Source organism: Budorcas taxicolor, chromosome 22, assembly GCF_023091745.1.
Source record: "Budorcas taxicolor isolate Tak-1 chromosome 22, Takin1.1, whole genome shotgun sequence".
NCBI classification, from domain to species: domain Eukaryota; kingdom Metazoa; phylum Chordata; class Mammalia; order Artiodactyla; family Bovidae; genus Budorcas; species Budorcas taxicolor.
The window spans coordinates 425,294-569,472 of record NC_068931.1 but is presented as its reverse complement, the minus strand read 5'-3'; the positions used below and the strand labels follow the sequence as shown (position 1 = coordinate 569,472).

At 40.9% G+C, this 144,179-nt stretch overlaps 5 protein-coding genes and 4 pseudogenes across 5 annotated transcripts; 5 read left to right on the top strand and 4 right to left on the bottom strand.

Annotated features, from left to right (window-relative positions):
* Window positions 1-12,562: 12,562 nt before the first annotated feature.
* On the top strand, window positions 12,563-13,512 carry LOC128067242 (olfactory receptor 8U9-like; annotated as a pseudogene).
* Window positions 13,513-26,946: 13,434 nt separating this feature from the next.
* On the top strand, window positions 26,947-27,877 carry LOC128067480 (olfactory receptor-like protein OLF2). Its single transcript, XM_052660515.1, is given in 4 exon segments — window positions 26,947-27,275; window positions 27,277-27,396; window positions 27,398-27,702; window positions 27,705-27,877. Coding segments are annotated over 4 exon segments (927 nt in total).
* Window positions 27,878-30,966: 3,089 nt separating this feature from the next.
* LOC128067558 (olfactory receptor 1020-like) lies at window positions 30,967-31,875 on the top strand (annotated as a pseudogene).
* A 13,540-nt stretch (window positions 31,876-45,415) lies between these two features.
* Window positions 45,416-46,336, top strand: LOC128067241 (olfactory receptor 5W2-like). Its single transcript, XM_052660198.1, has one exon. The coding sequence runs from the start codon at window positions 45,416-45,418 to the stop codon at window positions 46,334-46,336; it is 921 nt and encodes a 306-aa protein (XP_052516158.1).
* A 9,931-nt stretch (window positions 46,337-56,267) lies between these two features.
* On the top strand, window positions 56,268-57,200 carry LOC128067522 (olfactory receptor 5I1-like). The gene has a single exon (XM_052660556.1). It carries the CDS (start codon window positions 56,268-56,270, stop codon window positions 57,198-57,200), a length of 933 nt encoding a protein of 310 aa, XP_052516516.1.
* Window positions 57,201-73,872: 16,672 nt separating this feature from the next.
* On the bottom strand, window positions 73,873-74,810 carry LOC128067449 (olfactory receptor 5D16-like; annotated as a pseudogene).
* An 11,258-nt stretch (window positions 74,811-86,068) lies between these two features.
* On the bottom strand, window positions 86,069-87,004 carry LOC128067432 (olfactory receptor 5L2-like). Its single transcript, XM_052660464.1, has one exon. It carries the CDS (start codon window positions 87,002-87,004, stop codon window positions 86,069-86,071), a length of 936 nt encoding a protein of 311 aa, XP_052516424.1.
* An 11,837-nt stretch (window positions 87,005-98,841) lies between these two features.
* LOC128067498 (olfactory receptor 5D18-like) lies at window positions 98,842-101,820 on the bottom strand (annotated as a pseudogene).
* Window positions 101,821-109,162: 7,342 nt separating this feature from the next.
* Window positions 109,163-110,097, bottom strand: LOC128067436 (olfactory receptor 5L2-like). Its single transcript, XM_052660468.1, is given in 2 exon segments — window positions 109,163-109,347; window positions 109,350-110,097. Coding segments are annotated over 2 exon segments (933 nt in total).
* Between the last annotated feature and the right edge of the window lie 34,082 nt (window positions 110,098-144,179).

Below are 144,179 nucleotides of genomic sequence, written 5' to 3'. Positions count from 1 at the left end.
AAGCCAACTTTTTCACTCTCCTCTTTTACTTCCATCAAAAGGTTTTTAAGTTCCTCTTAGCTTTCTGTCATAAGGGTGATGTCATCTGCATATCTGAGGTTCTTGATATTTCTCCCGGCAATCTTGATTCCAGCTTATGCTTCTTCCAGCCCAACGTTTCTCATGATGTACTCTGCATAGAAGTTAAATAAGCAGGGTGACAATATACAGCCTTGACATACTCCTTTTCCTATTTGGAACCAGTCTGTTGTTCCATGTCCAGTTCGAATTCTTGCTTCCTGACCTGCATACAGATTTCTCAAGAGGCAGGTCAGGTGGTCTGGTATTCCCATCTCTTGCAGAATTTTCCACAGTTTATTGTGATCCACACAGTCAAAGGCTTTAGCATAGTCAACAAAGCAGAAATAGATGTTTTTCTGGAACTCTCTTGCTTTTTCCAGGATCCAGTGGATGTTGGCAATTTGATCTCTGGTTCCTCTGCCTTTTCTAAAACCAGCTTGAACATCAGGAAGTTCATGTTCACATATTGCTGAAGCCTGGCTTGGAGAATTTTGAGCATTACTTTACTAGCATGTGAGATGAGTGCAATTGTGGGGTAGTTTGAGCATTCTTTGGCATTGCCTTTCTTTGGGATTGGAATGAAAACTGACCTTTTCCAGTCCTGTGGCCACTGCTGAGTTTTCCAAATTGGCTGGCATATTGAGTGCAGCACTTTCACAGCATCATCATTCAGGATTTGAAATAGCTCCACTGGAATTCCATCACCTCCACTAACTTTGTTCGTAGTGATGCTTTCTAAGGCCCACTTGACTTTGCATTCCAGGATGTCTGGCTCTAGGTGAGTGATTACATCATCATGATTATCTGGGTCATGAAGATCTTTTTTGTACAGTTCTTCCGTGTATTCTTGCCACCTCTTCTTAATATCTTCTGCTTCTGTTAGGTCCATACCATTTCTGTCCTTTATTGAGCCCATCTTTGCATGAAATGTTCCCTTGGTATCTCTAATTTTCTTGAAGAGATCTATAGTCTTTCTCATTCTGTTCTTGTCCTCTATTTCTTTGGATTGATTGCTGAAGAAGAGTTTCTTATCTCTTCTTGCTATTCCTTGGAACTCTGCATTCAAATGCTTATATCTTTCCTTTTCTCCTTGGCTTTTCGCTTCTCTTCTTTTCACAGCTATTTGTAAGCCCTCCCCAGACAGCCATTTTGCTTTTTTGCATTTCTTTTCCATGGGGATGGTCTTGATCCCTGTCTCCTGTACAATGTCACGAACCTTATTCCATAGTTCATCAGGCACTGTTATCTATCAGACCTAGGCCCTTAAATCTATTTCTCACTTCCACTGTATAATCATGAGGGATTTGATTTAGGTCAAACATGAATTGCCTAGTGGTTTCCCCTACTTTCAATTTAAATCTGAATTTGGTAATAAGGAGTTCATGATCTGAGCCACAGTCAGCTCCTGGTGTTGTTTTTGCTGACTGTATAGAGCTTCTCCATCTTTGGCTGCAAAGAATATAATCAATCCTATTTCGGTGTTGACCATCGGTGATGTCCATGTGTAGAGTCTTCTCTTGTGTTGTTGGAAGAGGGTGTTTGCTATGACCAGTGCATTTTCTTGGCAAAACTCTATGAGCCTTTGCCCTGCTTCATTCTGCATTCCAAGGCCAAATTTGCCTGTTACTCCAGGTGTTTCTTGACTTCCTAATTTTGCATTCCAGTCCTCTATAATGAAAAGGACATCTTTTTGGGGTGTTTGTTAGTTCCAAAAGGTCTTGTAGGTCTTCATAGAACCATTCAACTTCAGCTTCTTCAGTGTTGCTGGTTGGGGCATAGACTTGTATTACTGTGGTATTGAATGGTTTGCCTTGGAAACGAACAGAGATCATTCTGTCATTTTTGAGATTGCATCCAGGTACTGCATTTTGGACTCTTTTGTTGACCATGATGGCTACTCCATTTCTTCTAAGGGATTCCTGCCCGCAGTAGTAGATATAATGGTCATCTGAGTTAAATTCACCCATTCCAGTCCATTTTAGTTTGCTGATTCCTAGAATGTCGATGTTCACTCTTGCCATCTCCTGTTGACCACTTCCAATTTGCCTTGATTCGTGGACCTGACATTCCAGGTTCCTATGCAATATTGCTCTTTACAGCATCAGACCTTGCTTCTATCACCAGTCACATCCACAACTGGGTATTGTTTTTGCTTTGGCTCCATCCCTTCATTCTTTGTGGAGTTATTTCTCCACTGATCTCCAGTAGCATATTGGGCACCTACTGACCTGGGGCATTCCTCTTTCAGTATCCTATTATTTTGCCTTTTCATACTGTTCATGGGGTTCTCAAGGCAAGAACACTGAAGTGGTTTGCCATTCCCTCCTCCAGTGGACTACATTCTGTCAGACCTCTCCAGCATGACTTGCCCGTCTTGGGTTGCCCTGCGAGCATGGCTTAGTTTCATTGAGTTAGACAAGGCTGTGGTCCTAATGTGATTAGATTGACTAGTATTCTGTGAGTATGGTTTTAGTGTGTCTGCCCTCTGACGCCCTCTTGCAACACCTACCATCTTACTTGGGTTTCTCTTACCTTGGGCATGGGGTATCTCTTCACAGCTGCTCCATCAAAGTGCAGCCGCTGCTCCTTACCTTGGACGAGGGGTATCTCCTCACCACTGCCCTTCATGACCTTCAACGTGGGATATCTCCTCTAGGCCCTCCTGTGCCCACGCAGCCACCGCTCCTTGGACGTGGGGTTGCTCCTTACTTTATAGGAGAGTTAGCAAATACTCTCCTATAAAAAATGCTAATATGTCTAAAATCAGATTTCATGTGCATTTAGCCCTTATGAGCAAATCTAAGGCTGATGAGTGAACTGAAGAAAATAAAATGTTGCATATTAAATGAAGAATTTTAATCTCAATGAAGGGTGTCTTAAATTGACTGGCTTGTACAATGTGTGAGATCCCTGGCCCTAAATAGAATTTGGAGGATAAATAGTCACTTAATGTGAACACCCCACAGAATTTGTGATTCAAATGAGGGCTTGAGCTAAGGACTTGTAAGAGATTTCTGTTTTGATTTTCCATAGAAAGGGAAAGCTAGCATCAGAATACTTTGTCTTGCATGATCTAATTCCAATTCTAACCATTTTCTTCACTTTTTTATATTTAATTCATATGCCTTTCATAGTGTACTCACTACCAATTGGTGCAAGTATGATTGTTCATCAACATTAAAATAGATAAAGAAATGATGCATATGCACAAGAATTAAGTATTTCAATGACAATGAATGTACTGAAGCTGCATGCAACAGCAGGGATGGACTGCATGTAATTGAAAAAAATATTGCATGCTATAGACATCCAGTTATGTCTGGTTCAAAAAAATAGAAAACTGATCTCAGTAAAAGTCAAGAAAGTATTTACTCTTTGGAGGTAAGAGGTTAGCCATTTCAGTTCAGTTCAGTCCCTCAGTTGTGTCCGACTCTTTGCGACTGCATGAATCGCAGCACACCAGTCCTCCCTGTCCATCACCAACTCCCGGAGTTCACTCAGACTCGTGTCCATCGAGTCAGTGATGCCATCCAGCCATCTCATCCTCGGTCGTCCCCTTCTTCTCCTGCCCCCAGTCCCTCCCAGCATCAAAGTCTTTTCCAATGAGTCAACTCTTCGCATGAGGTGGCCAAAGTATTGGAGTTTCAGCTTTAGCATCATTCCTTCCAAAGAAATCCCAGGGCTGATCTCCTTCAGAATGGACTGGTTGGATCTCCTTGCAGTCCAAGGGACTCTCAAGAGTCTTCTCCAACACCACAGTTCAAAAGCAGCAATTCTTCGGTGCTCAGCCTTCTTCACAGTCCAACTCTCACATCCATACATGACTACTGGAAAAACCATAGGCTTGACTAGCCGGACCTTAGTCAGCAAAGTAATGTCTCTGCTTTTGAATATATCTAGGTTGCTCATAACTTTTCTTCCAAGGAGTAAGCGTCTTTTAATTTCATGGCTGCAGTCACCATCTGCAGTGATTTTGGAGCCCCCCAAAATAAAGTCTGTTGCTCTTTCCACTGTTTCTCCATCTATTTCCCATGGAGTGATGGGACCGGATGCCATGATCTTCATTTTCTGAATGTTGAGAATTAAGCAAACTTTTTCACTCTCCTGTTTTACTTTCATCAAGAAGCTTTTAAGTTCCTCTTCGCTTTCTGCCATAAGGGTGGTTTCATCTGTATATCTGAGGTTCTTGATATTTCTCCTGGCAATCTTGATTCCAGCTTGTGTTTCTTCCAGTCCAGCGTTTCTCATGATGTACTCTGCATAGAAGTTAAATAAGCAGGGTGACAATATACAGTCTTGATGTACTCCTTTTCCTATTTGGAACCAGTCTGTTGTTCCATTAGCCATTTAGGAGGGAGTTTATAGAAGGCTTTGTTAATTGTGGAAATTGTTACTTCTTAGCCTTACCTAGCTATACAGGTAACCTTTGGAAAAATGTTTATCTATTTAGTTATTATTTAAGTGTTCTCTATACAGCATGCAGAGAAGGCAATGGCACCCCACTCCAGTACTCTTGCCTGGGAAATCCCATGGACAGAGGAGCCTGGTAGGCTGCAGTCCATGGGGTCGCTAAGAGTCGGACATGACTGAGCGACTTCACTTTCACTTTTCACTTTCATGCATTGGAGAGGGAATGGAAACCCACTCCAGTGTTCTTGCCTGGAGAATCTCAGGGACAGAGGAGCCTGGTGGGCTTCTGTCTATGGGGTCGCACAGAGTCGGACATGACTGATGTGACTTAGCAGCAGTAGCAGCATTATATAGCAGGAGTTTAAGTAAGCTCCAGGAATTGGTGATGGACAGGGAAGCCTGGCATGCTGTAGTCCATGGGGTCACAAAGAGCTGGACACGACTGAATGACTGAACTGATTTGTTCATTGCACATCAAAAACATTTTCCGAAGGTAAAGTCTGTTTGCCATTACCAGAAAATTCAGACTTACTATTATAAATTTGTATCCGTAGACATTCTTTATATACATAATAGTGCAGTCTATTTTTGTAAAATAAATAGTGCAACATTCATAGATTATTTAGTAATGCAAAAATGTCTTATTTAACCTCTTTTTTAACCCATGTGTACTTCTAATACTTTTCCCAGCAACAAAGAGACTTAATGAATCTTGTACTCCTTGGTACCCTCTTGGTACCCTCCTTGGTGCACTGAACCTACACGCATTGGCCCATGACTCAGTGGCACACAATTATTTTCTAAAGGCAAGTGTTTATATTAATAAATAAACTGTTGCCTATAGAGTATTACAAATAGAGGCATAGTGGCACAAGGGAATCATGTAGATATTTCTTTCTCAATTGCTTGTCTCTGATGTATTAAATTTTAACTACATGATTTTCTTCTGTAATGTAAGAAAGTCAACTTCAATTAAACGTAAAACCGTTTGTTAAGCTAATTATCCAATTTTTTATAATAATGTAGCCACAACAGCTCATTCCCTCATAAGGGCAGGAGGTTATATTAAATGGTCTGCAGAGACGGCCATGTTTAGGAAGCTAAATTTAAGTCCTATCTCAACAGAGTGAGATCCTAAGAGATTTTATATCCCAGGAAATAGAGAAGTGTCTGATGGAAAAAGTGATTTTGCAAAGGAATCATAATGAAGTAAGCAAGGATAAACTCCAACCTGCAAATATGTAACTAGATAATGGTAGTAAAGCTCTTGAGTGACACAAACACCTTCAGTTTAGTATGTAGCAAATTATATAATTACTTCGCTTGTGCTTGGCCTCAGCAATATCTCCTGTAATGTAAGTTGTTTATATAGACATCATCAATCTAATAATTCCAATAAGGTAACAATTAATATATCATTCAGGTACTCTTTATCACATATCAAGAATATTTTATTTTAATGATTTTAGTCTACTGTGGGTCCTAGGTTTATAGGACCCTAAAAGTAAAGCTAGGTCTCTATCTAGTTCTCAGTGAGGTTTCAGAGGAAAAAATTCCCTGGAGCATTTGTAAACATATACTGGCTTATATTTATCTTCATAAATTATTTTCCATACACAAAAATTTTGCTTTTGCCTTTTCTGTGGTAAATAAATAAATTAATTGTGATAAGAAAAACTCACAGTAAGAAGACTTTATGTTATATTCAGGAGAAGAATTTAACGAATACATAGAATTTATGTTTGTCAGCATCCTGAAATGATTCATATATTATAAATTATAAAGCTGAATACAAAAAATAAAGAGCATATCCCCTAAGGCTGCTATGCTGTACAACTTCAGGGACAATATTTTAGTTATTTCCTTTGCTTCATGAAATTGTGTAGTGCAGTATTTATTTAGTAATCTATGTATTAGAACAGGATTACCATTATACCTTTAGCTAACACCTGCATTGGTCATATAATTATTGTTTATTTTTGTTGAGGGATCATTATGATCTGGTATCCTAGTAACTTTAAAATATATAATACAGTATTGTAGATTTAATTCCAATGCTGTACACAAGATAAAGAACTAATTTCTCTTACAGTGTAATTGTGTACAATTTAACCAGCATATTCTCAATCCCCTACCCCCATATCCTGGTAACCATCATTCTCTCTCTGTTCCTATGAGTAACACAAAAAGGATATTTTAGAAACAAATGGACATTCGCTTTTTTTTTTGACAGAAGTATCGAAACACATATTTTTAGTAAAATATTATCTTTGTTCATCTGAACTGAATTAGTAGAAAAAACTTTCAAATGCTGTTTATTCTTAATTGTTGTTGAACATTTACCAGCCTTATATCACCAGAGATAAAGAACATTCACCGGCATAGCAACAGGATAATATTTTCAAACACACATTAATGGAGCAATTACTTCTGGAAATCTTCTTCTTATGGATTGTAGGAATGTACACCTACAGACAGACCTTGGAGATACTGTGGGTTGAGTTCCAGCCTACCACAATAAAGTGAATATCACAGTAAAGAGAGTCAAAAGAAATGCTTGGTTTCCCAGTGTATGTTAAAGTTACATTCACATATCATAGTCTATTAAATGTTCAGTTGCATTATGTCTAAAAAAATGCAAATACCATAATTTAAAAGTACTTGATCACTAAAAAAAAAAAAGAAGAAATGCTAATCATCATCTGAGTTTTCAACGAGCTGTAATAGTAATATCAAAAATCACTGATCACAGATCAACAGAACAAATAGATTACTGATGAGACAGTTCAAAAGTTGTGAGAATTATCAACATGTGACATGGAGATATGAAGTGAATAAATTCTGTTGGAAAACGTGTTGACAGACTTGGTTGATGCAGAGTGACCGCAAACTTTCAGCTTGTTAAAAAAAAAATAAAAAAAATACAACTCACTGCAAAAACAAGAAAATGAAGCATGAGAAAATGAACTTTATCTGTATATAAATAGAATAGGAAATTCAATAAAGAGTGAATTATGTGTGATAGATATTATGCCATTGAAAGAGAGCAGACTATATCACCCCAAAATATGTTGCTTTGGCATATTAATACTTTGAATTAAAGTTACTTAAGAAAGAGCAGTGGGAAAAGGACACTCTGATTCTCCTTTGTAGTCCTTAAAGCAGGAAATAAATCTCTCATGTGAAAGTTCCCCTCCCTGTACCAGAGAGTAGAAGGCAATTATGTCACAAGAAACAGGGAATTTATGGGCCAAGAAGGCTGCATGACCAAACCTTGTTCCTTCTTTATTGATTGCTTGTTGCTGTTGTTCAGCCTCTCAGTCCTGTCCAATTCCTTGCGACCCCATGGACTGAAGCACACCAGGCATCCCTGTCTTTAATCATCTCCCAGGGTTTGTTCAAACCCATGTCCATAGAGTCGGTGATGCCATCCAACCATCTCATCCTCTGTCACCCCCTTCTCCTGCCCTCAATCTTTCCCAGCATCAACTTTTTTTTTTTTTTTTACAGTGAGTTGGCTCTTCACATCAGGTGGCCAAAGTATTGGAGCTTCAGTTTTGACATCAGTCCTTCCAGTGAATATTCAAGGTTTATTTCCTTTAGGATTGACTGGTTTAATCTCTTTGCTGTCCAAGGAACTCTCAAGAGTCTTATTCAGCACCACATTTCTAAAGCATCAATTTGGTACTCAACCTTCTTTATAGTCCAACTGTCACATCCATACATGGCTCCTGGAAAAACTACAGCCTTGACTGTACAGACCTTTGTCAACAAAGTGAAGTCTCTGCTTTTTAACACGCTGTCTAGAGTGTCTGTCTACTATGAGGGAGACCTGGGTTTGATTCCTGGGTTGGGAAGATCCCCTGAAGAAGGAAATGGCAACCGACTCTAGTACTCTTGCCTAGAAAATCCCATGGACAGAGGAGGCTGGTTGGCTACAGTTCATGGGATCACACAGAGTCAGACACGACTGAATGACTTCACTTTTCTTTCACTTTGTAGGTTTGTCATAGCTTTTCTTCCAAGAAGCAAGCATATTTTAATTTCATACTTTAGTCACTGTCCACACTGATTTTGGAGCCCAAGAAAATAAACTCTGCCACTGTTTCCATTTTTGCCCCATCTATTTGTCATGAAGTGGTAGGACCAGATGCTTACTAATGACTGTCCTAAGCCTAAACTCCTTGGAAGAAAAGTTATGACCAACCTAGATAGCATATTTGAAAGCAGAGACATTACTTTGCCAACAAAGGTCCATCTAGTCAAGGCTATGGTTTTTCCTGTGGTCATGTATGGATGTGAGAGTTGGACTGTGAAGAAGGCTGAGCGCCGAAGAATTGATGCTTTTGAACTGTGGTGTTGAAGACTCCTGAGAGTTCCTTGGACTGCAAGGAGATCCAACCAGTCCATTCTGAAGGAGATAAGCCCTGGGTGTTCTTTGGAGGGAATGATACTAAAGCTGAAGCTCCAGTACTTTGGCCACCTCATGCGAAGAGTTGACTCATTGGAAAAGACTCTGATGCTGGGAGGGACTGGGGGCAGGAGGAAAAGGGGACGACAGAGGACAAGATGCTGGATGGCATCACCAACTCGATGGACATGAGTTTGAGTGAACTCCGGGAGTTGGTGATGGACAGGGAGGCCTGGCGTGCTGCAGTTCATGGGGTCGCAAAGAGTCAGACATGACTGAGCGACTGAACCAAACTGAACTGAAGCCTAAAGACCTTTGTCTCATCAATTCCTCACAAATTACTGCTTTCTTGCCTAAAATAAATAAAAGCTTTCTGCTTTGGTCACTTTGAATCTCATCATTTTTTATGGGACATCCATATGTAGAAAAGTACATTTGTTTTTCTCCTATTACTCTGTCTTATGTTCATTTAACTATTAGGCTAGTCATAACTTAGAGGAAAGGAAAATTATTCTGAAGCCACACAATTAAAAAAAATATTGAAATAAGGGTGACTGACATGTCCTTAAGGAAAAGGTCTCAGACCATGACTAATGAATAAAGCAATATGTAAGATTGTCATATCTATAAATGAGAAATGAAGGCAATCTTTAAAAATGGAAGAAACTGAATCAGCAATGAGAAAGAGATGAAAATCATTAGTGGAAAAATCTATTTTAATTTCATTAGGCATCTCTTTTCATGGGAAGAGAATGTAGATTTTTGGTATCCATAAAGCATAGTACTAAAATAAATTCTGATAAATTTCTGATAGTGATCAATTTTGTGAAAAGAAGAAAGTATTAAAAGTTCAACCCTTGCTAAAGCTGTTGTGCATCCACAGGGGAAAATACAGAACTAGAGATCTAATTAACCATGTTCTTATAACATAAAAATATAAAAGCTGAAGCTTTAGAGACTTAAGTCCTAACAGTCGCCAGACGGAAATAAAAAGCAATCATTCCAGAACAAAAACAAAACAAAACAAAAGGCAACCTGCCTATGGTACATGTACCAGAGTGAAAAGACTGAAGACTTGTTCATTGCAGGTAGGTTTCTAAATGGATAAATTTAAAGACTATGGAAGACTTACTTTGTAGAAAAGTGAAGAAGTACTGAAAATTTTCAAGTGAGTCATTGCTTGCTCAGTTATATATACACTGTAATGTAATAATTAAACAGATACTTATTAAACCTGTGTGAATTTGACAAACCTCATTCATAATTTGTAGAAGAATATTAAATATTTTAGTTTTTTCTATTTTAATCAAGTGTTTATTTTTCTGGGCTCCAAAATCACTGCAGATGGTGTTTGCAGCCATGAAATTAAAAGACGCTTACTCTTTGGAAGGAAAGTTATGACCAACCTAGACAGCATATTAAAAAGCAGAGACATTACTTTGCCAACAAAGGTCCGTGTAGTCAAAGCTATGGTTTTTCCAGTAGTCATGTATGGATGTGAGAGTTGGACTATAAAGAAAGCTGAGCACCGAAGAATTGATGCTTTTGAACTGTGGTATTGGAGAAGACTCTTGAGAGTCCCTTGGGCTGCAAGGAGATCCAACCAGTCCACCCTAAAGATCAGTCCTGGGCGTTTATTGGAAAGACTGATGTTGAAGTTGAAACTCCAATACTTTGGCCACCTGATGTGAAGAGCTGACTCATTGGAAAAGACCCTGATGCTGGGAAAGATTGAGGGCAGGAGGAGAACGGGACGACCGAGGATGAGCTGGTTGGATGGCATCACCGACTTGATGGACATGGGTTTGGGTGGACTCTGGGAGTTGGTGATGGACAGTGAGGCCTGGCGTGCTGCAGTTCATGGGGTCGCAAAGAGTCAGACACGACTGAGCGACTGAACTGAACTGAATCAAGGTTGATATGTAAACCATTTTTCACTGTTGCAAATAATATCATTGTACAGGTAAATTTGCTCTTGTCTTTTTAAAATAATAGTAGAGATAACATATTACAACTACCAATTGTATAAATCCAAGTCCATAACACAATATTTATGATATCCAAATGCTATAATTCTTTATTGTTATTTAGTCTCTAAGTCATGTCCAACTCTTTGCCACCCTATGGGTTGTAGCCCACCAGGCTTCTCTGTCCATGGAATTTTCCTGGTAAAAATACTGGAGTGGGTTGCCATTTCCTTCTCCAAGTGATCTTTCCCACCCAAGATTCTTTACCTCTTAACCATCTGGGAAATGCACCATAATACTTGTTTAGAAATGATAAAAGTCAGACCACATCCCAATTTTCATATATCAACAGTGCCAACACATGAAACTCCACTCTTTGAATATTCTAAAAGAACAAGGAGAATATTTGTGACATTTGTGTAACATAATTTATTGTGTAGAATGTAAGACTGGGGCAGGGAATTCAAGAAACATCAACTCCTTTAAAACAGAGAGGCAGATTTCAGAAATATAGAAGAATAGGCATAAAAGAAAACAGTAAACCAATATTACAGTTTCTGGGGGATTGGGATAGAGGCATCATTAATATGTGAATCTTTCTGCATATGTGGGACTGAGGACATAGGAGCAATTTTACCAAACATCTTACATATCTTATCTATTGGTGAGTAGATCATGTAGATTCTAGTTAATTACGGCAGAACGATTCATGCAGGAAACCGTGCTGCCTTTCTTGCCTCAATGTCACCTGTCTTACTAATCTATGTTAAGTCCCAAAGATTCTTCATAATGTCCCCTGAGCAACAGCTCAGTGTTAGGGGAGTGCTGTCCAGTATATAACTTATGCAGACACCTCCACCTTCTTCAGTTCCCTCCCTGCTCTGGTTAACTGATACTTGTTACTGGATACTGGACTTCCTTGGAGGTTCAGTGGTAAAGGATCTGCCTGCCAATGCAGGAGACCGGGGTTCAATGCCTGGATAGGGAAGATCCCCTGAGAAGGAAATGGCAACCCACTCCAGTATTTTTACCTGGAAAATCCCATGGACAGGGAAGCTTGGTCCATGGGATCACAAAAGAGTCGGACATGACCTAGGACCTAAACAACAACAGTAAGAATATATACTGGATATGGGGGAAAAAAAAGACCTATGGGGACACAGGAGCATGTTATATCCAGGAAAATGGGAGAGCCCTGCCTGTTCCATAATTGTATATGATGAGAAATATCAAAAGGGACACATCCGTTATTTACACCATTCATTAACCCTGCATCTCTATTTCAGGATGAAACAGTATTTCTGCAATATTGAAAACAGCAACAATCTTGTCAGAATATGTGGGTTATCTGGACCAATTAATTCAAGAATTACTGCCTCAACTCTGAGGACATCAATTTCTTAATATAAGTAAAAGTAGCAAAAATTGGCATACACACTAATAAGGCTGATGTGGAAATAATTTAGATGAAAGAACGCCACAAATAGTACAGTGCTATGCAAATGTAAGTGATATCATTATTATTACTGTTGATATACACTAAAATAGATAAATTTTCAGGGAGTCAGTTTGCCTCACATAGTCCTAGCATTATGTCTTTTCTTAATTACTGAAATACAGAAAGGGACAGCAACTAAAATACTAAGATAGTAAGATGATGTTATCCTCCACTTCCATCTCCTCTTTCATAACCAGGGATTCCCAGATGTGAGTGATGGCTGCTGAGAACTGCACTGTGTTTCCTGAGTTTGTACTGTTAGGACTTTCTGACAGATGGGATGTGCAGCAGGCACTCTTCATTCTCTTCCTGCTGGTTTATGGCATAACTGTGGTTGCCAACTGTGGTTGCCAACGTAGTCCTGCTGATCAAGGTGGACCCTAGACTCCACACACCCGTGTATCATTTCCTGAGCAATCTGTGCTTCTGTGATGCTCGCTGCTCCTCCATTGTCTATCCCAGTATGCTGGCTGATTTCTTATCTGAGCTAAAGAAGATTTCATTTAACCTGTGTGCTGTTCGTATGTATTGTTTTGGGACCTTTGCAGATATGGAATGTCTCATGTTGACTATCATGGCTTATGATTATTATGTAGCCATTTGTAATCCACTTCTTTATACAGTTGTCCAGGAGATTCTGTACCCAGCTTATAGTTTTTGTGTACTTAGAAGCTTTGATCTATCCAGCAGTTTTTACCTATTGCACAATTCAGTTGTCATTCTGCAATTCCAATGTCATCAATCATCATTTTTTTCTGTAACTCCCACCCTTATTGGCTCTCTTTTCCTCAGATACAACCATCAATGAGATAATGATGTTCCCTTATAGCAGCTGTGTTCTGGGTTGCAGTATCATCATTGTCTTCGTCTCCTACAGCTACATCATAACAACCATCCTTAGAATGAATTCAGCCAAAGGGAGATGCAAAGCCTACTCTACATGTGCCTCCCAGTTAACCACTGTGGCTATATTTTATGGCACACTTCTGCTCATGTATCTCAGATCCAGCTCCAGTTACTCTATGGACACAGACAAAATGGCCTCTGTCTTCCACACAGTTTTCATCCCAGTGTTAAATCCACTGATCTACAGTTTAAGAAACAAGGATGTGAAAACTGCACTGAAAAGAGCAATTGTCACTAAATTACATTTTTACCCAAAATGATTTATTTAAAGATTTTGATAGCTAATGTTTAGGTACTTTGACTGAGTCTGTTAATCTCACCAATGTAACTTCTAGATATTTTCCATCACTTTTCTTTATGCCTAAAATGAATGTGGGGGTCAGAAATTATTTATCTTCATTGTCACTCTAAACTAAGGAAGAATAGTAATAGGTTCACTTTGCTATTTTTTAGAAAAGATATATTATATCTCTTCTCAGTTCATGTGTATGCTTCAGAGAGATATCATGGGCAGAGCAATCCTTCCCACACCAATTCAACTTGTGGTTCAAATATTTCAGTATTTTTTTTTTAAACAATGGGATTAATAAACTTTCTCCCTCAAAAGTGAGAGTTAGTGGGTAAAAAGGTTTGTTTTTGCCTTTCTTGTGTAATAGTAACACATGTTCCATCATGACACTTAGTAGAACTTAAGTAAATAAAAATAAAGAAAGAAAAGAAAAACTTCCTACCTTAACTCAAAGTTTCATAAATACAAGACCCTAGCCTGTCTTGTTCCAAAGCTTCTACTTTGCTACTTAAAATGCTTGGTTTCATGATGCCATTCAGAAACATTTAATGAATAAACAAATGAGTGTTCCTTGAAAAACGGATGCAAAAATGAGTTTTGCCAATTTTTGAAATTAAAAAAATTCTATTTTTAATAGTTTATTCCAGAATATCTATTTTAGACAAAATTCACTTATGCTTCTATCTTTTGGCATAGGTTAAATATGTATCAGAGGCAGGGGTCATCAGATGTAGAGAATTTCTCAATCTTCTATTCTTCGTCATTCTGCCCTGATTACATCAGCGAGAACAACTTTATAGTAACTACATGAATGGGAGTTGGGGGCAATGTACCAGGACCTTCTCTGAAGCTCACTAGAAAATAAGACTCCATCTCTTTTCATGTGCTCATAGCATTATTCTTTTTAAATTAGGGAAAAAAAAAACCTGGTTAATAGAGTTGCAGTTGTAAAGGAATGGTTATTAAAAAATTGTGTTCAATGGGGAAAAAGTAGTATTTGCATTAGTATTCCATTTGTAAGTACTTATATTTGCTCTCTGTGTATTTGTGAAATAAACAGGAACTGTATTCTTAACAGTTTAAATAGTGGTGATGGCCAAGTAGGTGGATATTAAGTAATCCTCACTTTGAAACACCAAATTAAGTACTTAGGTTGTTCTCACAGTAATAAATTAGCAGCTAATCCATTTATGAAAAACATAACATTATATCAGGTTGCCATGACCACTCACTTTATTTTACGTCATCAAAAATGAACATGGAGTCACTCTTTTCTGATTTCAGGAGGATGGGGTAATGAGTTATGCAAGGTTTTCAATTTCATTTCTTTTCTAATTCTATGTATCTCATTAGGTATAAAAAGTGCTGAATATTATGTACTTTAAAATATCATATGAATAAAGCAACACATTAAAACATAATTATCAGCAGGTTATTTGCTTTCAATTACTGATTGAATTGAGTTTTAACACAAAAGTATATATTACTCTAAAATATTTTATTTTATATTCCAGATAATATATTTGCTGTTCACAGAATATTTCACATATCAGGAAATTAATTACAGTCCAACTCCTTCCACATTCAATTTACTTTAATAAAAACATACTAAGCATATTCATGTCTATAAAAATTAAACCTTTTTGTGTTGCATAAAATTAGATTAAATATCTTTCACACATATGTTTAAGATAAAGAGACATCCCTTAATCTCTTTACCCTTTTTTCTTTAAAACTTTTTCTTATAGACTGCTTTAATAGGATTTGCTGGTTCTGTTTGTGTTTAATTTTAAGAAAATTATCAAGCAATAAACACTCAATGTTCTGTCTGATCAAGTATAATGTAATTTTCTAAAGACTATTTTGATTATTTATTTTATTTTATTTTACTTTATTTTGCTTTACAATACTGTATTGGTTTTGCCATACATCAACATGAATCTGCCATGGGTGTACACCTGTTCTTGATCCCGAAGCCCCCTCCCACCTCCCTCCCCATACCATCCCCCTGGGCCATCCCAGTGCACCAGCCCCAAGCATCCTGTATCTTGCATCAAACCTGGACTGGCAACTGATTTCTTATATGATATTATACATGTTTCAATGCCATTCTCCCAAATCATCCCACCCTCGCCCTCTCCCACAGAATCCAAAAGTCTGTTCTATACATCTGTGTCTCTTTGGCTGTCTCACATACAGGATTATCATTACCATCTTTCTAAATTCCATATGTATGTGTTAGTATACTGTATTGGTGTTTTTCTTTCTGGCTTACTTCACTCTGTATAATAGGCTCCAGTTTCATCTACCTCACTAGAACTGATTCAAATGGATTCTTTTTAACGGCTGAGTAATACTCCATTGTGTATATGTACTACAGCTTTCTTATCCATTCATCTGCTGATGGACATCTAGGTTGCTTCCATGTCCTGGCTATTATAAACAGTGCTGCGATGAACATTGGGGTACACGTGTCTCTTTCAATTCTGGTTTCCTCGGTGTGTATGCCCAGCAGTGGGATTGCTGGGTCATAAGGCAGTTCTATTTCCAGTTTTTTAAGGAATCTCCACATTGTTCTCCATAGTGGCTGTACTAGTTTGCATTCCCACCAACAGTGTAAGAGGGTTCCCTTTTCTCTACACCCTCTCCAGCATTTATTGCTTGTAGACTTTTGGATCGCAGCCATTCTGACTGGTGTGAAATGGTACCTCATTGTGGTTTTGATTTGCATTTCTCTGATAATGAGTGATGTTGAGCATCTTTTCATGTGTTTGTTAGCCATCTGTATGTCTTCTTTGGAGAAATGTCTATTTAGTTCTTTGGCCCATTTTTTGATTGGTCTTTTATTTTTCTGGAATTGAGCTGCAGGAGTTTCTTGTATATTTTTGAGATTAGTTGCTTGTCAGTTGCTTCATTTGCTATTATTTTCTCCCATTCCAAAGGCTGTCTTTTCACCTTGCTTATAGTTTCTTTTGTTGTGCAGAAGCTTTTAATTTTAATTATGTCCCATTTGTTTATTTTTGCTTTTATTTCCAATATCCTTGGAGGTGGGTCATAGGGGATCCTGCTGTGATTTATGTCAGAGAGTGTTTTGCCTATGTTATCCTCTAGGAGTTTTATAGTTTCTGGTCTTACATTTAGATCTTTAATCCATTTTGAGTTTATTTTTGTGTATGGTGTTAGAAAGTGTTCTAGTTTCACTGTTTTCCAAGTGGTTGAAGGGTTTTCCCAGCATCACTTGTTGAAGAGATTGTCTTTTCTCCATTGTATATTCTTGCCTCCTTTGTCAAAGATAAGGTGTTCATAGGTGCGTGGATTTATCTCTGGGCTTTCTATTTTGTTCCATTGATTCTATATTTCTGTCTTTGTGCCAGTACCATACTGTCTTGATGACTGTGGCTTTGTATTAGAGCCTGAAGTCAGGCAAGTTGATTCCTCCAGTTCCATTCTTCTTTCTCAAGATTACTTTGGCTATTCGAGGTTTTTTGTATTTCTGTACAAATTGTGAAGTTATTTGTTCTAGCTCTGTGAAAAATACCGCTGGTAGCTTGGTAGGAATTGCATTGAATCTTTGGGTAGTATACTCATTTTTCACTATATTGATTCTTCCGATCCATGAACATGGTATATTTCTCCATCTATTAGTGTCCTCTTTGATTTCTTTTACCAGTGTTTTATAGTTTTCTATATATAGGTCTTTTGTTTCTTTAGGTAGATATATTCCCAAGTATTTTATTCTTTTCATTGCAATGGTGAATGGAATTTTCCCCTTAATTTCTCTATTTTCTCATTATTAGTGTATAAGAATGCAAGGGATTTCTGTGTGTTGATTTTATATCCTGCAACTTTACTATATTCATTGATTAGCTCTAGTAATTTTCTGGTGGAGTCTTTAGGGTTTTCTATGTAGAGGATCATGTCATCTGCAAACAGTGAGAGTTTTACTTCTTCTTTTCCAATTTGGATTCCTTTTATTTCTTTTTCTGCTCTGATTGCTGTGGTGAAAACTTCCAAAACTATGTTGAATAGTAGCGGTGAAAATGGGCACCCTTGTCTTGTTCCTGACTTTAGGGGAAATGCTTTCAATTTTTCACCATTGAGGATAATGTTTGCTGTGGGTTTGTCATATATAGCTTTTATTATGTTGAGGTATGTTCCTTCTATTCCTGCTTTCTGGAGAGTTTTTTTTTTTTTATCATAAATCGATGTTGAATTTTGTCATAGGCTTTCTCTGCATCTATTGAGATAATCATACGGCTTTTATTTTTCAATTTGTTAATGTGGTGTATTACATTGTTTTATTTGTGGATATTGAAGAATCCTTGCATCCCTGGGATAAAGCCCACTTGGTCATGGTGTATGATCTTTTAAATGTGTTGTTGGATTCTGATTGCTAAAATTGTTTTAAGGATTTTTGCATCTATGTTCATCAGAGATATTGGCCTGTAGTTTTCTTTTTTTGTGGGATCTTTGTCAGGTTTTGGTATTAGGGTGATGGTGGCCTCATAGAATGAGTTTGGAAGTTTACCTTCTGCTATTTTCTGGAAGAGTTTGAATAGGATAGGTGTTAGCTGTTTTCTGAATTTTTGGTAGAATACAGCTGTGAAGCCATCTGGACCTGGGCTTTTGTTTGCTAGAAGATTTCTGATTACAGTTTCAATTTCCATGCTTGTGATGGGTCTGTTAAGATTTTCTATTTCTTCCTGGATCAGTTTTGGAAAGTTGTACTTTTCTAAGAATTTGTCCATTTCTTCCAAGTTGTCCATTTTATTGGCGTATAATTGCTGATAGTAGAATTTTATGATCCTTTGTGTTTCTGTGTTGTCTGTTGTGATATCTCCATTTTGATATCTTATTTTATTGCTTTGATTTTTCTCCCTTTGTTTCTTGATGAGTCTGGCTAATGGTTTGTCAATTTTATTTATCCTTTCAAAGAACCAGCTTTTGGCTTTGTTGATTTTTGCTATGGTCTCTTTTGTTTCTTTTGCATTTATTTCTGCCCTAATTTTTAAGATTTCTTTCCTTCTACTAACCCTGTGGTTCTTCATTTCTTCCTTTTTTCTAGTTGCTTTGCGTGTAGAGTTAGGTTATTTATTTGAGCTTTTTCTTGTTCCTTTATTGCTATGAACTTTCCCCTTAGCACTGCTTTTACAGTGTCCCATAAGTTTTGGGTTGTTGTATTGTCATATTCATTCGTTTCTATGCATATTTTCATTTCTTTTTTGATTTCTTCTGTGATTTGTTGGTTATTCAGCAGCATGTTGCTCAGCCTCCATATGTTGGAATTTTTAATAGTTTTTCTCCTGTAATTGACATCTAATCTTACTGCATTATGGTCAAAAAAGATGTTTTGAATGATTTCAATTTTTTTTTTTTAATTTACCAAGGCTAGATTTATGTGATCTATCCTGGAGAAGGTTCCGTGTGAGCTTGAGAAAAAGGTGAAATTCATTGTTTTGGGGGTGAAATGTCCTATAGATATTAATTATGTCTAACTGGCCTATTGTATCATTTAAAGTTTGTGTTTCCTTGTTAATTTTCTGTTTAGTTGATCTATCCATAGGTGTGAGTGGGGTATTAAAGTCTCCCACTATTATTGTGTTCTTGTTAATTTCCCCTTTCATACTTGTTAGCATTTGTGTTACATATTGCGGTGCTCCTATGTTGGGTGCATATATATTTATAATTGTTACATCTTCTTCTTGGATTGATCCTTTGATCATTATGTAGTGTCTTTCTTTGTCTCTTTTCACAGCCTTTGTTTTAAAGTCTATTTTATCTGATATGAGTATTGCTACTCTTGCTTTCTTTTGGTCTCTATTTATATGGAATATCTTTTTCCAGCCCTTCACTTTCAGTCCGTTTGTGTCTCCTGGCTTGAGGTGGATCTCTTGTAGACAACATATATAGGGGTCTTGTTTTTGTATCCATTTGGCCAGTCTTCATCTTTTGGTTGGGGCAGTCAACCCATTTACGTTTAAGGTAATTATTGATTAGTATGATCCTGTTGCCATTTACTTTATTGTTTTGGGTTCGAGTTCATATACCCTTTTTGTGTTTCCTGTCTACAGAAGATCCTTTAGCATTTGTTGGAGAGCTGGTTTGGTGGTGCTGAATTCTCTCAGCTTTTGCTTGTCTGTGAAGCTTTTGATTTCTCCTTCATATTTGAATGAGATCCTTGCTGGGTACAGTAATCTGGGCTGTAGGTTATTCTCTTTCATCACTTTAAGTATGTCTTGCCATTCCCTCCTGGCCTGAAGAGTTTCTATTGAAAGATCAGCTGTTATCCTTATGGGAATCCCCTTGTGTGTTATTTGTTGTTTTTCCCTTGCTGCTTTTATTATTTGTTCTTTGTGTTTGATCTTTGTTAATTTGATTAGTATGTGTCTTGGGGTGTTTCACCTTGGGTTTATCCTGGTTGGGAGTCTCTGGGTTTCTTGGACATGGGTGATTATTTCCTTCCCCATTTTAGGGAAGTTTTCAACTATTGTCTCCTCAAATATTTTCTCATGGTCTTTCTTTTTGTCTTCTTCTGGGACTCCTGTGATTCGAATGTTGGGGTGTTTAATATCATCCTGGAGGTCTCTGAGAGTGTCCTCATTTCCTTTAATTAGTTTTTCTTTTTTTCCTCTCTGATTCATTTATTTATACCATTCTATCTTCTACTTCACTAATCCTATCTTCTGCCTCTGTTATTCTACTATTTGTTGCCTCCAGAGTGTTTTTTATCTCATTTACTGCATTATTCATTATATATTGATTCTTTTTTGTTTCTTCTAGGTCCTTGTTAAACCTTTCTTGTATCTTCTCAGTCCTGGTCTCCAGGCTATTTATCTGTGATTCCATTTTGTTTTCAAGGTTTTGGATCATTTTCACTATCATTATTCGGAATTCTTTATCAGGTAGATTCCCTATCTCTTCCTCTTTTGTTTGGTTTGGTGGGCATTTATCCTGTTCCTTTATCTGCTGGGTATTTCTCTTCATCTTGTTTATATTGCTGAATTTATGGTGGCCTTTCTGTATTCTGGTAGTTTGTGGAGTTCTCTATTGTGGAGTTTCCTCACTGTGAGTGGGGTTGGATGGGTGGCTTGTCAAGGTTTCCTGGTTAGGGAAGATTGTGTCGGTGTTCTGGTGGGTGGAGCTGGATTTCTTCTCTCTGTAGTGCAATGAAGCATCCAGTAATGAGTTATGAGATGTCAGTGCAGTGGGTTTGGAGTAACTTTGGGCAGTCTGTATTTTGAAGCTCAGAGCTGTGTTCCTGTGTTGCTGGAGAATTTGCATGGTATGTCTTGCTCTGGAACTTGTTCATCCTTGGGTGGTGCTCAGTTTCAGTGTAGGTATGGAGGCATTTGATGAGCCCCTGTTGATTAATGTTCCCTGGAGTCAGAAGTTCTCTGGTGTTTGCAGGATTTGGACTTAAGCCTCCTGCTTCTAGTTTTCAGTCTTATTTTTACAGTAGTCTCAAGACTTCTCTATCTATACAGCACCACTGATAAAACATCTAGGTTAAGGATGAAAAGTTTCTCCACAGTGAGGGACACCCAGAGAGGTTCACAGAGTTACATGGAGAAGAGAAGAGGAAGGAGGGAGTTAGAGGTGACCCGAATGAGATGAGGTGGAACCAAAAAGAGGAGACAGCAAGCTAGCCAGTAATCACTTCCTTATGTGCACTCCACAGTCTGGACCACTCAGAGATGTTCACGGAGTTATACAGAGAAGAGGAGAAGGAGGAAGGAGACAGAGGTGACCAGGAGGATAAAGGGGGGAATCAAAAGGAGAGAGACAGGTCCAGCCAGTAATCAGTTCCCTAAGTGTTCTCCATCGTCTGGAACACACAAAGAGATTCACAGAGTTGGTTAGAGAAGAGAAGAGGGAAGGAGGAGATAGAGGCGACCTGGTGGAGAAAAAGAAGAGTCCAAAGGGGGAGAGAGCAGTCAAGCCAGTAATCTCACTCCCAAGTCAAAATGGGTACTGAAGATTGGGTTCTCAAAGGTACAAAATTGATAACAAATACCAAAAAGGAAAGATTAAAAATCTAGAGTAGAGGTTGGATTTTCAAAAATACAATATCAAACAGTCACAAAAATTATTAAAAATATATATATATGAAGTTTGCCTTTAAAAATAGGGTCTTTTTTTGCAAAATAATAATGGGTTATAAGAATGAAAATTAAAGGAGTAATAGAGGACTTAAACATTTTTAAAAAATTAAAAAAAAAGAATGGTCGTAAAAATAGTAAAAACATATCTAGGACTTTCTCTGGTGTTGTGGTGGGCAGTGTGGGGTCAGTTCATTTTCGGATAGTTCCTTGGTCTGGCTTATATATTTCTCAAAATCCATAGGCCGCTTCCTATGTAGTCGGTACTAACTACATAGGTTTTAATCTATCGCACCTGTCACTTCCAAGCGGTTCCCTCTGTTTTAGCTTCTGTTTGCTGGTCTCTTCAGTGTCTGATTTCCGCCCTGACACAGGCCTGGTCCTTACTCTAAGCAATGCTGCCTGCTCCTCCCTGCCCAGCCCCTGCTGCTAGTGGCGGGTGCAGGCGTCTGCACTGCTTCTCTGCTGGGGGAGTTACTGTTGGGCACGTAATCTGTGGGTTTTAATTGTTTATTTATTTTTCCTCCCAGTTGTGTTGCTCTCTGTGGTTCCAAGGCTCACCACAAATTCGGCAGTGAGAGTGTTTCCTAGTGTTTGGAACCTTCTCTCTTTTAAAGACTCCCTTCCCGGGATGGAGCTCCATCCCTACCTCTTTTGCCTCTTCCTTTGTCTTTTATATTTTTTAATTATTTTTTTCCTACCTCCTTTCGAAGAGAATGGGCTGCTTTTCTGGGTGCTTGATGTCCTCTGCCAGCCTTCAGAAGTTGTTTTGTGGAATTTACTCAGTGTTTAAACATTCTTTTGATGAATTTGTGGGGAAGAAAGTGGTCTCCCTGTCCTATTCCTCTGCCATCTTAGGACCCAGCCTCCCAATCCAATATTCTTGCCTGGAGAATCCCATGGACAGAGGAACCTCGTGGGCTACAGTCCATGGGTTTGCAAAGAGTCAGACATGACTGAGCACAAACACATGCAAACACACACACACACACACACACACACACACACACACATCATTACTTGAAGATTCATGTTACAGTGTGTAGAAAATCCTAATGACATCGGCAAAAAAGAAAACTATTAGGACCCATCAATAAATTCAACAGAGTTGCAGAATAAAAGTCATATACAGAAATCTGCCCTACCTTCAGCTATTAGTTTACCACTTGAGTACCATATATATCTCTGAACAGCTATTTTTGTATCACCCTTTGATGTAGTAGAGATTGTTAAAGGAAAGGAAAGGAAAGTGAAGTCGCTCAGTTGTGTCCGACTCTTTGCGACCCCATGGACTGTAGCCTACCAGGCTGCCCTGTCCGTGGGATTTTCCAGGCAATAGTACTAGAGCGGATTGCCATTTCCTTCTCCAGCAGATCTTAACAACCCAGGGATCGAACCCTGGTCTAGCACTTTGTAGACAGACGCTTTACCGTCTGAGCCACCAGGGAAGTCCATAAGGGAACTTAAATGCACATCACTTCATCAATCAGTTCAGTTCGGTTCAGTTCAGTCGCTCAGTCGTGTCCCACTCTTTGCGACCGCATGAATCACAGCACACCAGGCCTCCCTGTCCATCACCAACTCCAAGAGTTCACTCAGATTCACGTTCATCGAGTCAGTGATGCCATCCAGCCATCTCATCCTCGGTCGTCCCCTTTTCCTCCTGCCCCCAATCCCTCCCAGCATCAAAGTCTTCTCCAATGAGTCAACTCTTTGCATGAGGTGGCCAAAGTGCTGGACTTTCAGCTTTAGCATCATTCCTTCCAAAGAAATCCCAGGGCTGATCTCCTTCAGAATGGACTGGTTGGATCTCCTTGCAGTCCAAGGGACTCTCAAGAGTCTTCTCCAACACCACAGTTCAAAAGCATCAATTCTTCAGCGCTCAGCTTTCTTCACAGTCCAACTCTCACATCCATACATGACTACTGGAAAAACCATAGGCTTGACTAGATGGACCTTAGTCAGCAAAGTAATGTCTCTGCTTTTGAATATACTATCTAGGTTGGTCATAACTTTTCTTCCAAGGAGTAAGCATCTTTTAATTTCATGGCTGCAGTCACCATCTGCAGTAATTTTGGAGCCCCTCAAAATAAAGTCTGACACTGTTCCCACTGTTTCCCCCTCTATTTCCCATGAAGTGATGGGACCAGATGCCATGATCTTCGTTTTGTGAATGTTGAGCTTTAAGCCAACTTTTTCACTCTCTTTCACTTTCATCAAGAGGCTTACTTACAAAAATATTTTGGTTTCGCTTTGCTAAACATAGTGGAAACTATAAGATGAAACATGATAACTCTTTATACCATCATAATTATAAACTGAATATAAACCTCTGGTGTAAGATCATCAAAGAAACTAAGTAACTGAGGGTTTCAATGGTGTCCTGATGAATCAAATTAGTTTAGAACTGGATCTAGAGATTCACTTTTTTTCTTCCTGCAGTATCCATTTAGAGAAAAAATATTTTATATGTGTTCAGTTCAGTTCAGTCAGTTCAGTTGCTCAGTCGTGTCCAACTCTTTGCAACCCCATGAATCACAGCACGCCAGGCCTCCCTGTCCATCACCAACTCCCAGAGTTCACTCAGACTCACGTCCATCCAGTCGGTGATGCCATCCAGCCATCTCATCCTTGGTCGTCCCCTTCTCCTCCTGCCCCCAATCCCTCCCAGCATCAGAGTCTTTCCCAATGAGTCAACTCTTCGCATGAGATGGCCAAAGTACTGGAGTTTCAGCTTTAGCATCATTCCTTCCAAAGAACACCCAGGGCTGATCTCCTTTAGAATGGACTGGTTGGCTCTCCTTGCAGTCCAAGGGACTCTCAAGAGTCCTCTCCAACACCACAGTTCAAAAGCATCAATTCTTTGGCGCTCAGCTTTGTTCACAGTCCATTTATATGTGTGCAATTACACAAATAATTGAAATCTTGTTGGATAACATGTGACTTCAGAAATGAAATCAGAGACAGTTAATGAGGAAAAAAAGGTATTGGTTAGTAACGTACCATTGAAAAACTGATATATTCCAAAGTATGAAGGTGAAGGAGATTGTTTCAGCAGTAAAGAAACATTAAAAATAATTAAGAGTAAACAAATTAATAAATAGTTGCTATATTTAATAAATTTATTAATTTCATAAATTTAGCAAGAGAAATAATAACAGATAAAATAATTAAGTGGAGAGTCCATTTAAGTTTCATTATATGTCTGATTTGACAGGAGGAAGATGATGTAGACTCAGGGTCACAATAAATCATACTAAAAAATCATTTAACCGTCTTGATACGATCAATTTGCTTCAAGTGTGAAGAATGAAAGTTCGGCCTTTTCTAAAGTTGTTACAGCATTCATGGGGGAAAATACAAAACTAGAAATCTAATTAATCTCATGCTTGCATAACACAGAAGAGTGAGGGCAAATGCCTTAGAGATTTAACTCCCAACTGTCACTAAGTAAAAATTAAGTGTGATCTGTCTATACTGTTCACCTGCCAAAGGCAAGCACAGGAGAACTTTCTCATTGCAGGTAGGTTTCTGAGTTGCCAAAATAAGAACCTTAAATTTAAAAAGAACCTTAAATTTCAAAAACTAAGGAATCAAATATTTAGAGACTTGTAAATAAACACTTTATTTACTTATTCCTTTGGTTAGTAATCATAATCTAATGGAAAAAACATTGTATTTTTAAAAATTAATTAATTTATTTTAATTGGAGGCTAATTACTTTACAATATTGTGGTGGTTTTGCCATACACTGATATGAATCAGCCATGGGTGTACATCCGTCCCCCATTGTATTTCTTATGAAAGCAGGACAAATCAGATTCATTTTGATTAGCAAACAACTTTACATATGTATATCATAAGGGGAAAAGTTGGATTTTTTAAAGCACTGTGAAAAGATATAACAAAGATTTAAGATTTTTTTGAATATTTTAACAGTAAAAAGTGTCATATTGTTCATGTTGTGTGTGCTCAATTAGTCATGTCTGACTCTTTGTGACTACAAGGACTGTAGCCCAACAGTCTCCTCTGTCCATGGGATTTTCCCAGCAAGAATACTAGAGTGGGTTGCTATTTCCTTCTCCAGGGGATCTTCCCGAGCCTCAGATTGAACCCGTGTCTCCTGCATTGCAGGCAAATTCTTTGCCACTGTGCGTAATGACTTATTACAATACTAATACTATTAATAACTTGTGCAAATTCAATCCATAAAAACCACATACCACATTTACTCAAGTCTGAAGCAAAATCAGTTCATCATTCCTACTCCAAATCTCATATATCAACAGAGTGCATGCACACACAAGCACTCACGTGCACATGCATATAAACACACACAAATAGAAGCTTCTATGAAATATATGTTTGTTACTTTGTCCCATCTATTTTTAATGAACAACCCAGGTTAAAATCTAAAGGGATGAAAATGAATTAGCTAAAGTTTTTTGGTTTCTGCTTGTTTCTAGAATTTTTCTTTATCTGGTCAAGAGACATGTCCTTTGGCACCAGACTGCTCCTGCACATAAGTAATAATAATGTGGCAAAGCTGTAAAATATTTCTAGAGATAATTTTACTAAAATATATCTAATGCTCAATATCTACATTAAAAAGTAGAGCAGAGACAATAATACCATATTGTTCATTCTTTCAAAATCAGAGATAGTTCATTCTGTCATTAGGAATCCGCCTGCAGTTCAGGAGATTGGGGTTCTATCCCTGATTTGGGAAGACGCCCTGGAGAAGGAAATGACAACCCGCTTCTGTGTCCTTGCCTGGTAAATCCCATGGACAAAGGAGGCTGGTAGGCTTCAACATTGAGTTGAAAGAGCCAGACACGTCTTAGCAATTGAACAAGCAAACGAACAAATAAACACATTGTGATTCTTAAGTACTCAAGAAGTGTAATCACTTGTATTCTTAGTTGGATACGTATCTTTAAAATATAAGGTTGAATACTCCAACCTTGTCTTTAATTAAAGTGTTACTTTCATATTATGTTTGACATGCAACGAACTGTCAGTAAAGAACTGATTGCTAAGATAAAACAGTGAAGTTTCCAAGTAGTCACATACATCATAGATGACATCCACATTTAGAGTCAGACTTTTTCAAAACTCCTATCCCACACTTAACCTTTTAAAATCAAATAGTGGGGAAATTGTATGGGTTATTTTCTCAGAATAAAATGTACTGGAATTAATTTTATCTGATTTACAGATAATATTTTTCTCAAAAAGAGTGAAAACTTTGATCTGTCATTGTCTCAGTCATTTCTGGAGCATTTTTACAAAAAGAATAAAGAAGAATGGATGGAGAAAATTGCACTTCCTTGAGAGAATTCCTTCTCTTGGGAATTAGTAGTAGCTCTGCAGTCAACGTGACCCTATTTACCACATTTCTGGTTATTTATCTCATTATTCTTTTTGCAAATCTCAGGATGACCGTTTTAGTTAGAACAGACCCCCAGCTGCACACATCCATGTACTTTTTCCTCAGCCACCTCTCCTTCAGTGACCTCTGCTATTCCACAGTCATTGGACCCAGGATGCCCGCAGGCTTCCTCATCAAGAACAAATCATTCCCCTTCTATGGCTGTGCTCTACAATTCCTGATCTTCTGTACCTTTGCAGATTCTGTGTCTACTGTTGGCAGTCATGGCCTACGATCGGTACATAGCTATTAGCAACCCCTTGCTTTATACAGTCAAGATGTCTGGCAAGGTGTGCTCCCTGCTGATGGCTGGGGTTTATATGGTGAGTTATGGATGCTTCGATAAATGCAATATTAACTTTCTGCTTATGTTTCTGTGGGTCAAATGAAACTAACCATTTCTTCTGTGATGTTCCTCCTCTCCTCTTGCAATCTTGCTCAGATACACAGGTCAATGAATTAGTGACATTTATCATTTTTGGCTTCATTGAACTGATCACCCTCTCAGGTCTTTTTGTGTCCTACTGTTACATCATCCTAGCAGTGATAAAGATCCACTCTGCTGAGGGGAGGTTCAAGGCTTTCTCCACCCGCACCTCCCGCCTAGCTGCTTTGGCAATTTTCCAGGGCACTCGCTCTTCATGTGTTTCAGGCCAAGTACTTCCTACTCTCTAGACGGAGACAAAATGACCTCCTCGTTTTGTACCCTTGTGATTCCCATGTTAAATCCTCTGATTTACAGCCTACGGAACAAAGATGTGAGAGAGGCTCTGATGAAATGTGAAGATAAAAAACAGTTCCATTGAAAATTTGCTCGTATACATCTTCCTCCCAATGGTACACAATAATTTATGAAAATCAAAATTGGTTTGACCAATGTTGTATGATTTGTTTATATTTATACTGTCTTCCAATCCTAGCAATACGTATAATTTCCTAAATGCCACAGGTTTCATTTTATATCTTAAACTTCTGTTTAATACTCCTTATTTGAGGAAAATTTTCAGACTCTTTGTCAAATTTGTGTTTCTTCAGCCTTAATTTTTAAAATGTTCCTGAAAGTTAGTGTTTTCTAAGTTGCTGCTGCACTCTATGTGGGCTTTATTTCATCGTGACTCCATCTGCTTTTCTACTAATGAATCTTGCCATATAATGGAAGCGAGCAATGTCAATTAAATAGTTATTAAAATTATTTCTAACAGACTGTAGTTATGACATAATATAAATAGCCTTGCTGTTGGTCAGTCACTGTGTCCAGCTCTTTGTGACCCCATGAATTTAAGCACGTCAGGCTTCCCTGTACACACACACAATCCTACCATCATTTTAATTTAAAAACTAAAAGCCAAATAGTGTAGAAAACATGCAGTTATCCCTATGGAATGTAAATATGTTGAGATTTTTGCTATTTTTACAAAATCTTTGTTTCATGAATGTGTTTAATGGAGAGTGTTTGTGTTTGTGTGTCTGTGTAAGTCTGTGAGGGGAAATGGGTATGCATTTGTTTTCTAATGTATTGAATGAAAACAAAGCAGCTACATAAGGATTGGTGAACTGGGAATTAGGAATGCTTGCAGATCAGAGGCATTCACTGTTTCTGAATAAGTATAATATTGGGCATTAAGGTAGAGGGGGGCCAAAGGCAAACTGTTCTAAAGGTCTATATTCCATGTACAATCAGCTTACTTGTATGAAATATCAGATGATAAGTTACATCATATCTGTTACTTATTCCTGAGAGACTAAGGGTTCACCACCCAGGGATGAGACACAGAGATGATTATATAATCCGGGTCAGGCAGGAGGCAATGCTGAACCCTCCTGCAGACAGAACTGCATGCAACGAACAAGTCAGGAGTTCTGGGACAGGTACTGATATCTTCGCTGTTTCTTTGACTTATATTTGAGATTTCCTTATTTTTTAATGGTTTTTTGAAAGAAGTTATTTTATGTAAACAAAGGAACATATGAAATAGTACACACATTTTTATTTTAGTTAGTTGTACAACCTGTTTATTTTAAATACATATAAATAGGGAATATAAAAGGAGCAAACAGGCATTATGGAAATGGTCAGATATCCTTTACTATTTTAAAAATTTATCTGTTATACTATGCGTTATGTATAACATACATATTATATTTCTATAACTGCTTTAAGTTTTAAAGGAAAGTATTTTTGCTTAATTATGTCTTTCTAAGCAGATATACGAGTTAAGTCCTAGGGTTGAAAACCTGCACAGTGATCACTAGACCACTGTTCCAATGCTCTTCTCTATCCCTCATCTACATTCAATTCCTGTTTTTTAAATTCTCCTAGAACATAAGAGGACAAATGGAGGAGAAGGGAATGACAGGGGATGAGATGGTTGGATGTCATCTCTGACTCAATGGACATGAGTTTGAGCAAGCTCTGGGAGTTGGTGATGGACAGGGAAGACTGGCGTGCTGCAGTCCACGAGGTCACAAAGAGTCAGACCCAACTGATTGACTCAACTGACTAACTGATGACATTATATATCACATCATTGGTTTGGGTAAAATATAACAGTGGGACATAGAATTCCATTGTCCTTCTAAAGACAAGTAATTCTTAAACCAAAGAAAGGCAGAACTCAGAGATACTGAAGAGAAATCTGGCTCAAATAAAATAATCAAACAGTATTAAAATTTGTAGGGAATTGGAGTGGGGCCACAGCTCAGATGTGAATGTCTCTGAGGTTACAGAAGTGTGACCATGAGAACATTTATGTTATGTGTCTTATGAAACCGTTATGGCAGAATATAAAGTGGGGAAGAGAGTAGGTTAGGGCAGAAAGGACTCACGCAGCAAACCAAGCCTTCTTTCTTGCCTCTATGACCCTTGCTACCAGCATCTCTGCAACTGGATCTCAAGTACTCTTCATCATCTCCCCGGTATAACTGCAACTTCCAAGCAGAAGAATGGTCAGCACTGGCATGTTACTCTAGGTGCATCTCAGCATTTAGTTCATAGAGTCCCTTCCACCCTCTTATCCAAAAATCACCTCCCTCTCTGTCCCAGCAGGTCCTGAATCATGAACCATCTACCGTCCTATGATGAGGTTGGAGGGACTTGAGAGGTTAACGGTGAAGTGAGGACTTCTTGTATTCAGAGCTGGCTATAGTTCTGCCCTCTCCACAGGGGGAATAAGAAAGCAATATATTCATCACCTGTACTTCTTACTTACTACTCTTCTCTAACACAGGGTATAACAACAGTTCTACATCACTGAAAAACAAAACAAACCAAAAAACCCAGCAATCTTGTCAAAAAACAAGTTATGTGAACCACCCAATTATCAGAGCCTTGCTTCACTCAGTGCACATCATTTTGTTAGTATTAGACAGAAGTAGTAAAGTGTTAGTCACTCAGTTGTGCCTGACTCTGCGACCCATGGACTATAGAGCCCACCAGGATCCTCTGTTCATGGGATTCTTCAGGCAAGAATACTGGAGTGGATAGCGATTCCCTTCTCCAGGGTATCTTCCCGACCCAGGGATCAAACCCAGGTATCCTGCATTGCAGGCAAATTCTTTACCATCTCAGCCATCAGGAAAGCCACAAACATGGTCATAAATACTACACAAGTTGGATTGAAAACAGTCTGATTTAGTTTGGATGAAAGGCCACTGCAAAACTATACAGTGCTTTGCAAATGTATTGTCAAATTTTTTTTTTCATTTAAATAAAATTGGAGAATATTTCTCAGAGTCTGTTGGCCTCATGCAGTCCTAGGAAGGTCTGTCTCTTTTCTTGATTACTGACATCTACAAAAGGACCAGGGGTTTAACTATAAAGATAATAAATTGATATATTTACCCTCCATTTCCTTTTCTTCTTTCACAACCAGAAATTTCCCAGCAGATATGAGTGATGACTGCTCAGAACTGCAGTGCGGCTACTGACTTCACATTTCTAGGGCTTTCAGACAGAAGGCACGTGCAGCAGGAGCTCTTTGTGCTCTCCCTGCTGGTTTACGGCATAACTGTGGTTGCCAGTGTCGGGATGGTCCTGCCGATCAAGGAGGACCCAAGACGGCACACCCCCGTGTATCATTTCCTGAGCAATCTTCCTTCTGTGATGTCTGCTACTCCTCTGCTGTCCCTCCCAAGATGCTGGCTGATTTGCTATCTGAGCATAAAAGGATTCCATCTGACTTGTGTGCTATGCAGATGTATTTCTGGGGGACCTTTGCAGATGTGGAATGTCTCATGTTGGCTGTCATGGCTTATGACCATTATGTAGCCATTTGCAATCCACTTCTTTATACAGTTCCCATGTCCAGAAGACTCTGTACCCAGCTAATATCTGTTGTCTACGTGGAAGGTTTGGTAGATTCAGCAATCCACACCTGTTGTACATTTTGCTTATCATTTTGCAGTTCTGATGCCATCAATCACTTTTTCTGTGACTTCCGGGCCTTGCTAGCCCTCTTTTCCTCAGATACACCCATCAATGGGATAATGCTGTTCATTTCCAGTAGTTGTGTTATGGGGACCAGCATTATCACTGTCCTCCTCTCCTACAGCTACATCATAGCAATCATCCTTAGGATGAACTCAGCCGAGGGGAGACACAAAGCTTTCTCTATGTGTGCCTCCCATTTAACTGCTGTGGCTATATTTCATGGCTTGCCCCTGTTCGTGTATTTCAGACCCAGCTCAAGTTACTCCATGGACACAGACAAAATAATCTGTCTTCTACACAGTTGTCATCCCCATGTTAAACCCACTCATCTACAGCTTAAGGAATAAGGATGTGAAAGTTGCCATAAAAAAGTAATCAATACTAAATTGTGTTCTGAGTGATATAGTGTTTTCAACCAAAACTACATATGTAAAGATTCTGAGAGCTGAAGTTCAGGTACTGACAGATTCTTGTAGTCTCACCCTTACAGTCTTCTGGATATTACCCATTAGTTACCTTTGTGCCTAAATTGAGTGTTGAAAATAGTCATTGGTGATCTTAAATTGTCTCCAGACTAAGAAAGGGGAGCAATATGCTGTTTTGCAGGGAGGGTCTTTTTTATACCTCTTTCCTTGGGTAAGCCTACTGTGAGCACTCACCAAGCTATCCCTTCACCTATGTCAATTCAACTTACCATCCTATGATTTCAGTACATTTTTAAAACAATATGTTTAATAAAGTTGCTCAGCAATAAGAGAATATTAGTGAGTGCAATAGTTTTTTTTGTACACTTTTTATGTACTTGTATCACTCTATAACTGTGCCATCATAGCATGTAAAATTGTAGAGGCAGTGAATAAATACTTTCATATACAAAATAAATTCATAAATAAATAAGAATAAACATAAAACCATGTATTGTAATTAAAACCTCGATAGGTACAAGTTCCTTTCCTTTCTTGTTCACCCATTATCTATTTGGATATTTATATTGCTGGGCTTCAGAATGTCATTCAAAAACACTTATTGAATAAATGAATGAGGACCCCTTGCATTATTAAGCAAAGGAGTCCTTGTAAATTTTCCAAATACACTAGCAAACACCCCTCCCTTTATTTCATTTTATTCTAGTACATTTACTGTGCCTTCCAGATGGTAAAGAACCTACCTGCCAGTGAAGGAGAAATGAGATATGGGCTTGATCCCTTAACAGGGAAGATTCCCTGGAGGAGGGCATGGCAACCCACTCTAGTATTCTTGCCTGGAGAATCCCATGGACAGTCAAGCCTGGTGGGCTTTAGTCCATGGGGTTGTTAAGAGTCAGGCACAACTAAGCAACTTAGCACACATGTATATTCAGTGTAAAAGAAAAATGTCTCTGTTTCGTGCCTCCAGACTCAGTTGAATGAGTAACAGGGACAGGGATCACAGGGATTGACAGAACTTCATGAAGAGTCTATTCCTTATAATTCTGCCCCAATAATATCACTAAGTAATCTTAGAATCATGTGTACTATATTGCTGTTACACTTCAGAGACTGGTTATCATCCTGTGGATGTTCTATCTTGCCAATATTGCAGAGAACAGATACGGTGCTTTTCACAGATGTACAGAAACTCATGATTAGAAGCTGGGGGATGAAGAACCTGGGTCTTCTTTAAAGGTCACTGGAAAAGACAACTACACCTCTTGGGGTGTTCCTAGCATTAGGCTTTTGCTGTCATTGTTTTTAGTCACAAAGTTGTGTCTGACTCTATTGTTCCCGCCAGGCTCCTCTGTCCATGGGATTTCCCAGGCAAGAATATTGGAGTGGGTTGCCATTTCCTTCTCCAGGGGATCTTCCTGACCGAGAGATTAAACCCACGTCCTTTGCATTATTAGGCTGATTCTTTACCAGTGAGCCATTACCTCAGTTAATATTTTTTAAAAAAGAAAAAGCCCAATTGCTATCTTTTAAATGAAAGGGAAAGTTATCATCTTAGGTATTGGTATACAGGAAAATAAGAAACAAACAAAAAGTAATGTTTAGAATTGATTATATTTGCAATGATTGATATTGGCTCTCTGTGTATCTGCGACATGTCCTGGGACTTTATTCTAAACAGAATTTTAGTAGTAGTCATCAAAATATGGCTTTTCCAGTTATCATGTACATAGGTAAGAATTGTACCACAAAGAAAATTGAGTCCAAAGAATCGATGTTTTTGAACTGTGGTGCTGGAGAAGACTCTTGAGAGTTCCTTGAACAGCAAGGAGATCAAACCAGTCAATCCTAAAATAAATAAACCCTGAATATTCATTGGAAAGATTGATGCTGAAGCTGAAGCTCCAATATGTTGGTTACCTGATCCAAAGAGCCAAATGTTTGGGAAAGACCTTGAATTTGGGAACGACTGAAAGCAGGAGGAAAAGGGTACAGCAGAGAATGAGATGGCTGGATGGCATTGCCGACTCAATAGACACGAGTTTGAGAAGTCTCCGGGAGATGATGAAGGACAGGAAAGCCTGGTGTGCTGCAGTCTATGGGACTGCAAAGAGTTGGACACAACTTAGTGAGTGAACAACAAAATTTGCCATGAAACATTAGGACCAGATGCCATGATCTTAGTGATTTGAATGCTGAGTTGTAAGCCAGCTTTTTCACACTCCTCTGTCACCTTCATCAAGAAGCTCTTTAGTTCCTCTTCACTTTCTGCCATCAGAGTGGTATCATTGCACATCTAAGGTTGTTGATATTTCACCTGGCAATTTTGATTCCAGCTTGTGATACATCCAGCCCAGCATTTCTTATGGTGTATTCTGCATATAAGTTAAGTAAACAGGATGACAATATACAGCCTTGTCATACCCCTTTCCCAATTTTGAGCCAGTCATTTGTTCTATGTCCAGTTCTAACTGTTGTTTCTTGACTCATATGCAATTTTCTCAGGAGACAGGTAAAGTGATTTGGTACTCCCATCTGTTAAAGAAAGTAAATAAACAGTCTCGTTTAGGCTTCAGAGACAAAGCAGAGCAGGCCTGTGACCTTGCTTCTAACCTACCTGGGCACTGCCCTGACTGGGAGTGACCACAATGAGTATAAGACTTGCAGCCCCATAGATAAGACAGGGGAGGAATCCCAAGATAGCTGAGCCCCTGGAAGGGGCCTGGCCAATCAAGCCCCAGGCTTCGGCACATTCCAAGTTTTCCATGGCAAAGCCAACAGCTTTATCTTGAAACCAGGTTTGCAATTTTGTCCCAGATTGATGAATGTATCCATTTGAGTTTGTCCTGGGATTATAAGTCGAAATCAGGACAGTCTTTGAAGTCTCACCCACAAAACAGAGTGGAGGTACTGCCTGGGACCTTTTCCCAGTTGGGCCTCCAGATGTCCATGACATGGGACTTCCCAGCGCTATTTAAGTCTGGAGGTTGGTCAAAACCCAATTTGGTGATGTATCCTCTGCTCTATTAGTGTTAGTATCTTGAAAGTAAGCTAGATAATTGTCTAATAAATATCTGCATTATATATTTGTAACCATATATATTTGGTTACTGTGTTAACAAATCCTTTGAACCTGAGAAGGAAGTGAAAACTTTTGGCAAAACACCATCAGTTCTAAGACTTTTCCACAGATTTTTGTGATCCACACAGTCAAAGACTGTAGCACAGCCAGTGAAGCAGAAGCAGATGTTTTTTTTGAAATTCCCTTGCTTTCTCCATGACCCACCTATTTTCTTTTATAACTTCTAATAATGGATTTTTTTCTAAGTATATTTTCTATATCAGTACCTGTTAATTATTGTCCAAACCCCTTCCACATTCAATGTACTTTGTTAAAAAACCTATTAAAGATAGTCACGCCTATTAAAAATAAGCTTATTTGTATTATGTAAAATTGGATTCTCTGGCTGTCATTTACATTAATGGTGCTGAGGTGCTTAGTCACTCAGTAGTGTCTGACTTTTGCTGACTATAACCCACGAGGTTCTTCTGTCCATGTAATTCTCCAGACAAAAATACTGAATTTCCTTCTTCAGGAGATCTTTCTAACCAGGGATTAACCCTAGTCTCCTTCATTGCAGATGGATTCTATACCATCTACCTACTGTAAGTTTAAGGAAAAAAAGATAGACTTTACTTTGTTCCTTTAACTTTTTATCTAATGACACTGTATTAATGCCTTTACATATGATAAGGAAACCAGGGATTTTTGCATTTGTTTCTGTTTATTTTTGTTTTAACATAATGATTAAGATGTGAGAGAGATGAATATTCAATCTGGATTTTTTTAAGGTGGGGTACAGTTGCTTTACAATGTTGTGTTAGTTCTGCTGTGCATTAAACAAATCACCCATGTGTGTGCATATATCCCCCCCCCCCCCCCCCCCCCCCGCCCTGGCACCGCACCCCTCTAGGTCACCACAGGGTGCCACATTGAGCTTCCTGTGCTGTGCAGCAGGCTCCAACTCGCTATCTGTTTTACATAAGGGTGCACAATCATATAAAGCTTCATAACTCCCTCAGGGACGAGCCCTGAAAAGACATGGCATCATTCACAGCACCAGGTCATGAGTGGCGTCTTCAGGATCCATCTTTATCCACTTCAGAGGCAGGTCATCCAGGGTTTTAGATCTCACGACACATCCCATCTTCATATCATGTTTGGAGTTCTTTGCCCTTAGGACTGGTTTTTCAGGGCCCTGCATTCACTCATTGTCCCAGCTGAGCAGAGGTTACTTCACAGTGATCTATGTTGGACACACCATTCCCAAGTCAGTCCAAATGCCTGAAACAACCCTAATGATGCAATTCCCTGGTTGCACCTTGCCAAGAAGTAATTTGGCTAATAAATCCCAGAGTACTTTTCTTATGTAATTCTCTGGTCCTGCCCCAAGGGCTATGGTTGAAATGGCATATTTAGCTGCAAAGGAAACAATGTCTTTTTTTTTTTGACAGCTCGTGCACTTAGGACATTTCCTGTTCCATATTTAGGACAAGGCACTTGATTCTCATCATCTTATGGCTATCATTCCATTCTTCCCCACCGAAAGCCAGCATTGCCCACACCTTACCTTCACAGTGATCTGTACTGGCAAAATTCTACTTTTAATTTCTATTTTATATTGGGTTAGAGTTGATTAACAATTTTGTCTTAGTTTCAGTCGTACAGAAAAGTTATTTGTAATACAAATTCGTGTATCTATTCTTTTTCAGATCATAATCCCATATAGGTTATTGCAGAGTATTGGCGGTGGTGGCTGGCGCACTAAGTGCACTAAGTGTCAGACTTTATTTTTTGGGCTCCAAAATCACTGCAGATGGTGATTGCAGCCATGAAATTAAAAGACACTTACTCTTTGGAAGAAAAGTTATGACCAACCTAGATAGCATATTGAAAAGCAGAGACATTACTTTGCCAACAAAGGTCTGTCTAGTCAAGGCTATGGTTTTTCCAGTAGTCATGTATGGATGTGAGAGTTGGACTGTGAAGAAGGCTGAGCGCCGAAGAATTGATGCCTTTGAACTGTGGTGTTGGAGAAGACTCTTGAGAGTCCCTTGGACTGCAAGGAGATCCAACCAGTCCATTCTGAAGGAGATCAGCCCTGGGTGTTCTTTGGAAGGAATGATGCTAAAGCTGAAACTCCAGTACTTTGGCCACCTTATGTGAAGAGTTGACTCATTGGAAAAGACTCTGATGCTGGGAGGGATTGGGGGCAGGAGAAGAAGGGGACGACTGAGGATGAGATGGCTGGATGGCATCACTGACTCGATGAACATGAGTCTGAGTGAACTCCGGGAGTTGGTGATGGACATGGAGGCCTGGTGTGCTGCGATTCATGAGGTTGCAAAGAGTCGGACACGCCTGCGCGACTGAACTGAACTGAACTGAACTGAGTTCCCTATACTATAGAGTAAGATCTTGTTGATCATCTACTTTATGCCTAGTAGTGTGTTTATGTTGATTCCAACCTTCTAACTTATCCCCCTCCTCTGAAAAAACTACTGTTAAAGATAGTTTCCACTGCAATAAATGCAACTCTGATGTAATTTATAACGCAGCATACATTTTCAATACTGAAGGCTTTCTTCTCTCTTGCTAGTTCACCCTCTCCCTGACTACTCAATCTCAACTTTGAGTTTAATACTTTATATTGCCCAGTCCTATTTCCTCTCTGAGTCATTTGTCAGCCTCTCATTAAGGTATCATCCCAACAATTTTAGGCTTAATTTACCATCTCTGACTCCCATTGCATGGCCTCCTTCAGTAACCGTGTGTAATGAGATTGTAACTTAGGTCAATTCTTTTCTCACAGTTCTTTCTTTCTACTCTGCAATTGGTATCCCCACAAATAAGCATAACCAGGGATGGTAGTTAGGTAATATATAGAATGATAGAATCCATGAGCTCATACTGGTGGAAAGTTAGTTAGCAGAGTTTGCTGAATCAAAATTGTAACAGCTCTCATTGATTTGATAAGTTTGTGGCTCTTTCTTCAGAGGCAGCAAATTTAACTTAGTTTGAAAACCTCTCAAGAAATAAGCTATGAACTGGAGAAGCAATTTCAACAGCATTGTGTCTGTATGAACACTCAACTTACAGTAACAGTCACCTTCAGCAAATCAGTTCCTCCATGAGCCTCGTTTTCCACTGGTCAAAAGAGAGTTATGAATGCAGTAATCACTATTGAACATTCCAGCTACCACATGCTGTATCTATGTTGATATGCCTCTATCAATAATTTCTATTTGGGATGATTTAAAAAGTATAACAGAGAGATGGGGTTCTCTCTCTCTCTCTCTCTCTCTCTCTCTCTCTATATATATATATATATATATATATATATATACACCATATACACCAATGGATGGAAAAAATTACATCTCCAGTCCAGTGGGTTACAGGAGGCCCAATCCCATCAATCAAGCCCAATTAACTGACCTATACAGAATTTTGACTTTAAGAGACATTTCGTTAAAAGGGATATTCATATAAGTTGATTTCCAGCTTTTTGTGTCCTCAGGGAATCAGATATTCTACACAATGGACGAGGATTGGAAAGGCAGACAACAGTAGTGTTGTTTAAGATATAGAACGGCTTCCCTGGTGCCTGAGATGGTAAAGAATCTGCCTGCAACAGACCTGGGTTCATTCCCTGGGTCAGGAAGATGCTCTGGAGAAGGGAATGGCACCCCACTCCAGTATCCTTGCCTGGAGAAGTCCATGGACAGAGGATCCTGGTGGGCTACAATCCATAGAATTGAAAAGAGTTGGACACATCTGAGTGGCTAACACAAGATGTGGAAAACCCAGATGATTCACACTGAAAAGTCATAGTGGAGGTGTGAATTGACATACTTTATAGAAAACTATATGAATATTTACTAAATCTAAATTTTATTTTAAAATTTTAAATAGATAGTTACCTATACAGTATTATGTTTAGGGACATCATTGGCATCAAGGAAGTTTGTTTACAGATTTTTTATCTCAGTTGTTTGTCTCCAAAGTCTTGCATTTTAAATTCAACCTTCAGTCTCTCCCTCCATGTCCTCATGACTCTGAAAGGTATTCTCTATTAATGCCCAAACTTTTGGGGAAGCAGTTTATGTTATTCAATTGTCAGTAGCATACTGCTATCCATGTTACAGATTTAGGGAGAACTAGTCCTCACGGCCTGGATGGGCAGTCAGGTTTGTGAAGATAAGATGGGGTTCTGTCTAAACAGAGTGTAGCCTGAGGAAACATGGTATTCTTAGAGAAAGAGAAGCATCTGAGAAAAATATGTCTGGAAAGAAATCAGGTTATGGTGATGATAACTGACTTCACTCTCTCCAAATACACACCAGAGAAATAGGGAATGGAAATAAATTCTTAATGACCACAAATATATCATCATCTTATACATACATGCTGAAATACTTTTAGCAATTACATAGGGTTTTTGAGATTTTTCTTGTCAATATCTGCCACAGAAGTACATTTGGTATTTTCATATTGAGGTCATCACATAAAGAAGAGAATACACTAAGGGAAAGCATTAATAATTGTAACAGAAATCTCTTTTATGAAAATTATTAATTTAATTGAATTTTGTCTGAAGGATATTCTAGCTTTATAGACAGCAAGGGGAAATACTATAACAGTAAACAATATGAAGACATAAACAAAAATAACTGAAAAGCATTTGTTTTGTATTTATTCCAAGTTAGAGCTCAGAAGAAATATGAAACTTACTGAATGACTGGAATGCATAAACTGGTACCTGCCTTGCACATCTTTTCTTGTTTGCTCACATTTTGCATTTACACATCTGTGACAATTAAATTAACTGCATTAAGACTGAAGTTGTAGAGGTAATATACATGATTATAGCACATTTGGGAAGAATATTTATCACCTATAGGTGTCTAAAGAACAAGTAGCAACCTGTGCTCAGAAGTATACAGCAATGACTCACATGTGTGATAAAATACTACAATAGATGGATAATGCAGAGATCACCTCCTCAAAACTGTCAGGTTGTACAGTGTCAAGGGACACCACTTTCTTTACTACCTATTCCTTCCTGAAACTGCAATGAAGTGGTCCCCCACATCACTTTCTCTTTACTCCAACATTGATTATTTTCGAGTCCATGTAATATAACTAAAACAGACACCCTCTCAGTGTGACAGCACTTCCTAGTTGCCCCTCTGCTCTCGGTCACTGCTGGATCCCTCCTTGGTTTAGAAATGGGACTTGTATGATCCATCAGTCCTCCCAGAAATCTAAGAGCCATATGTCATTGTTTTGTGAGTTTTCAAGTGTCACTTTAACATAAACAAGCCATAACATCTGAGAGACTACTTAGAGTTATATTTTAAGACAAATTTGTTTCATTGTGCTGTATTCAGGAATCTATTTTTGAGGTATTTCTATGGAAGTAAAGAAGCAATGTCTACAGAGCTGCAGAATATTATTCTCTCTGGGCTTCAATTTCTGTTTCATATTATGAGGCTATTAGATCAGGATATATGTGATAATATGTCAAATCTATAACATGCAGTGAAAATTATATAATATAAAGTGAGTACAGGTGAAAAAGCAAAAATTGCAAGTTTTAAATCATTTTAATACTCTTTGGTCCCAAACATCATTTATATAATTTATTTATTTATTTTTATGATTTTAACTCTATTTATTTATTTATTGGGCTGCCATGTGGTATATGGGATCTTAACCCACACCAAGGGTGGCAACTGGAACCCTCACCCTCTGTGGTGGAAGTGCAGAGTCTTAACCACTGGACCCCCAGGGAAGTTCCCACATAGAATTTATTTTAAGAAATATCTGACTTTGATAAACTCTGTTGTTGCTGTGCAGTTGCTAAGTCATGTCCAACTCTTTGCAACCCCACTGACTACAGCATGCCAGGCTTCCCTGTCCTTCACCATTTCCTGGGGTTTGCTCAAACTCATGTCCATTGAATCGGTGATGCCATCCAACCATCTCATCCTCTGTTGTCCCCTTCTCCTCCTGCCTTCAATCTTTCCCAGCATCAGGGTCATTTTCAATGAGTCATCTCTTCCCATCAGGTGGCCAAAGTATTGGAGCTTCAGCCTCAGCATTAGTCGTTCCAATGAATATTTAGGACTGATTTCCTTTAGGATGGACTGGTTGATTTCCTTGCTGTCCAAAGGACTCCCAAGAGTTTTCTCCAACATCACAGTTCAAAAGCATCAACTCTTTGATGCTCAGCTTTCTTTAAGGTCCAACTCTCACACCCATACGTAACTATTGGAAAAACGATAGCTTTGTCTATACTGACCTTTGTCAGCAAAGTGATGTCTCTGCTTTTTAATATTCTGCCAGAATGGCTGTGATCCAAAAGCCTACAAGCAATAAATGCTGGAGAGGGTGTGGAGAAAAGGGAACCCTCTTACACTGTTGGTGGGAATGCAAACTAGTACAGCCACTATGGAGAACAGTGTGGAGATTCCTTAAAAAACTGGAAATAGAACTGCCTTATGACCCAGCAATCTCACTGCTGGGCATACACACCGAGGAAACCAGAATTGAAAGAGACACGTGTACCCCAATGTTCATTGCAGCACTGTTTATAATAGCCAGGACATGGAAGCAACCTAGATGTCCATCAGCAGAGGAATGGATAAGAAAGCTGTGGTACATATACACAATGGAGTATTACTCAGCCATTAAAAAGGATACATTTGAATCAGTTCTAATGAGGTGGATGAAACTGGAGCCTATTGTACAGAGTGAAGTAAGCCAGAAAGAAAAACACCAATACAGTATACTAACGCATATATATGGAATTTAGAAAGATGGTAATGATAACCCTGTATGCAAGACAGCAAAAGAGACACAGATGTATAGAACAGTCTTTTGGACTCTGTGGGAGAGGGCGAGGGTGGGATGATTTGGGAGAATGGCATTGAAACATGTATAATATCATATAAGAAAAGAATCGCTAGTCCAGGTTCAACTCTTTTCCAATGAGTTAACTCTTCACATGAGGTGGCCAAAGTACTGGACTTTCAGCTTTAGCATCATTCCTTCCAAAGAAATCCCAGGGCTGGTCTCCTTCAGAATGGACTGGTTGGATCTCCTTGCAGTCCAAGGGACTCTCAAGAGTCTTCTCCAACACCACAGTTCAAAGGCATCAATTCTTCGGTGCTCAGCCTTCTTCACAGTCCAACTCTCACATCCATACATGACCACAAGAAAAACCATAGGCTTGACTAGATGGACCTTAGTCGGCACAGTAATGTCTCTGCTTTTGAATATGCTATCTAGGTTTGTCATAACTTTTCTTCCAAGGAGTAAGCGTCTTTTAATTTCATGGCTGCAGTCACCATCTGCAATGATTTTGGAGCCCCCCAAAATAAAGTCTGACACTTTTTCCACTGTTCCCCCATCTATTTCCCAGGAAGTGACGGGACTGGATGCCATGATCTTCCTTTTATGAATGTTGAGCTTTAAGCCACGTTTTTCACTCTCCTCTTTTAGTTTCATCAAGAGGCTTTTTAGTTCCTCTTCACTTTCTGCCATAAGGGTGGTGTCATCTGCATATCTGAGGTTATTGATCTTTCTCCTGGCAATTTTTATTCTAGCTTCTGTTTCTTCCAGTCCAGTGTTTCTCATGATGTAAATATACATAGTCCAAGTCTTTTGTGATCCCATGGACTGTAGCCTGCCAGACTCCTCTGTCCATGGGATTTCCCAGGCAGGAATACTGGAGCAAGTGGCCATCTCCTCCTCCAGGGGATCTACCTGACCCAGGGAGCAAACTCATGTCTTCTGCATCTCCTGCACTGGTGGGCGGATTCTATATCACTGAGCCACCTGAGAAGCCCTACGTCCAACTCCATTTTTCTTACATTCTCACAGAATGTAAGAGGATGGGTATGACATTTTGTATCACACAGTTGGTTAGGGTAAAGTATAACAAGGGGACATAAAATTCAATTGGCCCCCCCAAGACAAGTGACTCCCAAATCTAGGATGACTGGCCTCAGAGATATTCAAGAGCAATATGGATCAAATTAAAGAATGAAACTATTAAAATTTTTAGAGACTGGGATGGGGACACAGTTCATGCATGATTGTCTCTGAGATTCTGGGACTGTGAACATATGAGTATGCCGGGAGCCAGCACAGGAGATCCCACCCATGACAAGGTCATGCAGAGAGACCTAATGGGCAAGGCGAGTCAGGTCTCAAGGGGTCCTCTGCCTGAGCATCTACCCTGAAACCAAAATCTGTCTGTTTACTGTCTGCTATACTATACTCCTCTGACATTACAGGGGGCTATCCCTGACCACCTTTCTCTGGAAAAAGTTAACTTAGAGCTCTAACTGGTCTCCTGCATATGAAAGGAATGTCTTGGCCTAAAACCCTCTGATGGCCCTCTAACTTGCCTGACAGTTGGAGACTTTTGCAACTTGTGATTGTTTACAGCCCCCCAACCACAAGAGGCATGCAGCTTAAAACATCTTAAAGATATAGAGCCTTTTCTAAAGAGCTAAGAATTCACTGTTGAGTCAATGACTGCTGCCAGGCCTCCATATCCTTTATCTTTTAGGCACCTGGGAGGATATTAATCAAAGTAATCGGGATGCAGAAATAGGAATATAGTAGTTTTGATGTTAGCAATACTAGACTTTTGAGTTAATGAATTTTCTCTTTGTTATAAATCACTGTACTCCTCTTTCATTGTTATAAATTGTTGTGTCCTTGCTATGTAAGAATGTAACTTTATTTAGTGCTTTCTGAGAGTGGTACCAGACTTTGGAAAGAACAACACTTTTAAGTTTTCTGGTTGACAGACCCTTATCAGGAAAGGGCCGTAAAATGTTAATTGGCCTTCTGGCCAGAAGATGATGTAAATCACCTAAGACTTGTGTATACAGCTAGGTATGCAGAGAGAAAGCCTAGTCTCGATAAGAGTCAGTGCTGCTGACGCTGCATAATTTTGTATTATCCATTGATCTCTATGTACAATCAAAAGTATAAAAAGCTTTTCCGGACAATAAAGGATGGACGAGTTTCTCAGACCAGCTTCTCGAACTGGTTTCTTGGAAATCTGGCTCCCCCTGTGTCAAAACTCTCTCTCTCTCTTTCTCCCTCTCGCTCCCTCTCATTTTCAGGCTGAATTTCCATCTGGGGCATGGAGGCTCTCCCAGTCTACTTATTTACCCTGGCTTCTAAGACCCACACAAGAGGGAGCCCAAGGCGGGGCACCCTCTGCTATTCAAGTGGGCGCCAGTGGCCTAACGTAGACGGTGCAAGTTCCTTGTCTTGGAACTTTATTAGTTTTCCGTGTAAACCAGGTTATTCAGCCTCTTTTCTCCACTAATTTTCCTACTATACTATTCTTTCCTAATCTCTCTTTATATTTCTAATTAAACAGTCCTTTTCCAGACTCCGACTCCGTCCCTGCTTTGAATTCCCTGGATCCACCGGGGCTGGACCCCAGCATGAGTATTTGTATCATGTGTCTTACATAACTGATCTTGTGTTAAATATATCATGTTAAGAAGAGTAGACTTGGTCAGAAGGATCCACACAGTAAACCACACTGCCTTTCTTGCCTCTCTTTCATCTGTGCTATCAGCATCTCTACGATTGGATCCCAGACGTTCTTCATCATCTCCCCTATGTAGCAGCCACTCTCAGAGGTGAGAATATCAGCCCTGGAATATGACTGCCTTTCCACTTTAACATTTCAAACATAGGCACCCTTCCACCCTCTTACCCAAAAGCTATCCCCTTTCTGCTTCAGAGTGTCTTCACAAACTGTCTACCTCTCATATACTAAAGCTGAACAGACTTGAGAGTTTAATGGGGAAAAAAGAGTTCTTGTTATGCTCAGAAACTTGCCATAGCTCTTCCTGCTCCACACTCATGGAAGATGAAGAAATTGCAAAGAAATATATTCATTATCTACATCACTCATTAACTATATTTCTTTATTACAGGATATGACAACATCCGTACATCATTAAAACAAAACAAAGCAGAGATCTTGTCAGAAGACTAGGGTTATCTGGACCAACTAATTATAAGAATCTTGCCTTCAATCTGAGGACATAAATTCCTTAATATTATATTGAAGTAGCAAAAATGGTCATAAATGCTATACAAATTGATGTGGAAATAGCCTGATTTAGCTTAGATGAATTTGTGCTGCAAACACTACAGTGGTTTACAAATGTATCATTATTATTATCATTTTGTCAGTTATATCAAATTGGAAATATTTCCCAAAGGGTCAATTTAACTTGAAGGCATCTTAGCATTATTTATCTCTTCTTCTAATTACTGAAATATAGAAACAAATAGCAGTTTAGCAATTAAGACAATAAGATGATATTAACCCTCCACTTCCATTTCCTTTTTCATAACTAGGAACTTTCATGTGTAAGGGATGACTCCTGAAAACTGCACTGTGTTTGCTGACTTCATATTCTTAGGACTTTTCGGTAGACAAGATGTGCAGCAGGGGCTCTTCGTGCTCTTCCTGCTGGTTTACGGCATAACTGTGGTTACCAGTGTCGGGATGGTCCTGCCGATCAAGAGGGACCCCAGACGGCACACCCCCATGTATTACTTCCTGAGCAATCTGTCCCTCTGCGACATCTGCTGTTCTTCTACTGTCTCTCCCAAGACGCTGGCTGATTTCTTATCTGAGCAAAAAAGGATTCCATATGATGTATGCACCATCCAGGTGTACTTTTTGGGAGCCTTTGCAGATGCGGCATGTCTTATGTTGGCTGTTACTTCTTATGACCGTTATGTGGCCATTTGCAATCCACTTCTTTATACAACTGTCATGTTCAGGGGAATCTGTACCCAGCTTGTGGTTATTGCCTACGTCGTAGGCTTGGTTGATTCAGCAATCCACACCTGTTGTACATTTCGGTTGTCATTCTGCAATTCCAATATCATCAATCACTTTTTCTGTGACATCCCACACTTACTAGCCCTCTCCTACTCAGATACACCCATCAATGAGATTGTGATGCTCACTTTTATTGGCTGTGTTGTGGGGACCAGCATTATCACTGTCCTCCTTTCCTACAGTTATATCACAACAACCATCCTTAGGATGAACTCAACAGAGGGGAGACACAAAGCTTTCTCTGTGTGTGCCTCCCACTTACCCGCTGTGGCTGTATTTCATGGCATGCTCCTGTTCATGTATTTCAGACCCAGCTCCAGTTACTCCATGGACACAGACAAAATGGCCTCTGTCTTTTACACAGTTGTCATCCCCATGTTAAAGGTGCCCGAAAAAAAGCAATCAGCACTGAATTATGTTCTGGGTGATACAGTACTTTCATCCTAAAGTATTTAAAGATTCTAAGAGAAGGAGTGCAGGAACTTTGACATAGATTTTTGTAGTCTTATTAGTACAGATTCTGAATACTTTCCACTACTTACACTTTCACATAAATCAGTTTAGGGAACAGTCATTACACTAAACTCTCCAAACTAAGGAAGAGTAGTAATAGGATCACTCTTCTGTTTTGCAGAGAGGGCTTTATACACCTCTTTTTTCTTTTCTTGGAGAAGTCTCAGCGAGATGTCATGCACAGAGCAACCCCCCACCCATGTTAATTTGACTTACCTTCCTAAAGGCTCCTGAGTGAAGTTGCTCAGTCGTGTCTGACTCTTTGCGATCCCGTGAACTGTAGCCCACCAGGCTCCTCCATCATTGGGATTCTCCAGGCAAGAATACTATAGTGGGTTGCCATTTCCTTCTCCAGGGGAACTTCCCGACCCAGGGATTGAACCCAGGTCTCCCGCATTACAGGCAGACGCTTTAACCTCTGAGCCACCATGAAAGCCCTAAAATAAACAAATAAATAGATAAATAATTAATTAATAATTAAAGGCTCCTATTTAATTATTTTTTTTAACAATAGGCTTAATAAATTTGCTGAGTCAAATGGGAGTGTTAGTGGGTCAAATCAGGTTTGTTTATATTCTTTTCATGTATTTGTTTCACCCTAACAAAACTCCATCATAACATTTAGAAGCAAATAATTTGAAGTAAGACTGAATGAGAAATTTCTCTCCCTAGACTAAATATTCCATATAAGTTTGGTCCTTTCTGTCTAGTTCACTGTTGTCTACCAGTTACAATGCCTACCCTCAGGATGCAATTCAAAAATATTTATTGAATAGATGAACGAATTAGCCTGAAAAACTAATTAAAAAAATTGAACCTTTGTAAATTTATATTTAAAAAATCATTTCCTTAATTTCATTCTAGTCTGTTCACTTTTAGGTGAAATCCATCTGCACTGTTTTCTTTTGCCTTAGGCAAAAATGAGAATCTGGGACAAAAATTATTTGATGTAAAAATCTGCTCAGTTTCTCTCCATTCTGCTTCAGTTATTATCACCAAACATCCCCTGATTTTCCAGAAGCCATTGGAGAGGACTTTGTTAATGAAAATTATTGCCTGCCACATCAGTAAACAAAGGAGGTTGTAGTCATGAAGCTGTCATAATACAGCTGCCTAGTCAGTGAGCCCTGAGGGGACTCAGGATGAGAAAGCACAGAATAGTCTTTCTCAAGATAGGCTGGCCCCAGATAGCTAAGTTCAGTTCAGTTCAGTTCATTTCAGTTGCTTAGTCATGCCCAACTCTTTGCGACCTCATGGACTGCAGCACACCAGGCCTCCCTGTCCATCACCAACTCCTGGAGATTACTCAAGCTCATGTCCCTTGAGTCGGTGATGCCATTTCAACCATCTCATCCTCTGTCGACCCCTTCTCCTGCCTTGAGTCTTTCCCAGCATCAGGGTCTTTTCCAGTGAGTCAGTTCTTTCCATCAGGTGGCCAAAGCATTGGAGCTTCAGCTTCAGCATCAGTCCTTCCAATGGATATTCAGGCTTGATTTCCTTTAGCATGGACTCGTTGGATCTCCTTGCTGTCCAAGCACTCTCAAGATAGCTAAGGTGAATATCAAAGGAACAGTGTCAGAGAGCCCGAACTGTTGCATCTTCCCATACACAGAAAAAGTGCTAAATTCTTTAGTTTATCTGGTTTTCTTTTATTAATAATAATCTTTTGGTGTTCTGATTATCTGATTTTTGTTGCAAAATCTTCTATCTCTCCTGGCTCCCCCTTGCCTCTTCAGAACTTGCCTGTGCAGAACAGTTTCTTAGCACTATCTGAGATGCTGTGTCCCAGGCTTGAAGTCCTCAGAATGTCTGCCAAATAAAATATAACTCTCAACTTTTAGTTTGTGCACTTTTTTCCACTGGACAATTTCATCTCCCCAGTGGGTTCATAACATTACATTAGTTAAAATTGAAAAAAAAAGAAAGAGATAAAAGAAACTGAATGCTCTGTTGATATAATTTAAGCTGTAAAAGAAGAGCTATTAATAAAAATACATTCCTCTTGTGGGGGGCGTGGGCTGGGGAGAAAGAAGCAGAAGTTATGTTAGCATGCCATGTGTAATGTTTTATTCCATCTCTCTACATAACTATGAAATAAATTGGAATAATATTCTAAACAAAATTTTAAAGTTCTGCTCTCCTGGTATCTAATTAGCAATTAATCCAGCTGTAAAAATGAAACACAATTTCAGGGTCTTGGAAATCCACTTTTTAAAATTAAAATATAATTGATTGACAAAGTTGTATTAGTTACGGGTGTACAGCAAAGTGATTCATATCACTTTTTTGCATATGTTTGCTGTTATTTAATCACGAGGTCACATGTGACTCTTTTGTGACCCCCATGGGCCATGCTTCTTTGTCCATGAGATTTCCCAGGCAAGTATACTAGAGTGGGCTGCCATTTCCTTCTTCAGGGGATCTTTCTGACCCAGGGATTAAACCAGTGTCTCCTGCTAAGCCCATATATATATTTATATATACTGGTGACTAAGAAGGTAAAGAATCTGCCTGCCAATGCAGGAAAAAAACAATTAATTTAGCACAGACTTGCATTCCCAACACCATTTTCTGCTGTTTAAGACAAAGCATTTGGTTCTCATCACCCTCAGGCTGTCATTTCCTTCTTCCCCATTGGAAGCCTGCATTTGCCAAGGCCTATGTCACCACTGATCTGCATAGACAGAACCCTCTCTGTGGTGTAGTTTCCACTGCCATGGGTGAGCTGAGGGCTGGCTTTATAGACAGTGCACCGTCCACTGTATGAGGCTCCCCTCTGCCCCATCTGGAGTAATGGGGGCACACTGACTGCTCCTCCGACTTGTCTATAAAGGAAACACAGAAAGGTTCTGTATTTATTTACTTGGCTTCACATAAATAATCTGGCCACTCTCTTACCTGCAAGTTGTAGGAATTTGTGTGGATTCCTCATTCGTTTATAATTTTATTGGGCTTCATTTTACTGTGTTGTGTGCTCACTCAGTTGTGTCCGATTATTTGTGATCCCACGGACTGTTAACACACAAGGCTCCTCTGTCCATTGGATTATCCAAGCAAGGATCCTGGAGTGGGTTGCCATTTCCTCCTCCAGAGGATCTTCCCAACCCAAAGATAGAACCCCTGTCTCCTGTGGCTCCTGTATAGGCAAGCAGACTCTTTATCACTGAGCCACCAAGGAAGCCCCCCCCCACCCCCAAACACACACAGGCAACATTGCTCCAAATCTCATTTCAGTCCTTTCATCACGCCATGAAATTTTCAATCTCCACTCAATTTCTTACTTTTTTTTTCCTGTTTTGTCTCTCGTTCAGTATTCTCTGTTTGCCAAATTCTTCATATGCAGTTCCATTTACTCTCCCTTTCTCTGTTTTGTATCTAGAACACCAGCTGGCACACATACTTAGAGTAAATGTTTGTATTGAGTTAGGATTATCAGGTTAATTCTGACCTTGGATGGACAAAATTCCACTGGAACGTGATGCACAGATAACACATATTAGAGTCAGTTTCATTCATCACTGACTTTCTCATGTGGTGAAATTAAATGTCTGCTGTCATATCCATAAACAAGAAATGTCACAGCCATCCATAATTTCTGGCCTCCAAATGTGAATAAGGGCTCCCCAAACTGAGAGCCAGCAGACACTGCCACCTGCACAGCTGTTTGCTGAGAGCTCAGGGAATCCAAGCAGCAGCCATCTGCCACATCGGCCACGCCTTAAGGTGAGTGAGGAATTAAGGATGCAAACAATCGGGAGACAGAATTTGGCCCCAGAGAGCAAGACCCGGGAGCTGGTGACGGACAGGGAAGCCTGGCGTGCTGCAGTCCATGGGGACTGGACAGGACTAAGTGACTGAACTGAACTGAGCTGAAGTGCATACGAAAAGAATGAATTCAGTGAGCCCAGAGGCTTGCATCTTTCCATATGTAGAAGAAAAATAAACTCCTTAACTTGATATCTGATTTTCTCTACCTCACAATAATCTCTGATGTTCCAATTCTCTGTCCCCTTTGTTGCAAACTTGGGTATAGCCTGACTCGCCCTCCTGCCTCCTTGAGTGGTTTTCTCATGACTACTGAGATGCTGCTTCCTGGTCTCAGAGGCCTTAACATTCCCATCAAGTAAAATCTCTACTTTCAGGTTGTGACTGTTTTTCAGTTGACAATGTTTACTTAAAGACCTTCTAATTCTCAATTTGTGTACGGGTATATTTGGCTTCATTTCAGTTCACCACTGTCCTGTCACATAGAACTTCTATTAATTGATAAATTGCTTTGAACAGGTCAAATCAGATAGCAAATATCACCCTACAATTTTATGTATAACAATCTACCATTTTGAAAGTCATACTATATTTTTGCTTGGGATGTTCTTAAGATATAGAAAAACACATTACATCATTTCCTTTGTGTGTACTCGACTTCTCAGTAGAACTCTAATTGCTCAGGTGTTTTCCCATTGGGATTTGGATATCAGAGTGTGTGATCCTGAGATCTGAGATTAGAAAGCTAATCTCAAAAGCTTCAAAGCAATATATAAAAGATCTTGCATTACCTTAAGGAACTGCAACCTTCCTAAGGAAGGCACAGATTTCTTTTATGAACACAGAAGATCTGCCCAGATGGGGTTGCAAAAATTAGACAATGGATCAGTTTTTCTTTTTAAGTCTTTAAGTCCTAAAATTGATTTTTCCAGTGAAAAATGAACTGATGCTGACAACAGTGTAGTAAGAAGGTGAATGAAAAAGATAATAATCTGGTAAGTGTTCTTACCTTAATCCTAGGCTATTAGAATTTGATGGGATTTTAAGTGCTTATCTTAGTTTTTTTTTCTTTTTTTTACTAACAGCTCAGTCATGTCTAACTCTTTGGGACCGCATGGATTATAACCTGCCAGGCTCCTCAGTTGATGGGTTTGGCCAGGCAACAATACTGGAGTGGGTTCCTATTTCCTTCTCCAGGGGATCTTCCCAACCTAGAGATCAAACCCAGGTCTGCTGTATTGCAGGCAGACTTTTCTTCTCTGAGGCACTAGGGAAGCTCACTTATTTTACACATAGAAACTGATGTTTTGAGGATAAACATACTTAGGGTAATATAGGTTTTAAATTCTGAAAATATATTTAACAAAAACAACAGCAGAAACAAAAACCTTATGTTTGACACATGATAGTGTTAAAGAATCTGCCTACCAATGCAGGAGACATGGGTTTGATCACTGCGTCAGGAAGATCCCCTAGAGAAGGAAATGGCAACCCACTCCAGTATTCTTGCCTGGGAAACTGCAAGGACAGAGAAGCCAGGTGGGCTACAGTCCACAGAGTCACAAAAGAGTAGGACAAGACTTTGCAAGTAAACAACAACAGCAAACCTTGAAACAACCTCACCATTACTGGACTCTGCTTAGGAATCAGAATTAAACACTGTGCTTATTGTATATTATTTATGTTTAAAGAATGGATAGAGCTATATATCAATTACAGCTGAACTGATTTTTATATTATATTATCTGTCCTATCTTATGGTAATGCATTGATGTCAACAACTGTCAATACACAAGCAAAAGGATTCAGGCAGATAAGAGGGCTGACTTTCAGGAAGAAGGAAAAAAATGGTTTTAAAAATAATGATATTAGCCTTTAAAAATAATAAAATAGTGCCATTTGTAGCAGCCTGGATGGACCTAGAGAGTGTCATACTGAGTGAAGTAGTTCAGACAGAGAAGGAGAAACGTCGTATGACATCCTTTATGTGCGGAACCTAAGAAGAGTTGAAGAAATGAACATATAAAAACAGAAAGAGGCTTACAGACTCAGAGAATGACCTTATGGTTGCCAGTGGAAAGCAGTAGCAGGAGGAGAATGGGACCCGGGGGTGAGCATGCACACACTGCTGCAGTAAAACCAGACAATCAGCAAGGACCTACTGTACAGCACAGGGAGCTCTGCAGTGCTATGTGGCTGCCTGGATGGATGAAAGTTTGAGGGGGAGTGGACACGTGCTTGTGTATGGCTGAGTCCTTCTCTGTTCACCTAAAACTACCACAACACTGTTTGTTAATCAGATATACCTCAATACAAAATGAAAAGCTTAAAGAAATTAAAATAAAAGGAAAAAAGAAAAAGTGACTAAGGACTTCCCTGGCAGGTGAGCACATTGAGTTTTGGGGAAATAACTATATTATTTACAGTAATCTCCTAAGCTCCACCATTTCTAACACTTCCATTTCTGGGAAGGTAGTGTTTATTGAAGAATGTCCAGTGTCCAGAATGTCCAAACTCTGGACCTGTTCTTTGATTGCAAAGCTATGCAGTCCTGGACTGTTCATTGGGCTGAAATCGTCAGTTCCTCCTCAATAAAACTGAGGGATGATCAGCACTGTCTAAAGAACTGTGGGAATTAAATTAGATGAGAAAGTTTACTTTGAAAATTATAGGATGCAAATGCATTCATGTCAGATACACACATTTACCCAGAATTTGCCTAATCTACCTAGAAACAGAACAGATGCAGAAAAATAGGTGTTGAGCAATGCAGAATCCACAATTATTATTGCGCCTGCAATTCATTATCTGTACCCCAAAAAGCTTCACAGATAGTTGTGCTTATTAACTCTAAATGTATACACAGTTTTAATAAGACATTTAGTTTTGTTAAGAACTTGGAACAAATTGAGGATAGGACGAGGGGTTAAGATTTTAGTAATGTGCTTAGATTATGTTCGGAGACAGAGAATATGAGATGACAATGAAAATGTTTTCAAATCTGAAGTTATTTAAATACTGAGTTTGTAAGAGCCATGACTAATATAAATTGTTAAAGAAAAATATATATGTGTATATAACATATATGCACACATATTTAATTTATCTTTAACTTTTATAGGCAGGAACAGTGAGGCAGAGGGAGGCCTGGCAAGCTGCAGTCCCTGGAGTCCTAAAGAATCAAACCCTATTTAACGACTGAACAACAATAACAATACATATAGCATGTACAGGCATCAAAGATTTTACTTACTTTATCCAATATGTAATATGTTATGAAATGTACACAACGCAATTCAAAGAACCACAGTATCGTAAATCAGGAATTCACAAATAAACTGACAAATAGATGTAATGCTGGATTTTTACCATCAGCAGGGAGAGAAATCAATTATCTCTATCCTGGGCAAAATGAGCCTGTCTATAGACAAGTGTCACTTGCATTGCTATGCGTTATCTACAATCTACAGAGCTGTGGACTAAAACAATGACAAGGAAGTGCAGAGATAACATAGAGAGGTGGGTAGGTGGGCATTTATAACATCTTTTATCATTTTAATCAAAGGGGTCATCCAATATTCCTGAATATTATTATTGTATTGCCTAGATGAATTTAATAAATATGCAAGCATTTGGATTCCTCTAGTTGTATTTCATAGCTTGGATTTCAGGTAACATAAAGTAGATATTGGAGAAGGCAATGGCACCTCACTCCAGTACTCTCGCCTGGAAAATCCCATGGACAGAGGAGCCTGGTGGGCTGCAGTCCATGGGGTCGCTAACAGTCAGACATGACTGAACGACTTCATTTTCACTTTTCACTTTCATGCATTGGAGAAAGAAATGGCAACCCACTCCAGTGTTCTTGCTTGGAGAATTCCAGGGACGGGGGAGCCTGCTGGGCTGGTGTTTATGGGGTCGCACAGAGTCGGACAGGACTGAAGTGACTTAGCATACAAAGTAGATATATGGAATTCCACAGAATTACTATGTTGCCAACTTTAGAAGCTTCTGCACAACAAAGGAAACTATAAGCAAGGTGAAAAGACAGCTTTCAGAATGGGAGAAAATAATAGCAAATGAAGCAACTGACAAGCAACTATTCTCAAAAATATATAAGCAACTCCTGCAGCTCAATTCAAGAAAAATAAATGACCCGATCAAAAAATGGGCCAAAGAACTAAACAGACATTTCTCCAAAGAAGACATACAGATGGCTAACAAACACATGACAAGATGCTCAACATTACTCATTATCAGAGAAATGCAAATCAAGACCACAATGAGGTACCATTTCACACCAGTCAGAATGGCTGCGATCCAAAAGTCTACAAGCAATAAATGCTGGAGAGGGTGTGGAGAAAAGGGAACCCTCTTACACTGTTGGTGGGAATGAAAACTAGTACAGTCACTATGGAGAACATGTGGAGATTCCTTAAAAAACTGGAAATAGAACTGCCTTATGACCCAGCAATCCCACTGCTGGGCATACACACCAAGAAAACCAGAACTGAGACACATGTACCCCAATGTTCATTGCAGCATTGTTTATAATAGCCAGGACATGGAAGCAACCTAGATGTCCATCAGCAGATGAATGGATAAGAAAGCTGTGGTACATATACACAATGGAGTATTACTCAGCCATTAAAAAGAATACATTTGAATCAGTTCTAATGAGGTGGATGAAACTGGAACCGGTTATACAGAGTGAAGTAAGCCAGAAAGAAAAACACCAATACAGTATACTAACACGTATATATGGAATTTAGAAAGATGGTAATGATAACCCTGTATGTGAGACAGCAAAAGAGACACAGATGTATAGAACAGTCTTTTGGACTCTGTGGGAGAGGGCGAGGGTGGGATGATTTGGGGGAATGGTATTGAAACATGTATAATATATAAGAAATCGATTGCCAGTCCAGGTTCAATACAGGATGCTTGGGGGTGGTGCACTGGGATGACCCAGAGGGATGGCACGGGGAGGGAAGAGGGAGGGGTGTTCAGGATGGGGAACACATGTACACCCGTGGTGGATTCATGTTGATGTATGGCAGAACCAATACAATATTGTAAAGTAATTAGCCTCCAATTAAAATAAATAAATTTAAATTAAAAAAAAAGAACAGTGAATAAACAAGATGGTGAAGATATTGAGTCTAGAAGGAAATTTAATACGATTTGATGAGGAAGGCACTGTCTTTTTCATTTTATAGGTGATGAAGCTAAAATTCTGTGATTACTTGGCCTGCAGAAGACTTTATAACTGCCAAGTGGCAGAGTTAGGATTTAGTTACTTACATAACTAATTCTGAATCTTACCTCCTTCTATTTCGTCAGTGGATTTCAAGAAACTTTAACTAGTTTCTTTAGTCCTCAGAGGCAAATTCTCAGCTCAAGGTGAGAAATAAAGAACTTCTACTCCTCTACATGTCCAAGGCTTCAACTGAAATAGAAATGTATCTAATTGTTGTGTAAATAAAAATAGCACAAAGGGAAAGCGAGGCTAGTTACTCAGTTTGCTATGTATCAGTGAAACTAACCTCAATCACTTGAAGTTGGTGACAGATGAGAGAGTTGATGAAATTAAGAAATTCAGAGTTCACCTGCTGGTTTGATGGTGTTTCATTTAATGGGGGGGAAATATATATATATATATATATATATATATATATATATATATATATATATATATAGCTTTAAGAAATAGAAGTATAAACAATCAATTTAATTAAGTAAACTATCTCAGGGAATTCCCTGGCTATCCAGTGGTTCGGACTTTGTGCTTTCTGTATAAAGTAGATGGGTTCCATTGCTCATAGGGAACTAAGGTCCTGGAAGCTACATGTCTCTGCCAAACGTTAAAAAAAATAAAAAAAGCAATTAACTAATTAAAAAAAAAGTATTTCAGTTGAAAAGCTATGCTTATACTAAACTTACTTTACTTATGCCTAAGTGTTATGAGGGTGCCCAAGTGGATTTAGAATTACTATTCTAACTACTTTAATTATTTTCCTTTGTAGCTACCCTGCAGGTTATTATCAACATCCCCATCGGTACCCTGCTGAAATTCCAACCTCCAGGAACCCTACAGAGAATGGAGGTGGAGAACAGCACTGTGAAGACACAGTTCTTTCTCTTGGGATTCAGTGACCACCCGGAACTGCAGAGTGTTCTTTTTGCTGTGTTTCTGTCCATCTACTCTGTTACCCTCATGGGGAACCTTGGGATGATTTTATTAATCACAGCCAGTCCCCCTTTGCACACCCCTATGTACTTTTTTCTCTGCATCTTGTCTTTTGTAGATTCCTGCTACTCTTCAGTCATTGCCCCCAAGTTACTTGTGGACTTAGTTTCTGATAAGAAGACCATTTCTTACAATGGCTGTGCTGCACAGTTATATTTCTTCTGCTGTTTGGTGGACACAGAGTCTTTTCTCTTGACTGTCATGGCTTATGACCGGTACATAGCCATCTGCAACCCCCTGCTTTACACTGTTATTATGTCCAAGAGGATTTGCTGCCAGCTTGCAATTGGAGCATTTCTGGGAGGCACCATGAGCTCAGTGATTCACACCACAAATACCTTTCACCTGTCTTTCTGCTCCAATGAAATTAACCATTTCTTTTGTGACATCTCCCCTCTCTTCTCTCTGTCCTGCACTGACACCTACATCCATGACATTGTACTGGTGGTCTTTGCTAGTTTAGTTGAAGCCCTCTGCCTTCTAACAGTTCTCCTTTCTTATATCCTCATCATAGCAGCCATTCTTAAAACAGAATCTGCTGACGGAAGAGGAAAAGGATTCTCCACTTGTGCATCCCATCTGATTGTGGTCTCTATCTACCATGGTACCCTGATCTTCATTTATTTGCGTCCCAGTGCTGGCCATTCACTGGATATTGATAAAGTGACCTCTGTGTTCTATACATTGATTATACCTATGCTGAACCCCCTGATTTACAGTCTGAGGAACAAAGATGTGAAAAATGCTTTTAGGAAAATGATTAGCAGGAAATTTCTTTCTTAAGAAACTGAGGTTGATGATTTTTCTACCGTGTTTCTTGACCTTTAGTTTTAAGTAATGGAAAAGTCAGTTTAATATGGGTGTTCCCTAATTCTACAGGCAATGAAGTCTCACCCACAAAATTGGGCCAGAGGCTAATATTAGAGCCAGGCCCTGTTACATATGTCTAATTCTTTATCATTTTAAGGTTGATTTTTTTCACACTCATTCATTGTTGGTGGAAGTTTAAATTAGTCTTCTTTATGGAAGATAAATTACTATTATTTGAATGAAATATATAATTCACCTGGAATTTGAAAATTAAATATGAAAGTATCATTTAAACCAGTAAGTCTAGCAATTGAACCTGCAAAAGTTTACCACTTTCAAAGTATTCATTGCATCAGAGCTTATAATCAGTTCAGTTCAGTTAATTTGTTTAGCTGTGTACTATTCTGCAACCCCATGGACTGCAGCATGTCAGGCTTCCCTGTCCATCACCAACTCCCAGAGCTTGCTCAAACTCATGACTATCATGTAGGTGATGCCATCCAACCATCTCATCCTCCATCATCCCCATCTCCTCCTGCCTTTAATCTTTCCCAGCATCAGGGTCTTTTCCAATGAGTCAGATCTTCACGTCAGGTGTCCAAAGTATTGAAGTTTCAGCTTCAGCATCAGTCTTTTCAAAGAATATTCAGGACTGATTTCCTTTAGGATTGACGGGTCTTTAGATTTCCTTTAGATTGACTGGTCTCCTTGCAGTCCAAGGGACTCTCAAGAGTCTTCTCCAACACTACAGTTCAAAAGCATCAAATCTTCAGAGCTTAATTTTCTTTACTGTCCAACTCTCACATCCATACCTGACTACTGGAAAAACCATAGCTTTGTTGGCAAAGTAATTTCTCTGCTTTTTAATATGCTATCTAGGTTGGTCATAGCTTTTCTTCCAAGGAACAAGTATCTTTTAACTTCATGGCTGCAGTCATCATCTGCAGTGATTTTGGAGCCCCCCAAAATAAAGTCAGCCAATGTTTCCACTGTTTCTCCATCTATTTGCCATGAAGTGATGGGACCGGATGCCATGATCTTCATTTTCTGAATGCTGAGCTTTAAGCCAACTTCTTCACTCTCCTCTTTCACTTTCATCAAGAGGCTCTTTAGTTCTTCTTCACTTTCTGCCTTAAGGGTGGTATCATCTGCACATCTAAGGTTATTGATATTTCTCCCAGCACTCTTGATCCCAGCTTGTGCCTCTTCCAGCCCAGCATTTGTCATGATATACTCTGCATATCCTCTGTAAACACTATTAAACCAAAACTTTGAAAAGATAAAGATAGAAAAGGGTTTTTTAAAATTACATATATATTTGAAAAATGGTCAGTGAAGCTAATTTTACATGATATGAATGGGCTCTTCTGTCCATGGAATTTTCCAGGCAAGAATACTGGAATAATGGTTCCTCATTCCAGGGAACCTTCCCAACCCAGGGATTGACTCACACCTTTTGCGTCTCCTGCACTGGCAGGCTGATTCCTTATCACTGGTGCTGAAACAGGAAACCAGGTTCTGTTCGTGGAGCTGAGGAATGAACTCCACAAACTAGCAAACACTCACACAGGCAAAGTTTATTTTAAAAGATAGAGATGCAAAGCCCTTAGCATAGAAGCTGACAGGGGAAGAAGAGCCCCCAAAACGTGGGGATTACAACAGCTTTCTATATTTATTAGTATTGATCTGTACATTTTTGGTTGACTTGTAACTTTAATATGCCTCATTTTTGACCAATTAGTTTAAACTTCACAACACCCAGTTTGTCATTTTTATGGCTTTCTTGGATCCCCAAGTTTCTCGGTTTTTCCAAACATTGTGACACTGTTCCTTGACACTTTCTGAAGACCCCAGGCCATTAGTTAGGGTCTAGATATATATGTTTAGGAGCTAATTGTCTACCTGGAGCTTTTCTCCTTGGTAGATTAAACAGCAGTTCATGATTGTATTGTCCTGGGTTTGAATGTTTTATGTTACCAGACCAGGGAGGCATTCCTCTGAATGCCTGGAAATTGGAAAAAGGTGTGAGATGCTTACTTGAGAACAAAAAAATTGAAAACAAAAAACCAGGAATTAAGTTTTCAAACTCTTACACTGTCTAGAAATTTCTGGCTCAGCACCGCCTGAGAAGCCTAATGCTTGCAGATATAAATACTTTCACATGTTCTTAATGCATTTCATTGGGTTGTGAAGAGCTTTAGACAGTGATTGAGAGTTCCTGATATGTGCTATATTCTATGAACTATAAATAATTTGAAATCATGAGAGAAAATATTGAAGAAACAATAAAATACATTTGTCTAAAATTCCAATTCATATTAGAATTCTAATTCAAATAATCTGCTGAAAGTTCCAACTTTTTTAATATGTTGTTTCCTTGAAATGATATTTTGATTATAAAATCATCAGCACCAAAGGCATATTGAGCATAAGTGAACAGGACCTAACTGAAATAGAAATCTGTATAAGCAATTGCTCTCTCCTGCTAAAATTATAAAGAGTGCCTCCATATTCCTTTCATGGCCATAACCTAAGATAAAATGAATGCTTCTGAGAACTTTAAATTGTGTTGTTTTCACAACTGGATTAACTGCTAACTGAATACAGGCAGGACAGAATATGCAATTAATTAAGATTTTGGAAAATATTTCAGGGATTACCTAGCATACAATAATTTAGCACTATACAATTGTGATAACCTCTGTTAAAATTTTGTTTAGAATATTATTCCAATTTATTTCACACTTTCATAGATAACATAATCACTATATATAGCATGCTAATATAACTAATACTTTGTTCCTCCCCTAAAAAGGGAACTATATTTGTGTTAATATATGATTTCACATATACAGTTTATGATTTCACATATATGGTTTATGATTTAAACTATATTATGATACTTGTTTACAGACAGGTACATTTTTTTTTTCCAGCATACAGACAACTGATTTGCTCTGTAGTGGAAAGGCAATTTTGTATCTATTATCAGTTTATTTGTGAATTCCTGATCTATAATATTGTTATTTTTGAATTATGTTTTGTAACACTTATAGCATCTTAATGAATGAAATAAGTAAAATCTTTTACATGTGCACATTTTATATAATTATAAAGTTTGTGAAAGTGAAAGTTGCTCAGTTATGTCTGACTCTTTGTGACCCCATGGAGTATACAATCCATGGAATTCTCCAGGCCAGAATACTTCAGTGGGTAGCCTTTCCCTTCTCCAGGGGATCTTCCCAACCCAGGGATTGAACCCAGATCTCCTGCATTATAGGCAGATTCTTTATCAGCTGAGCCACCAGTGAAGCCCATATATATATATCTATATATAAACATACATATATATACATTTTATGTCATATATAATGTGTGCATATATATATAATGCATATATAATTCTTCCTTAACAACCTACATCACACACAGCCCCTACAAGTTCAGCATATGCATAATGTCATATTTGAATATATTTTCATTTTCATTTTATATACTCTATCTCAGATTATGATCTAACCACATTACCAAAATCTTATCTTCCTGTTTTTTCTCAATTTGTTCCAGATTTTTAATAAAACTGAATGTCTTTTAAACTTTTCATACATTTAGAATTAATAGGCTTAATGCAACTATTTACCAAGTTATTCTTTGGGTATAGAAAATGAACTATGGATACAATAATGATTGCAGATTCTGGATTACTTAATGTCTACTTTTCTACATTTGTTCTGTTAGCTAAATTAACAGCTCCCCAGGTCACTCGAGTAGTGAAGAATCTGTCTGCCAATGCAGGAGATGAAAGAGATAAATTAGAGTAAATGTGAAAAACTGGCATGGATACATTGCCATCTTATCATTTTAAAAGAGCTTTCTCATCTGACTTAATTCTCACAGCTCTTTAAAATATGTTGACCACCTCTACTGTAAAGGAACTGATTATTTCAACCCAGTTAACAATCCAGGATTGTGTAACTTTGCAATCAAAGAGTCAGGGCCCGAGTTTGGACATTCTGGATCACTGAGTACTCTTCAATAAATACTACCTCCCCAGAAATGCAAATGTTAGAGACAGTGGTACTTAAAAGATTAGCATAACCAAGACAGTTATTCCCCAAAACTCAGTGTGCTGAATTGGATATAGGGATATTAGCTTAAAGCTAGCATAAATCTTGATTTAGAGTTTGTGCTCCAACAGGTTTACATCTTTTGACACAGTATCAGAGAAGATGTGCTGTGGTGGTTGAAAGCATGGACGATAAATCCAGTGTTCCTGGCTCTTCCACTTCATATTTGTATGACTTCAGCAAAATTTCAACAACTATATGATTTCATTTTCTGATATGTAAATTACATATTATAGTGACTCTTGTCTACAGGGTAATGATGAGGATTAAATGAACTAATATGTGTATTTTCAACAGTATTTTTCACACAGCGAATATTCAATGTGTGATGTGTATGTGCTTACTGTGTCTAACTCTTTGCAACTCCATGGATTGTAGCCTGTGACGCTCCTCTGTCCATGGAATTTTCCAGGCAATAATGCTGGAGTGGCTTGCCATTTCCTCCTTCAGGGGATATTCCCAACCCAGGGATCAAACTCAAATTTCTTCTCCCCCCTGCATTGACAGGCATATGTTTTACCACTGCACCACCTTGGAAGCTAATATTATTAAGCTATCGAGACAAGTTTGAACTTCTTGAGAAATTAATACTTATTATTTTATTATCAACCAGGATTCCTTTTTCCTGTAAGCAAAGAGTTAAGCAAAGAAGGAAAGCATCACTGATCTACTAGTTAATTCATTGGAATTATCCTTTTATGAAATACAGATGGCTTCCTTCTTAGAAAATATTAATTCTCCTTGAATGATCGCCCATCTGATTTGTTCCGCAAACAGAGACAAGACTGTCTATTGACCAAGGAGTGCAGCAATTGCCACTCTCTGAAGGCAAGAAAAAGATGCAATTATATCTTTTCTGAGCTATTCTTTCTTTTGTAATAATGAAAAATGACTATTCAAAGGTGAAAGTGAAAGTGATGTCATGTCTGACTCTTTGAGACCCTATGGACTGTAGACTACCAGGCTCCTCCATCCATAGGATTCTCCAGGCAAGAGTATTGGAGCGGGTTGCCATTTCCTTCTCCAGGGTATCTTCCCGAACCAGGGATCAACCCAGGGTCTCCTGCGTTGTAGGCAGAGACATCAAATAGAGAGACTCATCTTTAGGGACAATGTTTAAATAAGCTTGAGGCCTTGACCATGAGAAACAAACACTTCTTTGCTGAGGTTGTTTTTCTACCAGACCTCATATTTCTATTCACAGATGTACAACCTGAAGAGAACAATTTATATAGAGAACAATAAGTGTAATAATATTTCAAATTTATTACACATCAAGTCTGAAAGAAAATTTCAAGTTTCAAAAAAGAAATATAAAAGCTAAATAGAACAAATGGAAAGGGAAGAGAATACAGGAAACAAAAAACAGACTCCATTTAGGAGACAACTACTATCTTTCTATGTACTTGGCAGGTGAGCATGAAAACAGGATTTTTGGAAGAGTTTAGCAAAATCATCTATTCCTGCAGGAATTTCTCTTTATTGATACTAGTCACTACTTAATTTTTTTCTACTGCCTTAAAGACATTCTTCTAACTCCACCCCAGTACTATTCAGTTCAGTTGCTCAGTCGTGTTTGACTCTTTGCGACCCCATGAATAGCAGCACACCAGGCCTCCCTGTCCATCACCAATTCCTGAAGTTCACTCAGACTCAAGTCCATCGAGTCGGTGATGCCATCCAGCCATCTCATCCTCTGTCGTCCCCTTCTCCTCCTGCCCACAATCCCTCCCAGCATCAGAGTCTTTTCCAATGAGTCAACGCTTCACATGAGGTGGCCAAAGTACTGGAGCTTCAGCTTTAGCATCATTCCTTCCAAAGAAATCCCAGGGCTGATCTCCTTCAGAATGGACTGGTTGGATCTCCTTGCAGTCCAAGGGACTCTCAGGAGTCTTCTCCAACACCACGGTTCAAAAGCATCAATTCTTCAGCGCTCAGCTTTCTTCCAGTCTAACTCTCACATCCATACATGACCACTGGAAAAACCATAGCCTTGACTAGACAGACCTTAGTTGGCAAAGTAATGTCTCTGCTTTTTAATATGCTATCTATGTTGGTCATAACTTTTCTTCCAAGGAATAAGTGTCTTTTAATTTCCTGGCTGCAGTCACCATCTGCAGTGATTTTGGAGCCCCCCCAAAAATAAAGTCTGACATTGTTTCCACTGTTTCCTCATCTATTTCCCATGAATAATGGGACTGGATGCCATGATCTTTGTTTTGTTTTCTTTTTTTTTAAATTTTATTTTTTTACTTTACAATGCTGTATTGGTTTTGCCATACATTAACATGAATCTGCCACGGGTGTACCTGAGTTCCCAATCCTGAACCCCCCTCCCACCTCCCTCCCCATATCATCTTTCTGGGTCATCCCAGTGCACCAGCCCCAAGCATCCTGTATCCTGTATCGAATCTAGACTAGTGATTCGTTTCTTACATGATAGTATACACGTTTCAATGCCATTCTCCCAAATCATCCCACCCTCTCCCTCTCCCACAGAGTCCAAAAGACTGTTCTATATATCTATGTCTCTTTTGCTGTCTCGCATACAGGGTTATCATTAACATCTTTCTAAATTCTGCATATATGTGTTAGTATACTGTATTGGTGTTTTTCTTTCTGGCTTACTTCACTCTGTATAATAGGCTCCAGTTTCATCCACCTCATTAGAACTGATGCAAACGTATTCTTTTTAATGGCTGAGTAATACTCTATTGTGTATATATACCACAGCTTTCTTATCCATTCATCTGCTGATGGACATCTAGGTTGCTTCCATGTCCTGGCTATTATAAACAGTGCTGCGATGAACACTGGGGTGCACGTGTCTCTTTCAATTCTGGTTTCCTCAGTGTGTATGCCAAGCAGTGGGATTGCTGGGTCATAAGGCAGTTCTATTCCCAGTTTTTTAAGGAACCTCCACACTGTTCTCCATAGTGGCTGTACTAGTTTGCATTCCCACCAACAGTGTAAGAGGGTTCCCTTTTCTCCACACCCTCTCCAGCATTTATTGCTTGTAGACTTTTGAATCGTAGCCATTCTGACTGGTGTGAAATTTGTTTTCTGAATGTTGAGCTTTAAGCCAACTTTTTCATTCTTTACTTTCACTTTCATCAAGAAGCCTTTTAGTTCTTCTTCACTTTCTGCCATAAAGGTGGTGTCATCTGCATATCTGAGCTTATTGATCTTTCTCCCAGCAATTTTGATTCCAGCTTGTGCTTCTTCCAGTACTGTTACTTGAGCGCTGATAATTAATGGCATCAATGCAGTATTGTAAGAGAAGATGGATAATATAATAAACAGATTGAGTCAGCCTTAATGGATATATACATGCTTTAAAAAGAAATAATAGGTGATTAGAACCATGTTAACATTTAGATTCTTAATCAGAGTCCAATATAGTGAGAATTGTTTTAATATCATGTGTCAAATGTTTAGGCTTTTTTGTTGCTATTGTTTTTGTTAGACGTATCTTGAACATTTAAAACTTGTGTTACTCTGGGAATATTTATTCTCAAACTATCAGTTTCTACATGTAGAATAAGTGACTATGAACTTAAAAGAACTTAAAATCCCATCAAGTTCTAATACCCTGGGGTTAAGGTAAGAATACTTACCAGATCACTATTTTTTTCATTCATCTTCTCTCTATATATACTGTGTCAGCAGTGGTTCGTTTTTCACAGGAAAAGTCAATTTTGATACTTAAAGAAAAAAATTGACCTACTGCAGTATTTTTTTTATAATCTGATTTGAATGGCCTTCTGTGTTCATAGAAGAAATTTGTGCTTCCCTCAGGAAGACTGCTGCTCCCTGGGATAATTCAAGACCTTTTATATTTCTCTGAGGCTTTTGAGACTAGTTTTCTGATTTCACATCAGATCCCAGGAACACACACTGATACCCCATTCCCAGCGGGAATATTTACCTGTGTAATTACAGTTCTACTGAGAAATTGTTTAAACACAAGATTAAGTGATGTCATGTTTTTCTACATGTTAAGGATGTCTCAGGGAAATATATTATTATATTGTGGCTCACAAAATGGTATGTTGTTATATGTAAAATTGTATTATATATTTGTTATCTAATTTTCTTTAACCTGCTCAAAGCAATTTATCAAACAATTAACAGGCGATATTAGGATGGTGGAATATACTGGTATAGTCTTTTTTTTTTTAATGCTAATATCAATTCTTGTTTTTTTTAAATTAAATTTTTTTTTTAATTTTACCTTATTTTACTTTACAATACTGTATTGGTTTTGCCATACATTGACATGAATCTGCCACGGGTGTACCTGAGTTCCCAATCCTGAACCTCCCTCCCACCTCCCTCCCCATATCATCTCTCTGGGTCATCCCAGTGCACCAGCCCCAAGAATCCTGTATCCTGTATCGAACCTAGACTGACGATTCATTTCTTACATGATAGTATACATGTTTCAATGCCATTCTCCCAAATCATCCCACCCTCGCCCTCTCCCACAGAGTCCAAAAGACTGTTCTATACATCTGTGTCTCTTTTGCTGTCTCGCATACAGGGTTATCATTACCATCTTTCTAAATTCCATATATATACGTTAGTATACTGTATTGGTGTTTTTCTTTCTGGCTTACTTCACTATGTATAATAGGCTCCAGTTTCATCCACCTCATTAGAACTGATTCAAATGGATTCTTTTTAATGGCTAATACTCCATTGTGTATAGGTACCACAGCTTTCTTATCCATTCATCTGCTGATGGACATCTAGGTTGCTTCCATGTACTGGCTATTATAAACAGTGCTGTGATGAACATTGGGGTAAACGTGTCTCTTTCAATTCTAGTTTCCTTGGTGTGTATGCCCAGCAGTGGGATTGCTGGGTCATAAGGCAGTTCTATTCCCAGTTTTTAAAGGAATCTCCACACTGTTCTTTCTCCATAGTGGCTGTACTAGTTTGCATTCCCACCAACAGTATAAGAGGGTTCCCTTTTCTCCACACCCTCTCCAGCATTTATTGCTTGTAGACTCGGATCGCAGCCGGTGTGAAATGGTACCTCATTGTGGTCTTGATTTGCATTTCTCTGAATATGAGTGATGTTGAGCATCTTTTCATGTGTTTGTTAGCCATCTGTATGTCTTCTTTGGAGAGATGTCTGTTTAGTTCTTTGGCCCATTTTTTGATTGGGTCATTTATTTTTCTGGAATTGAGCTGCAGGAGTTTCTTGTATATTTTTGAGATTAGTTGTTTGTCAGTTGCTTCATTTGCTATTATTTTCTCCCATTCCAAAGGCCGTCTTTTCACCTTGCTTATAGTTTCCTTTGGTGTGCAGAAGCTTTTAATTTTAACTAGATCCCATTTGTTTATTTTTGCTTTTATTTCCAGTATTCTGGGAGGTAGGTCATAGAGGATCCTGCTGCGATTTATGTTGGTATAGTCTTAAATTGGTGCAGTGATGCTCAGGCAAAAGCTGTGACAGCATCTTTGAGGAGGAAGAGCAGGAAGAGAAAGACTCTGAGTTCAGGAGCTTCTGATGATTCAGTGATAATGGACTCTCCCACAGGAGTGCTTTCTACCATATGTCAGGTCTGGGAAACCAAATGACAAATTTTGTGTTTCTTCCGAGAAAAAAAAAAAGAATAAGGGAGAAAACATGTTTATATTAACTTCAGAAAATTATAGGCATTAAACACTGTCTCTTTTTTTGTCTTTATTTTTTGTTTTTATTGAACACTCTTTAAAACGCAATCATCAAATCATTCAAAATGTTCAATGTCCCAGTGGATCCCACTGACTAAAAGATTAAAATTCAAGTATGAGCAGAAATCAATGTAATTCCAAACTTTAATTTATCAAAATAAATTGAGCTGATGAATTCAATTAGATATTTTGTTGGACCTTGAAACATAATCAGTGATCTAATTTAGAGCCTGATGGAGATCAACTCTTTCTTTGGGAAATGTCGTAAGTCTGCCAAAGTAGCTTTTATGGTCTTATATAATCCAAGCTAATTGTTTTATTCAGTTATCAGTCACATAAATTTTCAGTAGGTGAAGATTTGTACAATTCCCTTGTTGGGGTGTATGACCCATCTCTTTGAAATTAGTGGCTCATAAGGACAGTTACATTTGGAATTGTGCAGAATATACAAAAGAGAATTTCAATATATGCCGAAGATCATCATCATTTTTACCTATCAAATTAACAAAATGATTTAATTAATTACAATAGTAGTGGTCAGTGTCAATAAGGACTGAGAAAGATGTAACTCTGGTATGCATTTTTGTGGGAAGCCACTGGTAACATATCTCCCAAGTCAGCCTTGAAAACCATAAAACTATATGATTTTTTAATGAGATTTTTTTTTCTTGACAGTGAAAGTGGGTCTCCTCATCATGTCCAACTCTTTGTGACCCCATGGGCTGTAGCCTGCCAGGCTCCTTTTTACATGGAATTCTCTAGGCAAGAATATGGGTAGCCATTCCTTTCTCCAGGAGATCTTCCCAACCCAGGGATCGAACTCAGGTCTCCCACATTGCAGGTGGACTTATTCTTTGTTAGTTATTAAAAGAAATAATTTAATTACACTTTGATAAAATTGAGAAAAAACTATCTCCAAAGCTACAATGTAACATTGTTTAGAATTCTAACTATGGGGAAAGTTAACAGTTAAAAAGTAGAAGTTAGAAAAAAAAACTATGGGGCATCATATCTTGGGTAGAAAATTATCATGTTATTTAAAATTATGGTTTTGCATTTTAAAAAATATGGTTAATTAAAAAAATAAAGATATCAAGTTGCACATGTAGTGCATATATGCAGATGTAAGTGAAGATGCATGTGTAGAGGTATGAATGCACAAAGATATCATATGTTATCACTCTCATTTGGCTACAACCCTAAAAAGGTAATTCCTTTATCCATATTAAGAAAGGCAAGTAAGAACTTCCCCAACGTCTCTCGAGTACTACAGTGCAGTTTCTATATGAGTAGGATCTACCATTCGGACATTTTCCTGAGGAAAAGAACAAATGAAAATCGAGCAATTTTATTTTCTGCCCTCCTTCCTAGCAGAAGGAGAATTATACATGCTTTCATATATACAGTAATGAGATTGACTCAAGTACTGAAAATCTTGGTATCCAGTATACCTGGTATATTCTCCTTGCAAGCATGCCAAGTCACTCAGTCATATCCGACTCTTTAAGACCCCATGGACTGTGGCCCATCAGGCTCCTCTGTCCCTGGGATTCTCCAGGCAAGAATCCTGGAGAGGGTTGCCATGCCCTCCTCCAGGGGACCTTCCCGACCCTGCGATTGAACCCAGGTCTCTTACTTGTCTTGCACTGGCGGGTGGGGTCTTTACCACTAGTGCCACCTGGGAAATGCATTTCTCCATACCTTGAACTAATTTCCTTAAAACTGAAAATTCTCCTATTCTTTAAATTGAAAACATATCAGTTTCCTGAAGTCATACTCTTTTTTATTGCCTGACCAAACAACAAATCAAAGCAAAACAAAACAAAAAAAATTGTAGCAACAGTAGCAACAAAAACTGAGTGGTTTGCCTACTTCAGAGTTAAAACAGAAAAATCAATTTGGAAAGTTTCCTTCTTTAAGTTTTACACTAATAATAAGAAGCTAATCCATGATATCTGAGGTTATTGATATTTCTCCCGGCAATCTTGATTCCAGCTTGTGTTTCTTCCAGTCCAGCCTTTCTCATGATGTACTCTGCATTCCTTGGCATTGCCTTTCTTTGGGATTGGAATGAAAACAGACCTTTTCCAGTCTTGTGGCCACTGCTGAGTTTTCCAAGTTTGCTGGCATAATGAGTGCAGCACTTTCACAGCATCATCTTTCAGGATTTGAAACAGCTCAACTGGAATTCCATCACCTCCACTAGTTTTGTTCATAATGATGTTTTTTAAGGCCCACTTGACTTCACAATCCAGGATGTCTGGCTCTAGATGTGTGATCACACCATCACATCATCACACTTGATGAAAGTGAAAGAGGAGAGTGAAAAAGTTGGCTTAAAGCTCAACATTCAGAAAACTAAGATTATGGCATCTGGTCCCATCACTTCATGGGAAATGGATGGGGAAACAGTGGAAATAGTGTCAGACTTTATTTCTTTGGGCTCCAAAATCACTGCAGATGGTGACTGCAGCCATGAAATTAAAAGACGCTTACTCCTGGGAAGAAAAGTTATGAGCAACCTAGATAGCATATTCAAAAGCAGAGACATTACTTTGCCGACTAAGGTCCGTCTAGTCAAGGCTATGGTTTTTCCAGTAGTCATGTATGGATGTTAGAGTTGGACTGTGAAGAAGGCTGAGCGCCAAAGAACTGATGCTTTTGAACTGTGGTGTTGGAGAAGATTCTTGAGAGTCCCTTGGACTGCAAGGAGATCCAACCAGTCCATTCTGAAGGAGATCAGCCCTGGGATTTCTTTGGAAGGAATGATGCTAAAGCTGAAACTCCAGTACTTCGGCCACCTCATGTGAAGCGTTGACTCATTGGAAAAGACTCTGATGCTGGGAGGGATTGTGGGCAGGAGGAGAAGGGGACGACAGAGGATGAGATGGCTGGATGGCATCACTGACTCGATGAACGGGAGTCTGAGTGAACTCCGGGAGTTGGTGATGGACAGGGAGGCCTGGCGTGCTGTGATTCATGGGGTCGCAAAGAGTCGGACACGACTGAGTGACTGAACTGAACTGAACTGAATCCATGATAAACCCATAGCTTCATCACTTTATGTCCTCTTTATTCTTAGTAATATTTCTTGTTCTAAAATCTACTTTCTACTTTGTTTTATATCAATATATTCATGCATGAGATGCTTTTTGCCATTGTATATTTAACTTAATGCATTATCATAATGGAGATTTCTTTAGAAAGCAGTTTATGTCACTCATTCTAGAGGCACATGAGTTTAAAAAATGAGTAACATCAATGTAAATTATACTCTACAGCAGCTATAGGAGTTACCAATAATGAATTGAAATCTAAAAGTAAATAATAGAAGAGTATGGAATTTTACATCAGTATTTATTGAAGAGCATCAATGCCTGTAGTGTTGCCATATTAAATAATCCTCTTGATTATGCCACACACTAATTTTTAAATCACAATCAGAGGACTTAAGTAATATGTATTTCCAATTTTTCAGAAAAAGAATAAAGGAATTGTGTCTGTGAATTAATAAAAAAATTAATCATCCTTTATCAAGATAGAGAAGAAACATGAAAATTTATGGCCTGAAAATGGATTATTTATTATTGATTTGAGTTAAGGTTAATACAACATTTCTGCTACTTTCCACTGATATTCTAGTTAATGTAAATATCAAGTAAGCAATGATTTGTGGAAGAATATATTTTATTTATGAATATGAAAAATAATGTTGGTTATCACTACATATCAAAATGTTAACCAGAAAAAAGTGATTTACATAATTCATCCTTGTAAGTTTGAAATCATATAAGCATTTGAAATTACCTCATTGAACTGTTTTCAAGTTTTTACTTAATCCTCATGAAAATAGAATTATTTCTCTTAATATTTTTCTCAAAAAATTTGGAATTTCATTCAGACACAAAGATTATAGAACAGAAAACAGATATGTAAGTAATTCTAGCAAAACTGACGAGGCAATAGATGAAAGAAAATATAAATATGATTGTTAATTTCAAATTAGATATATGTGCTTATGAGGGTGACAGTGAAAGTTGCTCAGTCATGTCCAACTCTTTGCGACCCCATGCCACAGTTCATGGAATGTTCCAGGCCAAAATACTGGAGTGGGTAGCCTTTCTCTTCTCCAGCGATATTCCTGACCCAGGAATCGAACCTGGATTTCCTTCTTTGCAGGTGGATTCTTTACCAACTGAGCTATCAGGGAAGCCCCTAAATATTACATTGCTTAGAGGAAACTGTAATCCTTCCTGATATACACAACCATATAGATTAGATTATTTTTATGTTTAGATTATACTTAAAAAAATTAAAAGCTTCTGCACAACAAAGGAAAATATAAGCAAGGTGAAAAGACAGCCTTCAGAATGGGAGAAAATAATATCAAACGAAGCAACTGACAAACAACTATTCTCAAAAATATACAAGCAACTCCTGCAGCTCAATTCAAGAAAAATAAATGACCCAATCAAAAAATGGGCCAAAGAACTAAATAGACATTTCTCCAAAGAAGACATACAAATGGCTAACAAACACATGAAAAGATGCTCAACATCACTCATTATCAGAGAAATGCAAATCAAAACCACAATGAGGTACCATTTCACACCAGTCAGAATGGCTGCGATCCGAAAGTCTACAAGCAATAAATGCTGGACAGGGTGTGGAGAAAAGGGAGTCCTCTTACACTGTTGGTGGGAATGCAAACTAGTACAGCCACTATGGAGAATAGTGTGGAGATTCCTTAAAACATTGGAAATAGAACTGCCTTATGACCCAGCAATCCCACTGCTGGGCATACACACTGAGGAAATCAGAATTGAAAGAGACACGTGTACCCCAATGTTCATCACAGCACTGTTTATAATAGCCAGGACATGGAAGCAACCTAGATGTCCATCAGCAGATGAATGGATAAGAAAGCTGTGGTACGTATGCACAATGGAGTATTACACAGCCATTAAGAGGAATGCATTTGAATCAGTTCTAATGAGGTGGATGAAACTGGAGCCTATTATACATAGTGAAGTAAGCCAGAAAGAAAAACACCAATACAGTATACTAACGCATATATATGGAATTTAGAAAGATGGTAACGATAACCCTGTATGTGAGACAGCAAGAGACACAGATGTATAGAACAATCTTTTGGACTCTGTGGGAGAGGGAGAGGGTGGGATGATTTGGGAGAATGGCATTGAAACATGTATAATATCATAGAAGAAATGAGTGGCCAGTCCAGGTTCAATGCAGGATACAGGATGCTTGGGGCTAGTGCACTGGGATACCTCAGGGGGGTGGTATGGGGAGGGAGGTGGGAGGCGGGTTCAGGATGGGGAACATGTGTGTGCCCATGGCGGATTCATGTTGATGTATGGCAAAACCAATATGATATTGTAAAGTTATTAGCCTCCAATTAAAATAAATAAATTTAAATTAAAAAAAAATTAGAGCTATTTTAAAGCAATGTTCAAATCCCAGGAAAGCTATTAGCTCCCAATTTTTACAGCAAATCTACTCAATTGTTTTATGGAGACTTTCTAGAGAGTACTGTTAAGGAGAACAAGATACAGGGTTGATCAAACTGCCATGTGAAGTAATAATATGTGTATAATGACTGATAAGTGATAGACACACAACACAAAACATACAACACGTATAAAGTATCTTTGTTTTTGTTCTCAGTATTTCAAGAAGCAAGCTAATTTTCTTAAGCCTCTTGTAAATTCTTTCATTCTCTATACTGAAACTTTCTTCCAAAATAAGTTAAAATTGTAGCTACAATGTATGCAAAATTTCATTTCTTCAAGCACTTAGCAAGATACCTTGTAGGCATATGAGATAATAGCTTAAAATATGTTTGAACCATCGACTCTTCACCATTATGTTCTTTCAGTTCAGTTCAGTTCATTTCAGTCGCTCAGTCCAACTCTTTGTGACCCCATGAATTGCAGCACACCAGGCCTCCCTGTCCATCACCAACTCCCGGAGTTTACTCAAACTCATGGCCATAGAGACGATGATGCCATCCAGCCATCTCATCCTCTGTCGTCCCCTTCTACTCCTGCCCCCAATCCCTCCCAGCATCAGGGTCTTTTCCAATGAGTCAACTCTTTGCATGAGGTGGCCAAACAATTGGAGTTTCAGCTTCAGCACCAGTCCCTCCAACGAACACCCAGGACTGATCTCCTTTAGAATGGACTGGTCAGATCTCAGTGCAGCCCAAGGGACTCTCAAGAGTCTTCTCCAACGCCACGGTTCAAAAGCATCAATTCTTTGGCACTCAACTTTCTTCACAGTCCAACTCTCACTTCCAAGTAAAACTTATGTCATTCTCTTTTGTTTCTCTTTAAAAATCTGTCTATCCTTCAAGGCCAAGTAAAAGATGCATGACCACTGGCTTGGGAGGTTCCTGAAAGTAAAACTATATCTTTCCCTGTCATCTATTCACCAAATTTAAAGTGTAAATTTGGTCATTTATTTAAGACTACTTGTTAGTCATTAGGAAAAAAGGAATAACAGAACTAGAGTTTACTGCACATATACAATATGTTTGATGTATTATCTATATTCTTTTGTTCTATATACCACTTTATGAACAAAATCATATTAAACTGGTTTTGTAGATAATGACTGAGTCAGGTCAATTCATCTTCTCTGACTTATTTAGTCAGAACCAGGTATAGTCTCCTGATCTAAAACTCATATTTTTTCCATTGCTGTTTTTCAAATCTAAAGTGATTTTTAAGTGAATTTTTGACACAGAATCCATTCAAAATCAGAAAAATGTTCTTTAATAACCAAAGTAAATATTTAGCAGTTACATGCCTTCAAAGTGAAAACAATTTTGTTTTCATTAGTTTGCTGACTGTGTCCTTGACATCCTTATTTCTCAGACTGTAGATCAGGGGATTCAACACGGGGATGACCACTGTGTAAAACACAGACGCCACTTTGACTGTGTGCCTGGAGGGTGTGGAGTTGGGCATGGAGTAGAGGAAGAGGATGGTTCCGGGAAGATGCTGATGGCGGTCAGGTGGGAGGCACAGGTGGAGAAGGCTTTGCAGTGACCACCAGCTGATTGCATCTTCAAGGTGGTGACAATGAGCATGCAAGATGTGAGAATGACGAGCAATGTCATCACCTCATTAAAGGTGGCGACAGTGAAAAGAAGCAGCTGGCCGAGATAAGAGTCAGAATAAGAGAGGGAAATCAAGGAAGAAAGCTCACAGAAGACGTGACTGATTGTGTTGAAACCGTGAAAAGATAATTTGACAGGAGAACACTTGAGTCAAGGAGCAAGCTCCTCCCCCTGCAGATGACACGACCACTAACACGGCACAGAGTCTCTGGGACATGACGACTGTGTAGAGCAGAGGGTTGCGAATAGCCACGAAGCGGTCATAGGCCATCACAGCAAACAGGATTAATTCAGTCACCACAAAGGTGCAAATGAGAAAGAACTGCACCATACATCCCCAAAATGAAATGCTCTGCCTTCTGCAAGTAGGTTCACCAGCGTCTTGGGAGCAATGATGGAAGAATAGCAGAAATCCACAAATGAGAGGTGGCTGAGAAAAAAGTACATGGGGGTGTGCAGTTTGGGGTTAACTTTGATGATGACCATCATCCCGAGGTTCCTTGCTATGCTGAAGCTGTAGATGGCCAGAAATGCCAAGAAGAGGGAGGCTTGCAGTTCTGGGTAGTCTGAGAAACCCAAGAGGGTGAATGTGACCCCAATGGTTATATTTCTTTTGGTCAGAGACATGCTTCCTGATGGACAGATCTGAACATCTGTCTTGGAAATAATATATTAGGAGAGTGACTGACACATAAATCATGCTTACCCGTGCCCTGTGCAGAGGGGATATGAAATGAGCCAAAATGAATCTGTGTTATAATCCTGATAGGGGTTCATCATCCAAGGCAAAAATAGCTACAGCTTCAGAAAAGAACTACGCGTTAATTTTTTCCTCAAGAATTTAAAACTTAATTCTGTTCAAGTTTGGAAATACAATTTTAATGACATACAAGTGTTATAATTATAAATCAAGCAATTTTGTTTGTAACATGTAATCAAATCCTCATGTGAGACATTCAAATATGAACTCCATGAATTCTGCAAAATGAAATAATTTTAGCTGACACAGTCATTAATAAAAAGTGAAAAGACTTGAAATAACTTCTATAATCAGAAATGTTTTACATAAAATATGTGCATATTTGTGATGTAAACAAAGATTAGTCTGTGTGGTAAGTAATAACAACTTACTTATTGTTGTTTAATTGGTAAGTCATGTCTGATTCTGTGACCCCATGGACTGCAGCCCACCAGATTCCTATATCCATGGAATTTCCAGGCAAGAACACTAGAGTGGGTTGCCATTTCCTTCTTCAGGGGATCTTCCTCACCCAGGGATCAAACCCACGTCTTCTGCATTGGCAGGTGGATCCTTTAATGAAGCCACCAGGAAACCTTACTTACTTATGCTCATATTTTAAATATCTGATTAGCACTTTAATCATCATCCCTCTTTTTTTTGACTGAAAAGGTCAGCTAGAAAATTAAATAATGATTTACAGCTTTTGTGAAACAATACCTATTGAGTGGCTTTTCTTTACATGTGAGCAACAGAAACTTGAAGAAGCTATGACTTGCCTAGTGACATATAGGCATTGATGCTCAACTACAGCTACAGCCTGTATTCCTTAATTCCCAGTGACATACCCATCTCTACACCAGGCTGTGATTCACATTACAGATTGAGATATGAGCATTTCTACTTTGTAAAGATCACATTTCACCCCTCATTTTGCTAGTTTTTTTTGGCCACTTTAAAGACAAATTCCATGCTATAAAGCTATAAAAGTTAGTCCAATATTTATGTGTGGGCTGCAGAGATCTTCTGATCTGTGTAAAGATGGAACATAAAGAACGGATGTTAGGGAAAGCTCTTTTTAGAAATAAATATGATTAAAAGCCCTAAATATTGACACTTGTCTAGATCATTCTCTCTTCCTTAGGCACCTAGAATACTCAAATTGTCAGAAGCATGGGTGAAAATTGAGATTCTCCACACTCTGATGACACTTAAAATAAAGGAGTTCTTCATATAGAAAAAAAAAATGATGAGATTTCTTAAACTGACACACAGATAGGAAGCCCAGTTACATTTAAATCTCTGCTGCTGCTTCTGCTAAGTCGCTTCAGTTGTGTTCGACTCTGTGCGACCCCATAGATGGCAGCCCACCAGGCTCCCCTGTCCCTGGGATTCTCCAGGCAAGAACACTGGAGTGGGTTGCCATTTCCTTCTCCAGTGCATGAAAATGAAAAGTCAAAGTGAAGTTGCTTGGTCATGTCCGACCCTCAGTGACCCCATGGACTGCAGCCCACAAGGCTCCTCTGTCCATGGGATTTTCCAGGCAAGAGTACTGCTATAAATGCATCCCAAGTATTCTATGGAGGTTTTCACACTAAACGTTCATTGTTTATCAGAAATTCAAATTAAATTTACCTTTCTGTAGTTTTGCTTGCTATATCTGTCAACCTTGTATCTAGAAGAATTTAGAATGTTATAGTGAACAGTACATTCCACTTGGAACTTCCTTGTTTTAGAACAATAGGGTCTTGCCTGCCAGAAATTCCCTCCGTCAAATAATGAAGACTTCTTGCTCACACTAATATATCTGGTAAGGTCATCTCTGTTTCCACATCCCTAGAACCAACCGGCTCTAGATGTTTCAGCATTAAAGGTTAGAGGTCCCACGTAGCAGGACTCTTGAAGGTCCTGTATGTTCAGATATTCAAGGATTTAAGGATCAGTCAGAAGGCGGTCTTTCCAAATCAATTCTCACTATTATAAAATTCTTTACTAGTAACCTTTCTCAGAGTTTCTCAAACTCAGCACTATTGATATTTTGTGCTGATTAATACTTTTTTATGAGTACCTACACTGTTCAAGGTATCATATATAGCAGCATCTCTGGCCTCTATGACAGTATCACCCTCCCCCTGGTCTCTCCATTGTGGCAATAAAAGAGGTTTCCAGGTATTGTCACGTGTACACTCGGTAGGGGAGAGAAGGTGCATAATTGCCTGTAATTGAGAACTATTGTCTTGTTTCTTTTATCCTGGTAGATTTTCATTTTTCTTCTGTCTGACTTAAAACTATTTCTTATCTCCCAAATGATGTTATCATATGGGTTAAACAATTTAGCTTATCTTTGGATCTGGGAAGAATGGTCTAAAATCTTCTTTCTTATGATTTCTTCCCATTTTTTTTCATTCTGCTTTTATGAGCCGACATATTTTTCCCCTGCTCTAAAATCTCATTTAGAGCTAGTCCTATTGATTCTATTTCTCCAGAAGATTCATTTCATTCTTTCAGTTCAGTTTTATGTAAAATGAAAGTGAAGTTGCTCAGTCGTGTCCAACTCTTTGAGACCCCATGGACTGTAGACCACCAGGCTCCTCCATCCATGGGATTCTCCAGGCAAGAATACTGGAGTGGGTTGCCATGTAAATACCTCCCTATTGTCTGAAAAGTCACAGAAGCACAGAGCCACATACCTGAAAACACTCAGGCCCCTCTGTCCCTCCCCTCCCAGGAAACACTTGCCCAGGAGACTATGAAGAAGCTCAGTTGCACCAAGGCCGCTCTATAGAGCTCTCTAGAAAGTATGGCCTTCCTGTTCTAAAAATGTAACATTTGCAGTGGCTTAAACTTTCCCTAAAATAATTTTTCTCATAAAGAACTGACAAGCCTAAGATATCTTCTAGATCACCTTACACGGTAAAGAAGATCCTATTTTCTCAAACCTATACACAAACCTGCAGGTGGGAAGGGCAGCCTGCCCTCCAGCCTCTGGAGAGTCGCTGGTTTGGGGGAGAGGACTCTCATGTCTCTGCTACTCCCTGTGTCAACAAGACCCTAGAGAAAACTCCCTGCCTTGTTCTTTGGAGGCCTCAGAACAAGCAATTAGAATCAACGACTGTTTTCTGATGAAATTCTGATTTCTTGAAAAACAAACAGCAGCTTTAGAAACATTTTATACAGCAATTGATCAAAAGTGTCAATGTCTTCTCCCCATGCTCCATGATCACTGAGGTAGAATCCAAAACATTTTGTATAGTAACAAGAGACAGCAAAAGTTCTGTTTACTAATCAGTAAATATACTTTTAATATATTGTGTTATTCTTTTAAATTTTTTCTAAACATACTGAAGTACAATTGACAAGCAAAAATTTTATATATTTCAGGTGTACACCTTAATGTTCTGATAAATATATATATATATATATATATATATATATATATATATATATATATATATTTAACCTGGTATGGGCAAATGTGCATACAATTGAGTTAATTTACTTTTTGTAGTTTGAATATTGAATACGATCAACACTGATGGCAAAACATTTACAAGGAACTCTGCAACTTATTCCCATTAATTGTAATATTTAATTTTTTGTGCGGTTTATAAAAGTCATCTCCTCACCCTCACTGAGGATTATTACATCGAGCTAGAGGAATAATATAGTTCTGTTCATGTATTAATATGACAGTTGCTGATAGAAAATGGTATATATTCTAACCTTGTATAACACCACTGGGTGTAGCAGAGAAAACTGTGTACTTTGAATGTTAAATAATATTACTCAAGCTTCCTGCATTGCAGGCAGATTCTTTACCATCTGAGCCACCAGGGAAGCCAATTGTTAAATACATCCTTCATTCTTTAGTAAAGAAAAAGAAAAGAAGATGGAATAGGGACTGTTGGATATTACCCAGGGCCTCATAGAAGTATCAACACTAAGATTATAATTTAATAAATGTTACTGGATATGTTACTTACCAATAGGGAAGGAAATCATTCTCAGTAAATGATGTTGTGAACATTTCTATATAGTTTGGGGATGAGAGCTGCACAATTTGTTTACAAACACTGTTTCACTTAACAAAGTATAAAACAACATCAAAAAACCTGTAAGCTTAACACTTACCAAAATTTGAGTTCAAATATCATCCAAATTTGAGATAAAATATAGAATGGAGATGGATTTGTTTTCACTGTATTTATTTTTTAAATCGCTAAAGGTAAATGTAAGTACATAAAAATCTAGACTGCATATTGAAGACAAAACAAAAACCAACTAAAAAGTAAACTACATATCAAAAAGCATGCCTGATACATAAAATTAAATGTTACCAAATTATGAAAATTAGAGATACCAAGGGAACATTTCATGCAAAGATGGGCTCGATAAAGGACAGAAATGGTATGGACCTAACGGAAGCAGAAGATATTAAGAAGAGGTGGCAAGAATACACAGAAGAACTGTACAAAAAAGATCTTCATGACCAAGATAATCATGATGGTGTGATCACTCACCTAGAGCCAGACATCCTGGAATACGAAGTCAAGAGGGCCTTAGGAAGCATCACTACCAACAAAGCTAGTGGAGGTGATGGAATTCCAGTGGAGCTATTTCAAATCCTGAATGATGATGCTGTGAAAGTGCTGCACTCAACATGCCAGCAAATTTGGAAAACCCCGCAGTGGCAACAGGACTGGAAAAGGTCAGTTTTCATTCCAATCCCAAAGAAAGGCAATGCCAAAGAATGCTCAAACTACTGCACAATTGCACTCATTTCACACGCTAGTAAAGTAATGCTCAAAATTCTCCAAGCCAGGCTTCAGCAATACGTGAACTGCGCACTCCCTGATGTTCAAGCTGGTTTTAGAAAAGGCAGAGAAACCAGAGATCAAATTGCCAACATCTGCTGGATCATGGAAAAAGCAAGAGAGTTCCAGAAAAACATCTATTTCTGCTTTATTGACTATGCCAAAGCCTTTGACTGTGTGGATCCCAATAAACTGTGGAAAATTCTGAAAGAGATGGGAATACCAGACCACCTGACCTGCCTCTTGAGAAACCTATATGCAGGTCAGGAAGCAACAGTTAGAACTGGACATGGAACAACAGACAGGTTCCAAATAGGAAAAGGAATATGTCAAGGCTGTATATTGTCACCCTGCTTATTTAACTTCTATGCAGAGTACATCATGAGAAACGCTGGGCTAGAAGAAGCACAAGCTGGAATCAGGATTGCCGGGAGAAATATCAATAACCTCAGATATGCAGATGACACCACCCTTATGGCAGAAAGTGAAGAGGAACTCAAAAGCCTCTTGATGAAAGTGAAAGAGGAGAGTGAAAAAGTTGGCTTAAAGCTCAACATTCAGAAAACAAAGACCATGGCATCTGGTCTCATCACTTCATGGGAAATAGATGGGGAAACAGTGGAAACAGTGTCAGACTTTATTTCTTTGGGCTCCAGAATCACTGCAGATGGTGACTGCAGCCATGAAATTAAAAGACGCTTACTCCTTGGAAGAAAAGTTATGATCAACCTAGATAGTATATTCAAAAGCAGAGACATTACTTTGCCAACAAAGGTCTGTCTAGTCAAGGCTATGGTTTTTCCAGTAGTCATGTATGGATGTGAAATTTGGACTTTGAAGAAAGCTGAGCACTGAAGAATGGATGCTTTTGAACTGTGGTGTTGGAGAAGACTCTTGAGAGTCCCTTGGACTGCAAGGAGATCCAACCAGTCCATTCTGAAGGAGATCAGCCCTGGGCTTTCTTTGGAAGGAATGATGCTAAAGCTGAAACTCCAGTACTTTGGCCACCTCATGTGAAGAGCTGACTCACTTGAACACCCTTGGAAATGGAAATATAAGCAAAGTGAACAGAAAAGGAAGGAAATCATTGAACCTTAAAATACTTCCACATTTTAAATTTCTCTTGCTGTTGTTTTTCTCCTTTGCTTCTAATTTTTAGGTTCACATAGTAAATAACCTATAAATCCATGTGAGGATGTTTTCTGGTGTTATTTTATCTAAAATATAGACTTTGCTGGTGGCTCAGATGGTAAAAACATCTGCCTACAATGCAGAAGACCGGGGTTCGATCCCTGGGTCAGGAAGGTCCCCAGGAGAAGAAAATGGCAACCCACTCCAGTATTCTGGCCTTGAAAATCCCATAGGTGGAGGAGCCTGGTAGGCTACAGTCCATGGGGTCGCAAAGAGTCAGACATGACTGAGAGACTTCACTTTTACTTTCATATTATTAGCGAGCAATGTTTCTTTATACACTTTTTCTTCCTGATCTGTGTACTTTGATCATATCATTTTATTTGACACAAGGTATAAAAACTAAATAAAGTTGAATGCTTTATCTATATTTCCATGGTCCAGTGATTTATATATTTCTTTTACCCCCTTCCACAATTCTGAATCACTCTTTCCATTCTATCTGATCAACAAAGTCACCAGATTCGAAGAGTATTTATTTTTGATGGCTAAAATTCCTTCTGGAACAAGTCGCCCAGGAAAATTTCATTTAGTTACTAAGTCTAAAATCAACCAAGGAGACTCTGAGTTTCCACTGCCGGGGGGTACCTTTTCCAACCCTGGTCAAGGAACTGAGATCCTGTATACCTTGTTAGCATGGCCTAAAAAGCAAAAGCAATGACAACAACAAGAACAACAAAGCGAAGCAACCAAAGAAAATATAACAATTCTTACTTTAGAAATTATAAGGAAATTATGACATTTATTGTACAATATGGAACCATGTAATTTTACTTAAATCTTAAAAGATGACCACCACACTCTGTCATTTTTGGTTTATAAATATTACAAAGAATAAAGTGGAGTGTACCTATAATTAAAATCATAAAATGAAGATAAGACACTTGAGGAGTACTTGAATATTCAGTTACAGAGAGATTTATACAGTAAGTGGAGCTTCCCAGCTGGCACAGTGGTAAAGAATCTGCCTGCAAATAAAAGAGATGTGAGTTCGGTCCCTGGGTCAGGAACATCCTCTGGAGGAGGAAATGGCAACCCACTGCAGCATTGTTACCTGAAAAGGTCCATGGACAGAGGAGCCTAGCAGGCTACAGTCCGTGAGCAACTGAGCACACACACACACACACACACACACACACATACACTAAGTGAAATTAAAACAGATTAGAAAAAGAAACTTGGCATTGTGTACTGCAATCCCTAAAAAGTCATGTTTGTAGCCTTTTGTCATATTTTCATGTCCACTCTTCGATTCTTTGGGCCATGATATTGCTGCTGGGAGCTGCAACCTGAATCCCCAGATACACTTGTTAACTGGTTTATCTTTCAGTTCAGTTCAGTTCAGTCACTCAGTTGTGTCCAACTCTGCAACCCCATGAACCGCAGCACGCCAGGCCTCCTTGTTCATCACCAACTCCTGGAGTCCACCCATGTCCATTGTGTCGGTGATGCCATCCAACCATCTCATCCTCTGTCATCCCCTTCTCTTCCTGCCTTCAATTTTTACAAACATCAGGGTCTTTACAAATGAGTCAGCTCTTTGCTTGAGATGGACAAAGTGTTGCAGTTTCAGCTTCAGCATCAGTCCTTCTAATGAACACCCAGGACTGATCTCCTTTAGGATGGACTGGTTGGATCTCTTTGCAGTCCAAGGGACTCTCAAGAGTCTTCTCCAACACCACAGTTCAAAAGCATCAGTTCTTTGGCGCTTAGCTTTCTTTATAGTCCAACTCTCATATCCATACATGACCACTGGAAAAACCATAGGCTTGACTAGATGGACCTTTGTTGACAAAATAATGTCTCTGCTTTTGAATATGCTATCTAGGTTGGTCATAACTTTTCTTCCAAGGAGTAATCGTCTTTAAATTTCATGGTTGCAATCACCATCTGCAGTGATTTTGGAGCCCCCCGAAAGGATTAACTTTAGGTTCCACCAAAAGCAGAAAAAAAGAGAAAGGTGAGGGGGAGGAAAAGGAGGAAAAGTTCAAAGGAAAAGGGAAGGAGAAAAGAAAGAAATGTCTTCTTGATTTTCCGTTTCTTTTCCAGTTTCTCACCATACTCTACTCAGAAGCAAAAGCAGCAGTCTGGCTTGTCCCAGGGACCAGAGATCCATGGGGCCTGTGCCTAGAGCCTGAATTGTGTAGACACCTTTAGAGCTCTGTCTCTTCCTCATGAACTTCACATCAGGTGAGCGGAGAACGTCCTCCAGCCTCCGAGATTCTGGCAAGGATACCTCTTCCCTGTTGTCCGCACACATAAAGAATGGTAGTTTCTTCCTGAAGTTAATAATCATTAAATCAGAGACTGCCCTGTTGATCCAGTGGTTAAGAACATACCTCCCACAGGTTCGATCCCTGGGTAGGGTGCTAAAATCTCATATGCCACAGGACAACCAAGCCCACACACTGAAATGAGACAGCCTATGTGCTGCAACAAGAGAAGTCCACGGACTGCAGCTAGAGAGGCCTGCATGAAGCAACGAAGACCCAACACAACCAAAATAATTAAATAAATAAAATACCATTAAATGAACGCATTCTTCATCCCTCCAGGCTTCCAAAATCTAACATCCCATGTATTCAGCCTCACTAGGGATTTCTTTCCCTAAGTGGACCTGCCTCATATAACACACCATTTACAACATATTCAACATGGAACAATTTTGAACCAATTTACAATCTTAAAAGTCAACATAGTACTTTAATTTCTAATATTAAGCTCAATATACATACAGTTTATATACCAGTTTTTATTCATCTAACTATCTAATAAAAAATAAAGATAACTTATAATACGTAAGTGATAGTGAGAGAGAAAAGAATAAGTAGTTCAGGCCTCAAAGATTTCACTAAAACACACATAAACTGCCAGTGAGTACCTTCATGTTGTCAAAATGTAATCTCAGTATAATGTTGAGAGGTGAATAGTAATAGCCATGTTCAAACTTGAGCAAACTGAGAAATTAAGAAGTTTGTGTTACTTGTCAAATTAAAAAATGAGAGTCAAATTGTCTATCCTGGTTTTCATAAACTCCAGTGTAGTGCTTTCTAATGTTAGTATAGACACAAAGAGAGATGCTTCATTGAGCAAGTGAATTTAATGTAGAAATTTACATAAATCATAATGGAAGCACAAATAAAGTATCAGTGGCACATATGAGCCAAGGTGAAAGAATAAATGAAGTTTAAACACATAAAGGAAGGATGAACAAAGGTCATTTCATCAAGACACAGAAAAGAAATGTACACAGAGGTTAGAAGTCCACTTATGAGTCACGGTAAGCATTTAATGCATATTTTTAAACTAAGCCAGAAGAAAGTAATTAAAAGTGAGAAAAGAGGCAAAAGTCAGCAATGCTGCTATTCGTAACAATGGTTATTAAATAATTGCATACATAGAGGTACCTGATGGTCTATAGTCCATGGGGGTCCCAAAAGATCCAAACCTAACTTAGTGACTAAACAATAACCAACCAATACACACACATATATAATATATCAATATATCTGCATAATATGTAGGTATATACATTTATAAGCATATAGACATAGCTGGGAGATATTATAGGTTTGGTATATTCACTTTATTGTGATAAGGCAAATAAGGCTTCCCTGGTGGCTCAGACAGTAAAGAGTCTGTTGCAGTGCAGGAGACCCCGGTTCAATCCCTGAGTCAGGAAGATGCCCTGCAGAAGGAAACAGCTACCCACTCCAGTATTCTTGCCTGGAAAACCCCATAGATGGAGGAGCCTGGCAGGCTACAGTCCATGGGGCCGCAAAGAGTTGGACACGACTGAGCGATTTCACTTTCTCTTTCCCATAAGGCAAATATCATTAATAAAGCAGGTCAAACACATTTTCAGTGTGAATATGTCTAAGGAGGCACACTGAAATATTACATCTAAGAAATGTACCTATGTTGGGACTTCCCTAGTGGTCCAGTGGTTAAGAATCCACTGTCCTTTTCAGGGGACCTGAGCTTGATCCCTTGTGGGGCAACTAAGATACCACATGCCACAGGGAACTAAACCCAAACACCACAACTAGAGAAGTCCACAGCCCACATAGAAGACCCAGAACAGCCAGAATAAAATAAAATAATTTAAAAACTTTATGCAAATCAATAAAAACTAAAAAATATACATATCTTAGTTGAAAAATACTTAAAAATGCTAACCACCATCTAAACCTTCAGTGAGTTATAATCTTTTTCAATAGTAACATCAGAGATAGCAGATCACCATAACTTACACAATAATGAAAAAGTTTAAAATATTGCCAGAATTACCAAAATGTGACATGTGACAGAGACATGAGTGAGCAAAGGTTGCTGGAAAAACAGTGCTAATAGACTTACTTGATGCAGGGTTGCCACAAATCTTCAATCTGTAAAAACGCAGTATCTGCAAAGCACAATACTGCCAAGTGCAATAGACCATATACATCTATGCACACACACAGACACACATATACACATACATAGAGAGATGGGCAATTATGTGTTAGGGATATTCCTAAGCTATTTTCACTTTACATGCAATTTAATTTCCCTAAAATTTCTGTAATATAATTATTATCAATATCTCTATTATTCAGATGTGATAATATATGAAACCCCAAAACCACTGGACACTGAGTGACAAAAACAAAATATAATAAAAGATGTAAGAACAAAACAATAAACAGAATATATACATTTATATTTATATACACATATGGAATCTTATTCTCCGTAAAAACTGACAAAGGTGTGTTCCTTACTGTAAAATAACAGGTGTTCAATTGTGCAATGAATCATAGTCCCCATAACGGATGTTAAAATAAAATTTGATACTTAGTCAATTAAACTCATGAAAGTCTAAGAGAAAATTAAATTTGTGTGTTTTAACAGTCCAGTACACTGTCCAGTTTAAAACATTTTATATAGCATCAGAGCAAAAAAGTAGGCTGCATATTTTGAAATATTCTCAATCAATCCTAAACTTGTAAATTGAAAAGGCACAAAGATAAGAGAATTAAAAAGACTCACTCATAGCTATTCACATCTTGACTGTTCTTTTCACTCCAACACGGAAACGCATCATCACCCTTTCATTAGCCTCCAATTTCTAACCCTGAGTCCTGCTAGGAAAATATTCCCTAGGATAATATTTTGGAGCTCACCACTTTTCTGAGTGCTTCTTTCACATCCTTGTTCCTCAGACTATAGATCAGGGGGTTCACCATGGGGATCACTACAGTGTAGAACGCTGTGGCCACTTTGTCAGTATCCATGCTGTTGCCAGAGTGGGGCCGGCAATAAATGAAAAGGATTGTTCCCTGTAAGACAGCGATGGCAGCGAGGTGGGAGGCACAGGTGGAAAAGGCTTTGCACCTTCCCTCTGCTGAGTGCATCCTCAGGATGGTGATGAGAATAAACAGGTAGGACGTCAGAATGACCACAATGGTGATAACCTCATTGAATGTGGCCACAATGTATAGCACCAATTGATTCACAGTAACATCCGAGCAAGCAAGAGACAAGAGAGGGGGAAGATCACAAAAGAAATGGTTGATCACATTTGATCTGTAGGATGGGATCTGAAGAGCTAAACACAAGTGAATCACAGAACATAGAGTACCATTGAGATAGCAACAAGACACCAACTCTACGCAGAGATTTCGGGACATGGTGACCATGTAGAGCAGTGGGTCACAGATGGCCACAAAGCGGTCATAGGCCATCACTGCCAGCAGAATGACCTCAGTTACCCCAAATGTGCAAAACAGGTAGAATTGCACAGTGCATTCCAGGAAGGAAATGGCTCTGTCTTCATTTAAGATGTTAGCTAGCATCTTCGGTGTGATGGTAGTAGAGTAACAGAAATCCACAAAGGACAAGTGGCTGAGGAAAAAGTACATGGGAGTGTGGAGTCCAGAGCTGACCTGAATGAGAGCAATCATGCCCAGGTTTCCCCAAACTGTGACTCCATAGATGGAAAGAAACAGCAGGAAGAGGAAGACTCTGAGCTCAGGGGCATCTGAGAATCCAAGGAGGATGAAGTCTGTCACAGCAGTGCAGTTTTCCTTGTCCATGTCCTCACTTTACCATGGTTGCATAAAAAAATTAATAGTTATTCTCCATGAGATCTTCCCCAATTTAGTTTTGACTGTCTCCTGAAAGGGGAAAAGGCAATGGCAACCCACTCCAGTACTCTTGCCTGGAAAATCCCATGGACAGAGGAGCCTGGTAGGCTGCAGTCCATGGAGTCTCTAAGAGTCGGACATGACTGAGCAGCTTCACTTTCACTTTTAACTTTCATGCATTGGAGAAGGAAATGGCAACCCACTCGAGTGTTCTTGCTGGAGAATCCCAGGGACCGGGGAGCCTGGTGGGCTGCTGTCTATGCGGTCGCACAGAGTTGGACACGACTGAAGCGACTTAGCATCAGCAGCAGCATTCTCCTAAAAGAGACATGACAATATATAGGATATATTTTATAGGAAAGAAAGAAGGCATTGCTTTGGGGAAGTTTAGGAAAAGCTCAGAAATTGCATCACTCAGATACATCGAGTCGATAATTTACTTCACAGATCACAGGAAAGACTTGCATCCATATGAGCCTTAAACTAGTTATATACAATTTGGAGCTTAGAACTGAATCATCAGAAAGATATCGAATATTGTTTAATTATCCATATTGTTTTTTATTAAATTGATACATACACAGCCCTATATATAAAGGTTTCCCTGGTGGTTTATTTGGTAAAGAACCCCCCTGCGATGCAGGAGATCTGGGTTCGATCCCTGGGTTGCGAAGATCCCCTGGAGAAGGGAATGGCTATCCACTCCAGTTTTCTGGCCTGGAGAATTCCATGGACTGTATAGTCCAAGGGGTAGCGAAGAGTCGGACACTACTGAGCGAATTTCAGTCACTATATAAAAAATAAATAACAAGGACCTATTACACTGCAAAGGGGACAATATTCCATATCTTATAATAATTTATAATGGAGAAGACTCTGGAAAAGAATATGATATATCTATATCTATACAGAATAGATATAGTTACATAGATATAGATATATCTGAATCATTTACTGTAGACCTGAAAGGAACAGAGCATTGAAAATTAACTATAGGTCAATAAAATGGTTATTAAAAATATTTCAATACCTTTTTACTGACTTACTCTTTAATCATTTCTCAAAGTATTGGGATTCAGTGGATAATTTTTTAGAAAATCTTTTATAATGAAATATGTGAAGTATGCTCATTTAAGATTGCTAATTCACAAGTGTTCGTTTATTTAAATATGGTTTATTTGGGAAAGCAGATTCTATAATCTATATTAGTACATTTTCCTATAAAATTTGCATAGTGATTTTGTTAATTATGGTACACACTATCTGTCATTCTTCAGGGAACTGATATTCAAAATCTAACATTCTGTAACTGTGACTCTCAAGCCTTATGAAGACCTATTTAACAAATATATCCTCTGTTTTAGCTCTATTTGAAGAGCTAAACAGTGATGTGAACATGTAATTAACAGAAATGCTTGCTGCTGCATTGCACCATTATTTATGAAAGCAAAATTTAGAAATAAAGTGTTGAGCAACAGGAAAAAATTTCAAAGATATACTGCATACGTGTTATGGAAAATCACTCACCTTTTTGAAGAAGTTTGCTTTTTTTAAAATATAAATTTATTTATTTTAATTGGAGGCTAATTACTTTACAATATTATAGTGGTTTTGCCATACATGAAGAAGTTTTAATGATCTAAAAATGATTATGATAAGATGGCAAGTAAAAGCATAGTAAACCAGATTGCACACACAGAATATTATACATGCATACATAAGCTGCATTGTATATCTGATCTTCACAACATCCGTTAAATATAAGTATTTTATTCTGATAACTTTAAAAAGAAACTTTAGAAAAAAATCTTGCCTGAATTCTCACAAAACATAAAAGTTTTAAAGGTTGTGTTCATTTTTTTTTTTAATAAAGGAGATATATATTCAAAGCTTTTGACATATTGAAAATGCCAATGAAGGGTATTTTCTCTACTCATCCTTAGTAACAATAAAATGATTTGGAGGCACCAGTTGGTTATTTTTAGGGGAAAAAAATCTGGACTAAACTCCAACACATTCTTCAAATAACTTCAAAAAGGTTAATGTATGTGTGTGTGTTCAGTTGTGTCCAACTATTTACAACTCTAGAGACTGTAGCATGCTAAGCCACTACATCCATGAGATTTCTCAGACAAGAATACTGGGGCGGGTTGCCATTTCCTCCTTCAGGGTATCTTCCCAATCCAGGTACTGAATGCCTCAGGTGTATCCTCCAGCAGATTCTTTACCCCCAAGCCACTCAAAGAGGTAAGTGAATGAAGTGAAAGTAACTCAGTCGCATCCGACTCTTTGTGACCCCTTGGGCTATACAGTCCATGGAGTTCTCCAGACCAGAACACTGGAGTGGGTAGCCTTTCCCTTCTCCAGGAGATCTTCCCAACCCAGGGATGGAAGCCAGGTTTCCCACATTTCAGGCTGATTCTTTACCAGCTGAGCCACAAGTGAAGCCCTCGAAGAGGTAAAGGACATGTGAATTAAAATATTGCGGTTTGAAAACATAATTATTCTGAGGATATGGTTTTCTCTCCTCAATGGCCAGTACAAGTGACTTTGTCTTTTTCTGATTTCAAAGCAGTACATAATTGTGGAAAACCTTTTCTGGTTTTTAAAGAAAAATCAGACTACTGATTACTTATAGAGAGAAGTGGTTCTTAACCAGGAGAGATTATAAGCCCACAGGACATTTAGCAATATCTGAAGATACTGTTGATTGTCACAATCGGGAGGGTTGCTACTGACATCTAGCGGACCAACTAGCGAAAGTGAAAGGGCTAGTCACTCAGCTGCTTCTGACTGAGACCCCAGTGGACTGTAAGCCTGACAGGCTCCTCTGTCCATGGAATTCTCCAGACAAGAATACTGGAGTGGGTAGCCATTCCTGTCTCCAGGGGAGTTTCCTGACCCAGAGATTGAACCTGGGTCTCCTGTATCGCAGGCAGATTCTCTACCCTCTGAGCCACCAGGGAAGAAGCCCCCTGGACAGATGAGATGCTGCTAAGTAGTCTATAAGGTACAGAACAGCCTCTCCCTCCCCACCCCCATCCTCCACACACACCCACAAGACATGAAAAGACCAAAATATAATTTGGGCCAAAATGTCAATAGTATGAAATGTGAGAAAATTGCTAATTAGAGAGACATCTACAAATCCCTTTGGCACAAGGACAAAGCAATCCCCCTCCTGTCTGATCCAGAGGTGGTTCACATGTCTGTGTTCCTCCTGGAACAGTTCTGAGGACTCCTCAGCACCTACTCCCAGCCTCAGAGTGACTGTCAGGAGACTCTCCCTGCTGTCTTTCCCAGGTTCCGGATGGAGTTAAAGTGATGGGGGAGGAGGAGGGAGAGGAATCAAGCATTCCTCCCTGTTGGCTCACACTCTTTCCCTCTTACACTGACAGCTGTTTCAGGAGATTCGGCTCTGCAGATGGAGTTGTTCCCATTTCCTGTCGAGGTTGTTTCTCAGCACAAATAGTGAAAATACTTTCAAAAAGGAGTGCTCAAAATTTGGACATTTCTTAAAATACTCTATAAATACAGGCTAACTACAGACTTTTAAAAATGTCTAATGTCACTACCCTCTTTTACAGTTGTTCCCCGTCTCATACATGGCTAACAATGCTACCCATATGAGAAGCCAAACAAATAAACAAGCTTCCACACTTCAGGAAATACAGTTCAGTCCATTTCCCCCAAAACAGAGTGTAGTCCAACCAACCTGTGAGATAGGACTTGCTTCCTGTTTGTGAAGACGCTATGAGGGAAAATGTTACCTGCTTTATGTTTTTATGTATGTGTATCCCTGGAGCTCATATTTCTTAAGCTTCCAAACCAATCATTGATCTCTGTGGGACACCAACAAGACATCAAGCAAACAACTTCATCTTGAGAGCAAGCAACATCATCTTGGGACTCAAGTAATTAAGGAGTTGTATGAGATGCAGTCAGATGGGAAAAGCTATTTAAAGCTGGTTCACGTACCAAGTCCCTTCAGTCATGTCTGACTCTTTGTGAGTCTATGGACCATAGCCCGTCAGGCTCCTATGTCCATGGAATTCTCCAGGCAATAATACAGGAGTGGGTTGCCATGCTCTCCTCCAGGGGGTCTTCCTGACCCAGGGATTGAACCTGTGTCTCCTGAATTGCAGGTGGATTCTTTACCCACTGAGCCACCTGGAAAGCCCCAAGTTGGTACATGTTATTACAGTTCAACACAATTCCTTTCAGATGTCATGATGAACTGCAGAGCATTTTTTGCTGCATTCAAACATTGCCCTCTGAACCAGGGATTATGTTGCCATTATGAAATATGTGGATAAGTCTTATAATCTGTGCCAGTCTTATACTTAGAGCTCCTTTCTGGAGGACATAGGGTTTGAAGTCACAATAGCATTCTGCCGAGTACCAGAAAAGGGTGGAAATAATGATCCACCTTTGCTAAGAATAATAGCAATTGCTCACATTTGCTGATCACTTTGTATGTGCTGTGTACTCTTCTGAATGAAACCACCCACACCTTTCATCTTTATAAAAATAAGTGAGATGATTATCGCTATGAAAATAAGTGAGATGATTACGGCTATGCAGCATCTAAGATGACTTAGACACTGGCAGCTGTAACTTGCACAAAGTCATAAATGGAATCATTGATAGAATGAGCTCATATGCTGCTCTTTGGTTTTTGCCATCTGGCCCTTTGTTAGGAAGAGCCACTGACGGTGCTGGAAACCGTGCTCCTTGCTCAATGCAGAGACCATTTAATGGGTCTGCCTGAAGGATCTCTCCCAAGTCACTTCTTATCTGACTGCATAACCTCTCCTTAAACCAACAGTGCTCAAAGGAGAGTCTGTCATGTGTGCCCATGAATATACCAAACATTCAAGAATTCCATGTAATTTCATTTTTCAGAAGCAAGGATTCCTCTTATTCATTCACGTATTACCCGGTGAATTATCCCTATTAGAAAAGCGAAAACAAACTCCCAAAACTTAAAACATAAGAGTGCTGCGAAGTACTGCTTTCCAGAAAGACTGAAATTGTCTTTTTTGTGTGTGTGTGTATAAAAAAGTTTTATTAAAGTATAAAGGAGATAGAGAAAGCTTCTGACATAAGCATCAGTTAATCAAGATTTTACCAACCCTTGACATGACTTCTTGTTTCTCTCTGGTTTATATATCTTTTTTTTTTTTTCCCTCAAAAAATAAGGACTTTACACAGGCATTTTAGACTATACAGTGATGTTTTGAAATTAGATATTAGTGGAATGATGATTATAATATATCTATTTAGTATCTATTTTTGTTGTTGTTCTTTGTATACCCTGAAAGTGTTGCCAGTTTTAAAATGCATCTCCCTGAGGGAGAGAGTTCCGTTACAGGAAGAATAAAAAGACGTCTATAAAGAACAGCATGGGCAGTGACGTTTTATGTCATCTGGGCAAAGCACTCAGAGGAACTCTCTGCTTGTCTATTTATCTAAGACTTAAAGGCAGGGGAGGTATTTTTTTTTAAGTAATTTAAATATAAACTTGTAATTGAATTCTATTTAATGATCATTTTAATAAAATGTATAATAAAATTATGAAGTTGTAAGTTTTTGATGAACTATATTTATACAAATAAGATACTATAATTTTATTAAAGTATTGTATCAAAAGATTCAATTATATCAACAAGTTAAATTGCCTAAACTTTTTAATTGCACATTTTAATCAAGTTGCATTTAAGAAAAGCTTATATGCTTAGTTGCTATATGATAAGACTTGAGAAGGTCTTTGTGGTAACATCAGAAATTAAGAAGGTCAGTGGTTTTAAAGACAGCATAACAAGCTACTCCAAAACACTAGCTTTAAAAAAAAAAAGAACACACGGCTGCTTATTGCATGGATCACTATTATAGGAGTCAGTAAGGTCAGTACCCTCATCTGATCTTGACATGGCTGATCTTGGCTGGTGTAATTACGTGTATTTTATCAGCTTTGCAGTCTAGGTGATCTAAGAAGGCCTCACACTCCAGTCAGGAGGTTGTTAAATGCTATTTCATGGAGTAGAGGTGTAAGGCATATTGCTCATTATCCAACAGGCTAGTCTGTGCTTATTCACATGGCAGGTTTTCTAAGAGACTATGCAAAATCTAAGAGATTTTGAGAAAGCCACAAGGCCATCAGATGCTTGAAGATGGCACAATGTCTCTTCAGCTAACTTTTATATCAGTCAAAGCTAGTCACAAAGTAGTCTACATTCAGAACATGGAGAGATTGATTCCACCATTAATCAGAAGAGTAGAAAGGGGTGTGGATACCTGGATAACTGAAGAACTGGGATCATGTTGAAAAATACCATATTGGATAGCAAATCACCTTAAAAGATATAACTTCTGAAATTTTGGTCTTCAGCAAAATTATAAGGCAATCTAATTTTAATGCATTACTTTAAAAAAATTTGAGGAAAGATCATTGTGAGAAGTTGGCTGAAATATTTATGTCATTCCTATTCCAGCACAAATTCTGACAGATTCTATTCCCATTTACATTTAATGCTCTCAAATATTATGAGTGTTTAGATCTTTTGAAAAGTAGACATTGCAGAATTTATCTAGACATATTGACTAGAGAGAATAGTGCACAAATTAATCAAGCAAAAGTGCGCTGTTAATGTTAGGTGAAGTAAAAGTCACTCAGTCATGTCCAAATCTTTGCGACCCCATGGAATTCTCCAGACCAGAACATTGAAAGACCGGGTATTTCTGTTTTTCAATATTTATTCATTTGACTACTCCAGACCTTAGTGGCAGCACATAGAATCTTTCAGTTGCAGCACGAGGAATCTAGGTCCCTGACCAGAGATCAAAGCCAGGATCCCTGAATTGGGAGTGCAGACTCTTAGCTCCTGGACCACCAGGAAAGTCCCAAGATCTGGTATTTCTAATTTGCCAGATTGAATAGGTCTGGATGCTAATAACTACCTTCTTCTCGTATGTTGAATATGGTCATATAGGCAACTGATTTTCAACTCTTAGGGCAACTCCAAGTACTGTTTTTTTAAAGCTAGGAGTTTAGTTGAGAGGGTTTCCCTTGTGGCTCAACTGGTAAAGAATCCACATGCAATGTGGGATACCTGGGTTCGATCCCTGGGTTGGGAAGATTCCCTGGAGAAGGGAAAGGCTACCCACTCCAGTATTCTAGCCTGGAGAATTCTACGGACTAGTCCATGGGGTCACAAAGAATTGGACATGACTGAGCAACTTTCACTTTCACTTTCTTTAGTTAAGAAGGATACAGACATTTTATTCAGAAAAAAAAAAGAACTGATAATGTTTTTGATGTCTTCATAGGCAGAATAATAGCTTGAAATGCATGTTAGGCAGGTACTCACCATGCTTCCGTTTTGTATGTAAAATTTTCTGAGATCTGGTCTACCATTTTTAAGTCTCTGGTGGACTCTATCACTGGAGAAGGAAATGGCAACCCACTCCAGTATTCTTGCCTGGGAAATCCCATGGATAGAGGATCCTGGTGGACTAGAGTCCATGGGGTTGCAAAAGAATTGGGCACAACTGAGTGACTCAACAACAGTCATAGCTGGTTATGTTGCCACACTGGAGCTCTTTTGAAAACATATTCGGAATATAGACCATGTCTTATCAACTTTCATTCATGCCAAGTGACCTGTATATACAATATACAAAAATATCCAAATATGCAAACACAGTATTTATTCAATTAAAAAAAATTATTGTTATATCATTGACTCAGTATTGCACTCTGACCTTGTTTCTCACGCTTTAGTCTCCTGGATAAAACTCCAATGTTGAAATATGTCTCCTAAAACTCTGTCTCTTCTGTTATCCAAACCAGGGTACATAATACCTATTTTATAAAAGTATCTCTCTTAAGGACTTGAAATTTCTCCTCTGAAACCTCTATTTTACTGTTTTCCATCTTATATAATTTCCACTTTATAAAGTGCTCTACTATCATCACCGAATTTTCATTCCTTGAAGGATGAACACTATGTCTTAACTGCTATTTGTACTTTTTGTAAGAGGAATGCATGTTATTATTGAGAGCCTAGTCTACCATAGGTATTAAAAAAGGAGGATGAAATTAACAATTACATTGAAGGTCAGGAAGGGCAGCGGTAAGGAGATACCCCTCTTCTAAGGTAAGGAGCAGTGGCTGCACTTTGCTGGAGCAGCTGTGAAGAGATACCCCACGCCCAAGGTAAGAGAAACCCAAGTAAGATGGTAGGTGTTGCAAGAGGGCATCAGAGGGCAGACACACTGAAACCATACTCACAGAAAACTAGTCAATCTAACCACACTAGGACCACAGCCTCGTCTAACTCAATGAAACTAAGCCATGCCTGCAGGGCAACCCAGGACGGGCAGGTCATGGTGGAGAGGTCTGACACAATGTGGTCCACTAGAGAAGGGAATGGCAAACCACTTCAGTATTCTTGCCTTGAGAACCCCACAAACAGTATGAAAAGGCAAAATGATAGGATACTGAAAGAGGAATGCCCCAGGTCAGTAGGTGCCCAATATGCTACTGGAGATCAGTGGAGAAATAATTCCAGAAAGAATTGAAGGGATGGAGCCAAAGCAAAAACAATACCCAGCTGTGGATGTGACTGGTGATAGAAGCAAGGCCCGATGCTGTAAAGAGAAATATTGCATAGGAACCTGGAATGTCAGGTCCATGAATCAAGGCAAATTGGAAGTGGTCAAACAAGAGATGGCAAGAGTGAACATCGACATTCTAGGAATCAGCAAACTAAAACGGACTGGAATGGGTGAATTTAACTCAGATGACCATTATATCTACTACTGCAGGCAGGAATCCCTCAAAAGAAATGGAGTAGACATCATGGTCAACAAAAGAGTCCGAAATGCAGTACCTGGATGCAATCTCAAAAATGACAGAATGATCTCTGTTCGTTTCCAAGGCAAACCATTCAGTATCACGGTAATCCAAGTCTATGCCCCAACCAGTAATGCTGAAGAAGCTGAAGTTGAATGGTTCTATGAAGACCTACAAGACCTTTTAGAACTAACACCCAGAAAAGATGTCCTTTTCATTATAGGGGACTGGAATGCAAAAGTAGGAAATCAAGAAACACCTGGAGTAACAGGCAAATTTGGCCTTGGAATGCGGAATGAAGCAGGGCAAAGACTAATAGAGTTTTGCCAAGAAAATGGACTGGTCATAGCAAACACCCTCTTCCAACAACACAAGAGAAGACTCTACACATGCACATCACCAGATGTTCCACACCGAACTCAGATTGATTATATTCTTTGCAGCCAAAGATGGGGAAGCTCTATACAGTCAACAAAAACAAGACCAGGAGATGACTGTGGCTCAGATCATGAACTCCTTATTGCCAAATTTAGACTTAAATTGAAGAAAGTAGGGAAAACTGCTAGACCATTAAGGTATGACCTAAATCAAATCCCTTACGATTATACAGTGGAAGTGAGAAATAGATTTAAGGGACTAAATCTGATAGACAGAGTGCCTGATGAACTATGAAATGAGGTTTGCAACATTGTACAGGAGACAGGGATCAAGATTATCCCCATGGAAAAGAAATGCAAAAAAGAAAAATGGCTGTCTGGGGAGGCCTTACAAATAGCTGTGAAAAAGAAGAGAAGCGAAAAGCAAAGGAGAAAAGGAAAGATATAAGCATCTGAATGCAGAGATCCAGAGAATAGCAAGAAGAGATAAGAAAGCCTTCTTCAGCAATCAATGCAAAGAAATAGAGGACAAGAACAGAATGGGAAAGACTAGAGATCTCTTCAAGAAAATTAGAGAAACCAAGGGAACATTTCATGCAAAGATGGGCTTGAAAAAGGATAGAAATGGTCTGGACCTAACAGAAGCAGAAGATATTAAGAAGAGGTGGCAAGAATACCCAGAAGAACTGTACAAAAAAGATCTTCATGACCCGGATAATCACGATGGTGTGATCACTCACCTAGAGCCAGACATCCTGGAATGTGAAGTCAAGTGGGCCTTGGAAAGCATCACTACGAACAAAGGGAGTGGAGGTGATGGAATTCCAGTGGAGCTATTTCAAATCCTGAAAGTTGATGCTGTGAAAGTGCTGCACTCAACATGCCAGCAAATTTGGAAAATTCCACAGTGGCCACAGGACTGGAAAAGGTCAGTTTTCATTCCAATCCCAAAGAAAGGCAATGCCAAAGAATGCTCAAACTACCACACAATTGTACTCATCTCACATGCTAGTAAAGTAATGCTCAAAATTCTCCAAGCCAGGCTTCAGCAATACGTGAACTGTGAACTCCCTGATGTTCAAGCTGGTTTGAGAAAAGGCAGAGGAACCAGAGATGAAAGTGCCAACATCTGCTGGATCATGGAAAAAGTAAGAGAGTTCCAGAGAAACATCTATTTCTGCTTTGTTGAGTATACCAAAGCCTTTGACTGTGTGGATCCCAATAAACTGTGGAAAATTCTGAAAGAGATGGGAATACCAGACCACCTGACCTGCCTCTTGAGAAATCTGTATGCACGTCAGGAAGCAAGAGTTCGAACTGGACATGGAACAACAGACTGGTTCCAAATAGGAAAAGGAGTATGTCAGGCTGTACATTGTCACTTTGCTTATTTAACTTATATGCAGAGTACATCATGAGAAAGGCTGGACTGGAAGAAACACAAGCTGGAATCAAGATTGCCAGGAGAAATATGAATAACCTCAGATATGCAGATGACAACACCCTTATGGCAGAAAGTGAAGAGGAACTAAAAAGCCTCTTGATGAACGTGAAAGAGGAGAGTGAAAAAGTTGGCTTAAAGCTTAACATTCAGAAAGCGAAGATCATGGCATCCAGTCCCATCACTTCATGGGAAAGAGATGGGGAAATAGTGGAAACAGTGTCAGACTTTATTTTTTTGGGCTCCAAAATCACTGCAGATGGTGACTGCAGCCATGAAATTAAAAGATGCTTACTCCTTGGAAGAAAAGTTATGACCAACCTAGATAGCACATTCAAAAGCAGAGACATTACTTTGCCAACTAAGGTCCGTCTAGTCAAGGCTATGGTTTTTCCAGTGGTCATGTATGGATGTGAGAGTTGGACTATGAAGAAGGCTGAGTACCAAATAATTGATGCTTTTGAACTGTGATGTTGGAGAAGACTCTTGAGATTCCCTTGGACTGCAAGGAGATCCAACCAATCCATTCTGAAGGAGATCAGCCCTGGGATTTCTTTGGAAGGAATGATGCTAAAGCTGAAACTCCAGTACTTTGGCCACCTCATGTGAAGCGTTGACTCATTGGAAAAGACTCTGATGCTGGGAGGGATTGGGGGCAGGCGGAGAAGGGGACGACAGAGGATGAGATAGCTGGATGGCATCACTGATCGATGGACATGAATCTGAGTGAACTCCGAGAGTTGGTGGTGGACAGGGACGCCTGGCATGCTGCCTTTCATGGGGTCGCAAAGAGTCAGACATGACTGAGCGACTGAACTGAACTGAACTGAACTGAAGATTACACCAGTATGCCACATGATATTTATGTCCTTTAACTTTTGTAATCCGATTTTTTTGTCTAAAATTTTTTAAGTGGAAAAGATTTGAAAGATTGCTAAATTTTTTCCCCAGTAAATAAGAGAGAAAGTCAAATTTAGTACAGTTAAGCAAAACACCACGTAGTTTCTGTTTTATGTATTAACACTACATTAATAATACATTTTTTTTATCAACCAACATTTGCAGACACAGTTTATTTACATATCAAGGGCAAAATCTTCCAGAATAATGTTTAGTACGAAAATATTTTAGAGTCCATGATTTTGGAGACTGTGTCCTTGACATCCTTTTTTTTTTTTTTTTTTTTATAGTGTATGATTCCTTTAATGAAGTTCAAAATTAGGCAAGACTAATCAATACCATTAGAGGTCATTACAGCATTTCCCTCTAAGGAGAACAGACTTTAAGAGTTCACAAGGGAGATCTGCAGTGTTAGAAATGTTCTGTATCTAAATCTAGGTGATGAGTACATGGGCATCTATACATATGGAATAAAAATCAAGCTAGGCACGTAAGATGTGTGCTACTTATGCTAATTACACCTTAACTAAAAAAAACCTGGAGGGGGCACTCTCTTTTTTTTTTTTTTAATTTTAAAATCTTTAATTCTTACATGTGTTCCCAAACATGAACCCCCCTCCCACCTCCCTCCCCATAACATCTCTGTGGGTCATCCCCATGCACCAGCCCCAAGCATGCTGTATCCTGCATCAGACATAGACTGGCGATTCAATTCTTACATGATAGTATACATGATAGAATGCCATTCTCCCAAATCATCCCACCCTCTCCCTCTACCTCTGAGTCCAAAAGCCCGTTATACACAGCTGTGTCTTTTTTCCTGTCTTGCATACAGGGTCGTCATTGCCATCTTTCTAAATTCCATATATATGTGTTAGTATACTGTATTGGTGTTTTTCTTTCTGGCTTACTTCACTCTGTATAATCGGCTCCAGTTTCATCCATCTCATCAGAACTGATTCAAATGAATTCTTTTTAACGGCTGAGTAATACTCCATTGTGTATATGTACCACAGCTTTCTTATCCATTCCTCTGCTGATGGACATCTAGGTTGTTTCCATGTCCTGGCTATTATAAACAGTGCTGCGATGAACATTGGGGTACATGTGTCTCTTTCAATTCTGGTTTCCTCGGTGTGTATGCCCAGCAGTGGGATTGCTGGGTCATAAGGTAGTTCTATTTGCATTTTTTTAAGGAATCTCCACACTGTTCTCCATAGTGGCTGTACTAGTTTGCATTCCCACCAACAGTGTAGGAGGGTTCCCTTTTCTCCACACCCTCTCCAGCATTTATTGCTTGCAGATTTTTGGATCGCAGCCATTCTGACTGGTGTGAAATGGTACCTCATTGTGGTTTTGATTTGCATTTCTCTGATAATGAGTGATGTTGAGCATCTTTTCATGTGTTTGTTAGCCATCCGTATGTCTTCTTTGGAGAAATGTCTATTTAGTTCTTTGGCCCATTTTTTGATTGGGTCATTTATTTTTCTGGAATTGAGCTGCATAAGTTGGTTGTATATTTTTGAGATTAGTTGTTTGTCAGTTGCTTCATTTGCTATTATTTTCTCCCATCCAGAAGGCTGTCTTTTACCTTGCTTATATTTTCCTTTGCTGTGCAGAAGCTTTCAAGAAATCAAAGAGGACACTAATAGATGGAGAAATATACCATGTTCATGGATCGGAAGAATCAATATAGTGAAAATGAGTATACTACCCAAAGCAATTTACAAATTCAATGCAATCCCTATCAAGCTACCAGCCATATTTTTCACAGAACTAGAACAAATAATTTCAAGATTTGTATGGAAATACAAAAAACCTCGAATTGCCAAAGCAATCTTGAGAAAGAAGAATGGAACTGGAGGAATCAACTTGCCTGACTTCAGGCTCTACTACAAAGCCACAGTCATCAAAACAGTATGGTACTGGCACAAAGACAGACATATAGATCAATGGAACAAAATAGAAAGCCCAGAGATAAATCCACACACATATGGACACCTTATCTTTGACAAAGGAGGCAAGAATATACAATGGAGTAAAGACAATCTCTTTAACAAGTGGTGCTGGGAAAACTGGTCAACCTCTTGTAAAAGAATGAAACTAGATCACTTTCTAACACCGCACACAAAAATAAACTCAAAATGGATTAAAGATCTAAATGTAAGACCAGAAACTATAAAACTCTTGGAGGAGAACATAGGCAAAACACTCTCAGACATAAATCACAGCAGGACCCTCTATGATCCACCTCCCAGAATTCTGGAAATAAAAGCAAAAATAAACAAATGGGATCTAATTAAAATTAAAAGCTTCTGTCCTTGACATCCTTATTTCTCAGACTGTAGATAAGGGGATTCAAAATGGGTATTACTGCCATGTATAACCCAGACACCACTTTGACTTTGTGCCTGGAGGGTGTGGAGTTGGGCACAGAGTAGAGGAAGAGGATGGTGCTGGGGAAGATGCTGATGGCGGTCAGGCGGGAAGTGCAGGTGGAGAAGGCTTTGTGGTGACCACAGGCTGAACGCATCTTGAGAATGGCGACAACAATAAACGCATAAGACAGGAATGATGAAGAGTGTGCTAACCTCATTAAGGGTGGAGAAAATAAAAAGCAGCAACTGGTTGAGATAAGTATCAGAGCAAGAGAGGGAAAGCAGGGAGGAGAACTCACAGAAGTGATCGGTTGTGTTGAAACCTTGAAATGATAATTTGATAACAGTACTGGTGAGTATTAAGGAGCAAGCTACTCCCCAAGCATAAGATCCAACCACTAACGTGGCAGAGTCTCAGGGACATGGCCACCCTGTAGAGCAGAGGGTTGCAGATGGCCACGAAGTGGTCTTAAGCCATCACAGCTAATAAAAAGGACTCAGTCACCACAAAGGTACAAAAGAAAAAGAATTGTATTACACAGCCTACAACCATGAGGTTGTACAATGGTCTTGGGAGCAACGATGGATGAATAACAGAAATCCACAAAGGAGAAGTGGCTGAGGAAAAAGTACATAGGGATGTGCAGTTTGGGGTTAATTTTGATGGTTACAATCATCCCAAGATTCCCTGCCACAGTGCCACTGTAGATGGTGAAGAATGCCGAGAAGAGGGGCACTTGCAACTCTGGGTAATCAGAGAAGCCCAGGAGAGTGAACGTGGCCCCACTTTCATTTCTCTCTGACAGAAACATGGCTTCTGCTTGTCAGAATCTGAATCAGTCCTAGAAAGAAAAATATTAAGGGAAATAAGGATGTAAGACACTTGGTTAACTATTCCTTACCAAAGCTAGAAGATGAAGCAAAGTGTCTCTTTTAGAATCTGTGTGTTTTCTATGCATGCCTTGCTAAATGTCTAAAATTTTTAAAAATGACAAGCATTTAAACATTTCATTTAAGTAAAATTATAATTATTGAACTTTCTTAGTTATCAGTTTTAATTTTTAATATTTCAAAGTAAAAAAATGAGTTCAAGTCACTTGGGATTATTTTAAATAAAATCCTCCCATAATACAGATTTTCTTGAACATTATAATTCCTTAAAAGATTAATTTACCTTAGTACCAGAGCTCCTTGTTTCAGTTGTATCACTAATAGCAAAAATGATAAACTTCTAAACAAATTAAATTTTTTATTGTATGTTCAGAACGTGACATTAAACATTGCACCCCTAATGCTTTACATTTGTCCGTTTACTATTCATTCCGTAATGAATTCAACCTTAATAGTTGTTTTACTTCTGACTCAGTAAACTTGTTTTCAAAATAAATTATAATTTTTCACAGAGTGTGCTTCTCAACCTAGCAAGACCAGTTTGTCAATCCCCCATCATTGTTTGAGGAATAATAATATTGAAAAAATAATAAAGATAATCTAGTCTGGTTATTTATTCTAGAGATGTCAAAACAGAAGATGGAGATTTTTGACTTTTCCTGTACCATGCAAATAAAGCCCAATCTACACATCTATGACATGAACCCTGATCCAGGCTCCCAGCAATTATCCATTAGTCTACAGTAATCTTGATCCTTGTTCAAAGTCCAGATGCAATTTTCTTTATTTTTTATCATACTTTTAATTTATGACAAACTGGAGACTTTGGGAATGTGCCTGGTGAACGTGTTCATATCACAGAGCTATACTAGAAAGCATCAAAGAAAGAAATTTGAGAAAAATGTTCTCTCGGAAAGAATAGCTATCCTTATTAAAGATTCTAACTTAGACACGTGTATACCTGTGGTGGATTCCTGTTGATGTACGGCAAAACCAATACAATATTGTAAAGTAATTAACCTCCAATTAAAATAAATAAATTTATATTTTTTTAAAAAGAAATGTCCAGTTCTTGGTCTTTCTCTCTCCTTTTTCCTCTCTTCAAGGTGCATAGGGTATTTATTTTGTCCCTATATTACCTGTAAAGAAGAAAGATTAAATTCTTGAGGTAGCACTGTACTATGGAAACATTTCATGAGAAAATAGTAATATAAAATAATTCCATTTCTCTAATTGATGACCAATACCTCTAAGATCCTACTGAACCAGAACCAGAAGCTCTTTATCTATCATTTCTGGTAAAGTTCTCTCTAGTTTCACAACTTGAGAAATAGATTTCAGATGGCCATCAATGAAGAGATCAGATCATATGCAAAACAAAGAACTCAAGATTCTGATCTCTTACTAAACTCAAAAATTTGAATATTGAAGACATCCTATCACAAAGCTGGATGTTCTAAATATAATTAATATATCTAAGGTGCTTAAACATCCATTTTATTTTATTTATTTATTTTCTATTGATGTGGACCATTTTTAAAGTCTTTATTGAATTTGTGACAATATCGCTTCTGTTTTATGTTTTGGGTTTTTGGCCATGAGGCATGTAGGATTACAGATCTCTGACCAGGGATCAAATCTGCACCCCTGCATTGGCAAAGTTCTAACCACTGAGTCACCAGGGAATTTCCTAAACACTCATTTTAAATTAATGTTACATTTGATATAGCTATGCTACATTCCACACCCCCACACCCCCATTTTGTTGTAATATTTGCTCTCAGAGCTGCTTTATTTTCTTAAGTAAAAATGGTCCTTTTTCCTTTTATCATTATAGAGTTTGCTTGATCTCTCTCTCTTTTTTAAAATACTTGTCCTTTCTACCTCGACTACAGCTTCAAACATTTGTAGTAGCAAGACAATGCACATTCCCCAGATTCTCAGAACTCTCCTAATCCCACATTCCAGGCATCTCTTGTTTAAGGGGCTGTTATTCAGGGGCTTGGACTTCCTAGATGGCTCCATGGCAAAGAATCCTCCTGCCTGAGGATGCAGAAGTCACAGAAAACCCAGGTTTGATCCCTGGGTTGGGAAGATCCCCTGGAGGAGGAAACGCCAACCTGGTTCAGTAGTCTTCCCAGGATAATCCCATGGATAGAGGAGCATTGTACAGGGCTGAAGTACTGAGCACCCACACATGCTCACTCAGGAGCTCAGCTGAGCCAGCTTCAATACAGAGCTCTGTAGGCTGAGTGCAGTTCCTCTTCCTTGAAACCTCAGAAAGGCAATTTTCAATGACTAGATAATTCTCAAGAATATCTATATATAAATGGTAAATTTCCCCTCCACACTTTTCCCCCTAAGGTTCCCAGCATTGAAATTAACATTAATCTGTCTTTAAAATCTAATGCATACCTGCTGATGTTGAAAGCAGGATCTGTCCTGTTTGGAAGTGATGGATATATTCTTGTATCCGGAGTCACATCCTTTGGTGCATAAACCCTAGAGACTATCTGTTGCCTCATCCTCTTAAAACCATGAAATAAACATTTATAATTAATCACCATTCTCTGATGTAATTTCTGTGTCCCAGAAAAACTGGAACAGTGTTAAGGGCATTTCATATGGAAATTTATATGTTTAAGTTACTCCTCTCAGATTCTTCATCACTCCGATACTTTTTTACACTTATCAGTTCAGTTCAGTTCAATTCAGTCGCTCAGTCGTGTCTGACTCTTTGTGACCCCATGAATCGCAGCACACCAGGCCTCCCTGTCCATCACCAACTCCTGAAGTTCACTCAGACTCACGTCCATTGAGTCTGTGATGCCATCCAGCTATCTCATCCTCTGTCGTCCCCTTCTCCTCCTGACCCCAGTCCCTCCCAGCATCAGAGTCTTTTCCAATGAGTCGACTCTTTGCGTGAAGTGGCCAAAGTACTGGAGCTTCAGCTTTAGCATCATTCCTTCCAAAGAAATCTCAGGGCTGATCTCCTTCAGAATGGACTGGTTGGCTCTCCTTGCAGTCCAAGGGACTCTCAAGAGTCTTCTCCGACACCACATTTCAAAAGCATCAATTCTTTGGCGCTCAGCCTTCTTCACAGTACGACTCTCACATCCATACATGACCACAGGAAAAACCATAGCCTTGACTAGACGGACCTTAGCTGGCAAAGTAATGTCTCTGCTTTTGAATGTGCTGTCTAGATTGGTCATAACTTTTCTTCCAAGGAGTAAGCGTCTTTTAATTTCATGGCTCAGCATTATCAAATAGTAATTGAATGACTACAATATGCCAAGCATAACCCTCTTCTTCCAGATTTTCACTCTAATCAAATGCCATTAGAATGAAGAGTTCTTCATGATTTATTGACTTAGAAGCAGAAATATTTACAAGTTTAAATATTAAGTTGGGAAAATGGTCTAGTCCCTTTTAAATATCTCTGTCATTACATCACCACATCCACTCCATTAATTACTTTTAGATACTGAATTATTGAAATAACACATATTTCTGGAAGAAAACATGAACTATATAATTTAAAAAGGAAAAACACTATAGAAATAATTGTTATCAACTTAACTACATTGGAAATCTTGCATTCAACTTTAGAGAAACGTGACTGATATTACCTGACTACCTGAAGTAAAAGAAAAAGGTGACCATCACCATAGTGGTTTAACGTGGCTCTCATTTATCCCCTGGTATGATGTGATGAGAGAAGCTTTACTTCTGTGATATTCCTTCCCTCAAACCAATGTGAGAAAATCATTAGGAAAGTCCACATTTGAAAGTATTCTACAGGATACCTCACCAGTATCCCTTAGAATGGTAAGGACCAAAAACATGAAAAAGAAAAATGAAGAAGCATCACAGACCAGAGGAGATTTGGAAGACATGATGACTTAATGCAATGTGGTACCTAGACTGGATTCTAGACAAGAAAGGTGGCATTAATGGTAAGGGGGAGCAAGAAACTGATAAAATGCAATAAAATTTACTTTTTAAAAATAATAATGTACCTATATCTATTTATTTATTTTTTAAATTTTACTTTATTTTACTTTACAATAATGTATTGGTTTTGCCATACATCAACATGAATCTGCCACTTTAATTTTTTTTATTTTATTGTGTTAAGAACACAACATGACACACCCTCTTAGATTTTAAGGGTGCCCATACAGCGTTGGGGCTTGGAAGAGGGGACAATGGAGAGATGTTTGTCAAGGGGACAAAGTTTCAGTTATGAAAGATGAATAAATTTTAAAAATGTACAACAATGTAATTGCAATTAACAGTACATTTTATACTTGAAATGTGGTAACTGAGTAGAATTTAACTATTTTCAACATGAAGAAAAAATAAAAGAAAATTATAAGACATGAAGTAATTGATATTCTAATTATCTGATTGTGATTATTTCACTATATATATATATATATATACACACACACATATACACATATATAAACATCAACTATACTCCTTAGATCTGTACTATTTGTTTTTGTCAATTATACCTCAATAAATCTAAAAAAAATAAAATTAAGAAGTATACTTAAAAAAGAGAAATATTTATTAAATAACAAAGATAAATTTTGCCGTGACTTTTTATTATCCAACATTTTTGGAGTCTATGGGAATGATTATAGAGCATGGGGAGAAGACATTTAAGCTTTTAACTTTCATATCTAATGTTTCTAAAGCTGCTGTTAATGTTTCTTCAGCTTTTCCAAGAAAATATAATTACATGAGGAAGCAATAATTAATTATAATTGCTCGCTTTGAGGCCTCTGAAGAATAAGGTAAGTGATTTTCTCCAGGGCTCTTGTGCCACAAGGAGTGGAGAGACATGTCTCAACTTCTTCCCCAAACTGCTGAGACCTCCAGAGGCTGGAAGGTAGGGTGCTTTTTCCACCAGCAGGTCTGTCTGTAGGTCTGAGAAAATATGGATATTCTTTACCATATAATGTATCTAAAAGATACCTTAGGTTCACTCATTTTTTCATGAGAAAACATCTTTTCGGGGAAAATGCCAACATTAAGTATCAGGAACAGGGAATGCATATTTTCTAGCAAGCTTTGTAGAGGGGGCCTGGCTTAGCTGAGCTCCTTTGTAGTAGTGTCCTGAACAAGTGTTTCCTGGGAGTGGGGAAGCAGAGGGTCTCTGAGAGTTTTCAGGTACATGTCTCTTTAATTCTGTGAGTTTTTGGAAGAATTGTGCAAGGGAACAGAGGTAGGTATTTAAACAAAACTGAATTGAGGAGGATAAAATGAACCTCTGGAGACCAAGTATCAAAAGTTTCAGCTCCAAATCAGATTTTAGAGCATGGGAAAAACAAATGCTTACTCACAAGAGCAAAAAGAAAAAAAAAAAAAAAGGAAGAAATTACAAGGATAAAGATTTTAGATACCGTGCATTCCAGATTTAAAAACAATACAGATTGTTTAAACTATACAATAGCATCATTTGGGAGATAAGAAACTAGGTGTGTAATTTGGACATAATTCATACAGAAGAACCTGAAAATCTACAAGGAAATAAGGCAATATTTCTCAACTATAGGTGATTATAAACCTCTTCTCCGCCCCCAACATGGACATTTGACAATATCTGGAGGCATTTTTGATTGTCATAATGAATGTACAGAGTGACTGGACAAGGGTCAGAGATGCTGCTATACGTGGTAGCATGCACAGGGATGATTTGGGAGAATGGCATTGAAACATGTATACTATCATGTAAGAAACGAATCACCAGTCTATGTTCGATGCAGGATACAGGATGCTTGGGGTTGGTGCACGGGGATGATCCAGAGAGATGATATGGGGTGGGAGGTGGGAGGGGGGTTCATGTTTGGGAACTCATGTACACCCATGGCGGATTCATGTCAATGTATGGCAAAACCAATACAGTATTGTTAAGTAAAATAAAGTAAAAATAAAAATTTAAAAAATTAAAAAAACATGAAATATCAATATTACCAAGCCTGAGAAACTCTGAAAGTTATAATCAATAAATGAGAATTGACTTGGGAAGGTTTCCTTCTGATTGATCCTTCAGTTCAGTTCAGTTCAGTCGCTCAGTCTTGTCTGACTTTTTGTGACCCCATGAATCTCAGCACGCCAGGCCTCCCTGTCCATTACCAACTCCCGGAGTTCACTCAGACTCACATCCATCGAGTCAGTGATGTCATCCAGCCATCTCATCCTCTGTTGTCCCCTTCTCCTCCTGGCCCCAATCCCTCCCAGCATCACAGTATTTTCCAATGAGTCAACTCTTCGCATGAGGTGGCCAAAGTACTGGAGTTTCAGCTTTAGCATAATTCCTTCCAAAGAAATCCCAGGGCTGATCTCCTTCAGAATGGACTGGTTGGATCTCCTGCAGTCCAAGGGACTCTCAAGAGTCTTCTCCAACACCACAGTTCAAAAGCATCAAATCCTTGGATATCTGAACACACAGAGCCATCAAAAGTTCTCACTGTTATGTGGGACCTCTTGCTTTTAATGCTGAAACATCTAGAACCAGTTGGTTCTAGGTTTGAGAAGTAGAGATGATCTTACCAGAAATGTTAGTCTAAGGAAGAAGTCTTGTTCATAAGGAAAGATAACTAAAGACATTAATTATCTGGTGTGTATGACTCACAGCTCTAAAGCAAGGCCAGCTCCAGGTGAGCTGAGATGTGCCACATTGTTTACACCTTACACCATTGCCGCCATGTGTTTGCCAAAACCTCTGCACAGCAAAGGAAATGATCAACAGAAAGAGGAGGCAGCAGAGTGGGAGGAAATATTTGCAATGCATGTATAAAGCCAGGGTCCTCAAATTCCAGGATTTAATGCCTAACGACCTGAGGTGGGTCTGATAATAAAAGTTTTACAGCAAACTAAATATGTGTGTCTTAACAGCCCATTACCCAAGCCCACTTAAAACATTTTAGGTGGATCAAAGCAAAGAAGTAGGCTGCAAATTTTGAAATATGTTCAATTCTATTCATATAAGTTGACAAGGTACAAAGATTGTTGTTCAGTCACTAAGTCATGTTTCATACTTGTGACCCCACGGGTTGCAGCTCGTCAGGCTTCCCTGTCCTTCCCTATCTCCTGCAGTTTGCTCAGACTCATGTCCATTGAGTCAGGGATAAGTGAGTCAGAAAGACTCACTCAAAGGTACCCTCTTCTTGACTGATCTTCTACTTCCAACACTGAGTCCGCCATTTCACCCTTTTGCCAACCTCTGATTTGGGACTTAGAGTCCCACTAGGAAAATATTTTGGAGCTCACCACTTTTCTGAGCGCTTTTTGCAAATCCTTGTTCCTCAGACTATAGACCAGGGGGTTCACCATGGGGATCACTACAGTGTAGAACACTGTGGCCACTCTGTCAATGCCCATGCTGTTGCCAGAGTGGGGCCGGCAATAAATGAAAAGGATTGTCCCTGTAAGACAGCGATGGCAGCGAGGTGGGAGGCACAGGTGGAAAAGGCTTTGCACCTTCCCTCTGCTGAGTGCATCCTCAGGATGGTGATGAGAATAAACAGGTAGGATGTGAGGATGACCACAATGGTGATAACCTCATTGAATGTGGCCACAATGTATAGCACCAATTGATTCACAATGACATCCGAGCAAGCAAGAGACAAGAGAGGGGGAAGATCACGAAAGAAATGGTTGATCACATTTGATCTGCAGGATGGGATCTGAAGAGCTAAACACAAGTGAATCACAGAACATAGAGTACCATTGAGATAGCAACAAGACACCAACTCTACGCAGAGATTTCGGGACATGGTGACCATGTAGAGCAGTGGGTCACAGATGGCCACAAAGTGGTCATAGGCCATCACTGCCAGCAGAATGACCTCAGTTACCCCAAATGTGCAAAACAGGTAGAATTGCACAGTGCATTCCAGGAAGGAAATGGCTTTGTCTTCTTTTAAGATGTTAGCTAGCATCTTTGGTGTGCTGATTGTGGAGTAACAGAAATCCACAAAGGACAAGCGGCTGAGGAAAAAGTACATGGGGAGGTGGAGTCCAGAGCTGACCTGAATGAGAGCAATCATGCCCAGGTTTCCCCAAACTGTGACTCCATAGATGGAAAGAAACAGCAGGAAGAGGAAGACTCTGAGCTCAGGGGCATCTGAGAATCCAAGGAGGATGAAGTCTGTCACAGCAGTGCAGTTTTCCTTGTCCATGTTCCTAATTTACTGGGTATGGAGTAAAATATTAATAGTCATTCCGCATTATATCATCCTTAATACAGTTTTGCCTCTCCTAAAAAAGACATGATAATGCATACTGTCCCATAAAGTTAGTGTAGTGATTTTGTTAATTACACTATACAATTCACTATTCAAATTCACTGCTTTAGATTTATCTGAAGTTCTAAAGAAAGAAAGACAAAGTTAGTCTCTCAGTCGTGTCTGAATCTTTGCCACGCCATGGACAGACTTTTCTGTCTATGGGATTCTCCAGGCAAGAATATTGGAGTGGGTTCCCATTCTCTTCTCCAGGGGATCTTCCCCACTCACAGATCTAAGCTGGGTCTCCCGCATTGCAGGCAGACCCTTTATCATCTGAGCCACCAGGAACAACAAAGATGTGAATATGAAATTAACAGAAATGGTTGCTGCCGCATTGCACTATTATTTATGAAAGCAAAACTTAGAAATATGGTGTAAATCTCAAAGAAATAATCCAAGTTATGGTATACATTTATATACAGGAATTCCCTGGTGGCTCAGATGGTAGAGAATCTGCCTGCAATGTGGGAGGTCCAGGTTCGATCCCTGAGTTGTGAAGATCCCCTGGAGGAGGGAATTGTCTACCCACTCCAGTGTTTTTGCCTAGAGAATTCTGCGAGCAGAGGCGCCTGGGGGTTACAGTCCATGGAGTTGCTAAGAGTTGTACACAATTGAGTGACTTGTTAGAGTTTCATATTTATACTATATAGCCATCATTTTTCATACATATATAAAAACTATGCAGCTTTTTGAAGAATTGTTAAGGACTTTACTAATGACCATGAAAAGTGGCAAGTGACAAATGCTAAGCTGTATTGCACAGATAAAATATTATATATGTACATAAATTTCATCATATATCCAATCATTACAACATCAGTAAAATGTAACTATTTTATAACAATTTGTTACAAAGAAAAAGTAATGGAGACTCTTGTTATGGGTTGCATTGGAGAAGGAAGGTGGGATTTTTTAAGGAAAAGATAAGGCATGTGATACATAGAAAATGCCATATAAGAACATGCTCATTTCCCCTCCTTCTGACCCTTGGTAATTTTAAATGCTTTAGAGGCATGAGTTGCTTTATCCTGGATGAAAGAGGCTCTGGACTAAAACTCAAAATGTCATTTGTAACAGGGATAAGAAACCTGCTATGGAGAGACACCTCTGTTCCTCTCATGTCTGCTTCAGAGGTTGTTCTCAGGTTTCTGTTCTTCCATGAACAGTTCTGGGACTTCACTGGTGGCTCAACAGTTAAGAATCTGCCTGCAATGCAGGAGACGTGAAGACACACGTCCAATTTCTGGGCCAGGAAAATCCCCTGGAGACGGAAATGGCAACCCACTTCAGTATTCTTGCCTGGGGAATCCCATGGACAAAGGGGCTTGGAGGGCTACTATCCATGGAGTCTCAAAAGGGTCGGACACAACTGAGCGACTAAACAACAGAAAAACAAACAGTCCTGAGGACCCCTCACTACCACTCTCAGCCTCTGAGTGGCTGTCAGGAGAATCTCCCTGCGGTCTTCCCCAGGTTCCCCGGAGGCAGTTAACGTGACAGAGGAGGAAGTGCAAAGGTGGGAGATATCAAGCATTCTTCCCAATTTGCTCACACTCACTCTCCTCTTACACTAATAGCTATTACAAGATATCTGGTTTTGCAGATTAAATTGCTATCATTTCTCTTTGAGATTGTTCCTCCAAAACTTTAAATACTTTCATAAAAGAGTGTCTGTAACATGGCATTTCTTAAAACACCCTCTAAGAGAGAACTTTTTGGGGTGTTAGTTCTAGAAGGTCTTGTAGGTCTTCACAGAACTGTTCAATTTCAGCTTCTTCAGCATTACTGGTCAGGGCATAGACTTGGATTACTGTGATATTGAATGGTTTGCCTTGAAAATGAACAGAGCATTCTGTCGTTTTTGAGATTGCATCCAAGTACTGCATTTCGCACTCTTGTTGACCATGATGGCTACTCCATTTCTTCTAAGGGATTCCTGCCCACAGTAGTAGATATAATGGTCATCTGAGTTAAATTCACCCATTCCATTCCATCTTAGTTCACTGATTCCTAGAATGTCAATATTCACTCTTGTCATCTCCTGTTTGACCACTTCCAACTTGCCTTGATTCATGGACCTAACTTTCAAGGGTCCTATGCAATATTGCTCTTTACAGCATCGAACCTTGCTTCTATCACCAGTCCCATCCACAACTGGGTGTTGCTTTTGCTTTGGCTCCATCCCTTCATTCTTTCTGGCGTTATTTCTCCACTGATCTCCAGTAGCATATTGGGCACCCACTGACCTGGGGCGTTCCTCTTTCAGTTTCCTATCTTTTCACACTTTTCATACCGTTCATGGGGTTCTCAAGGCAAGAATACTGAAGTGGTTTGCCATTGCCTTCTCCAGTGGACCACATTCTGTCATGTCTGGACATGGAACAACAGAGTGGTTCCAAATAGGAAAAGGAGTACCTGAAGGCTGTATACTGTCACCCTGTTTATTTGACTTATATGCAGAGTAAAGGTCTGTCTAGTCAAGGCTATGGTTTTTCCAGTGGTCACGTATGGATGTGAGAGTTGGACTATAAAGAAAGCTGAGCACAAAAGAATTGATGCTTTTGAACTGTGGTGTTGAAGACTCTTGAGAGTCCCTTGGACTGCAAGGAGATACCACCAGTCAATCCTAAAGGAGATCAGTCCTGAATATTCATTGGAAGGACTGATGTTGAAGCTGAAACTACAATACTTTGGCCACCTGATATAAAGAGCTGACTCATTTGAAAAGACCCTGAGGGATTGGGGGCAGGAGGAGAAGGGGACAACAGAGGATGAGATGGTTGGATGAAATCATCGACTCGATGGGCATGGGTTTGGGTGGACTCCGGGAGATGGTGATGGACAGGGAGGCCTGGCATGCTGCAGGTCATGGGATCCCAAAGAATCAGAAACAACTGAGTGACTGAACTGAACTAAGTACAGATGCTTAAAAATAAATCAGTACCACTGCTCTCCAATTCCCCTCAAATCAGAGTGTCCTCCTACCAACCAGCCTATGGGATAGACATTACTTCTTTTGTTTCTGAAGATGGTATGTGGCAAAATGATACAGACTCTAAGTTTTTATTTGTGTCTGTCTCTGGGACCCATATTCCTTAAGCTTCTGAAACCAATCATTGACCTCTATAGGCCCTCAGCAGAATATCAAGAAAACAACATCATCTTGGGACTCAAATAATTAATGAGTTTTATGAGATAAAAGAGGGGTAAAACTATCCTAAGTGGGTACATGTTATTATCAATACAATCAAACATGATTCACTCCAGAGGTCACGATGAACTGCAGACCACCGTAGGCTGCATGCTAACATTGCTCTGTTCACCAGGACCTACGTTGTCATTATGAAATATAATAGGACTTCTCAACTTTGCCTGTCATATACAGAATCTTCTTCCTTGAGGGCTTAGTGTCTGAAGTCACACCAGAGTTTTGCCAAATATCAGAGAAGGGTAAGAATATTGAGCTTCCTTTCCTGAGAATATTAGCTGATAACACACAGTTTGCATGTTCTGAATACAACTATTAACACCTTTGATTTTTATTAAAATAAATTAGATAAGTACAGTTATGTACCATTACTAATAAGAAACCAAGGCAAAGACAGCTGTCACTTGGACAAAATCATAAGTGGAATCCCTGATAGGAAGAGCCTGCATGCTACATTTGGGTTTCTGCCATCCAGGTAACCCTGTGCAGAAGAGCAGAGCTCCTGCATGGCTCTGAATGGCATCCCTCTTGCTCAGTGCAGAGACCATTTAATGTGTTTGTCTGAAGGATCTCTCCCAGGTCTGCTTCTTCTCTAACTATGTGAATGATGTCTCCCTAAGCCAACAGTGTTCAAAGGGTAGGCTGTGGTTTGTGTCTTTGGATATACAAAATGTTTCAAGAATTCCTTGAATATAATTAGTTACAGGTAATTGGTTTCCAATTCTTGACAATTTATATGGCCTTCGCTAAATTGATCCATCTGACAAGTTTCTGAGTTTGAGAAGTGTTTCTGTATCTTCTTTCTATCTAGCACTCTCACTATTCCTTTTCTGTCATTTTTTCAGAAGCAAAGAGTCCTCTTTTCCATTCACATAATACTCTGTGAACTACCTCAAGTAGAAACGCAAAATCAATTTTCCAAAACCTAAAACACAAGAACACTGTGGAATGTTAATTTCCAAGAAGCCTAAACTGTGCTTTAAAGGAGACTCTTCAAACCTATGGTTTGAATTCTTATTTCTCTCTGACACATAAATATAGATATAATTATATAATAATTATATATCTATATTTATGTTCATGGAAAATTATGACACTGGATGTGTTTTACCCAATACAGTGATGTTTTGAAATTAAATATTAATAGATTGTCATTAGTTTGAAATTCTTAATACACTCTAAACTTGTTTTCACAAAATGTATCATCTGAACAAGGCTGTATATTGTCAAATCTACATATTGTCACCTTGCTTATTTAACTTCTATGCAGAGTACATTATGAGAAAAGCTGGGCTGGATGGAGCACAAGCTGGAATCAAGATTGCCAGGAGAAATATCAATAATCTCAGATATGCAGTTGACACCACCCTTATGGCAGAAAGTGAAGAGGAACTAAAGAGCCTCTTGATGAAAGTGAAAGAGGAGAGTGAAAAAGTTAGCTTAAAGCTCAACATTCAGAAAACTAAGATCAAGGCATCTGGTCCCATCACTTCATGGCAAATAGACGGGGAAACAGTGGAAACAGTGGCTGACTTTATTTTTCTGGGCTCCAAAATCACTGCAGATGGGGATTGCAGCCATGAAATTAAAAGATGCTTACTCCTTGGAAGGAAAGTTATGACCAAGCTAGATAGCATATTCAAAAGCAGAGACATTACTTTGCCAACAAAGGTCCGTCTATTCAAGGCTATGGTTTTTCCAGTGGTCATGTATGGATGTGAGAGTTGGACTATAAAGAAAGCTGAGCACCGAAGAATTGGTGCTTTTGAAGTGTGGTGTTGGAGAAGACTCTTGAGAGTCCCTTGGACTGCAAAGTGATCCAACCAGTCCATCCTAAAGGAGATCAGTCCTGAGTGTTCATTGGTAGGACTGATGATGAAGCTGAAACTCCAATATTTTGACCACCTGATGCAAAGAGCTGACTCATTTGAAAAGACCCTGATGCTGGGAAAGATTGAGGGCAGGAGGAGTAGGGGACAACAGAGGATGAGATGGTTGGATGGCATCACCGACTCAATGGACATGGGTTTGGATGTACTCCAGGAGCTGGTGGTGGACAGGGAAGCCTGGCATGCTGCGGTTCATGGAGTCACAAAGAATCGGACATGACTGAGTGACTGAACTGAACTGAATGACAAAGACACAAAACCAAAATCTATAAAGCGCATCATCGGCAGTGACCCTTTATATGTCTGGGAAACACATTCACAGGAAAGATGATTTGCATATTTGTTTATCTTAACTTATAGACATGGCAGGTGTTTTAAATAATTGATTTAAATATAAAAATTTATTGACATTTATTTCATAGTCATTTGTCATAAATTGAGTAATATAAATATGCAGTTCTGTTTGATGAACTGTATTTAAACCACATAGTGAAAGTGAAAGTTAAGTCGCTCAGTTGTGTCCGATTCTTTGCGACCCCATGGACTGTAGTCTACCAGGTTCCACCGTCCATGGTATTTTCCAGGCAAGAATACTGGAATGGGTTGCCATTTCCTACTCCAGGAGATCTTCTTGAGCCAGGGATTGAACCCAGGTCTCCCGCATTGTAGGCAGATGCTTTACCATCTGAGCCACCAGGGAAGCTTCTATTTAAACCACATAAAACAACATTTTAGAAGAATTTTAGAAAGTTGGAATGACATCAACAATATGTTAAATTTTCCAACTTTCAAATTTCATTGTTTTAATCAAATTTATCCTATGTGGAAGAATAGCAGGCACGTTAATTGTTATATAATAAGCAGTACTTAATACTAAATACATAATGAGGATACATAAGTACTCATTCATTTATTCATTCATGTTTAAACATGTTTATTATAGACTTACCCAGAGATAAGAACTATTTTAGGTACTTCAGGAAGAAAGAAAGAATATTCCTTTGTCAAAAATTTATATTTAAGGGGGACAGTTTAATACATTAATCTCTTCAGTTCAGTTCAGTCGCTCAGTCGTGTCCGACTCTTTGAGACCCCATGAATCGCAGCACGCCAGGCCTCCCTGTCCATCACCATCTCCCGGAGTTCACCCAGATTCACATGCATTGAGTCAGTGATGCCATCCAGCCATCTCATCCTCGGTTGTCCCCTTCTCCTCCTGCCCACAATCCCTCCCAGCATCAGAGTCTTTTCCAATGAGTCGACTCTTCGCATGAGGTGGCCAAAGTACTGGAGTTTCAGCTTTAGCATCATTCCTTCCAAAGAAATCCCAGGGCTGATCTCCTTCACAATGGACTGGTTGGATCTCCTTGCAGTCCAAGGGACTCTCAAGAGTCTTCTCCAACACCACACTTCAAAAGCATCAATTCTTCGGTGCTCAGCCTTCTTCACAGTCCAACTCTCACATTCGTACATGACTACTGGAAAAACCATAGCCTTGACTAGATGGACCTTAGTTGGCAAAGTAATGTCTCTTTTAGTCCCCCTCAAAAATATTTTATATTAAAACATTGGTTTCTGCTTAGGAATGGTGTCTGTGAGTTGTGTTTTTGGGAGCAACTGGATGGCCTTACCCTATCCTAGGGCCCGTGTGCTTTGGGGGATTGTTTCATAAGTGTATTGAAAACACACAAAACATTAATTTCCCCTGACACACAACCATGACTCATTCACTCCCACACTATAGTTCTTCTCTTCATTGGACCTTAAGGAGACTTGAGTTTGACAAGGAGAATCGGACAGCTGAAGAAGCATCCATTGGCTCTGTCCCAGCATGTGACAGAACTGGTTACAGCTTGAAGATGTTTCCATGGCAAATGACAGTGTGTTGTATTATATAGCAAGAGGCGATTTCTCCAAGATGAGAAGCGAAACCTGCTAACTGTCAGGAGGAACGTCCACCTGGGTAGCCAGGGCGGTCCAGTTAGAGCCCAGTCAGGGTCCCAGTACGCATGTTACCCCACCCTGTGCCACGCTCCTCTGTTCGCAGTTTGGGCATATCAGTCACACGGATATCACAAAGGGGGTAAAATACACGAGGACAATAGTGCAGTAGCAAACTCAGCCATTTTAAAGGGCTGGTGGCTTTTTCTTGTTGTCCTTTGTTTTAAATTCTGTCTTGTTTTCTGTCCTATAATTTCCAAGGATGATGATAAAAGCTTTAGGTGGGCACCTTCTTGGAGGAAAAAATTCAGACCAAAGGATGTCCGTAGCTTAGCTTCTGGGTGTGCAGAGACTCTGCCCACAAACTTCCAGGTCCTGTCCCCTCTGCCCTCGCCCTCGGTGCAGCCAAAGAAGATGCAGCGGCACGGTATGTGACAGGTTGGGTGGCGTGTGAAGCCCTGGGCTAGAATGGTGATGAGCTGGAATGGCCTGCTTCCCAGGTTGCAGGGCTCTTTATTGCCATTGCATGCCCAAGGGTCAGCGCTCTACAGTGAACCCTAACATCTGCTTATAAACGTTTAACGGTCATGCTTTTTTTTTTTTCAAGTTCTTGTCTGATTGAATATTAGCATATTCTTCCAACTAATAAAACCGAGACACGTGTGTTCTCAGAGCATTAGACTGACACCCATGCTTGTAGAGATATGTATGTAGCTGGCAGCACTCAAGAGCTCTTTCGTAAAACAGTAGGGTTGCTCTCAGGCCACACCAGTTGTCCCTCAATGACTTTCCACACAGGGAGGATGGCTGAGTCCATTTTCAGTGACAGCAGCGTCCACCTTCCTGTCCTCCCCCCGTCTCACCGTCGTCGGTCCCTCACACACTGTCAGTTGATGGGGTGAAGGAAGAAGCTGAGGCCAGGAGAGGTCCTCCCCTGAGTTCGGCTGGGCCATGGCCTGGCAGTTGTCCTTTCAAACCCAGCTCTGGTTTTCCTTCTGACAGCCTCTCTGCCAGAGAACACTGCTAGTTCAGGCTGGGTGCTCAGGGCCACTGTGTCCCCACTTGGAAGCAAGATAGATGGCCAGACAGCCTGGCCCAGGGTCAGGCTCTGTGGCTCAGGAGATGCCTTGTGCCTGCCTCCCCCCCAGTGTCCCGTCCGTGACAGGGGTGTCTCAGTGGATGCTTTCACCATGGTTGGCTGTGCCCGCCACACTGGGGGTTCCCAGAGGGAGTGTGCACTCACCCTGTGGGAGCGGGGCCTGGAGGGTCTCTTTGGTGCCATTTTTTTCCTGTTATTAGCCCTTCCCATGAGTAGATTTATAAGCTTCGTTCTTACTTGCTCTCACAGAGCAAAGTATATTTAGGTAAAGCCTGTGCTAAGCTGGGCAATTTCAGTGAAGGGGCTTATGGGGAAGCTGCACTGTCTCTTTGCCAGAACTCAATAATATGCTTAACCAGGGGTTGGGGGGACCCAGTGACTCTCTCCTTTTTGAAATAGCATTTTTCTTCCAAGGAGCATGCAGCTCATTTTTACAAATCTTAACTGTAGCTTAGCTTTCAGTCAATTGAAGAGTCTAACTGCTTGCTCTTTTATTTTCCCTTCTCATTGTAAATCCAACATTTCCCTGTCAGATGCACATGGTGAGGTAGACATTAGAGTTTAGATAAATCAGAAACAATCCTAGAGAGAGGTGTTGGGAATATGATATATGGGAGAGGACCTTTTACAAACCGCGTGAGATAGGCAGGGCATAAACTGTGTGACTGGGTTGTTTTCATGGCTTTTGAAGTCGCAGGGCAGCAGGTGTCTGGGGCTCCTAGAATCAGAAGGGCTTGGACAGGTGGCCTGCTCCAGCAGCAGCCCCTGCTGTCTTTAGCCCTCTCTGAAACCCTGGCCAGAGACTCATCAGATGTGTTCCTGGTGGGCCCAGGGGAAGATGGAAAACGTTGAATTGGGAGCAGCGGGTTTCTGCTAGGGGGTTATGGAGATTTTTTAGTCAACTTGGAGTGGGGGTCGAGGCTGACCCATTGAGCCCTACAGCCTGTGTTGTGACGAGAAAACAAAGTCAGTGCTGACATTTCGGAGGGAGGCTGAGACTGAGTTTCCGCTTTTTTAGATCAGCCCCGTGCTCTGCCCTCCCTGAAGTGGCCTGGGGAGAGCGGCCCGGCCCCCAGGACAGCAGATCGCGGGGCTCCAGGCCCCCGGCGTCCGGCCGCTGACCCGCAAGTAGCCGGTCCCTCCCCATGTCCCATCTTACAGATCCAGTCCTGAGGGCTGGAAGAGAGGTGCAGCAGCCCTGTGAATCCGGAGGTCTAAGGAGAGACTGGCCGCTGCTCACCGGGAGTGGCTGTCCCCATGACGGCATCTCTGTCATCGAACGTGCCGTTGCTGCTCTAGTGTGACCGCCCCCCAACCGGTGGCAGGGACCCCCACGTGGCAGCCCCCGGGTTCGCTCTCTCAGGCTCCTCCACCCTCTAGAAGTTTCCCCAGACCCTCAGTAGGAGTGGGCACTGCTGCGGGTGTGAGTGTGTGTCCTCGTGCCCCGTGTGACGTTGCACGACTAACCGCATCCTGTGTTTGCATGCTTGTGGGAACAGGCAGCGTGGCGGGAACGCAGAGGCTGGATTCCGCTACAGTCAGGACTTGCTTCTACTGAGCTTTGGGGTGAGTACAGGCCGGCTTGGTCCCGCGGGGGCAAGGAGCCCACGCCCCGGGAGTGGAGGGTCAGTGGGTCTCCGGAGGTCAGCCCGGGAGAGCCCTCAGCAGCAGAGAACGTGACCCTGGTGCCCCGCTGCCGCCGGAGTGGTCAGAGCACAGCCGAGGCTGCATCACGTCCGTGCGCACGAGCGTCCCTCCGACAGCCGCAGTGCTGCTGGCCACGCCCTGCGTGCACGTTCTCGGAGGGAACAGTGCCCAGAGCGTCAGGGTTCACGAGGCTGCCCTGCCCTGGGCCTCTCCGTGCGGAGGCCAGCGTTTCACACGGAGGTGCATCGGCATCTGGGGATTGGCTACCGCTGAGGGGCCACCCTCCCTTGCAGGTGCTGCTCTGGGTGGTCCTCTCATGGGTCCGGCCCTGGGGCCCAGCCCTGCTTGAGCCGCTCTGAGGGCAGGAGGCTGTCTGCTCTGTCCTGTTCACGTCTCAGCTAGAAAGCTGGATTGGGTTTTGAGTTTTTTACCAGCAGCTTTTAGCTATATGTCAGAATAAAGTCAGCCACAGAGTTCTCTCCTTGATCTGCTTGGTCCTCCATGTTTCTCTGAATTCTCAAAGCAGCTGAAGCCCAGAATGGGTTGGGGGGTGGGTGTCTGCAGGCGCAGGGTGTCTGGCACGAGCCGCCATCCCAGGACTGACTCGTCTGTGTGTGTTTCCAGTTTACCTGCACTAATTCTCCAGATGATTATACAGCGTGCAGAATACAACAAAGACTACATTTTGAACTCGATGCAGTCTTTAATCTGTTAAGACTTGTTCTATGGACCTGAGATATTTTATTAAAGGGTTTTTAATTAGTGAAAAATTCATGAATACCATAGAGAAAATATTTTTGAATTTAATGTTTCTTATATTTATGCAAAATTTATATAATTATTTACTTTTTCTTGTATATTCAGGCTATAAGTATCCTTTCAGATCAATTCATGTTCTGATACCTGATTTTAGTCTTTCAAATGAATGTACTGTATTGCTCATTTATATAAATCCTATGAACAAATAAAGGGCTTTTGTAAATGATGCATTTGTTGTAGTTATTCTTGTTTAATTGTTAACTGTTAAACCATGAGAGAAGGGGTTTTCCTGCAATTGTAAAATCATCATGACACGGAGTGCCTTATTCTTCCAGAATGTAACCAAGCTCTCCAACAATCACTCTGAGATAAGCAAACTTAATTTCAACCAGTTGTTGTTGGATTTAACGACTGACCAAAACTGTACTTTTCCTAGCAAGAAATGTTTTTGTCTGCAGCGTGAGGCGATTTAAAAGTACTGGGTGTTAAATGTGAGCTTCTAATGAAATTTGGGCTGAAAGGATGACTAGAAGAAGACTATGAAAATCTCTCCAGTAACCTAGTCTCTGTGAACCCAGATCCCTCCTCTCTGGTGAGGCTCTTCGGGACCAATAGCGATGACCTGCACCCGCTGTGGAGCTGGTGTGTTGGACGGTGAAGGTGCCATGTCCCCTACAGACAGACAGTGTAGTGCAGCTCTGACAAAGGCCTTATTTTTATGTTAATCATGTTTTTACATCTGTTTGTAAACATGTTTAAAGAATAGACCTAGGCATACATTTTAGATTGTGATGACATGGCCATTTTGGATTGTATGAGTAGCAAATGTAACTTTTACTTTTCAGTGGCACATTAAAAAAGCCAGCAAGAGATGCATTTAGATCACGGTGCAATATTTATTATGCAGCTGGTATCTCGGTAGACGAGACAGCATGTCTCTTTACACCTTTAATTTACTTGTACAATTCATTATTACCATTCTGTTTTTCTATTAAGCTTTGTGAACTTCCTGAATATGTGACAAAGTACGTACAGTCTACTTTTGAATTATTTTTATCACAGTATTATTTATTGCTTTCAATAAAGTACTGAAGCAAAATTCCCCACTGCCAATAAAGAGTGCCGAGGGTAAGCTGTACTCTCACTGAGAACAGACCAGAGCTGGTAATGGGAGCCCATGTCATCACACGGACATTCTGTTAACAGAAACGGATGGATACAATGGAAAGGCCAGAAGGTGGAAGCATAGGTGTCCCCAAAGCTTGACCGACAGGGTGTTCATGCCCTTGGCTCCGGAGACAAGCGGCTCCATCACTTCAGCATCTGTGGGACAGGACCCCTCTGCTGCTGAGGCGCTGGCAGTGGGCCGAGGGTGGGAACAAAGTGCAGGTGTCGAGGCTCACCGTTGGTCCCAGGGCGGGGGTGCCAAGGGCAACCCTGACGCGGACCCGAATGATGCACTGGGGGTGTGCATGTGCACGCTTGTGTGTGGGAGCTTTTTATGTCATTTTAGTCAAGAGTCTTTATTATTCATATACATATAGAAACAAGAATGTAGCAGGGGAGGTGGGAGGGAGATTCAAGAGGGACGGGACATATGCACACCTATGGCTAATTCATGTTGATGTATGGCAGAAATCAACCAATATTGCACAGCAACTATGCTTCAGAAAAAAAGAACATAGCAAGGTGGTCAGGAAAGTATGAAAAAGATTTCTCATGGAGATTTATACTCAATTCCGTGTACATCTGGGAGCAGGCTGCCCACCATCATCAGGCCTTCCCCCCAGCATCAGGCCCACCCCCAGTGTCAGGCACTAGCCCTGCATTAGATGTTCCCCCCAGAATCAGGCCCTAGTCCAGCATCAGACCCTTTCCTGGCAACAGACCTTCTCCAAGCATCAGACCCTCCCCAACATCAGGCCTCCTCAGCATCAGACCCTAGTCCAGCATCAGGCCTTACCCCAGCATGAGAACGTAGTCCAGCATCAGACGTTCCCCCCAGCATCAGGCCTTAGTCCAACATCAGACATTCCCCCAGATTCAGACCCTCCCCCAGCATCAGGCCCTAGTCCAGCATCAGACGTTCCTCCAGCATCAGACCCTCCCCCAGCATCAGATCCTAGTCTAGCATCAGGCCCCACCCAGCATCAGACCCTCCCCCACCATCAGGCCCTAGTCTAACATCAGACATTCCCCCAGCATCAGACCCTCCCCCAGCATCAGACCCTAGTCCAGCATCAGACCCTCCCCCAGCATCAGGCCCTAGTCCAGCATCAGGTCCTAGTCCTGAATCAGGCCCTCCCCCACCCTCAGACCCTCTCCACCCTCCAGTATGAGGTGTGGCAGCCCCACTTGTCTCTGATGCTCCTGAACATACTCAGGCAGCCCCAGAGCAGCAGGACAATAGCTCTTGCAGGAGGTGCATCTTTAGGAATCACCTGCAGAGCAGCAGCAGCTGGGGTCTGTTTCAGGGCAAGGAGAGGCAAAGAAGAGGCACTTGTGCTGCAGGCAGCGGTGGGTGTGGGCACGTTCCCCAGCTCTGCTTCCTCCCCGTGGGGGCTTTGCTCTCCTGCTCTCTCATGGGTCCCAGGGCGGTGTCCTTCCAGATTCACGGTCTCCTTGATATCTCAAGCCCAAGTCCTGAGTCGCCTCCCAGTCCGGCGTGGCAGAGGGCTGGCAACACCCAAGCTCAAGGGCTGAAAGGATCCCAGGGGGACAGCCGGGCCCCAGCGGGTGGCAGGGCAGGGGATGAGGGTGGCCGCCCACAGAGGGCCCCGCAGCAGCACTGGAAGGAGAGCAGGGATGCCTTAGCTCACTTGGGGACGCTGCCCAGCCTGGCACTCAGAGATCTTCACGCCAGCAGCTCTGGGGACGCAGAAAGCCCGGTGAGAGACACCACGCCACCTGGGCCGTGTGGGTGGGCACTGCTGACCATGGCCTCGGTTTTCATTTCGGTTCCAGCTGTCCCTCCAAGGGCTGATGGGCTCCTCTTCCGAATGGCACAGATATTTTCTCTATGGGGGTGAACGCATCCCTGCTGGTTTCTGCCGGCACTGTTGTCGCTCGAGTGTTTCGTCTTTACAACCTGTGCTTGCTGCTCTTCCAGTTTAACTTAGGAGCAGCCCTATTTTCTGCATTTCCTAGTTGTCAGCGTTCCCTGGGGCTTTTCAGGTGGCGCTAGTGGTAAAGATCCTGCCTGCCAACGCAAGAGATGAGGAGAGATGTGGGTTCGATCCCTGGGTCGAGAAGATGCCCTGGAGGACGGCACGGCAACCCACTCCAGTATTCTTGCCCGGAGAATCCCATGGACAGAGGAGCTAGTGGGCTACAGTCCCTGGGGTCACAGAGTCAGACACGACTGAAGCAGTTTAGCACACACTCAGGTTTTAGTTCAGTCACTCAGTTGTGTCCGACTCTTTGCCACTCCATGGACGGCAGCACTCCAGGCTTTGCTGTAATTCACTACCTCCTGGAGTGTGCTCAAACTCATGTCCATCGAATCAGTGATGCCATAGAACCACCTCATTCCTGTTGCATCCACCAGAGAGGTGGCTGGGGCCCGGCAAAGTGCATGGTCCCACTGCGTGGATGTGAACCTGCCCTCACCACTGCCTAACCGTGTGACCATCACTGTCTCCTCCTCTGTAAATCGGGAGGGGGCAGCACCTGGTTGGTAAGGGGCACCCACAGCAGCTGGTATACAATCAATGCACCATCCATCTCAGCATTGTATTTATTAACAATAGGGATAGCATTGAATAATCTGCTCCTTTTTCTCTCTCCTCACTTAACTGTGCTCCAGACCACATCTGTTTTACTTACCCTGTAAATCCTACACCCAGCAAAAAGAAGACACTCAACAAATATCTGGCTGAAGAGGCAGGAACATACCCTGTCCTTAAGGAGATGAAGCCGAGCGAGATGGGGGCTTGATAATAACACTGTGTGATGAGGAGACTCCAGGAGGACCTGCGTGGCTGTGGACTGGGGTGGGGGGCATGGGCAGAACCCCTGATGAGCTCCTGGGGATGGGGAAAGGGGCAGGAAGGAGGGGTGCTGTTCCTTGTGGGGTGTCCACAGATTGTACCTCACTCCTCACTGATGAGCACTTAGGCCATTTCCAAACACTTGTCACTCTTCTGGAGGAAACAATCACTGCCCGGCTCCTGCTCAGTCAATTTCGTAGAATATGTTTCTCATTGGAGGATAAACATCTGCATTATTCATTCCATGCTCCGTTCATCCACCCATCCAGCCAGCCATCTGTTCATCCATCCATCCACTCACTAATCCATCCACCCATCCACTCTTAATTCATCCAGCTATCCACCCATCCACTCATCAACTGATCCGATCATCTTGGACCCTAAAGAAGACAGACGCCTCCTTCGCTCCTTCCCAAGAGGACACCCAGCGTGAGTGACAGGAGCCTCATGGGGACAGCGGGGGAAACACAGAAGGGACATGCCTGCAGGCCCTCCTCCCTCTGAATGGTGAAGCACCCACCTGGTCCTAACGCCTCCTTGCTGGTGTGTCCAGGCAGGCCCTTTTCCTTCTTTCCAAACAAATGACCGATGGGGGACTTGATGCCCTTCTTATTCGGGGCTTTCTGCAGCGAGTCCTGGCTGCTGTTGCTGTTGCTGGGGTTGCCCCCGGGGCCGTCCTGAGAGCCTGTTGAGCTTCGGGGAGAGAAAACGACCTTTAACTGGCATCTTTGTACAAACACACACCCCTCCACAAGACCTACTGATAGAACCAGCCACCCAGCAACACCAGCGCCTCAACCTTGCAGCAGAGAGTGGAGTCTCCTTCACCAACCACACTCCACATGAGCAATGCAGGCTCCCGGCCACAAATAACGTCCCCAGGAAGCTGAGCTTCTCTGACTGGAGCTCTCCTGCAAGGAGGGCTTCACTCCAGATGAGCTGGTGCAGAGGGTGCTCCAACCCTCCCTCAGGGTCGCTGCTCAGCAGGTGACAACGCTCCCAGAAAAGGCGAGCTCCTCAGTTCTGGGCAGTTCCCCCCACCTCCTGCAGGGTGACTGTCCTCAGCCGTGGCAGGAGAGCAACGGTCACTGTGCAGGGCTGCTGATAAGGTGACCACATGTGCCCTCCATCGACTGCTGCCTGGCTCACGACAGGAGCTCAGCAGGTGGGGGTCTGAATGAGGACAGTGTCAGTCACAGGAGGGGACAGACAGTCTCCTGAGAGGAGACCCCTGAGGAAAAGGGAGGGACCCTCAAGAACAAATCCGAGAGGCACGGAGGCATAACCATCAGGAACGCGCCCCAGGCCGAGCAGACCTCTAGCAAGAGCAGAAAGAAACCTTCCACAGGAGTCAATACATAGAGACAGATGCTTTCTAAAATCACTGAGGTCACTGAGCTCTTCTACCCCAGCACCTGAAGTTCAATACTAAACACAGGCACCGAATCCAGTGGGATTCCTTTACAATCATCCTTGCAACTCTTTCAAGACAAGAGGCGCAGGGCTCCTGAAACTGACGATGAGGTGAGCAGGCCCTTTACTTGCGGGCGTCCCTGACGTCCTCGTCGCTGGCTGTGTGCAGTGACCCCGTGTCCAGCCGGTCCAGCCGAAGGGACCGCAGCAAGGCGGAGGTTGAGGTTTCACTTTTGATGGTGGTCTTGTCATCTTCTACCTCTTCCTGTAAAGCTGGCAGCTGAGGGAGTGAGGTAAGTATAAAATCGGCTAACAATAGACTGTGTCGTAAAAGGCAATCACACAGGCTTTACATTATAACCAGAAACTTATTTGAAAATATATTAGCTATGCTATCCGCCAAGTACAAAAAAATACTTGTTCTAGCTTAATGCCATCTTAAAGGACTGTTTGTTCAAGAAAAGCGGGGCCGTGGAGCAGCGAGAGCACCCCACTGAGTGCAGAGACCCCGGACGGGAGCCTCCCTGCAGCTGGGCTCCACACTCCCTGGGATCCAGTGACCAGATGGCCCTGCCAGGCAGGACAGCAGAGCCATGCCGGCCCTGTGAACCCTGCATGGCATGAACTGCCCTGATAAAAGGACTGTGCTCATCGCCAGATGCTGCTCAGAAGCACCACTAGCAAGAGTAAGAAACCTCTCAGCAAAGCCGTCCAGACCTTTCTATTTGAAGGAGAAAAGGAAACAGCTTGTACCACCACCCAAGATCATTTGTAGTGATGATGAAGGTTACTGAACCCATGACAACAAGTGAAACACAGAAAAGGTACCTAATCCCTCCATGTGAACACCATGTGTCTGGCTTGTATTTCTCAGTAACATACAGACTGGGGGCTACACACTGAAGTGCTTACACCCAGTTTGAGTGTCATTTGCTCACTGTGGTTTACATAAAGCTCTCCTAGGTCTTCACTAAGAAATAATCTTGTATCAACCTAGAGGAGTGGGATGGGGAGGGAGATGGGAGGGAGGTTCGAAAGGGAAGGGATGTATGTGTACCTGTGGATGGTTCATGTTAAGGTTTGACAGAAAAGAACAAAATTCTGTAAAGCAATTATCCTTCAATTAAAAAATAAACTAATTAAAAAAAAAAAGATGATCTCGCCTGGACTCCCAGCTTTTCCGCTAGTCCTGGGTCTGAAGATAGGAAAGACAGTGGTGGCAACAGTTTGGGGAACAGATGAACCCCTTCAGGGTCCAGACAGGTCTCTCTAATACATTTGGGTGTGTGGTTAAGCAGGGGAAGTTTTAGGAAACATGCATGGCAAGTATTTTTATAAACAATGAGTGTGTTGTTTTAACCAACTAACCAGTCCTTTTTTTAATGGGATTCTGTAAAGAATACTGATCCCGTGCAGCCCCACAGGAGCTTGGTGACAACAAAGTGACCTACTGCAAAATACAGCTGAACTCGTTTAACAGCAGCTGGATAAACTGGGCACCCTCCCCTGATCTCTAACAAGAAACCTCAGACAACAGAAGGCTACAAAGGTTAGAAATTATCCACATGGAACTGAACAGGGATCAATCTCAAATTCAAGTTAAAATAAGCATTTATAAAAATCAGAAAACAACAAGGAACAGAGCAGGGAAGTGACACACCGCAGCTGACTATGGACTCAGTGGAGAAAACACCTGCCTCAGCGTCAGGAACCACGCCAGCCCCTTCCCCCGGGCCTCCTCCTAAGGAAGGCCTCCGGGTGTGCAGCCTGGCTGCCCTCCCCCAGGATGGGAGCCGCCCCACTGGTGCCCACATGACTAGGATGGGCAGTGCCGTGTCCTCACTTAACAGGAGGGCAAAGCAGGCCACAGAGCAGGCGAGCAGCACACCCAGGTCACCAACCCCAGGGTGATGGCGCTGCTCTGCTGTGCCCAGCAGAAGGGCTCCCAGGCACTGAGCTGCCTGAACTGGAGCGTGGCTGCCCCAGTCCTGTGGGAAGGCCCAGGAATGCTCGATCAGCAGGCTGGGAGTGGGAGAGGGACAAGGAAGGCCAGACCTCGGGGCACTGGACTCCAATAACAGGGGCTCAACCAAATGACCAAAGGGGAGAGGCAGCGAGCTCCCTCCTGAGGCTCCCTCCATCAGGGATGCCGTGATGGACCCGAGAGCCTCTGGAGGAAAGCGGGCTGGACGGCAGCACAGGAAGTGTCCAGGCTCTGATCAGACCAGTCCGAACCACACTGCTGGGTGTGGGAGCCTGGGCATGGTGCCTGGCCTCTCTAAGCCTCAGTGTCCCTGTCTGCTGAATGGGGATAACAGCAGCCTGGACCTCACCTGGGCGTCTGCGGGATTAGATAACAGACTCGGAAAGCACTCGACACAGTGCCTGGTGCACAGAGTCTCCTGCACACTGCTACCCACCGTCATTAAATTGGCTTCCCCCAAATCTAACTTCTATGGCTCTGACTCAGTCATTTGTTTAAAAAAAAAAAAAACTATAAGCGGAAATTCCATGGTGGTCCAGACGTTAGGACTTGGCCCTTTCACTGCCAGGACACCGGTCTGATCCCTGGTTGGGGAACTAAGATCCCATAAGCTGTGCAGCATAGCCAAAAAAATAAGTAAAGAAAAAATTTAAAATAATAAATAATACTATGTCTATTATAAATAAGCATGAGATGATTAGAAGGCAAACAAGTGGGAGATAGGCAAACTGTTACAATTGTCCCAACAAATGACCTATTTCCAACAGAACCATCAGTATATTTTAAGTGGTAGGTGAGTTTCATTACTTCCATTAAAACGTCAATTATTCACCAGGACATAACCACACAGTGTTCATTCATGTAAAATGATAAGGACTCTAATACTTCACAGAGAAACAAAGGCGTGCTAAATTACTAAATAGTTTACCTTTCGACAATGCTTCCTTAAATCACTACGCTGATAAATGCATGCAAAGAAATGAAGAGAAACCAGATTTATTGTGACTTTGAAGCTAAAAATGCAAGAATCAGTATAGACAAGTACAGTATAGCAAAAATGATGGCAAACATATAAGTGAGATGAAGATTTAGAGAGCATGTAACTGGAAACAGAACATTTTTTTTGACTACAGAAATTGAATAAGCTATTCAAGATTTACTAGAGAAACATTATGAATTATTACTCAGGAAGATACAATTCTATTACAACTTCATGATTTATTAAAGCACAGCATTCTGTACAATAAAGGCCCTTAACAGTTGTCTATTCTCAGCCAAACTTCTCTATAAGTTAGTTTCTCTTAATAAAAAACATGTTATACTTTAAAATAGTAATTTAACTGATGAGGAAGTTACCATAATACCTATTTTAACACTGAACAAATCTAACCACCTATTGGACATTAATATAAAATGCTTACCTAGAATTTGATTTAAAACTTCTCAAAATAAATTTATTAAAGCAGGTTCCCTGTGAAAATATGTAAGAATGAAAGCTAGCATAATAGCAGGTGCAGTCTTTACATTTTATTAGCCATAGAAGATGCTTTCTTAAAGAGTCTAGTAGAGACATTAACTGTGCAAAAGCTGATGAGATTTATAGTCTTAAATACAAGCACCACACAGAAAGGATATTGTGTTAAAAGTCCATTAATTCTACACTTAAGAAGATCATTTCTTTATGTAAGGATAATCTCATTTATGAATTACACATGATATGTGGTTTAGGATCCACCTACATTATGCTTGTAACTGCATAGTGATATGCTACTTCAAACTTACTGCTATGGGGGAAAAACACCATGTGATGAGACATGAAGACAAAGCACAAACTAAGGGGACACCTGCTGTGGACCACAGCACTGCTATGACCAGAGCAGGTGGGAGGACAGGGAAGGGGAGATGGATGGGTCAACTGCAGCCTCGGGGGCGAGGCGGGGCAGTGGTGGGAAGCTGGGGTCTGGACTGACAATCACTAAGCAGACAATGGGATGAGCCAGGAAATCAAAACCAATGATGAAAGCAGACACACCGTCAGAGAACTCCAACAGCAGGACAAAATACACAGAACTGTTCTTTTACAAACACTCGGAAAGAAATCAATCATGAAACTACAGAGAATCGTCAAAGAATTTTAAAAATCAACTAATTAGCCAATGATGCAAATTATAAAAAGTGTCTCAAAAGACCACAAAATGGACTAGTTACCACTTCACGTGCTGCTAAATGATTCACAGTTAATTTAATTATATGCTGACTAACAATGCCGCTAACATGAAACAGGTGGTAACCCCCCCAAAAGTGATAATACAAGCGCAGTTACAAAGCAGAGTGTTGTAAACAAGATTTCATGGGGTAAACAGCAATGCACTCACAAAACCTAAGCTAAACAGGGAAGAAAGCTGGAACATGTGCTTTAGAGCCGCACACTCTGTCACCAAAAGCCCTAGGTTGTCATCCCATTTTCAGACTCGGAAGAGTGAGGAAGCCCGACTTCTTCACAGGGGCCCTGGAGCACCGGGCTTTTAACCTGGTTTCACACGCAGAGCTGGCCTGAGTGCACGGCCAGGCCCATCAGCGAGCAGGCCAGTTTAGATTCCTAAGCCAGGGGTCCAAATATCAAGACTAATTTGTCGCTGTGTGATTATGGAATGATTTCGCTCAGTCGTGTCCGACTCTTTGCGACCCCATGGACGGTGGCCTACCAGGCTCCGCGGTCCATGGGATTTTCCAGGCAAGGATACTAGAGTGGGCTGCCATTTCCTTCTCCAGAGGATCTTCCCAACCCAGGGATCGAACCCGGGTCTCCTGCATTGCAGACAGACGCTTTACCGTGTGAGGCACTAGGGAAGCCTGATTAAAGACTAGGCAGTTTTAAAAATCTTAGACCTCTGAGCGTAGCAAATATACCTGATTTTCTTCTGGGTAAAAAGAGAAAAAACAAACAAACAAAAGAAAACCAGTGTGCTCGGGGAGGGACGCGGCAGGGAGGAGGCAGACATACCAGAGTCATGAAGCCCAGCTCGTCTACTTTCCGCGCAGGGCTGTGCTGCCTCCTTCGGGGCTTGGAGCGCCCTCTGCTGGGTGAACAGGAACCGGCATGCGAGGAGGCGGGATCCAGGTTGAGGGAGTTCAAGGATTGAAAATGATGAAGGTTGCTTAAGCTCCCCCTGCCCACCCTGCTCTCAATCCCCTCGGCCCGCTGATCCGTGTTCTCTTCTTGGATCAACCTAAAATAGAATAAGATCATCACCTGCTTTTGTCAGCAGAGGAACGTGTCTGGACAACAAATTTGGGCTTGTATTCTGTGTCATGATTAGCAAATTTCAGGAACAGTTGCTCAATTAACATCTCAGCAAAGAGGTTCAGCTTTCCCTCTTTTGAATATTCTCAAACTTAGAATAACTTATCACTGAGTCTTACAAAGTGGCCCCTGATCATTCACATTTGATTTGACTTAATTACTCTAACATTCTGATGGGGCCTGGGTGGTGACTCTCCCTGTGAGGAGATACCTGAAGTTGACAACCTTTACCTTCCCTGCTCTCAGGGCAGAGATGCACGTCAGTGCCTCAACTCTTTTCCACTGGGAATTGGGAACTCCGTATAACCAAAACAGCGATTCACGAGCAAGCTGCAGTTTCTAAACACAAGTCTCCAGACCAGATGAAGTGCTGAGTTGAACTTTTAAATTTTTTTAAGGTTGCATATGTACAAACGCATCACTTGATGAAGTTCTCCACCAGCTTTGTGTGAGTTTCTGGATTCATGTCAATGTGCTGCATTAACCTAGAATTCACAGTTATTGCTCTTCTCCCCTAATGTGTCATGGATGATTTTATATACAGAGTAAATACATGATTATGCAAATAAAATGATTTTCAAATTAAAATACAAGATCCTTACAGGTAGCAAACTCTCCAGTTTCACTTCTACTTATACATCTTGAAAGTTTTTCACTGTTGACAAGTTGATGGACAGAATTTACCATTTATATCAAGTCAACTTGTTGCATAAGGAAAAATCATTTTTACCTGATAACTTGCTGTAAAAATAAAAATATTAATATATAACCATTCCAAATTTCCTATGGGGATGAGGAAAGACAATCTTTCTGAGCTTGTCTGTGCTCAGAAACATGGCCCACGAAGCAGTCTGTCTCAGTGTCAAAAGTGCAGGCGGCACCATCTGCGTTTGCTGGTTGTGCCATTCACCCCTGCCTTTTCCCTGAGCCCCCCGCACTCGACCGGCAGGAACAGGCACTTTGGCCAGGGGTGACAGGATGAGAACAATCTGAGCAGCAGCTCTGCCAGGTCCTGTGCAGGGTCACTGGCCTGCGGCCACTCTGAACGTGAACTCGGGACAGGAGGCACAGCTGTGAGGGTGTGGCACCAGGCAGGCCTCAGGGCCCCCAGCCACTCGGCTGCACCCAGACCCAGGGCCCCCTGCTCCCCACAAGGTGGGCCTTTGGGTTCTATCCTGTTTTGTAAACTGTTATAACTGCCAAGACTGTATCTAAAGAAAACATTTAAAATATACTGATAAGATGAGAAAAACTCAAACACATGTCCTTGGATCACTGTCTTACAACAAGCCAATCTTCACAATGTATTAAGTTAAAAAGGAAAATGCAGGTCAGAGTGGGAATTTGCCAACCCCAGAACCCCAGCTTTTCTGTTCCAAGTGGCTTTTCACCACAATGTGGGAGGCTCCGAGGGACACAAGAGGGTGCACCCTCAGTGCTGGAGGGTGCACGGGCTGCAGGGGACACTGCCTTGGCACCTCACCCACCTTGGGGCCCAGAGCTGAGGGGGGACACCCCACAACACCCCCCCCCCCCCACAGAGTGCTGACACCACACTGTGGACAGAATGCCCTGGCTGACTGAGCTCTATAATCAAGGGCAATCTCAGAACTGAAAATTCTCAAAGCAGACCTGAAGTCAGTTTTCTTACTATGGATCACTCAGACTTCTCTAAGCAGAAGACAGCTCCTCAGAGAAATCGAGTCTCCAGGGAGCTGGGCTCAGGCGCACCCACCGGATCTCTTCACTGATCCTGTCCAGCTGCTCCTGAATCCTCACGGGCAGAGTCTTGGCATCGGCCTGCCCACTGGGCGACAGCAGAGCGGCTGAGCTGAAGAGGGTGACCCTGTTGCCCTCGCCGTCAGACACACCCTCGTCACTCTCGAACACCTGGGCTAGCACGCTGGCTTGCTGCCCGCGCTCCCGGTCCTGATCTTTCAGGGGCTGCACCTGGGCACGAGAAGACCATGTCTTGTCAGCGACATTCTGGGCAGCTCAAGTCTATCAGGAATTGAACACAATTTACATGGAAGCCCTGACTTTGGACAAATGGGCCATGCTTATGAGAAACTGCCATCTCTTAAGTGAGCAGTACTGAAGAAATGGGCAGGAGGAGAATCCAGTTCCTAGATGGCCTGGTGACATTCAGGTCTCAGCGTGGACGGAAGGTAATCCTATGAGGTTATTCACAAGGGTGGGCTGATGGAGTCAGAGACAAAAACTGAAAATTAAAAAAATACATCCTTGCTTCCATCAGCCAGGCTGAAGGAAAATTAGGATAAAGAATCCTTCAGCTCCGCAGCCGCTGGGTCCACCTCAGCGGTCATCACTGGTACTAATTCACCGAGGAGTGCTGTCCTCGCGGATTCCCAGCCCTCCGTCTTCCAGGCTGGTCTGAACATGCACAGACAGGAGTGAGCAGGGGCCGCCAGGGGACGGGAGGGCCAGCCTCCCGTGGCTCTCCTCTCAGGGCACAGGCCCTCGGGCTGTTCTGGGGATGGCTCCTCACACTGCACAGGCGGCTCTGTCATCTGAGACACGTGGGAGAGTGCCTGCTGGGCCCCGTGCCGGCCTCCCACTCTCACACCTCACATCCTTCTCTCCGCAAATCTCCCCCCTGCCCCACTCTCACCCAGGTCCTGCCTTGTTTTCCCAGACATGACCTCAAAGCAACGGAGGGGCAGCCTCGAGGTGCTGGCTTGCCGGCTCCCTGTCCCCTGTGGCTAGTACCCTTGCCTTCTGTCTTCGTCACGACCCCTCCCCAGGGCTGGGCCACCCCTTTTCCTGGCTCCAGGACCACCTGCGATCATTCCCGCTCCGCTCCAGTGAACTAGCTGCCTATGGGTTCACCCCCATCAACCTGATCAGAACATCCTCTCCATTCTCTCGCCTTAAAATCGCACATTTTTGAACATTTTAATTCTGAGAAACTGTACTCTAAGTGTTCCATAGCAAATATAAACACTCAGAACAATACTAACCCTTATAAACCATAATGAATAAGAAGTTACATCTCAGGTGTAGAAAAGCTTCCGGAGGAAACATGGCAAGCCATTGACGACAATGAAGTCTGTAGAGAGAAGCTGGACTTGGGGTCGGGGTTCAGGTGGTGGGGGACAGGACTCACTCTATTGCCCTCGCTCCTCTCATTGCTTTAAACTGTCTCCATGGACCTCACATTCATTCCTCTACAGCCCACTTCACCTCCTCACGGGATAAAACAAGTCAAACGGGCCAAGTTTCCGAGTCACTCGACTCAACCTGGCAGCTCTGTGCTGTCGGCTACGGCAGTCACTCACTCGCCTTGTGCAGCCACTGAGGATGTGACACAGGCCGGTGCAAAGCTCGATGTGGAAATCACACAGATTTCAAGACTCGCAGTGGAAAAAGGATGTAAAGTAACCCGTTCAGTTTTAGGAAAATTGTAGATTGTGTATGTGGCTTGTATTATCTCTCTGACGGACAGCACTGTCCATGTGAAAGGCTCATGCTTTGTCTCAGCTTTTGGGTGAACCTAGAAAGGACTACTCAGAATTCTGAATTACACACAATGGCCACACACTCTAAATCCACCTATAATGCAAATCACATTCAATGTTCAAAACCAGAAATGCTATACACGTTACAGCAGTGGACCAGCCATAAGGAAAATGTAACTCCACTTCTGCTAAGCATCTGTCGTAACTGTAACAATGAACCCAGCTCAGTTCAGCTCTTAACAAATTTCTAAAGGATTTAGAGATTTAAGGACCTTGTCGTTTTGCATTTCTTCTAAATGCTTTTTTGCATTTTCAATTTCCCATAGGAGAGAATTCTGAAAAAGATACACACAGTGCTTTAGAGTCAATTCTTAACAGACGTTGCGTGGACTGCGGGATGGTTACTCTCCTGTCTGAAAGCATAAAGCACCTCGGGATGAGGGGTGGACCTCGCACCCAGAGTGAAGTGTCAGCACGAAGCTGGATGACAACTTTTAACACTAACTTGGAATCAAGATTGCTGGGAGAAATATCAATAACCTCAGATATGCAGATGACACCACCCTTACGGCAGAAAGTGAAGAGGAACTGAAAGGCCTCTTGATGAAAGTAAAAGAAGAGAGTGAAAAAATTGGCTTAAAGCTCAACATTCAGAAAACGAAGATCATGGCATCCAGTCCCATCACTTCATGGGAAATAGATGGGGAAACAGTGGAAACAGTGTCAGACTTTATTTTTTGGGGCTCCAAAATCACTGCAGATGGGGATTGCAGCCATGAAATTAAAAGACACTTACTTCTTGGAAGAAAAGTTATGACCAACCTAGATAGCATATTCAAAAGCAGAGACATTATTTTGCCGACTAAGGTCCGTCTAGTCAAGGCTATGGTTTTTCCAGTGGTCATGTACGAATGTGAGAGTTGGACTGTGAAGAAGGCGGAGTGCTGAAGAATTGATGCTTTTGAGTTGTGGTGTTGGAGAAGACTTGAGAATCCCTTGGACTGCAAGGAGATCCAACCAGTCCATTCTGAAGGAGATCAGCCCTGGGATTTCTTTGGAAGGAATGATGATAAAGCTGAAACTCCGGTACTTTGGCCACCTCATGTGAAGAGTTGACTCATTGGAAAAGACTCTGATGCTGGGAGGGATTGGGGGCAGGAGGAAAAGGGGATGACAGAGGATGAGATGGCTGGATGGCATCACTGACTCGATGGATGTGAGTCTGAGTGAACTTCAGGAGTTGGTGATGGACAGGGAGGCCTGGCGTGCTGCGATTCATGGGGTCGCAAAGAGTCGGACACGACTGAGTGACTGAACTGAACTGAACTGTACACAGAAAAACTCCTCCTTCCCCGACTGATCTTCTAGATACAAGGAGGCCAGGTCCCTGGGGTAAGTGAAACTGCTTTATACTTGCTTTCAGCTTTTGCAGTTCAGTGGTCACTCAGGAAACTGGCACAGGTTTCACATGTAAAATTCAAACCTGAGACAAAACTATCCCCACCTCAGTACCAGCCCACAGGTCAGGTGAAGTGAGGTCTCTAGTGAGGTGTGAGTGTCATCTTGGGTTTTGTGGGAGAAAAATGTGCTGTAGAACTTGTAGTGACCGTGGGTCTCTCTCAGACAAGTGTCGCCCAAGCGCCGACCTCGGTGAAGGTTCTGGGCCTTGTCTTTAGGGCACTGGTGCAGCTGGGACAGGTTTTCACCAAACCTCAACCAGAATGTTGCCCACTGAGTTGCTCTGATAGAGGTTCTCAGACATTTTCCAAAGCAAATAAAAAGAGAGATGGCTGGAGTTGGGACATGAGAATGCTTGCTTTTACTTGCTTCAATCTTTTCTATCACATTATATAAAAGATCCTGAACTAAACTTATTGATTTGGCTGCATCAGGCCTTAGCTGCATCACGCGAGATTCCTTTGATGTGATTGCCGCATGGCATGTGGGATCTTAGCTCACCAACCAGGGATCGAACCTGCGTCCCTGACCTTGCAAGGCAGGCTCCCAGGCACTGGACTGCCAGCAAAGCCTCAGAAATAAACTTCTAAGAAAGAAACGAAGGGGTGAGGGTGGACCTAGAAGAATGTTCTAGCACAGCGGCTGGTAACATTGGGGTCATTGGTGGATCCGCCTCACTGATGCTTTCTGTAAGGGTTGCGGGCACACATCTATGTCTGTTCCTTTACACACTGCCTGTGGATGCTGTCACGCTTATTGACTAGCATGAAATGCTGCTACTCTAACCAGTAAAGACATTCACTCTGGGGCCCTCTATGGGAGTTTTCCAACTCCTGTCCTGGAGATTACCCCCCCCCGCCCCCCAAAACAGACCAGGCCGAGCCAGGCCAGGCCAGATGTGCTTCTTGTAAAGGGGCCATGAAGCTCGCTCACCTTATCCTCCAGAGCAGCCATTGTCTCCTTCAGATGAAGCTGAAGCCTCTCATCTGAAACAGATAGAAGCTTATCCACGGTATCTGGTAAGTGTTCATTGTGTTCTTCATTCATTTTTTCTCTTTGCCTTGCCTAAAACAGGAAAAACGAAAACTCATACACTTCAAGAGCAAGTATAGTCATTCTTTTAAAAGCACCAGGGAGCTGCGACGTGAGCGGCCTGTGCCCCGGTTCCCGAGGTGATCCCCTCGCTCGCCACCTCTGGTGGGCTCTTGAGCATCCCCAGAGCAGACGGGCAGGTGCAGAGGGAGGCAGGGACTTCGCTGGTCAAAGGTCACTCGCAACACTTATCTTTGGCAGAGCACCTGGGGGACCTTAGTGTCACCAGCCATTTCCTGTCGAAGGGGCTCAAGGAGTACGCAAATTTACACTCAGAAACAAGTACACTTGAAAGAGGATCGGCTTACACACACGTTGATAGAGGAATTTCCCAGTATATAAACAGAAGCTTGATTCTGGATTAAGGGTGTAAAATGAATTCAATTTATAAAGCAAAAAGTGAGAAAATTCATTTTGGAAAAAAAGCCAGTGGAGATAGACTTTCACATATTTTTCTTTATATGAAATATCGCTTGAATTCTTTGTAATGATTGCTCTTGTTCAGTCACTCAGTCGTGTCTCTTTGTGACCCCATGGACTGCAGCACGCCAGGCTTCCCTGCCCTTCACTATCTCCCAGAAGTTGCTCAAACTCACATCCACCGAGTCAGTGATGCCGTCCAGCCATCTCGTCCTCTGTTGCACCCTCTCCTCCTGTCTTCAATCTTTCCCAGCATCAGGGTCTTTTCCAATGAGTCAGTTCTTCACATCAGGTGGCCAAAGTATTGAAGCTTCAGCCTCAGCATCAGTCCCTCCAATGAATATTCAGGACTGATTTCCTTTAGGATTGATTGGTTTGATCTCCTTGCAGTCCAGTGGACTCTCAAGAGTCTTCTCCAACACCTCAGTTCAAAAGCATCGATTATTTGGTGCTCAGCCTTCTTTACGGTCCAACTCTCACATCCATACATGACTACTGGAAAAACCATAGCTTTTATTAGGTGTTCCTTTGATGGCAAAGTAATATCTCTGCTTTTTAATATGCTGTCTAGGTTGGTCATAGCTTTTCTTCCAATGATAATTCATATTCAGTTCAGTTCAGTTACTCAGTCATGTTTGACTGTATGACTCCATGGACTGCAGCATGCCAGGCTTCCCTGCCCATCACCAACTCCCAGAACTGCCATCCAACCATCTCATCCTCTGTCATCCATTCTCTTCCTGCCTTCAATCTTTCCCAGCATCAGGGTCTTTTCCAATATGAAAATTCATATTAAAAAACTGGAAATAACTACCTCAAGCAATTTTTAAATGTAACAACAAAGTTGGAAAGTCTATGTTTTATAAAACGATCATCAATTTCATGGTTTAAAAAGCTGTTTTAGGACCTACTGTATAAAAAAACTGGAGAGAAGACAAAAGAATGATATATTTGAGATTGGCCCTGTGTTAGAAATTGCTGAGGCTAATTGATTGGTCATGGGTATTTATTATACTACTCTGTCCACTTTTGTGCATGTTTGAAATATTCCATCATAAAAAATTAAAAAACAGGTTGCTGCTGCTGCTGCTAAGTTGCTTCAGTCGTGTCCGACTCTGTGCGACCCCATAGATGGCAGCCCACCAGGCTCCGCCATCCCTGGGATTCTCTAGGTAAGAACACTGGAGTGGGTTGCCATTTCCTTCTCCAGTGCATGAAAGTGAAAAGTGAAAGTGAAGTCGCTTAGCAGTGTCTGACTCTTCGTGACCCCATGGACTGCAGCCCACCAGGCTCCTCCATCCATGTGACTTTCCAGGCAAGAGTACTGGAGTGAGTTGACAGGTTATTTTCTGTTAAATATTTTCTGTTAAAACAGAGTCTTCTCCAGCAACACAATTCAAAAGCATCAATTCTTCAGTGTTCAGCCTTCTTTCTGGTTCAACTCTCACATCCATACGTGACTACTGGAAAAACGATGTCTCTACTTTTCAATATGCTGTCTAGGTTTGTCGTAGCTTTCCAAGGAGCAAGCATTTTTTAATCTCATGGCTGCAGTCACCACCATCTGCAGTGATTTTTGAACCCAAGGAAATAAAACCTGTCACAGCTTCCCCAATAAGGCATCGGCATCCAAATATTTTTAAAGCAAAACAAAAGTTTACTTTGACTTGGCTTCGTCATAAACAGCATCCCGATCTCAACAGCCTCTGAGCAGCAGTTCTGAAAGTAAGGAAGTGCACCCCTGATCAGGAGACATTGAGCTCTCTGCCTAAGCAGGGAGGGAGCCTCACCGAGGTCTCATGATGGGAGTCAGAACCACAGCCCCCTGGGAGCCCGCATGTGAGGTTCTGCAGTCCAGGCCCAAGAACACAGCTATGGTGGGGACAGTACTGACACCTGAGGCTGGACCCGGGATCCCCACTCCATTTGCTGGATGGTCTGTATCACTGTGTGGCCAACCCTTCCGGGAAACCTCTCTCAGGGCTCTCTGATGCGAGCCTCCACCATCGCCCTTTCCTGCCGCGCCCTCTGTTGCAGCGCAACTATGGTTCTCCTCCTGCCTAGGAGCAGCCATGTCTGGACCAGCAGTTTGGCATGTGGGACTCCAGCATCACGTCCGAGGCAAGCACCTCCACACCTGGGTACCATGCCTTCAGTTTCATGGGACTTGAGCTGGCACCCTCAGGTTTGTTTGAGGGGCACTCGTAAGGTGCAGCTGTATCCTGAGCAGCTCCCCGGCCTGGCTGGTCAGACCAACAAGTGTCCTCCTTGAACATGGGGACCCCCTCGCCCCTGCCCACCACCTGTGGGCGACCACATCTGGCCCTGCTCCCGAGGTTGGGTGCCTGGATCAGCAGACAGGGCCACACACGCACACTCAACAGCAGAGACAGAAGCGGCGGAGAAAGGCAGCGCCAGCCCAGACGCGGCCTCCCCGTCAGCACACCCACCCACGGCAGCTCCTTGCTCTTCTCCTCCAGTTGGGCTCCCATCTGGCACAGCCTCTCCTCCATGTTGCCCTGTCTCTCTTCCACCTGTCAGCCAAGAACAGCGTCAGCTCTGCTCGCAACGACCCTGTCCTGATGGCACGCGGGCTGTGACTGCAGGGGCGGCAAGCGGGCCATGCTCTGTGCGGACCACTGGCCCCGGGTTCGCGGGGGACACACCCGCATGCCTGCTCAAGCAGCCAGTGCGGCTTCGTGTGTGACACGTGGGTGATGGAGGGTGCTGGAGACCGGCTCGTGAGAGGAGAGGTGCTCCCCACCGCCCCAGGCCCCACACCCGCGGCCACTGGCCCCCCTCCTCAGACTGCCTGTGGCGAGCCAGAGCGGGCAGCAGGCAGTGGCAAGCACGGGACACACGAGGGCACACGTTCTACCTTCCTAAGCTGGGAGGTAAGTTCGGACAGTTTAGCCTCCTTAGTGGCAGAGCTTCCGGAAGACAGAAGTTCAGCCTGCAAGGCTGACCGGGGACAGACAGCAAAGATGCCAGGGGAGAGAAGAAACCAACCCTTGAGAGGAAGATCATAGTCAGAAGGGCGCCGCCTGGCGGCTGATAGTGACCCTGCTCTGGGAGGGTTTGCCAGCACCCGACACCACCCGCCTCCAGAGACCTGCCGGCCCCTCAGCCGCTCACTGAGCTCCAGGCAACGCTCCGACAGCCGGGCCAGCACAGGCCCGGCCCACCTCTCCATGTCCAGCCAGTGCCCACCAGCAGTGTGGGGCAACACCTTTCCCACCAGAAGGTCGGGGTGGCTGGCTGGCTGGGGGACCATACCCACAGCAGTGCCATGTCTCCTGGACGCGGCTTCTCACCTGTGGGCTCCCGGGGACTGCAAGCTGGGATTGGGGCCCCGGGTCTGCACCGTGCCCCGCTGTGACTTATTCAACAATGTATGAATAAAGACTTAAAACTGCGTTCATGACAGAACTATTTTGGCCATCTCTTAAATGAGAATGGGATTTCTCTAGTTCTTTATCCTGCTAGGCTTTGAGTTGCTGACTGAACTCCAAGCAGCAGTGACTCGGAGCTGAAGCATCCTGGGGACACACAGAGCACAGGACAAAACTGGAGGGAAATTAACGCAGGGATGACACGGGAGCGGGGACTGTCTGACACTCAGGGAGCGCTCCCATCTCAGACGGGCAGCACGACCCTGCGTCTGCACTCCTTTGTGGACTGAGCAGCACGGGGAGGGGCACGGTGGGACAGCACGGAACAGGCCCTCCCCGCGCCCGCCCCCGGGGGACCAAGAGCAGCACCTTGGAGAGCGCAGCCACCTGCTGAGCCAGCTCAGCCTCCACTTCCAGCAGCGTCTGCTGCAACTTCTGCTCTGCCGGCTCCAGGCGCTTCTGCAACTGTCGGTCTTTATCCTCCTTCTACAAAGGGAGAGCAGAACATCAAAACGGGCCAAGTGGTGTAGCCTCTGCCATTTGTAGTAAGCTGAGACAAAACTGAAATGCATGTGTCTACAGGATTAGTTCTGTTTCAGAAGCTGTGTCACGGTAATTTTTCTCTCAGTGTTCCTGGGCTTGGTTTCAGTGGGCAGAACACCTCCTGCCAGAGTATTTGCTTTTCCTAAACGTCTCCAAAGAAGTCTTTAAAAAAAAAAAAAGCTCTTATATATTAAAGAAGATCAGGTTTCTGTAGAAGCTTATTCATTCTTATTGACAAGTTAAGGGTCAGTACTGACTCTTCTTAAAACATCACCAGAATCATCATTTGAAGGGAACCCTACCGACCGCAGACGGCCATGGGCTTGTAAGCCAAAATATGGCTTTCATCTCCTCTGAAATACAGACCTGATCAGAGTGTGCCTGAGGAAATGCCAGTCAACTAATATTTGTAAATGCATGATTTTGATTATTTTTTTAAACAGATCTTCTTACTCTGAAAACTTTCAGTGTAGAACATTTAGACAGATTCTTTTTTGAAAAAGAAAAAAAATTAAATTATCTATACGCTCGGGTTCCTGAGAGGTTAGCATTTATTTCTAAGCAGCTTTCTTATTTTTTCTGTGTGCGTATTACTTTATGTACATAATAAACAATAAGATATGCTTTAAAACCCTCAGAAAACAACAGCATATGGTACGTAGTATTTTCTGATCTGCCTTTTACAGCCATTATTTTGTATATCGTAATGCTCTTAATTAGCATTCCACATCATATATTTCAATGGCTTTCTAGTATTTTATTTTTGTAGTGGGGCCAATGATATACTTTGTCACACACCAGACTGACTCACTTTGTTTTGGAGAAGCCAGATTTGGTTTTCCTGGTTAAGTCCTGATTATCTGAGACCACACAGGAACAGGAGCGAGTAAAGCTCACCAAACCACAGGAAGTACAAACCCTAATCAGACTGGAGTTTTAACCCTGCCTTTTGTCACAGTGACCCCAGTTCCCAACAAGCAGCCAGCTGCTGTGAAGTTCCCTGCTGCTCTCTGCTCTTTCAGTAAAAATGCTAACAAGCCAACAGATTCAAGTCAAGTAAAACAAGAGTCAGGAGTGGAATTCCACAAAATGATTAAACCAAATCCCAAATAATTCAAACCTGTAAGTTGCAGTCACCCTCAATTTTTAAAAAATGCATTTCCTTTCAGTACAGCTGATTTATCATGATGTACATCCACACTTTTGAACGCAGTATTTTAGGGTCATAAGAACTTTACATTGGGACTTGATTTCCAACATGGGAGTCACATGAAAAGGTCTTTACCTTCCTTCCTCAGTATTCACTACTATAAAAGTCAGACACAGTTCAGTAAAAGCCATTACCAGTTGATGCATAGAATCTTTATTTGCAATTTCATTTTCAAGTTTATCATTGAGGTTGTGCACAGAGATGGCTTCACGCTGTGCAGCGAGGAAGCATTTCTCAAGTGTAGTGATTCTCTTCTCCATGTCCTCCTTCTGGGCCATAGCCTACACCAAGCATTGCAGAGGAGAAAATGTAAGTCATTATCATAGAATACTCCGATACACTTAAGAGTAAAAAAGCTGGACTAAATTTCAAATCAAACAGAAAATTAGCGTCCTCAAAATTAAAGTCCTAGACATGGCAGTTTTCTGAGATGTGAGCAAAAACGCGCCTACCTCAAATGTCACATTTGCCACGATGGTACCCATCTGTCTTAACGTCTGTCTGGCCACTCGATTTACCAAGCTTCTTTTCTACATAATAAACCCAAACAGCAAACAAAAAGTACACTAAACTACTCTGTCATTGCAAGAATTCCAGGAGGGAAGGTATCTGGCATGAAATGAGGACCTCTGTCTCCTACACCATACAGGCGGGCTTGACCCAGAACAGGGAGGGACCATCAACAGATCCAACAGGGAGCTCTGAGGCTCATCTCCTTGGGTAAAAGTTGGAAAAATCTCATGCAATTTCCTCAGAATTAAAGTAAGAATATTAATGAGTGGAAACAGAAGTCAAAGTGTAACACAACTGGGAGCAGCCTTCTCAAGCCTAGTTCTTCTAAAGCAGTTACACCGCATGTATGAAACGCTCAAACCAGGAGCAGAACTTGCTGCTGGTGCGACTCCTGTCCGCTGGCTCAAACTCCATTTCAGGTCCCTCTGTGCTCACTAAGTAACCGATGTTGTCCTAACATTAAAAGTGAAAGGTCTTAAAAATGCTTTTTCCAGAATTCTCTACATATTAAACTCTGCCACCTAATCTCCTTCTGTTGCCAAAGAGTAGTGTGAACAGGTTATACAAACATGTGCAAATATTTCTGTTTTGAGTTCTCAAACAGAATTACTCACACCAAGCTGCTAAATAAGTA

Coding starts and splice junctions, on each gene's coding strand:
- LOC128067241 (XM_052660198.1), top strand. CDS start 45,416: ATGACTCCTGAAAACTGCACTGTGTTTGCTGACTTCATATTCTTAGGA.
- LOC128067522 (XM_052660556.1), top strand. CDS start 56,268: ATGGAGGTGGAGAACAGCACTGTGAAGACACAGTTCTTTCTCTTGGGA.
- LOC128067432 (XM_052660464.1), bottom strand. CDS start 87,004: ATGGACAAGGAAAACTGCACTGCTGTGACAGACTTCATCCTCCTTGGA.